Raw genomic sequence first — 136,648 nt, 5'->3', positions numbered from 1 at the left:
GGTGCCTGCTCTGGTCAGTTGAGCTTAAATCTTGTTATCTTGTTTTTCTTCAATATAGGCAATTACAACAAATAGCTCAAGTTAAGTTTTGCTTATGTTTGCAAAGCAGACAAGGTTTAGGTCATTTATGAGGCCTAACTGGTTTTGTCTGCCCAGGGATCCTTTAGGTCTGGTCTCCATTTTAATTTAACATTTCTACATATGATAGTCCCCAAAATATGAACATTTTCCCAATAACACTTGTAAGCCATAACTTATTTTCCTCCATTAAATATTGTTACATTTACTGCAGATAGTTTTAAACCCCTTAAAAACTACACGTTTGCTCAAACGGCCTGTTCTTCAGTTAAAGTTCAAACCCGTTTGACCAGAGAAAAGGAAACATTATTAACTAAGAATATGATTGCATTAGTCTGTTTTCATGCCGCTGATAAAGACATACCTGAGACTGGCTAATTATAAAGAAAAAGAGGTTTAATGGACTCATGATTCCACATGGCTGGGGAGGCCTCACAATCATGGCAGAAAGACACATCTTACGTGGCAGCAGACAAGAGAGCATGAGAGCCAAGCGAAAGTGGAAACCCCTTATAAAACCATGCAATCTCGTGAGACTTACTCACTACCGTGAGAACAGTATGGGGGAACCGCCCCCATGATTCAATTACCTCCCACTGGGTCCCTCCCACAACAGGTGGGAATTGTGGAAGCTACAGTTCAAGATGAGATTTGGGTGCGGACACAGCCAAACTATATTAACCTTGTTTTTTTTTTTTCACTTGTGAATGTAAAACATTTTAAAATGTTGACACTACAATATATTAAATAGCTATTATAAATGCACATATAGCATATTCTATAGCTGCCAGGTTTACTTTTTTTTTTTTTTTTTTAAGGAAACTAAGTTACACTGTGGTTAAGACTTGTACCTTCACCCTTGAAAAAGCCCACATTCTATCACAGCAATGTATGGTCAGACTTAACAGCCCCAATTGTTAACTACTTGGATCAAGTCATAACCAGTTTTATTGCAAAAGGGCCCTGCACACATTTGTTAATTGTAGTACCTCAATAGCTACCCAACAAGTCATTACCATACAGAAACGTGCATCATGAGAAGCGAGAAATATCACCCATCCCTTCTGCATGTTAGCCGCTCGTAACTCCTGAGCAACAGTGATCACATCCCTGAGGTCTGTGGACAGTCACTTTCCGCATTCCTCCTAAGTGAAAGATGGAATGACTTAAGTACAAATGCAACATATTATAAACAACTTCTTACAAAAGTCACAAACCAAAGTATTTTACAGAATTTACTACAAAACGCCATAAAATCTCTCTCTCCCGGTATCCGGCGAGCCAACTGGATGTCTTTGGGCACGATGGTGACTCTCAGCTTGGATGAGATAATATTCTCAGCGTGGATGGATAGTATCTTCAAACAGACCCACCGGGTAGCTTCCTAGCCTCCTGCCGCGCACGGATGGCTGCTCTGGGAAACCTCAGGTCGGTTTTGAAATCGGGCGCGATCTCCCGCCCCAGCCTCTGCAAAGGCAGCTTCCGGATGAGCAGCTGCCTTCACTTCTGATAACCACGAATCTCTCGCAGCGTCACGGCCCCGAGCCTGTTGGGATGAGGCTTCTTCACCGCCCCCGGAGAGGGGCGCTTTCCTGGCGGCTTTCGTGGCCAGCTGTTTGCGGGGGGCTTTCCCCCGGGGATTTACAAGCGGTCGGCTTGGTTCGGGCCATTTTCTTTTCCCCAGTGCCGAAGTTTGAGGCTACAGTCGCGGAGCGAAAAACCGACGCTCCTCCGCCGAACAGCCAAACCTCTCTGCCCTGCAAAGACCTTGACTAATAAAAATTCAACTTTTTTATTAATTAAAAAAAAAACAAAAAAAATCCAGTCTAAAAATGGTTCCATTCTGCAGAGAGGCATCTTTTCCAAATCGCAGTGAAAAAGACGAGTGATTCTCAATTTTACTTTCTATTACTTGCTGTGAAATTCCCTCACAAAATTGCTCTCCAGCACAGCAGAACAGCATTTGTAGAATGGTATTAAGGTAATGACAGTGTGACACTAACTGTCTGATACGTATTAACAAAAGCAGGTCACTGCTGGTCACCATAGCAAGACATTCAGCTGATAAACGGTTACCCGCTGAATGTTTGCTTAGGACACTGATTCCTTCACCCACATAAAAATAAACAGCAGCCAGGAGACTACCCTAGTCAATGTCCAGAGGGTCCCCTTTCCTCCCATTTTCTGCAGGCGAGTCCTTTATGTTTAGAAACCTTGACTGGGCGCGGTGGCTCACGCCTGTAATCCCAGCACTTTGGGAGGCCGAGATGGGCGGATCACGAGGTCATGAGATCGAGACCATCCTAGCTAACACGGTGAAACCCTGTCTCTACTAAAAATACAAAAAAAATTAGCCGGGCGTGGTGGCGGACGCCTGTAGTCCCAGCTACTCGGGAGGCTGAGGCAGGAGAATGGCATGAACCTGGGAGGCAGAGGTTGCAGTGAGCCGAGATCGCGCCACTGCACTCCAGCCTGGGCGACAGAGCGAGACTCCGTCTCAAAACAAAATAAAGAAAAAAAAAAAGAAACCTTGCCTGCGCGGCATGCTCATGCCACCATGAGCAGGAGGTCACCTGCTGCTCAGGAGCCTCCCATTCCCCAGGCTGACTGGGGCCGCGGAGGCTAGGGAATAGGCACACAGTTGCTCCCATTAGCAAGGTGAGGCTCCCACTCCGTTTATCCTGGACAGCGCTGCGCTAGACTGTGACCTGCTGAAGTGCAGCAACCAAGCCTGGGCCATTCGCTACCATCCACTCTGAGACCTGGTAGAGGGCCTGGGATGTAGTAAGGGCTCAAAACACATTTGCTGAACAACAACAACAAAATGACTCATGTGTTGCTTCTCACTCAAAGCAGAAAACCAAGGTAGAAAGACAACAGGGAAACGCACCCAGGGGTGTGGATCCCGAAGAGATGCCTGAAATGAATGTGGTGTACAGTGGGAAGGCTGGAAAAGAATTTGCCAGATACCATTCCTGGCTAAAGCTCATTCAGGTCCACATCCCCAAACACAACTAATCTGTGCATTTTCAGATCTATGACAGCCTCGTAACCCTGTCTCCTTGAAAGCAAATTAGTGGGTGCCCAAGATAGCCAGGGAGGGTGTCCCCTCTGGAGCCACTTCTGGGTAGAAGCAACTTTCAAAGCCAAAGCCCCCCAGGCCAGTTTGGGGCCCCCACGTCTGCCTTTCCACTCACTCATTTGATCTTCTCAAAGTGCTGGCTCAGAGCTGACCAGCATCACCACTGATGAGACGGGGTTATCTCTGGGTTCTGATGAAGCCCATGATTGCCAGATAAATCGTGACTCCAGAACCTGTAGCTTAACCCTGGTTGGGTGTCCTGGGTCCCTCCAGCCTTCCTCTAATGTCTCCTGGTGAGGGCCCTACGTCCGTTCGGGCTGCTGACAAAATACCATAAACTAGGTGGCTTGTACACAACAAAAATGTATTGCCCACAGCTCTTGAGCCCGGAAAGTCCAAAATCAAAATTCGGTGTCTGGTGAGGCCCCAGTTCCTGGTTCATAGGCGACACCGCCCTGTGCTCTCACCTGGAAGAAGGGACTAGCCAGCTTTGTGGGTCTCTTTTGTAAGGACACGAATCCCATTCGTGAGGCCTCCACCCTCATCACCTAATCATCTCCCAAAGGCTTCACCTTCCAACACCATGGCACTGGGGGCTAGGTTTCAACATTTCAATTTGGGGCTCACAAACACTCAGACACTGCAGGCCCACTGGCTTTGCTTTTCCTATCTGAACACATCCCCACCCCATGCCTGCAGTGGCCAGCCCTTAGGAATTCAGCGAGGGGACTGTGCCTACCATCAAACTCCCGTCCCAGGCAAGGGGCTGCTCCCATGGAAATGGCCCTGCAGTGCTGGGGTGTGAAGCCTGTTCCTCAGGGAACCTGGGGGTCTGGCCTCTCTCCAACCCAGCAGGGCCAGTGCCCCCTAGCTCGCTCTGCACCCTGCCACCCTCCTCTGTGGTTTGGGGTTCTCAGGGAGCTCACTGCACCCAGGCACCCTGCCCCAGTCCTTGGCCTAGCATGGTGAGCCCCAGTCTTGCCACAGTGCAACTTCCTTCTGAGCTGCCCTCGGGTGTCTGTGGGCACCAGTGGGTCTACCGCTTCCCAGACTGCGTCCTCTTCCTCCTGTCCATGCTGGGGATGGGATTGCTCTGAGGTGGCCACCCCAGGCTGCTATAGTGGCAAAAGCCCCAGCCCACAGTGCTCTCCTTTGCTTGTCTAAGCCTCTTCTGTACCCTGGGCCAGGGGCTGGAGGGAGGAGCTCAGAACTCAGCATCTCCTTGCTGCACCTTCCTCCTCCCCCACAGGACCCCAGGGCCCCCCATGGGCCGGCGTCTCTGTTGGGCCTCCCTTGCCTAGCTGGGACTTCTTTCCAAGGTCTCTCTGACCTCAACCTGTGGTTAAGCCTTGATGGTGGGCGGGATGCAGGAGAGGAGGCAGAACTGGCTTAGCAGGAGGGGCTTTAAATCAGGCAGTACTTCAGAAATAGTAGCCATGCTGCGATGGCCAGTTGTCTTACTTGTTTTAAACCAAGCACTTTCCAGCAGCCCTAATGGTCCTCCACCTCTATTGCCTGAAAATCCCCTTCAGCAATCCTAAAGCCTCTCCCAACTTGACTTGGCCCTCTCCCTGGTGGAGACATCAGGGCTGCCGAACCTTGCTTCTCTCTTTTCCTACTTTTTACCTGTTTCTGACTCAAACCACCTCCGTGCTAGGCTTCTCCCTCAGAGAGGCCTCTGTGTGCGACTTCAGTCACCCAACACTGACAGAACTTAGAACCCAATAGCCCATTTCTCTCCTTCCGTCCAGACCCTGTCTGCTGTTATCTGTAGGAAGACCACAGCCAACTGCTATCATGACCAAAGCTAAAATCCAATGAGGCAGAGAACAATAGTTGTACCCATCTCCTCCTTAATCTCCAAGGCCAGCGGTGCATGCATTTGTGCATTCAACAATATTTGTCAAGCACTTACTATATGTCAAGCACAGCAGTGGGTGCTGAGGACAGATGGGTAGAAAAAACGGTCCTGGCCCAGGTGGAGTGACAGGTAAGAAACAACTAAGTAGCTAAAATAATGTTAGGTAGAAAAAAATGACAAGAATAAAAGCAAGGAAAAGGAAAGGGACCCTCACTTCTGTCTGATACAGCCATAATCTTCTCCATAGGCCATTGCCGTAACCAAAGCTTGCCCACCTTTCTTGAGATATTGATCGACCAGGTCATTGCAAATACTGTTAACTGATTCCTTTTTATGGCTGAGTAGTATTCCATCATATATATACCACAATTTCTTTATCCACTTATTGACCAATGGGCATTTGAGTTGGTTCCATGATTTTGCAATTGTGAATTGTGCTGCTATAAACATGTGCGTGCAAGTATCTTTTTTGAATAATGACTTCTTTGCCTCTGGGTAGATACTCAGTAGTGGGATTGCTGGATCAAATGGTAGTTCTACTTTTAGTTCTTTAAGGAATCTCCACACTGTTTTCCATGGTGGCTCTACTAGTTTACATTCCCACCAGCAGTGTAGAAGTGTTCCCTGATTGCCGCATGGATGCCAACATCTACAGTTTTTTGATTTTTTTATTATGGCCATTCTTGCAGGAGTAAGGGGTATCGCACTGTGGTTTGTATTTGCATTTCCCTGATCGTTAGTGATGTTGAACATTTTTTCATACTGTGTTGGCCATTTGTTGTCTTCTTTTGAGAATTATCTATTCATATCCTTAATCCACTTTTTGATGGGATTGTTTGTTTTTTTCTTACTGATTTGTTTGAGTTCTTTGTAGATTCTGGATATTAGTCCTTTGTCTGATGTATAGATTGTGAAGACTTTCTCCCACTCTGTGCGTTGTCTGTTTACTCTGCTGACTGTTGCTTTTACCATGCAAAAGCTCTTTAGTTTAATTAAGTCCCATCTATTTATCTTTGTTTTTATTGTTGGAAACTATTATTCTAAGTTAAGTAACTCGGGAATGGAAAACCAAACAACGTATGCTCTCATTGATATGTGGGAGCTAAGCTATGAGGACACAAAGGCATAAGAATGGTACAATGGACTTTGGGGACTTGGGGGGAAGGGTGGGGGGGGTGAGGAATAAAAGACAACATATATGGTATAGTATATACTACTCAGGAGATAGGTGCATCAGGATCTCACAAATCACCACTAAAGAATTTACTCACGTAATCAAATACCACCTGTACCCCCAATAACTTATGGAAAAAAAAGATATTGACCAACCTATTCTAGGCCCCCTCTCCACCACTGAGCCTCTTGGGGACATAAAGAGCTACCTGCCCTCCCCTGTCCCCCTTGCCTTTTTACAGCAGGATTCCTGAAAATGTTGACTTATAGAGACATTTTTGAGTTGTGAACATTCGTTATTTCCTGGTGCTTAAGGAAGAAAATAATTGATGTTGTGAGTTGGGCGGGACTTTAGGGACTATGCTGAACAATCCACTGACCGCTGCGGGCTCCCATTTAGGATCTTGGGCCAGCAACCACCAGCCTCTGTTCATGCAGTCTCACTGAGGGCAGTTACTTCTTTGGAGTGGCATGCCTCTGAGCAGATAATTCCAATAATCAATGTCAAACTAGATATTGAAACAGCCCAAGTGTCCTGGTCAAGCTAGCTGTTGATACTCCTGACTGTTGTGTTATTTTGTGTTTTTTTTGTTTTGTTTTGTTTTGAGATGGAGTCTCGCTCTGTCACCCAGGCTGGAGTGCAATGGTGCGATCTTGGCTCACTGCAAGCTCTGCCTCCTGGGTTCAAACAATTCTTCTGCCTCAGCCTCCCGAGTAGCTGGGATTACAGGTGCACGTCACCATGCCCAGCTAATTTTGTATTTTTAGTAGAGATGGAGTTTCACCATGTTATCCAGGCTGGTCTTGAACTCCTGACCTCAGGTGATCCACCCACCTCGGCCTCCCAAAGTGCTGGGATTACAGGCACAAGCCACAGCTCCTGGTCCAACTGTTGCATTATTATTTGCAGATGTTGGCTATCCCTGCTGTCGTCTATGTATCAATTTTGTCTACCCAACACAGCTGTAAACTTCTCAAGGTGAGGAGTGAGCCATCACTCTTTGCACCTCTTGCTGTGATTGACATGGTATACCTTAAGATATATGTTAATTCCTATGTCTTAATAAATATTGGCTTATGGAGAATTTGCTGGAGCAAGTACAGACACTGTGTTTGACTTCTTTTATTCAACAGAGTTAAAAAACTAGCTGCTTCTCTCAATAAAATAATACTTTCTTTTCTTTCTTAAAATCTAGCTGATCTGGTCTAAAATACACATGTGGGAGGCGGGATTGTAGAAATATCTCAAATTAATTAGTGTCTAGTTCTTTGTAAGGTAATTGACAGTCTGAGCTAGTTGCTTCCCCCACTGCAAAGCAGCAAAATCTGCTCTCAAAGGCTTCACGTGGCTGGGAAAACTCCATTCCCAATTCAGATCCTCTGGGGAGGGCATCAATTATTTCCTATTGTTTTTAGCACTGATTGTTCTGTCTAATTTGAAAAGATCCAAAAAAGGAAATGATACTTGGCATTAGTATCATTCTCCCTCACTTTTGAAAGATATATGAACAAAATGTTGGCACAATCAGTCTAGAAACATATTTCTCCCATAACAATAAGCCAGTTCTTTTTGCTTTGAATCAGAAATAGCTCCATTAGGTCCATGAAGGAAAGAGAAACAAAACTGAGTGCCAAGCATATGATAACATGCTCAGCATCATATCACATTAGGGGATTGCAAATTAAAACAATACCACTACACACCTATCAGAATGGCCAAAATCCAGAAGACTGACATCACCAATGCTAATGAGAATGTGGAGCAACAGGAACTCTCCTTCACTGCTGGTGGGGATGCAAAGTGGTGGAGCCACTTGGGAAGATGGTCTGGCAGATTCCTAAAAAGGTAAACATACTCTTACTATATAATCTAGTAGATTTGCTCCTAGGTGTTTACCTGAAGGAGTTGAAAACATGTCCACACAAAAAACCTGCACATGAATGTTTATAGCAGCTTTACTCAAAATTGCCAAAAATTGGAAGCAACCAAGATGTCCTTCAATAGGTGGGTGGATAAAGAAATTGTATCCAATTCTATTTCTGTGAGGAAAATCTATTCATACAATAGAATATTAGTGTCAGAGATTTTTTTAACAAAGAGCTATCAAGCCATGAAAAGATAAGGAAGAACTCTAATGCATATTGGTAAGTGAAAAAAGCCAGTTTGCAAAGGCTACATACTATATGATCCCAACTGCATGACATTCTGAAAAAGGCACAACTATGGAGTCAATAAAAAGATCAGAGTTTTGGATGAAGGGAGGGATGAACAGGCAGAATACAAACAAATTTTTGGGCAGTGAAACTATTATTATGATACTTTATGGATATAGAATATTATGCATTTTTCAAAACACATAGAATATACAACATGAAGAATGAATGCTAATGTAAACTCTGGATTTTCATTAATAATATATTATTATTTAATTAAAATGATTTATTTTACTTATTTTCATTATTGTCTAAAATGTTATTTAATTATTAAATTTAGATGCTACTTAATTTTTGCTTTATTATTATGTTAATATCATCAACTGTAACTAGTGTACAACACTAATGCAAGATGTTAATGGGGAAATTGTGTTGGAGAGGGAGATATGTGAGAACTCTGTACTTTCTTTTCAATGTTTCTGTAAACATAAAGCTGCTCTAAAAAAATTAAATCTATTAATTAAAAAAAATAACTGAGTGGAAAAAAAGCATTTTGCTCATTGGATGGACTTTTTGTCCTCCATGTGATGGAGTCAGCTGGCTGGGCGTAAACCTGCAGAAGGTGGGAGAAGGCTCTGCCAGCCTCGCCCCTGAGGTTTCCATCCTCCCGTGCTCTGATTTCCTGGGGTTATGCTCTATTGCCTCTGGTGAGAGGTGGTCAGTAACTCCATGAGCTGCTTCTGGTGCCTTTGTGCCAGACAGATTTTGCAAAGGCAGGTGTGTCAACTACAACCAGAGGCCAATTTCCCTGGAGTCAGATTTCAGACCACATGCACCTCTCCTGCTCACAATGTAATCTCCTCCCCAGGCTGAGCCCTGCCAGAGGGGAGAGTTAGGACTGGTGGGAAGGGCTTGCCCCCTTGGCTGCAGGAAGCTCAGGTTGCACCTTGGGGAGAATCCTAAAAAGATGCTCTTCTTCAAGATGCTTCACATCTACCTGTCAGAAAATTGTCACACTGTTCTGATGTTTCAGACAACTCACTTTCATCTGCTAGAAAACTGTCTAGATAAATACAAGCCTGTGATGTCTGTACCTGTGATGACATCCCATAGACATGTTGTCCTCCTCCACCTATTGTCGGAAGGTGGCCCATCTGACCTCCTGGTGGCCAGTTCCCTCCCTCCATTAGGACAGGCAGGCCACTGGGAAGCGTCCTTCTCCACACCCACAGGCCCTGTCCTTGGGAGCCAGGAGACATCTCAGATGACGTACAGAATCCCTTCGCGCAGGCTCATCACGAGCCCTTTGTTCCTTAGAGTAATAGCAAACAAATGTGCTGTTGTTCCTCATTTCCATGTATTTCCATCAGTTAATTGGAAATGGTTCTGCCTGAATAGGAATTTTTTCTATCTTGGGCTTCTTGAATAGAGAAGCTTTGGGGCACAATCCTAAATCTTCAGAGGACAGAGAACCCACATGCCACCCTTCCAGTACTGAATAGCGGCTTGCGTCCTGAGAATTTCCAATACCCATATTTTAGAGACTTTTTGTCTACTAAAAGTAACAGTTTCATTCAGGACAAGAGGTTATTCAAAAATACATAATTAATGGCCTCTACTGGGGACTTACATTGTGTAGAGAATAATGCATTGGGAAATGCTAAACTACCTAGTGAATAGCAAGTATGGGGGCAGGGAGGAGGAACAGGCTTCCCTCTTGATTAAATGAAAAATAAAATAATGATGCTTTCATTTTTATTAGACAGTATGTCATATACAAAATCCCAACTTTTCTCTTACTAATAGAGAAACCCCATTTTGCTCTGCGGAGTGGACTGACTCTCTAGGTCCACTCTAAGCCTGTCCTCCTTCCTATCTCAGCATTTGCTCCACCAGCTCTCATTCAGCACAGAGCCTGGGGCACTGGTGCCATGAAAATGAATACAGGAGAGATCTTAGCCTTAAGGGGCTCATGGTCTGATAAGTGCATAAACAAAAAAATAATTTTTAATAGAACACGGTAGGTGCTATGATACAAATTAGGTACAATACACATGTAAGCAGAGAGGGAAATGCCTGATTCTACATGGGGGTTCCAAAGAAATCAGGTGACACTTGAGATGGTCGTGGTAGAGTAGGTAATTAGACAGATACGAGCAGGGCAGCATAGGGCCCCAAAGAACATCAGGTGACTGTCAGGTTACTGTCAGGTGATTGTTGACAGCCAGGGAGCTGGCAATAGGGAGGGGAAATTTTCCCAACAAACAGGAGACATCTTGAGTTTGTGGGCAACAACTTCCCAATAAAAACTTAAAATAGTGAAGTTTGATCTTCCTCTGGGACATGTCTAAGCATGCACCGTAAGGGGCAAAATGGCAGCATTTGACCTGTATATGACCTTCCTCTGGGGGTGCTAGAACAGTAAGGGAAAATTGTCCTAAGACAGCATGCACATAGCTTCAACCACCAAATGGCACATGTGGTCCCTCATACACTAGCAAGTCACTGTGCACTTGGCAATTAGCCAACAGCCCATCCAAAGGGAAAGACAAGGGGAGAAGATTGGGAGAAACTGGGAAATTATAAATAAGAGCCCTGAGCCAACAATCAGGCAGAGCACTCAAATCTTTTGAGTTGTCCACTTGGTCCCTTCCAAGTGTACTTCACTTTGCTTCAATAAACTGTCATGTCTGCCCTACATCTACCTCTGTCTCTTGGCTGAATTCTTTCTCCCAAGACAAGGATCAAGGACTAGGGAAGCCCATCCAGACTTACTACCAGTTAACAGTAATGACAGAAATGATCCAGAAATAGCTCTAATTATTGCCAAACATTTAATTCTTTCCTGGACACTCAGGAGGATCACATTTACCCTTATACCTCATTAGAGCCATGAAACTAATTCTGACCAAGGTGGGTATGTGGGCAAATGTGATGTGTGACACTTCCAGGCTATCCCATGAAATGTCTCATACATCTAGTCCTTTCTCCTCCTGTGGCAAATGTGAAGCTACATGTTGGGGACTGCAGTATCCCAAGATGCAAGGAGCCTGGATCTCTGAGTCACTCCACTGCCTGGAGGAGGATGACTCAACTGGAACATCCTCACTGGACAACAGGTGGGTGAGAAATAAACTTTTATTTTGTTAAGTCACTAAAATTTGGAGGTCATTTGCAACAACTGGCATGATTTATTTAATACTATGGAAATTGGTATTCTGAAGTGGGTTGCTGCGGTAACAAAAATATGTGGCCATTTTCTTAGCAGTTGAGCAAGAGGTGGGGTGGAAACAGCATGCTGGGTGACTGGACATCTATGTTACATAGTGACAAGATATCTGGCAAATGGTCATGTGCAGAAACTTGGAAGGCTCACTCCATCACTATAGGCTCATGGCAGTTATTGGACAATGGAATGTTAGAAATGTGTGCCAATTGGAATTTATTCTCTTTGGAAAGGCAAGAAATACAAGAAAGAGATGAGCACAGATGTAACTGGCTATTTTGGAAACAGAAAACCAAAGGTAACAAGAGTCCAGAAATTTAGGGCCTTATAGGTTTGTAAGAGGTAACCGCTTTTGGTCCCCAGGCAGTGAAACATGAAAATAAAAAATTATTTGAGCTGACAAAGATCTAGTGAACTTTCTAAGCTAATTAAAGTAACTCAGGGCAAATATGTGAGTAAGGGTATAGACTTCCCATCAAGCCCAGTGAAATGAAAGAAGCTGCCATTCCACTGAGCAGCAAAAACACCATGGAGAAGAAGTGGGAACCAAAGGAGATTAGAGAACAATGTCCAGGAAAGGTCTTTAAATGTGGTTACTGATATATGGAATTGACTGGAAGCAAATAGATCAGAATTCACTAAGATTTTGAGATAACTGCACTGCCAAAAATACCATAACCCTGGACCAAAAAGTTCTTTGACTATTGGAGACTTAAAAAACAATCTTTGAGTACCCAATCTTTCCTGAACAGAAAGTGACTTCCAAAAGATGCACTGCCCCAAACCAAACACATTGGCCAACATCTATTCTTAGATGACTGTGGATAATAATGTGGAAGGAAGAGCCCCCAGAGGGTCAATTCTGAAGCCACAAGAACAGGATCTAATCAGTTTTCCTAGCATTAAGAACAGGGAAACATCACCATGCAACATCTACAGGACTTAAGTACAGCTATGGGCTAGAGATGGATGTGAGACTTCCATTCCTCCATTCCAAAAGGAAGAATTACACACAGTTCTGTTCTTGAACCATCACTGTCTATCGGAAAGCAAGGTGGCAGATAGCACATCACTCAGATCATAGGAGCTCAGACCAACAGGAGCAGGAGCAGTTCAGTTTCTGGTGGAGAGTCCTGAATGGCCCAGGGATCCTGGGTTCCAACTACATACCATGACTGGGTGGGCACCTGTGCTCTCTCCCTTGCTTAGAGGGGGAGCAAGTTTTACCATATGGGAAGAGAAGCAAAACAATTTGGTGACCAGAATGGTGGATAGCTATGCCTTCATTAAGCTGTTCATTTCCCTCCCAGGCTCCAGGAGACCACATTCCCCAATCCTGTTGCGTATGGATGGAGCCATGTGATTGGCTTTGAGCAATGTAATATGGGTATTACAGCTGCTGGCACCTGGCTAGGGCAAACAGGCAGGAAGATTGGTCCTCTTTGCTTTCTCTCTTTCTTCTGGAAAGGGACACTTTTCTCCTCTGGCCTTTGGACATCAGACTCCAGGTTCTCCAGCTTTTGGACTCTGAACCTGGCACCAGCAGCCTGCTGGGAACTCTTAGGGCTCAATGGGGGCTGTACTGTCAGCTTCCCTGGTTCTGAGTCTTTGGACTTGGACTGAACCACTGGCTTCTCTGGTTTTTCAGCTTGTAGTTGGACTATCATGGGACTTTGCCTCCGCGATTGTGTGAGCCAGTTCCCCCTAAAAAAAATCCCTTTTCATATATCCTGCTGGCTCTATCTCTCTGGGGGAACCCTGACTAAAATAGCCACTGAGACGTGGGAGTTATTATAGCTTCTAACATTACTTGCATGAATAGCATAGTATTGAATAATGATTGTGAGTTCACAAGGTAGACAAGAATTCAGGTAAGAAAGGACAACAATGCTCAAACATATTTATTAGAGGGAGTTCAGGATAGTTTCTGGATGGCTGCAGAACTTGGTGATTCCAAAGGCCGTATGCAAAAGAGGAGGAAAGAACAGCAGGACCACATAATAAGGAGTCCGTATGTCCCGATGGCAAGTTGAAGATATTATTCTCCAAGTGATATGGAAGCATGGATGTTAGGCCATATGTTATGACATAATATTGTATTTAAAAATACTTCACAGGACCCAAATGAAGAGGCATTCTAAAATACCTAACCAGTGTTCTTCAACTATGCCAAGGTCATGAAAGACAAGAAAAGAATGAGGAACTATCACAGCCTGGAGAGGACTAGGGAGATAAGACAGCTAAACAAAATGTGGGATCCTGTATCTTACCCTGAGGTAGAAGAATGACATTCGTGGAAAAGCTGTCAAAACTTCAATAAGATCTGTAATTGAGTTAAAAGGGCAGTACCCTTGTCAATTTCCTGATTTGATAATTGCCCTAGGGATTTATGGGAACTCTGTACTATTTTGAAACTTTTCTCTGATCATCTAAAACTATTACAAAATAAAAATAAAACAATAAAACAATAAAATGCAAAGCATGGGATCCAACTGAAAATCTAAATAGCTATCAGGGAATTCCACCAAAAGACCCCTGGCAAGAGATGAGGAGAAGGACCTGGTAAGACGAATAGGGAGATGAAGGTGACCAAGAGGATCCTAGTCATCAAGGGACCACACAGGTTGTTAGGGCAAAGCCTCCAACTCCAGGGCACCCAGATGTCCACGCACACATAGAGGGCAGGAGTCATACTCAAGCAAGTGGCAGGGGTGACTTGACACTCAGGCTCAGAGATTGGGCTGGTGCTTCTCCCATCCTTTATGTGTTCAGTCCAGAATCATCCTTGGAACTGAGACATGACTAAATCCAGAGATGGAGACCAGTGAGATAAGTAGGAAAAAAGAGGCCGTCTCTGTCCACAAAAAGATTGAGATGGTCAACACTCAGAATTCTGAACACCTGGAACCTGGTTCCATGAAGCTGTCATGCGCTGGGGAGCCTGAGGGAGACAGATGCACAAGCTTGAGTACAGGACACTTTATGAGCAGCTGGAGTTTTGGTCCCAAACCTGTGTGCGTAGGGCCCAGCATCGTGTCGCTTTCTTTCCCTCAGCCCATCACTGGTTCATTCATTCAGAAATTATTCACAAGCCCCTTCTGTGTCTGGGTCTATGCTAGGTTCTGAGAATCTCAGAGTGAGCTGAGCAGACATACCTCTGTGTTGATGGAGCTTGGAGTCCAAGGGGGAAGACAGTACTGTTACTGAACTACTAGGTATACAACTAAAGACCCTGCAATGCTGCCACGTATTTATTCTGTCAATCTTTCCCCAAGCACTCTCCAAAGGACCAGTGTCCATTCAGTAGGGCAAATGTGCAGTGGGGAAAAGGAAATTCTCAGAATTTGGAGAATTGCTAGATGATGGCTCTGAATTGATGCTAATTCGTGGGAATAATGATAACACTGAGCTTCACTAGTGAAAGGGAAGGCTTATGTTGTTTAAATGATAAATGGAGTTTTTGCCTAAGCTCCACAGTGGGTCCAGTTGGCCATGGGTCCACTTTGCTGTTATTTTCCAGTGCCTGCCAAGATTAGTTGGAATACATGCCTTCAGAAATGGAAAGGCTACACACGTTGCTTCTCTGATGTTTGGAATAAGAGCTAGTATGCGAGGAAAGAGCAAGTAGAATTCCTGGAAATTTTCCTTTCTTCTAGGACAATAAACCCAAAGTAATACCATATTCCTGAGTAGACTGCAGAGATTGGCATGATCCTCAAAGATATAAGAATGGTGGCACTGGCAGTATTTCTGCAGTAAACTTTGACCAGGTTACTCTCTTTGAGTAACTTGAAAGACTATTACATTCCCATTTAGCTTACCTATTCAGCTTTTTCAGAAGGTATGGGCTGTGGATTACCATAAATTTAATTAGGCAGTGACTCCAAAAGCAGCTGCCCTTCCACCTTTATTGGAAAATATTATCACAGCTCCTGGTATTTGATAGGCAGCTATTGATCTGACAAATGCTTTCAATTTCTTTTCCAATTTGCAAGTACTATATGCAAAGGGATTTACTCTTACCCAGCAGGGCCAACAATACACCTTCATAGTCCTGCCTCAGAGTCATGTTCACCTTTTTTCACTCTGCCATAACCTAGGCTGTGGGGAACGTGATTATTCTGACATCCTGGAAAATGTTATACCAGCCTTCTATATGGCTGGAATTATGCAGGTTGAATTCGATGATCAGGAAGGAACTTTAGATACTATATTAGCTCAGGCTGCAATAACAAAATCGCACGCTGGGTAGCGGACACAACTGAAATGTATTTTCTCACAGTTCTGGAGGCTGGGGGTCCAAGATCAAGGTTCCAGCAGGGTTGGTTTCTGGTGAGGTCTCTCTTCCTGGCCTGCGTATGGCACCTTCTCGCTGCATCCTCACCATAGCCTTTCCTCTGTGTGCTCAGAGAAAGAGTGGGCTCTGGTGTCTTCTCCTCTTCCTGTAAGGACACCAGTCCTATTAGATGAGGGCCCCACCCTCATGGCCTCGTTTAACCCTGAGGGCCTCCTTAATGCTTCCATCTGTAAATACAGTCACACTGAGGGCAGGGCTTCAATATAGGAACTTGGGGACACAGTTCCATCCATAACAGAGTTGGTGTGTGTGGTGGTGTGTGACTATATCTGTGGTGTATGTGTTTGTGTGTCACTGTATGTGTGTGTATATGTGTGGTTTGTGTATGTATATCATGTGTGTACATGTGCTGTGTATCTGTGTACCTGTGCAGTGTGTGCATCTGTATGTGTGGTGTGTATGTGGTATGTGTGTGTATGTATCTGTGTCATGTATGTGTGCTGTATATGTGTGTCTGTGTGTGCTGTGCGTGTGGTGTGTGTGTGTGTGTATGTGGTATGTATGTCTGTGTGGTGTATCTCTGTGGGGTGTGTGTATGGTGTGTATCTGTGTCTGTGTGGTGTGTGTGTATGTGCAGTGTGTATCATGTGTGTATTTGTGTGGTGTGTGTGTGTGTGTGTGTGTAGTCAACAAAAGCTGGCTACTACCACAGTGGGGAAATAAGCTTCTTTAACTTTCAACATGAAAAGTCCAAAATCAAGTAGCAAGTTGCCAGGCGCGGTGGCTCACGCTTGTAATCCCAGCACTTTGGGAGGCCGAGGCGGGGGGATCACGAGGTCAGGAGATCGAGACCACGGTGAAACCCCGTCTCTACTAAAAATACAAAAAAATTAGCCGGGCGTGGTGGCGGGCGCCTGTAGTCCCAGCTACTCGGAGAGGCTGAGGCAGGAGAATGGCGTGAACCCGGGAGGCAGAGCTTGCAGTGAGCCGAGATCGCGCCACTGCACTCCAGCCTGGGCAACAGAGCCAGACTCTGTCTCAAAAAAAAAAAAAAAAAAAAAAAGTAGCAAGTGTGTGGGAGCTACTGAAAGCCTAGAAGCCAAATTCTAGCGCTTGCTCAAATCCCTCACAGGAGCAGGGCAGCCTCAGAGGAACAGGGGCCAAGCAGTGGAGCTAGAGGGGTGCAGCTAGAGGAGTAGGGAAAAAAGGGTCAGGTTAGGGGTGGGGGTACAGGGATGGAGCTAGAGGGATGGGGCTAGATGAGTGGGGCTAGAGGATGGGGCCAGAGTGGCTGGAGCTAGAGGGGTGGGGCTAAAGGGGTGGGGTTGGGGTGGGTCTAGAGGGGTGGGGTTAGAGGGGTGGGGTCTAGAGGGGTGGGGTTAGAGGGGTGGGGTTAGAGGGGTGGGGTTAGAGGGGTGGGGCTAAAGGGGTGGGGCTAAAGGGGTGGGGTTGGGGTGGGTCTAGAGGGGTGGGGTTAGAGGGGTGGGGCTAAAGGGGTGGGGCTAAAGGGGTGGGGTTGGGGTGGGTCTAGACGGGTGGGGTTAGAGGGGTGGGGTCTAGAGGGGTGGGGTTAGAGGGGTGGGGTTAGAGGGGTGGGGCTAAAGGGGTGGGGCTAAAGGGGTGGGGTTGGGGTGGGTCTAGAGGGGTGGGGTTAGAGGGGTGGGGCTAAAGGGGTGGGGCTAAAGGGGTGGGGTTGGGGTGGGTCTAGAGGGGTGGGGTTAGAGGGGTGGGGTTAGAGGGGTGGGGTTAGAGGGGTGGGGCTAGAGGGGTGGGGTTAGAGGGGTGGGGTTAGAGGGGTGGGGTTGGGGTGGGTTTAGAGGGGTGGGGTTAGAGGGGTGGGGTTAGAGGGGTGGGGTTAGAGGGGTGGGTTAGAGGGGTGGGGTTGGGGTGGGTCTAGAGGGGTGGGGTTAGAGGGGTGGGGTTAGAGGGGTGGAGTTGGGGTGGGGTTAGAGGGGTGGGGTTAGAGGGGTGGGGCTAGAGGGGTGGGGTTAGAGGGGTGGGGCTAGAGGGGTGGGGTTAGAGGGGTGGGTTTAGAGGGGTGGGGTTAGAGGGGTGGGGTTAGAGGGGTGGGGTTAGAGGGGTGGGGTTAGAGGGGTGGGTTAGAGGGGTGGGGTTGGGGTGGGGTTAGAGGGGTGGGGTTAGAGGGGTGGGGTTAGAGGGGTGGGGTTGGGGTGGGGTTAGAGGGGGTGGGGTTAGAGGGGTGGGGCTAGAGGGGTGGGGTTAGAGGGGTGGGGTTAGAGGGGTGGGGTTAGAGGGGTGGGTTAGAGTGGGTCTAGAGGGGTGGGGTTAGAGGGGTGGGGTTAGAGGGGTGGGGCTAAAGGGGTGGGGCTAAAGGGGTGGGGTTGGGGTGGGTCTAGAGGGGTGGGGCTAGAGGGGTGGGGTTAGAGGGGTGGGGTTAGAGGGGTGGGGTTAGAGGGATGGGTTAGAGGGGTGGGGTTGGGGTGGGTTTAGAGGGGTGGGGTTGGGGTGGGTTTAGAGGGGTGGGGTTAGAGGGGTGGGGTTGGGGTGGGGTTAGAGGGGTGGGGTTAGAGGGGTGGGGTTAGAGGGGTGGGGTTAGAGGGGTGGGGTTAGAGGGGTGGGGCTAAAGGGGTGGGGCTAAAGGGGTGGGGTTGGGGTGGGTCTAGAGGGGTGGGGCTAAAGGGGTGGGGTTGGGGTGGGTCTAGAGGGGTGGGGTTAGAGGGGTGGGGTTAGAGGGGTGGGTTAGAGGGGTGGGGTTAGAGGGGTGGGTTAGAGGGGTGGGGTTGGGGTGGGTTTAGAGGGGTGGGGTTAGAGGGGTGGGGTTAGAGGGGTGGGTTAGAGGGGTGGGGTTGGGGTGGGGTTAGAGGGGTGGGGTTAGAGGGGTGGGTTAGAGGGGTGGGGTTGGGGTGGGGTTAGAGGGGTGGGGTTAGAGGGGTGAGGCTAGAAGGGTGGGGTTAGAGCAGTGGGACTACAGAGGCTGAGCTAGAGCGGTGGGGCCAGAGGGGCGGGGCTAGAGGGTGGGGCGGGGCTAGAGGGGTGGGGTTAGAGAGGTGGAGATAGAAGGGCAGGACTAGAGGAATTGGGCTAGCGGGTCGGGGCTGGAGGGGTGACGCTAGGGCTCAGACTCCAGGACAGACAGAAGTGACGGGGATCGACAGGCTCTGGGAAGTCTCGTGCCTCTTCTGCCTCCCATGGCTGGCTCTGCTGCGCTGCTGGTGGTTTGTGAAAGTGAAGATTTTACTTTGAAGTGCAAAAGTTGTTCCATTTGTTGGTCATAAAGACATTTTTAGGCAAGTAAGTAAATAATTAATGAAATGTTTTGTTTTAATTTTTTAAGAGAATGATTCTATGCCTTACATTTGTATAAAGCAGTGAAAAACAACGCCCTATCCCCCCCTTAAGAGGACCAATTCAAAAAAAATACAAATGTTTATGCAGTTCACATTTTTATTCATAATGAAAATGCTTTATTAAGTCACATGGGAATAAAATGTAGATTCTTACAAATTAGATGACTTATTCAATGAATACAAGAGCGTCGTCAAAATAAGCCGTGCAATGTTCCTTGTCTAAGGGCAAATGAAAAGTTACTGCAGAAAAGCAGGTTTTCAATTTTTTGGCCTGTTGTGCTGCACAGCGTTTCATACACTATCCAGTGTGTGCTGTGTTCAGAAGTCGACACCCAGCACTGTCTTGAATGTTATGAGTCTATATTTCAACGAATAAAACTTACTAGAAATTAAGACAAATAAATTGTATACTCTAGTCAAAACTTAGTAATTTATTCTGTAATACACATAGTAATATAGCTTTTCTGTAACTGGCACAGAATAGCTTCACATTTCATACTTGATGTTGGCAATAAGTAATTATTTTATTTGAGATAAGTTAGCACACTGTGTTCCTTCCTTTCCTTCTACCTTTTTGGACATAGAGCAGATGTCACTGGAGCTTTTGGCTTGGACTGTGGCTAGCTCCAGGCTGCCCACCTTGGGTTTGTCATTAACCCTGCACAGGGGTAAGCTTGCCTTGAGGCCTCAGTCCAGCACACTCGACAAATGGTTATTTGCACCATATGCTGGGCACGTGTGGCCTAAGCACAGAAAGGCTCTGTGGGCTTGCAGAGAGCGGCCAGGCAGGCAGGCAGGTCCTGTGGCTCCTCATAGGTGGAAGTAGATGTGTGGGATGCGAGGTACCCACTCACAGCGGGTCTCACCTGCTTCTCTTGATTCTGCCTCCATTCACTCTCACAGAGGAGATTTATCCTCAGGTACTAGAACCCCTCTACAATAACAACAGCAGGATATTAATTTTCCCTGCAAAATGACACTATTCTGTAAAACAAGTGGTAATCAGATGTTTCATATGCATAGACAATGTAAAGTTAAATGTGATACATTAATACTGCTGTATCTCAATAGGTTTCTATAAATAATCAAATCATAACATGTAGCCAAGTAACATTAATTACACATTAGTGATTTGATTTCATCTCAGATTCTTGAGACATAAGAAAAACAAAAATGACAGAAATTTCCCAATTGACTTCATTCAATTGATTGGTATAGAAAGTCAACCAGATACCTTTATCAAAAAACTTATACTTTATATGGGTGTTTTCGTCTATTCCTAATGCAGGTGTTTTGATACCTGTATTATATTTTAAATATGTACATGTATCAGTCAGAGTTTTCCAGAGAGATAAAATCGATAGAATGGATAGATGGATAGATAAATATATTTATTTTAAGCATTAGCTCGCTGAGCTGTGGGGGCTGGCAAGTCTGGAATCTATAGGCCAGCAGGCTAGAAACCCAGGCGGGAGATGATGCTGCCATCCTGAGGCAGAATTTCTTCTCTGGGAAACTTCAGTTTTGCTCCTGTGACCTTCAACTGATTGGATGAGGCCCACCACATTATCCGGGGTAATCTCCTTTACTGACATCTACAGAATACCTTCACAGCAACACCTACATTAGTGTTTGACCAAAGAGGCACTGTATCCTAACCAAGTTGATACATACAATTTACCATCACAGTAACCTTTACAAGTTAGTGTCCTACCCTTTTCAGAAGACTTGGAACTGGAAAATATCACGACACACACAAAAAATTACTAATTTCAATGGAGAGTAATTCATAGAAAGGGTTTAAGACCCTCCTGGTTTGAGGCCAGCCTAGCCAACATGGCGAAATGTCATCTCCACTAAAAATACAAAAATTAGCCGGGCGTGGTGGCTCGCGCTTGTAATACCAGCTACTCAGGAGGCTGAGGCAGGAGAATCACTTGAACCGGGGAGGCGGAGGTTGCAGTGAGACGAGATTGCACCACTGCACTCCAGCCTGGGTGACAGACCAAGACTCCATCTCAAAAAGACCCTCCAGGGCAGGTAGAGGCATAGACACTGTGCAGAGGCTGTCACTGGTGGCCCCGGGGAAGCAGACGTGCTTCTTCCCACAGAGCAGACACTGTGGGACACACAGCCTGTGCCTGCTCCACTGGGTTCAGAGCATGACTCCAGGGCCAGGTGAACCCCCAGGGCCAGGTGAACCCCACGGGTTCTTGGGTTTCCACCTGTGCCATGTGTTGGGGTGGAACAGGAGAGAAGCTGACTGTTCAGATGCTCGTGTTCCTGTCCCCAAGCCCCTGTGCCTGTGCTGCCCCTCCTTTCAAGGTGGATTCACTCCATCTTTCTGCATGCCACTCCTGCTGTGGGACCTGGAGATGCGAGGATGAGGAAACTGTGGGTTCTACTCCAACAGAGCCCACAGTCTGAAGGGGGTGGCTGCCAGGAAAACCATGACTGAGGGTGGAGGGGTGATTGTGGAGATACATTAGCCTGGGGGGAGGGCATTGGCAGCTCTGAGGTTGGCTTTCGGGGAGGAAGGAACGAACTTCCCACACTTCAGGAAAGTCAGGGAAGGCTTCTGGGAGGAGGCAACCCTTGGGCAATTTTGAGAATCCTTCAACAACTCCATAAATAAAGATCAAACCACACATGTCTTAAGGCTATTTGTGATAGTTTTGAACTGTTGCAAGTAGTCTCAGGAAAGACGAGTACTGATCCTGAAGACTTTTTCTATAGCATAGATTATAAAAATATGAATTTCTAACCCTGGCTGCTCACCTTCTCCCCATTCTTGTGTTTCTGACAGGGTCATCAGAAATTATCTCCTGGTGTACCACAAAAACCTCTCCAAAACAAACACATTTAATATGTAGTGTGATAAAGCAGCTTAAAGTTGAGCATGTTAGGGGAAAGTCACTAAAACTCAAACAAGTAACAATGGCATTTCCCATTTCCAAAAGGGATGAAATTCCCATCGCAAGTGTGAAGCAGGTCAGATGGCTGCCATGCGTGCCTTTGAAAAATCAACCAAGATGTGTTCAGGAACCAGAAAACTGACTAACCCAACAGGAGTATTTTTGAGTGTACATTTACTGTCTGAGCCCTTATATCTGAAGGAAATCAACTGCCTCACCACCACACTACAGTTATTTATGGAACCACTTGCTGGCTAGGCAGTGGAAGCCCCATTGATGGGCAACGCCTAGATGAGAAAGCCAATGAGCCAGTACCCACGAAAACAAATGTGCGGTTAGAATCCAATTCATGCACGTGTGAACCTCATGGGGCACAGTGCTGGGAGGGACAGGGGGGCCAAAGAAGGCCTCTCCAAGAAGGTGACATCATAGCAAAGGTGAGGCAGCACAGGTGAGAAAGGTGGGAAGGAGCCAATCCGTCCAGGGCTTCCAGACAGGAAATAATCGCCCAGTGCTCCAGTCAGGAGGAGCCTGACCTTCTGGAGGCATTGACAGTGCTCCAAAGTGGAGGGTTGGAGAGGCAGCCACGCCAGATCAGCGGGACCACTGTAAGGCCTCTGGGTCAAGCTTGATGGAAATGAAGGGAGGGCTCGGTACAGTTTTAACCCACAAATTTTTCTTACTTTCCTGGTAGATATTTGCTATTATGTTTGGCAGAGTTGGGCACCTGGAATGTTCTCTTGGTCGAGTAATTTTGACAAGAGTTCCTTTCTGTCCTCAAGGTCAGCCAGATATGCTCCCTCTTCCCATTATCCCCAACAGGTCTGCTGAACAAGTGCACCCAACTGCGTGGGTGCAACTTTTCCCATAGCATCAAATGTCTAGCTTGTGAGGGCTGCACTGTCTTGCAGGTGCTTCTATTTCTTGCTCTCAGCAGTACTGTAGTGGGGCCTGTATCTTGATAGAGGAAGGAAACCTGGGTCTTGGGGCTCAGAGGTTCTTGACACTGGCTCTCCGGTAGGATCACCACGGACACTAGAATGTTTCTGTAAAGGCCAGGGCCCCCACTCAAACCTGCCTTTCTGGGCTGTCCTGGCCCCAACTGCCTTGTTCAGGTTCTCGGGCATTCAAAGAGAAGAGTCAAGGTCAACCAACATTTATGCCGGCAGATGATCAGATTTCTCTTAGGAGAGTGGATATTTTCTTTTCTTTCCTGTAAGTCCCGAATTATAAGCTGAAAATTGTTCCCTGCTGCTCACACACAGCCCCTCTGAAAAGCAGAAAAACTTTCTGAGGTTTGAACGAGGTGTTTTAACACCATGGACAGCGCCCCGGATTCTTTGACCAGGACGCGCTTCCTAATAAAACGGCATTCCAGGTTCTAGAAAGCATTTCGGTAAAACAGGCTCAGAAACACCAGATTCAAGAGAATAACCATTATATGTGAATACATTTAAAAACAGATCACACACTCTAACAACTGAAATGTACAGAAAAGATGAAAGTGCATCCGTTAACGTTTAAATGCCCATTTCTACTGATAGCATTCATCCGCACGCTCAGCACAGCGGAACAGCTAACCTTTAGGACAGCGCCCGGGGCAGAGCCAGCACGGAACCAGCGCTGCACAGCTGTGAGGGCCAGGCTTTAGGCTCACACTGCCTGTATCTGAAACGCTGGGACGGGTATTTAACCCCCTGAACCTCGCTCCTCTTGCCTGTGAAACGTGGATGCTCCAGCGGGAGTTTCCGAAGATTGGAAGCTTGGCATGTAAAGGCCTTAGCAGAAAGCTGCCCTTGGTCTTAGGACCACTTAAATATGCAATCAGGTTTCCCTTCACCACTTTCATTAAAGCTTTTTAAAAAATATGATGCTTCTTCAATGGAGCTATTTCCTCCTTCTCTCCACACCCAAAATACAAACAAAAACACACCCACCCGCACACATTCGCACATGCACTCAGTCACATTCACAAGCATTCACACATACTCATATCTATGCTCAATATCACTCACACTCAGTCACCTGCACACTCACAATCCCCACGCACATATTCATGCATACATGCACACACACATTCACTCCCGCACCCTCACACATGCACAGCAGGCTCAGATGAATAGGAGATGTCCCTCCAGCTCTCCCACATCTCAGGGATTATGCTCAGAGCTCCTGGCACTGACGTTTGGAAAATTTGAGAGACCTCTGCCTCTAGAACACATTATTATATTATTCATTTTCTATTTCTTCTATATTTTTGAGTTTTATGTTTTTTATTAGAAAAATGATGTGTGCTCATTGCAGCTGAAGGGGGGTGAGAGAGAGAGAGAGAGAGAGAGAGAGATTTAAATACTTCTCCTGACTTCAAATCTCTCACGTCTGAGATAGCTGCTGGTTTGTTTATGTAGTTATTCCTAACTGTGGTCAACTGAAAAATAGCCCCAAATATGTCACTGTCCTAATCTCTGGCACCTGTGATTGTGACCTTACATGGCAAAAAGAAATTTTGCAGCTATGATTAAATTAAGGATCTCGAGACTGGGGATTACTTTGGATTTTCCAGGAGGACCCAGCGTCATCTCAAGGGTCCTTTAAGAGGCAGGCAGGCAGGTTGGAGAGGAGAAGGCCACGTGATGCTGGATGCAGAGGACTAAGTGATGCCCTGTGAAGGGGGAGGAACAGGCCACAAGCCAAGGAATACAGGCCATGCTGGAAGCTGAAAAAGACAAGGAAAGGGACCCTCTCCTTGGAACCTTCAGAAGAAAGCAGCCCTACCAAGACCTTCACTTTAGCCCAGTGAAACTCATTCTGGATTTCTGACCTCCAGAACTATAACGTAATAAGTTTATGTGGTTTTAAGTCACTAAGTTTGTGGTAATTTGTTACAGCAGCAATAGGAAATTAATATGCCAAATGTTTTCTATAGTGTGTGTGTGTGTGTGTACTTCACTTTTTTGGCCAAATGAAATTATATAAAGTATGTATTTTTAAAAACTTGATCAGGAGGCTGAGGCAGGAGAATGGCGTAACCCAGGAGGCGGCGCTTGCAATGAGCAAAGATCGTGCCACTGCACTCCAGCCTGGGCAACAGAGCGAGACTCCATCTAAAAAAAAAAAAAAAAGATTGCTATCAATAATTCCTATAACATTATCTTTTTTAAAAGTTTTATGGTAATCCTTTGTATGGGTGAACATATTGTATTTAGTCTATTATCAACATATGCATACTTATTATCTCTGCATTTCCACTCTTAGAAATGATCGATGAATATTCATATCCATGTCGCTTTGGCCACATATGGCTATGTTTCTGTAGGATAGACCCCGAGCGGTAGAAGGATGTCTAGGTTTGATAGACACTGTTGAATGCACTTCACACACAAGATGCTACCCACATCTTAGCAACAATAGATAACATCATCCTTTGCCCACTTTTTTCTACTGGAAATGTTCATTTTTTTCTTGATTTGATATCGATCTTTATATATTAAATATACTACTTATATGTTGGATAAGTTGCAAATATTTTCCCTCTTTGTGTTTGTCTTTTAACTTTTTCCTTTCGGCAAGAAAATGTGCTCAGTTTTTATGTCTTAGAAGTAGGAAAGGCTTTTTTAAACCCAAAAGTCTATTGGAAAAAGATTGTCTAATACATACCCTCCTATAATTACATCTAAACTTTGTAGTTTCACTTTAAAATATCTTAATCTCTAATACATCTGAAATTTGTGCGTGCATTGAGAAATAGAGATACAACTTTTTTTTTGTCTTAAAGGAAAGCCAATTATTTGTATTTTCTTCAGGTATTTGAAATACTACCTCTTTTCATCTACTAGGTTCCACAGCTATCTGGGTCTGTTTTAGTGTTCTCTGTGTGCTTATTAATTTACTATATATGAAGCCAGGTGTGGTGGCTCACGACTTGTGAGCCGCTGAGGCGGGTGGATCACCTAAGGTCAGGAGTTCGAGGCCAGACTGTCCAACATGGTGAAACTCCGTCTCTACTAAAAATACAAATTAGCTGGGCATGGTGGCACGTGCTTCTAATCCCAGTTACTCAGGAGGCTAGGGTGGAGAATGGCTTGAACCCGGGAGGTGGAGGTTGCAGTGAGCTGAGATTGTGCCATTGCACTCCAGCCTGGGGGATAAGAGAAAAACTCCATCTCAATATAATCATGATAATAATAATAATAATTTACTAGATATAAGACTCTGGGAATACAACATTCTTACAGTATTTTTGGATCTCTAGAAGGTAAACTCTTCCGTAATTCCTTTTCATTTTTTATTTTTAAAACTTTTTGAATGTTTTAATACACTTATTCTATTATTTTATGTTTTTAGTTTATTTCACTTTAATTTTTAGTCAATGGAAGTAGCCAAAACAACTCATAACAGACTCTGCCAATGTGTACTGAATACTCAAGTTTTCAGCAGAATGAGTTACATGAAAATGTGTTACTACCGGCTGAGACAAAGCAAAAGCCAGCAAAAGCCAGCACTGAGAAAGACAAAGTTGTAGACAAGGCTGGGAGCGAGCACAAGACTCTTAGAATACAAAGCACAAAATTATTCTCAAAAGAGAAGATTTGGAATGTAAAATAAAATAACAGTGCAGTTAAATAACTGCAATGAGATGCCAGATTCTGTTAAACGTGTGGAGAAGTGGCAAGGAGAAGACACTTACAATGATTGTGGAGTGTGTGTGTGTGTGTGCAGGTATACAACGGGCAATCGGGTAGACTGGGGCACTAGGTGGTAAATTTTAAAAAGCATTTAAATTTTAACTCTGAAACTTAAGGAAGACACTTATATTTAAAAATCACCAATATAACCATTTCTAGAATTAAAAGCCAAGATATGTAACTTCAAGGTAGTAGAGAATATAAAATGCCTCCTCAACCCCAGCAAAAAATTAATTAATTAAAAGACAAAGGATGAGACAATAAGGAAGTGGAAGATAAATCCAAAGAACAAGATAATAGAAGCAAGCAAAAATGTATCAATAAGATTTTTAAAAAATAGATGGTACAAGTATCCATGTAAGAAAGAAAACTTTCAGAAAGTTCTTTAAAACAAAGGCTGGGCGCAGTGGCTCATGCCTGTAATCCCAGCATTTTGGGAGGCTGAGGCAGGAGGATTGCTTGAGTCCAGGAGTTTGAGACGGGTCTGGATAACATGGCAAGACCCATCTGTACAAAAACCAACCAACCAAACAAACAAAAAAACACCACACACACACTCAGGCAAGTGCCATTTATGAGTCATGCCTACAAAAAACTGATACTAACAGGCTGGAAGTTGAAGGAAGATACTGGGAACAGAGGTCTATAATTTTGTTCTTTTAATTCAAGATTCTCTTGGCTAATCTTAGCATTTTGCATTTCTATATACATTTTAGAATCAGCTTGCTAATTTCCACAATAATAATGTGGGAATTTTACTTAGGACTGCATTTAACCTGTAGATCAATTTGAGGGAATTGTGGCGCCTATAATCCCAGGTACTCAGGAGGCTGAGGTAGGAGAATCACCTGAACTCAGGAGGCAGAGGTTGCAGTGAGCCGAGATCATGTCACTGAACTCCAGCCTGGGCAACAGATTGCAATATTGGTTTTTCCAATCCATGGAGATGACATATTCCTCCATTTACATAAATATTCTTTAATTTCTCTAAAGAGTTTTGCAGTTTTCAGTGTAAAAGTCCTATACATCTTTTGATTTATCTATTTGTAGGTATTTTATTTTTATGATATTGTAAACAATATATTTTTTAAAATCCATGTTCTACTTATTTATTGTTAGTATGCAGAAATACAATTGATTGTTTTGTGTACTGACTTTGTATTCTGTACCTTTGCTAAATTTGCTTATTGATCTGAATACTGTGTAGATTTCTTTGGATTATCTATGTACACAATTATGTTATCAGCAAATAATGAGTTTTGTTTATTTCTTTATAATTCTTTTGCCTTTATTCATTTTTCTTGTGCTTATCACACTGGATAGGACCTCCAATATAAGGGTGAATGGAAGTGTGATAATGGATATCTGTGTCTCATTTCTAATTTCATGAGAAAAAGTTTTAATATTTTATCATTAACAGGTTTACTTTAGTTTTTTTGCAAATTTTTCAATTAAATTACAGATGTACCATGCTATTTCTGATTTCCATTAGTTTTTTGTGTTTTCTTTTTAATCACAAATAGGTGTTAAATCTTATTTTAAAAACTTTTCTGTATCTACCTAGATGATCACATATTTTTCTCCTTTTTATGTTAATGTAGAAATTACATAGATTGACTTTCAGATATTAAACCCATCTTATATTGTCATAAACTCACATTAGACCTGATGTAGCATCATTTTTATATATCGCTAGATTTAGCTTATATTTTATTTAGGATTTTTGCATCAATAGTCCTAAAAGAGATTGGCCCATAATTTTCCTTTCTTGTAACATACTGGACAGATTTTGGTTCAAGGTTACACTGGCTTCAAAAGTGACTTGGAAGCTGCCTCTTCTTATTCATTCTCTGAAAGAGTTTGTGTAAGATTGGTGGCTGTAGGATGCATAGTAATTTCCCTTTCTCTATTCCTGATGTTGGTTACATATATTTTCCTTTTTTCTTTTTCTTGATCAATTTTATTGTGTGTGTGTATTCATTTTCAAAGAATGAGCATTTTTTGCTTTGTTGATTATCTGTATTGTATATTTGCCTTCTATTTCATTGATTTCTGCCCTTGTTTTTTATTGCATTCTTTCTTCTATTTTTATTTACTTATTTATTTATTTTATATTTTTTGAGACAGAGTCTTGCACTGTCGCCCGGGCTGGAGTGCAGTGGCTCGATCTCGGCTCACTGCAATCTCTGCCCCCCCAGGTTCAAGCGATTCTCGTGCCTCAGCCTCCTGAGCAGCTGGGATTACAGGCACCCACCACAATGTCCAGGTAATTTTTTTTGTATTTTGGGTAGAGACGGGGTTTCACCATGTTGGCCAGGCTGGTCTCAAACTCCTAACCTTGTGATTCGCCCGCCTTGGAATCCCAAAGTGCTGAGATTACAGGCATGTGTGCCATCAAGCCCAGCCTCTTCTATTTTTAAAAATTTGTTATTCTTTTTCCAGTTTCTCGAGGTTATGATAAAAACTAAGATTGACTTTTGGTCTTTTTTTTTTCATTGTAATATATGAATTTCAGGTTGCGCATTTTTATTTTAATGGCTGTTTTAGTCCATTCTCACACTGCTATAAATAAATATTGGAGACTGAGTAATTTATAAAGAAAAGAAGTTTAATTGACTCACAGTTCTGCATGGCTGGGGAGGCCTCAGGAAACTTACAATCATGGCAGAAAGCACCTCTTCATAGGGCAGCAGGAGAAAGAAATGAGTGCCAGCAGGGGAAATGCCAGAAGCTTATAAAACCATCAGATCTCATGAGACTCCCTCACTATCATGAGAACAGTATGGGGGAAACTGCCCCCATGATTCAATTACCTCCCACTAGGTGCCTCCCATAACACACGAGGATTATGGGAACTACAACTCAAGATGAGATTTGGGTGGGGACACAACCAAACCTTATCAATGGCTTAAAATCTTTGCCACGTTTTCATATGTCATATAGTCTTTATCACTCAGTTCCAAATATTCTCTAATATTCTTTTTGATATCTTCTTTCGCCCATAGGTTATTAGAACTGTATAGCTTAATTTTCAAACAAGTAGGGATTTTCCAGTTTTTTTTTTTTTCCCAAGCTAACTTTCTGAGAAAATTATCTTCATTATTTAAATTTTTTGAAATTTTGGGAGCTTGATTTACTGACCAGCTATAATCAATTCTGGTAAATGTTTCACATGCAATTAAAAAGAATGTATATACTATGGATTTAGAGTGCAGTATTCTATAAATGATAATTAGGCCAACCTTGCTAATTGTGTTATTCAAATTATCTGCTTTGAAATAAATGTGTTAAAATCTACCATTATGGTTGTGAATGTATTTACTTGTTCTTCATATTTTGTTAGTTTTTCTCTACATATATTTTGAAGTTCTGTTATTAGATTGATGCAGATTAAAATTTATGATATCTTCTTAGTGAACTGACCCCATCATCATTTTCAAATGTTTATCTTTAGTAACACTTCCTTGCCTTAAAGTCAACTCTGTCTGATGTTAGTATAAATATACTAGCTTTCTATGCCTATAATCCCAGCACTTTGGGAGGCCAAGGTGGGTGGATCACTTGATTCCAGGAGTTCTACACCAGGATGGACAACATGGCGAAACCCCTTTTCTACCAAAAATACAAAAAATTAGCAGAGTACGGTGGTGCATGCCTGTGGCCCAGCTACTTGAGAGGCTGAGGTTGGAGGATTGCATGAGCCTGGGAGGCAGAGGTTGCAGTGACCTGAGATTGCACCACTGTACTCCAGCCTGGATGACAGAGTGAGAACTTGTCTCAAAAAAAAAAGAATATTTATATGTATATTTATACTAGCTTTGGTTTGGTTTTCCTGGCATATCTTTTCTCATCATTTTACATTCAATCTTTTTGTGTCTGATATTTAAATTATTATCTCTTGGAAGCAGCATATAGCTGGTTTTAATAGCCTCAACTGACAATCTTAAATCTTTTTCTTTGAGCGTTTAGACCATTTATGTTTAACATAATTACTGATATAGTTATGTTTATATCTACCATGTTACTATTTTCTTTCTGTTTGATTCACCTGCTTTGTGTTCCTTTTTCCTCCTTTCATGACTTCTTTTACATTAATCAAATATTTGTATCATTTTATTTTCCCTAAGGTAACATGCCAGCTGCTATATAAACTTGAAATCTGTCATGAAATAGACATTTTGTTATAAAGGTGCAAATAATTCAAATGGATTTTTTTTTCAAATGGGTTTTTTAAGAAATAGAACACCAGAAAGGGCTCTTGAAACTTAAAAATTTATCAAAAATCTGTCTTCAATGTTGGGATGGCCAGATAATTCTTACAAATAATCGTGATGATATCTTTAAGAAACAAATGCCATGATTTAAACTACAGGAGTATTACAGAAGTGAAACTTTTAATAAAACATTACTGTATATTGTCTAGCAGTATAGTCTAGTAATAATATAGCATGCCTAAACAGATTTTATTGCTTGAATGTGAATGTGATTTAACATGAATGAAGCCTCTCTATAATTCTTGAATGAATAAAAAGGTCAGGAGAGAAAGACTATAGGATATTTTGATAAATATAAAAACGGTACTTGAGAGTATTTCTTTCTAAATTTTAAAAAGCTTCTAGAACTAGGGATAGAATATCATTTTCTTAATAATGTAATAACCCAGTGGAACCAGCAACTAAAGAATATTTAACAATTAAAGAATATAATTATTTTCATTAAAATCAAGAACAAGAGAAAATGCCTACTATTACTCATATGGTTCATCATTGATTTGCATTTGCATTGTCTAATGACTTCAGACAATGCAATAAGATAAGAAAAATATGAAGCTGCATACTGCGAAGTAGGAAATGATATTATCTGTCTTTACAGATGATTTGATTGTCTATCTGAAAAATCCAAGGAAATCAATTGATTAACACTACTTTAATTGATAACAAACTCTAATTGGATGGTTGGTTAGCAATCCAAGACACAGAAATCAATATTTTTCCAACATAGCAGCAATAACTTGAAAAGCTAAAAAAACTACATATTTTCATTTAGAAATATGTAAATACTAGCAATAAACTTAAAAAATGTGCAGAGTCACTGCAAAGTAATTAACACTTTACTTCAAGACATACAATTTTTGAATAAGACAGCATTCTTCTGGATTGGAGACTTGTATGCCTTTTTTTGAATTATAGAACCACAAATTTACACAATAAAATATGATTTTAAGCCTCTCTCATGCTCATGCTCATCGGCAACTTCACATACTTTTAGTTGTACATTTACATCTAAACACAAACATATAGCTTTCATAAAAATAGAATCATACTGAATATGCTATTCCCCAGGTTGCTTTCCATTCAAGAACACATTTAGGAGTTCTTTTTATGGTTGTATAGTTATATCTCATTTTTAACTCCTACATAGGATTTCATAGTATGGATATGCATGATTTATTTACATATTTCCTTTCTAATGGATTGTTTATAATCTTTTAATTTATTAAAGCTATTTACATATTATAGATATCAAACCTATGTCTATTTATTTTTTGAATTTTATTTTATGTTTTAATTTTAACTTAAAATTTTTAATTTCAATAGCTTTAAGAGTCCAAGTGGTTTGGGGTTACATGGATGAATTGCATAGTGGCGAAGTCCAAGATTTTATTGTACCCATCACCCAAGTAGCGCACTTTGTAGTTATAGGTAGTTTTCTATCCCTCACGCTCACCCACCCTCCCCCATTCTGAGTCTTCAACGTCCACTATACCACTCTGTATGCCTTTGCATACCCATAGCTCAGCTTCCACCATAAGTGAGAACATGCAATATTTGGTTTTCCATTCCATTCCTGAGTTACTTCACACTGGATAATGGCCTGTAGTTCAATCCAAGTTGTTGAAAAAGACATTATTTCATTTTTTTATGGCTGAGTAGTATTTCATATATATATTTTCTGTATCTACTCACTGTTTGACGGGCACTTAGGTTGATTCCATATCTTTGCAATTATGAATTGTGCTTCGATAAACATACATGTCCAGTTGTCTTTTTGATTTAATGACTTCTTTTCCTTTGGGTAGATACACAATAGAGGGATTGCTGGGTTGAATGGTAGATTTACTTTTAGTTCTTTGAGAAATCTCCAAACTGTTTTCCATAGAGAATGTATTAATTTACATCCCCACTAGCAATGTATGAATGTTCACTTTTCATCACATCCATGCCAACATCTATTGTTTTTTGACTTTTTAATAATGGCCATTCTGGTTGGGGTAAGGTGGTATCTCACTGTAATTTGTATTTCCCTGACTATTAGTGATGTTGAGCATTTTTTCAAACATTTGTTGGCTGCATTTATGTCTTCTTTTGAGAATTGTCTACTCATGGAACTTGTTCACTTCTTAATAAGATTATATTTTTTCTTGCTGATTTGTTTGAGTTCTTGTAGATTCTGGATATTAGTTCTTTGTCCGAGCCATACTTTGCAAATATTTTCTCCCATTGTGTAGGTTGTCTGTTTACTTTGTTGATTTTTTCTTTTCTTGTGGAGAAGCTATTTAGTTTAATTACATCCCATTTATTTATTTTTGTTTTTGTTGTTTCTTAGTCTCAAATTCTTTGCCTAGGCCAATGTCCAGAAGAGCTTTTTTCTAGGTTTTCTTCTAGAATTTTTTTATGGTTTCAGGTCTTAGATTTAAGTCTTCAATCCATTTAGAGTTAATTTTTGTATATGGTGAGAGACAGAGACCCAGCTTCATTCTTCTACATGTGGCTATCCGATTTTCCCAGCATCATTTATTGAATAGGGTGTCTTTCACCGGTTTATGTTTTTGTGTGCTTTGTCAAAGATCAATTGATTGTAAGTATCTGGCTTTATTTATGGTTCTTTATTCTGTTCCATGGGTCTATGTATCTACTTTTATACCAATAACATGCTGTTTTGGTTACTATAACCCTTGTCGTATAATTTGAAGTCAGGTAATACGATGCCTCCAAATTTGTTCTTTTCATTTAGCATTGTTTTGGAGATTCAGGCTCCTTTTTAGTTTCATGTGAATTTTAGGATTTTTTTTTTAATTCTATGAAAAATGATGTTGGTATATTAATAGGAATTGCATTGAATCTGTAGATTGCTTTGGGCAGTATGGCCATTTTCACAATATTGATTTTTCTAATCTATAAGCATGCGATGTACTTCTATTTATTTGTATCATCTATTATTTCTTTTAGCAGTATTTTGTAGTTCTCCTTGTAGACATATTTCACCTTTGTGGTTAAGTATATTCCTAGCTTTTTTGTGGTTATTATAAAAGGAATTGAGTTCTTGATTTCATTCTCAGCTTGGTCATTGTTGTTGTATAGCATTGCTATGGATTTCCCTACACTGATTTTATAACCTGAGAGTTTATTGAGTTTATTTATGAGATCTAGGAGTCTTTAGGGTTTTCTAGGTATATAATTATATCATCAACAAACAGATAGTTTTGACTTCCTCTTTTCCAATTTGAATGTCTTTTTGTTTCTTTCTTTTGCCTGATTGCTCTGGCTAGGACTTCTTGTATTAATTATTATATGTATTTAGCACAAGTTCATAAAATCCATTTATAGAATCTAAAAATGTAATATAATACATTTAAATTTATAGAACTCCATTGGGGTTTTGTTCTTGAACTTACCGAAATTGTCCTGATTTATCTAGAACAATACATTTCCTTGAATATACAAGACTTTTTTGGTAAAATAACATTTAATTTTGGAGGAGAGGTATCCTCTTACTAGATAGTAAACATCAATTTACAGTCTAATAATCAAAACAGTATTATTTTGGTCAAAAATAAATAGACCAATCACTGGAACTCAATAGAAACTTCAGAAACGTACTCAAGCTTCTGTAAGAATTTATGATATCATAATCTCAATAACTGGAGAAATAGCATATTGGAATGAATTATCATTTAGAAAAAAACAAATTTCCCATCTCATGTCTTACACAAAATAAATTCAAAATGCACTAAAGTTTTGTTTTGCTTTTTTTTCCTCTGGAGACAAGGTCTCGCTCTATTGCCCAGGCTGGAGTACAGCAGTGTGATTATAGTTCACTGCAGTCTCGAACTCCTCAAGCAATCTCCCACCTCAGCCTCTGGAACAGCTGTAACTACAAGCGCATGCCACCACATCTGGCTAATTTTTAAATTTTTATTTTGTAAAGACGCAGTCTCGTTATGTTGCCCAGGCTGGTCTTGAACTCCTGGACTCAAGTGATCCTCCTGCCACAGCCTCCCAAAGTGCTGATATTATAGGCATGAGCCACTGCACCTAGCCTGCATTAACGTTTTAAATGTGAAGTGTAAAGGCAGATGGTGAATATATGTATTTGATTGGGTGAGGAAATTCTAAGCATGACTCATGGTCAGAAAAAGTACTCTATGAATATTTTTCCCCTTCACAGTGGTTGGTCATTATTCTCAAAATATTATACTAACCCACTGAACCACTGCTTTATGTTTCATGATCCACTAGTTGGAAACTTTTTTTGTCTTCAAATCTTTCTCTCATAAAAAACTTACATATTTAGAAGATTTATCCAATAACGGGCTTACATTTACCATAAATATCATTTTTTTCTCCCATGAAATTATAGGTCACATTTTAGACATCAAGAGAGTTTCAGTCCTAAGAAGTTACAATTTGAAATTAAACTTATCTAGTTTTTAAAAACTTCTAATCTAGCAGGATATAAATAATGTGCTAGTGTTGGCAATAACTGTTCATAGGTGTTTCAAAAATTTGAATTCTGGAAATGAATTCCCTCGGCAGCATGTTTTGTTTGCTTCAGGCATTTTGCAAATACAATACTTTTAGAACACAGCTTTCTATCACCCCCATGAAATAATTTGAGAACCACCTTTATGATTTGTCATTTGATTGTTTAGCCTTGAAATTGATTCATCTGTCTTACTAGTCAAGCCTTTAACTAATAATATAATTACAGCATTTATGCATGTATTTCTTATGACACTCCAAACTTCACAAACTCCTCCTTAGGAATTAGTGTAAAAGAAAGAGGTGAAATTTCTCCCATCTCCCTCCAATAGCTGTGTGCCTTCTGGAAAACATGTGCTATGATCTGTGTCTCTAAAATATGCTGAGTGCTTTGTCCTGAAAAGAGTCAGCTTCTCTGGAAAAAAAGTTAGCCAAGATCCCTCTCTAACTTTATGATGAGAAGTATCATTCCAGTTGAGAAGCACAAGTCCCATTCAAAAGAAATGGAAGTGAATTTTACAAAGATTATGTCATTGACCTGAAGAGGCAGACAAAGCAAATTGAATATATCTTCTTGTACCATATGTGACAGTTTCTTTGAAAGTTTTAGGGCCACGAATATGACTTTCCTAATTAAGCAACCCATTTCAGCTTTTTTTCCTTTTGAGATAAGGTCTTGCTCTGTCACCCGGGCTGGAGTGCAGTGGTGTAAACGCAGCTCACTGCAACCTTCACCTCCCGGGCTCAGGCAACCCTCCCCAGTAGCTGGAATTACAGGTGCACACTACCATGCCCGGCTAATTTTTAAAAATGTTTTGTAGAGACAGGGTTTTGCTATATTGCCCAGGCTGTCTCAACTTCCTGGCCTCAAGTGATCCTCCCACTTTGGCCTCTGAAAGTGCTGGAATGAGCCACCACACCTAGCCAATCTTTTAATTTTTACTTAGTAGCTGCTTACATTTTCAAGCAAATGTGAAAACCTAAGTCTTTTGTGCTCTACGCTGATGTCTTCTTGAATGTGGTCTGGCTCAGAGCTCAGCATCTTTGGCGTTGACTCAGTTACTCCTTAAATATTTACAGTCCTCAATACTTTTCTTGTCCTCAGCCTCACTCTTTTGCTGTTTGGAGCACTCGGAAGTGAATAATGTCTCTCTCAGTTTAGTTTGAGACTTTTGTGGAGAGTTTCTGCCCTGTGAAGCTGGGGATGCCTGCTGCAATCCCTGTTGCATTGCCGCTCCTGGGAAGCACAAAGGAGTGGAGAGGCAGCGGGGTGAATTTACACCACGCCAGCGTGTGTTCACTGAGGGCTTCCTGCCTGCAGGCCACGGAGCTGGGTCCAGTGAAGGGCTCAGATTCCGGGGGCAAGGCTCCTGCTGGGACAAAGCCTATAGTCCACTGGGGATGCTGAGCAAAAGGGTGAAAATTAAAAAGTGGAAGAGCTAACGTAATTCAAGGCAATAAGAAAAGCCCTATTATTCATTTTCACAATCACCACCGTAATTTTCACAATTGTTACAAATTTCTCTCTCCTAATTTCATTACTTTAAGGTTGATGCGGCCAGGAAAGCTTTACAGAGGTTTTGGTTGGACCTGGGTCTGGAAGGCTGGCACTGCGCTGGGAGAGGCAAAGGTGACGTTAGGGGAGTGTCCAGGATACACTGCACCCTGAGGCACAGGTCAGAGACAAGGCAGCCCGAGGCTTGCGCAGGTGCTATGGGCAAACCAGCTCTAGTAGGTTCCAGGCTTCAGCAAGTGGGTGAGTGGCTAAAAATCAGGCTGGTCTGGAGATGAAGGTCTAGGATTAGGGAGGCTCAGTGGCTTTGTTTTTATTCAGTCAACAACTATGCATTGGACACAGCTGTCTGCCAGGCCCTTTGCTGAGTTTTTCCATACGAGTGGACAGAGTTGGCATCATCGCTGTCCCCAGGTACAGGCAGCTAATGCAGGGACATAAGTGAGTAAACCTGCAATGAACTGACCATGTGTCAAAGGACTAGAGACACAAGAGAGGGCCTCCCCGAGGACAGCTGAGCCAGATTCCTGGGGTGACAGAAAGTTGGGGGGGAGCTTGAGCGGCTCACGGACAGCTTTCCCAGACAGAGAGGGCAGTGCTCAGGCTCTGCAGCGTGGAAGCAGGTTGCAGCCGAGGGTCTGAAGGGGTTCGGGGTGGCTGGGGTAAGAGTGCCAGCAAGGTAGTGAGAACACAAGAACCTAGAGAAGGAGGAGAGAGTGGAATCGTGACAAATGGACCCAATGGAGGTGTCCAGGCAGGGGCTGGACCACTGACGGTAAGGTAGAGGTTGTGGAAAATGCCCCTGAATGAGAAACTGTGCAATGCACATGACAATTTGTGTCAATGGTGAATCTTTTCCGCTGTTTCCAGTCTCTAGAAACTCTTTTATTACAGAACAATTGGCTGTGTTCTACAAAGCTAGCATCCCTCCGAGGTGACTCACGTTCTACCCGCTGCTCACTCTGTCAGTAACACTGATGTTTTTTTACACAGAATATTGAACACCTGCCCTGAAAACCTTGCTTTATGCCTGCTCTCAGGTACAGGAATAACGCTGGGGCCGTGAGGGAGTCTGACCGTCAGTCCTGATTCTGAGCCCGTGATGGGAAGCGCCACGGGGCTGGATTCCTGCCATCCATTGCTGGCCATGCACCCTGCACCCACCACATGGGAAGAACCACAGCTAGTAGAGTCATTGAATAACTGAATATTAAATGCACAAGGAGATGTGCGTTTAAGAACCAAGAGGGAGCTGGCCACAAAGACAGGGCAGAATTTTTGACAGTGTTGAAATTTTTTTTCTTCTTGTTTCTGGACAACTTGAAGTCAGAATATCCAATGCCCTTTAAGCATTCTTATGATAAAAAGCAATCACCTTATTAGTGGCTGTGTTTAAAGCTAGCCAGACTGAGGTGGTAAACAGCACTCCATTTATTAGTGTAGGGGCTGCGAACCTAAGCACCAACAGGGACCTCCACGCGTGGACTGGGCCATGGTGAGAGAGAGGCACGGGGCGTGGTGCATGGGAGACGCGTCTTTGGTCTAAAGGATGAGTGAGATGGTATTAGAACCTCCCATTCCTGCTGCATCAAGATGTCAAAAAAAGAAGAAAAATAGAGCCTCCCATTTATTCTCAAGTGTTCTATCTGTCCTCTTAGTCAGGAGCTCACACATCCCACCCTCACCACGTGGCTTGCAGGGCTCCCTGACATTGTGTTGGCCAATGGTATGGAATTTGGCATGACATTGCTATATCCAGCAGAATCTTGAGGGCAAATGTGTAGTTTTGCCATGTCTCACCTTCCTTTGCCATTGACTGAGATGGGTTGCTACTCCAGCCTGGGTGCCCAAACACGGAAGACGAGATGAGGGGTAGTGCCTGGGAGGAGAGCCACCACCAATGTGTGCCATGTCGTTCCTATGAGCCACTGAGGTCCTGGGGATGTCTGTTACTGCAGCATAAATGAGCAAGAGCTAACTAATAAAGAGATTAACATTTAAACATTAAAAAACATAGAGTGGGCCAAACAAAGCACACCCTGGGCCACCATGCTCTTTGACACATCATGACTACTTCCCACCTTCCAGAGAGGTGCATGGGATCTTCCACAGTGCTAGGCAGGCTGCCCCTTTCCTTTCCTTTTTCCTTTCCTTTCCTTCCCCTCCTCCTCCCTCCCTCTCCCCTTCCCCTCCCCCTCCCCTCCCCCTCCCCTCCCCTTCCCCCTCCCCCTCCCCTTCCCCCTTCTCCCTCCCCCTCCCCTTCCCCCTTCCCCCTCCCCCTCCCCCTCCCCTCCCCCTCCCCCTCCCCTCCCCCTCCCCTCCCCTCCCCTCCCCCTCCCCCTCCCCTCCCCCTCCCCCTCCCCTTCCCCCTCCCCTCTCTTTTTCCAGACAGGGCCCTTACTCTGTTGCACAGGCTGGAGTGCAGTGGCACCATCATAACTCACTGCAGCCTTGACCTCCTGGGCCCAAATGATTCTCCCACTGCAGCCTCCTGAGCCTAGGATCATAGGCATGCACCACCACACCTAATTTTTTTTTCTTTTTTTAATAGAGACAGGGTCTTCCTATGTTGTCCAGGCTGGTCTCCAACCCCTGGGAAACATAGGAAGATCCTGTCTCTATAAAAAAAAAAAAAAAAAAAAGAAAAGAAAAGAAACAGAAAAAAGAGGCCAGGCGCAGTGGCTCACGCCTGTAATCCCAGCACTTTGAGAGGCCGAGGTGGGCAGATCACCTGAGGTCAGGAGTTTGAGACAAGCCTGGCCAGCATGGTGAAACCCCGTCTCTACTAAAAATACAAAAAAATTAGTCAGGAGTGATGGTATGCACCTGTAATCCCAGCTACTCAGGAGGCTGAGGCAGGAGAATCACTTGAACCCAGGAGGTGGGGGTTGCAGTGAGCCGAGATTGTGCCACTGCACTCCAGCCTGGGTGACAGAGTGTGACTCTGTCTCAAAAAAGAAAAGAAAAAAGTGACCCTCCATCTCAGCCTCTGTGCCTGGCCTAAGACAGGTTGCCAAGATCACTACCAGTATGTGCTGTCCTTTCTCAAGGTGTCTTCAAGGAGAAGTACACCATGGACAGCCCCCTGGCAGTAACACACCTCCTGCAATCCTCTTTGTGTAGGAGGATTTGTTCTCCTGGCCCCTCCTTCCAATACCAACATCTTGGACTACAGTTGTAAAGCAGAGTCCAGACCTAGGGTCAAGGTCCTCAAATACTCCCATGGAAGAGACCACGTCCTCCCAGCTGCATGGAGGCATTTCACAGCTAAAACCACTCTTCCAATTCAAGGAAGTAAATGAATGGACAACAGCTGTGAATAATGTCTTCTGTGTTTTTCCCTAAACACTGGTTTTGTGGTCATGTCTTTGCCGGTGCTGAAACACTTTTTCACAACCAATGATTATGTATGTGACTAAAACCTTGGAAATGGATTGCCTCGGTCACTCACTCATTTTCAAGGATGCCACCACCATGTTTAGAATGTGGCTGTCCCATGCTTCTCCCCACCCTTGCCCCTGGCCTTTGTGCTTCTGTGCCCGTTGTGATTTTAGCCATTATCTGTGTAATGGCTAAAATTCAGAAGGAAAGTAAAATTACAAGCAGTATTTTTCTCAACAAACAGCCCACTGGTGACCTAGTGAGGGCACCAGCCATCGCCTGCGCCTGTCCTTCTGGTGGCACAGAATTCACCGGAAAGGTCTCGGCCAGCCAGGCTCTGTGTCCAGCCTCTGTCTGTGTCTCTAAGGGGGGGCCTGCACCTCCCGGGCTGCCTGGCAGGGCCTGTGAGGCCTCACTGTCATGAGAAAAGAATCCACAGGTCTGTAAACTTGCTATTTTTAGGCCTCAGTGGACTTGCGCCAGTTTCCTGAGTGTAGTAATTACCCAGATATTTTATTGAATAGGGCCTTGAAAACTTAAAACACACACCTCAAACCTACTCAGAAATTTAAACAGGTTTAAAATGCCATGCAGCGAATTCTCAAAGACAAATGACAAAGCCACGTCTCCATCCACCTCCCCACACACCCTCAAGCTGCTCTTACCCTGCTTCTCTGCACTTTCCACACCCGTCCCCGCCCGGGTGAGCTCACCCCATGCAGCTCTGCTACATGCCAGCCAGGCAGGGCTTGCTCCCTGATGGTCCTTTCCAGACTGGCTTCTCTTCTAAATGCAAGCCTCTGTACCCAACTGTCTCCTAGGGATGTAGGAAGGACATCTCCAACCTAGCGTTTCCTAAAGAGGGATGCTTCCTGCTCCACCCGGTGCCCCCCACCTCAGTAAATAAGACTTTCATCCATGGCTGAGGCCACCAACCTGAACGGATGCTTTGTTCACTCTTTGCCTCCCTCCCCGTTCAGTCCCTATGGCTGGCTCTACTTCAAAATCCATGCTGCATCCAAATCCACGCTGCTCCCCATTCAACCCCCACCTCCAGAATCTCCTGCCGGACTGCCATAGCCTCCTAACTGAGCCCCTGTCCCAGTGGGTCCCCTGCCCAGTACTGTTGCACACGGCATGTAATCTTCTAGAGTATGTCAATTTGACCTTGATCGCCTGACTCACAAATCTCCAAGTCTTCACCTTCTTACCACGGGGGAAGGAAAGCCTGGCCTGCGATGAAGGCGCACAAGTCTGTGGGTGGTTTCCTTTCCGAGGCCCATGAGGCTGCACTTCCCTCTGGTTGTTAAGTGTGATGTATAGAAGATAATGACTCAAGTGCCTGGATTAGCACTTATGGGGACTAGCAATGCCCCCGGCCTACCCTGAAAGTCCGGGCTTGAACAACAGAACAAAACAGACACTCAGAGGGTTTGGCAGGGAATAGAGAATGATCAGAGAAAAATTAATTAGTTCATTAGAGCTGGGAGCAGGAGAGCCATTCTCTTCCATTAGTGGGGATGTTAGAGCCCAAACCAAGAGCAGAAAGCATGGAGCAGAAGCCGTGGACTGATTCTTCCTTCAGTTAGAGGAAGCAACAGGAGAAGCAGAAGACTGAAAGAAAACTCCAGCTTCTTTAAGAATCACGGAAAAGAAACAGTGGACGGGTAGCACACACAGAATAGGTACGCCGCGCTGCTCCCTCTTGGAAGCACTTCATGGACATGCCTGCTTTTCATCTTCACGTACTCCCAAGCATGAGTTACAACAATTTCCCCCATTCTGAGGCCGCCAGTAAGTTTAATCAGTTTGCCTGAGGCCACACAGCTAGGAAATGGCAGAATGACGGCAAAGTCAGGCAAATTCGTTCCACAGCCCCTGTTCTTAACAAAAACAGAAATCTAAATTTGAGAATGGGCTGTATGCCCTGTTGAAAGACTCTTAAAACAGAGAGAAAATCCAGCAAACCTACCCTGAGATGGATGTCTGGGTTCCTTCCCATTTCCTAGAACTGCTTATCTGCGCGGAGCCATGCTTACTAACCCGTTGCCCTTGATGCCGGTGAGGCTTGGTGCTGGGCTGCCAATGACCTCAGTTACGGGGCATGGCAAACTTGGTGACTTCAGCTGCAGGCAGTGTCTGGGGAAGTGGTGCCTGCAGTCTGGTGTGCTGTAATGTAAACACCCAGGAAGGCTTCTGGTTGTTGCTTTAGGCCCAAGGCAGGGAGCCAGGAGAAATAGAGAAGGGTAGGGGTCTTCATTAGATGAGAAAGGAATATTGAAAAGTGAGGATTTTTCTGTTTCACTTTCATTTTATTTGACCTTTTACATTGTAAATTATATTCATTTAAAAAAATAAAGAAAAAGAAACATTTCTCCAATAAATGGAATGCAGTACACATGTTAAAACAGGCAGTGAATGTGAAGCTACACAGTGATTATAAAATGAACGCACCATCTTACTTGCTCAGGCAGTGTTCCCATGTTCACGATCTAAGGCATCCTGTTCCGACCTCCTTGGTGGAAACCTGGAAGCTCTCTGAACTTTCCTCTCTCCCTCTTCCACGTTGAATCAATTACAGAGCCCCAAAGATTTTACCTCCTAAACATGTTGTGGCAAAGTCAGTGTGCTGTGTTTGCCAGACTCAGTTCCTTTTTGTTCTGGGCTCTCAGCTGGACTATATATTCCAGCCTCCCTCAAGTTGGATGGGGCCACATGTCTGAGTTCTGGCCACCAAAATATGCATGTGAGTGATGTGCCGGCCACCCCCCAGACCTGGACCCTAAACCTCCTGCAGGACGTTCCATCCTATTTCTTCCCCTCACCCCTTTGCTGGCCCTCTGCAGAGAACTAGCTGAAAACTCCAAGGCCCAAGGGAATGGCAGAACTTCTGCATGAAAGAGCCAGGATTCCTGAATGACTGTGTGGAGCAGAGTTCTCCTTCCCCATACCCCAGGCCCCATGCAGGCCCAGTGGACTGGGAAGTGAATAAGAAATAAACTCTTAACATGTCATGCCACTCTGATTTGAGATCGTTTCTTATAGCAACTACAATGACTGACCCTAATTTATTTTCTCCTAAATAATCCTTTCCATACCTAATACTGTGCCCATTACTGATTTTCTATTTCCCTCAACAGGCCATACCCCCAACCTTTACCTCCATCTTCAATCTTGGCCTCTCATAATTCCATCTGTTAAGACAAAGTGAACTTTTCTTAAAATGCATGTTGGACCATACCCCTCTTCGGGGTACATCTTTTAATGGTACCCCCAAAAGTGCTATCCGTGGCACACCCTTCCTGTGCCTGGCCTTGGCCAACAGCCTCACATTGGATTTCTGCTGCCGTGCTTGGCTCCTGGCCACTGAGAGCCCTGGGGAATTTCTGTCCTCAGGGCTGTGTCTCCTGACATTTCTCATCCTGGAATGTCCTTCCTCTGTTAGGCTAATACTCTGCATCTTCTAGGATCAGTTCGGCAACACCTCTGGGTTCCCTTGCCCTGTCTCCCACTAGTACCCTGCACATGTGTGTACATCACACACATCTCTGTTTGTTGAGCTGAGAGCTTCTTTGGGCCCTCACTCAGAGACGGAATTTGTCATCTGTATGTGTTTGACGCCGGGGCCCAGCAACTACCCCTAGTCATGATAATCCAAAGTGTCTCCAGACGTGGCCACATGTCCCCTGGGAGACAAAGTCAGCTCTGGTTGACAATCCTGCTTTAGACTGGTTGGAAAGAAGAGGCATTTCTTGTGGGTTGTATTCTCCTGGTGGGGCTACTCTATTCAAGGTCGAAAACCGGATTTCATCAGATTATTCAAGCCTCTGTAGCAGGCCAAAAAGTGTCTTCCCAAAATTCACGTTCACCCAGAACCTCAGAACAAGACCTTATTTGGAAATAAGGTCTTTGCAGGCTCTCAGAAACAGACTCATATGGACTGAATTCAGAAGAGATTGCAGGTGGCAGACACTGGCTCGACATGAGACCTACTTCCTGCTTCTTTACTAACAGACCCAGTTTTTTTCAACATGGTCATAAGTCCAGCACAAACAATGGTTCATGATTGGTTTAGGTCATTCATGATCATTGTGTGTCTCATCCTGTGTCTTAATTTCTCAGACTCTCTTGCAGTTGGGGTGGCCTTACAACCAGCTCTAATCAAAAAGATTTGAGGACAAATCTAACGTGAGATTTCTTGGAAAAAGTTTGGTTTTCTGATACAAAGGGTCACAGACAGCAGGCACTGTTCTTCTTCCCCCACCTCCTTCCTGTGGACATGAGGGCTGGAGCCAGAGCAGCCTTTAGGTAAAGGCCAGGGGAATGTCAGACAGGTCAGCTCGGACATCCTGGGACACTGGGCCACCATGCCAATGGCCCTTTCTTGCTGGATTTCTTATTGCGGGAGCAAAATAACTTTCTTGTTTTATTTAAGCCTCTGTAGTAGGTTGCAAAGTGGTCTTCCCAAAATTCTGGGTGAATTTTGGGAGGACAGTATGCAATCTCCTAGTGTCCACCCAGAATGTCAGAACAAGACCTTATTTGGAAATAAGGTCTTTGGAGGTATAATCAGTTAAGAATCTTCAGATGAAATCATCCTGGATTTAGAGTGGGCCCCAAATCCAATGACTGATGTCCTTACAAGAAGAGAAGGCATAGAAAGATACACAGGGGAGGATGTCATGTGATAACAGAGGTAGAGGTTAGCATAATTCACCCCCCATTCTCCCCCTTCCAGTGCCCCACGCCCCTTGCAATGTGATGCAGCTCCTTCCATCAAGAGGCGGAGGCTTCTTTCCCACTCCTTGACTTGTCAAGGCCTTGCCACTTGCTTTGTCTCACAGAATGGTAAGGAAGTGATGACATGCCAGTTCTGAGCCTCGTGCATGTCTGCTTGCATTCCTGAAACCCTGTTCAGCCACCTGAGAACAAGCCTGAGTCAGCCTGTTGGATAACAAGAGACTGACGGTCCTTGTCAACTCTGTCAACTCTGGTGCCCCAGCTGCCAGCCAGGCTTCTCTAGCCCAGCCAGCCTTCAGCTGATTGGCCAGCTGAGTGGAGCAAGATCAGCTGTTTGACCCAGAGCAGCAAAACCACCTAGTTGATTTGTAGACTTGTGAGCAATACCAAACACTTATTTTAAGCCACTAAGCTTGGGGTGGTTTCTTACCCAGCAGTAGCTAACACCTACATACTTTCAGTTATTTGGCACCTGTGAGCAATTGAATTTGGGAACCCTGTTTTAGCTAGAGGTTTTCAGAGTTCACTATGTTTTAGAATTACTCAGAAAATCTACTTAAAATAGAGATTCCTGGGCTTGCTCCTAGAGAGTTTCAGTAGACTGGGTGAGCTCTACGTATCTGCATTTTGACCAGCATTGCTAATTCTGGCATAGGTAGTCCATGGAATACACTTTGTAAACCATTTTTTTCATGGGAACAAATCACTAAAATCATTGTGTAATCTCTAATATTATTCCTCCTCCAATATCAGAAGAGAGAGAGGAGAGGGTTTCGGCCCAAAACGGGAATGGGCTGCACTTATCTGTAGAAATTGATAAAGAGAAATATCTCCCTTGCCTAGCATCTCAAACACTGCATTTTACATTCAGTATTGTTTCCTGATTGCATTAAGAAATATACTGCAGCCGGACACGGTAGCTCATGCCTGTAATCCCAGCACTTTGGGAGGCTGAGCTGGGTGGATCACTGGAGGTCAGGGTTTCAAGACTAGCCAACACAGTGAAACCCCATCTCTACTAACAATACAAACATTAGCCAGGTGCGGTGGCACACACCTGTAACCCCAGCTACTCAGGAGGCTGAGGCATGAGAATCACTTAAACTCTGGAGGCGGAAGTTGCAGTGAGCCAGGATTGCATTACTGCACTCTAGCCTGGGCGACAGAGTGAGACTCTTTCTCTCTCTCTCTCTACATATCTATATCTAATCTATATCTGTATCTATAGCTATATATGTATGTGTGTATATATACATATATATACTGCTTTTAATTTACATAAAAATATTTATGATCATATATAAATAACAAAACCTTGGTTTTAATTACAAAATGTTGTTTGGTGGCTGGTGGATCAAATTAAGGAGGATTAGCTAGAGGCAAACTGCAAAGAGTATGAGGCAATCAAGAAAAACTTAAAATATCTAAACAATGACAACCTGTGTAACAGATCCTGGAAGCTGGACAAGGGCAACTGCCTGTGTCCATTCCTGCTGGGCCAATGAATCAGCTGCCAGTCATTCTGCCAATGTTTACCGAGGACTGATGTGTCAGACAATCCTTGAGCTGGTGCACAGCAGGGACAGGCCATTCCTATCCTCTCTTCACGGAGCATGCATTCTAATGGGGTGAGGGACACAGATGATAAATGAGATAAAATATATATGAGGTGGTATACTGTCCCCCAAAAAGATATGTTCAAGTCCCAACGCTGGGTGCCTGCGAATATGACCTTATTTGGAAACTCTTTGCAGATGTAATCAGGTTAGGAGGAAGACGCTAGGGTGGCCCTAATCCAGTGCCACTCGTGTCTTTCTGAGAAGAGATATGGACACAGGGAAAATGCCATGCAATGATGATGACAGAGTGGAGCGATGCATCCACAAGTCAAGGACACAGGGAAACGTCATGCGATGACGTGTCAGAGAGTGGGGTGATGCACCAACAAGCCAGGGAATGCCACGGTTTGCCAGCAACAGCAGAAGCTGAGAGGAGAGTATGGGGCAGACTCCCTTACAGCCTTCAGAGGATACACGGCCTTGCCGACAACTTGATTTTAGACGTTCAGCCTCTAGGACTGTGAGAGCATGCGTTTGTTGTTTTAAGCCACCGTTTGTCGTATTGTTACACAGCTCCAGGAAACTAAGGGAGAAAAAGCAAAAGGGGAAGGGAAGCAGGGGATGCTGAGGGTTATGTTTGCAGTTTAGACTAAAGAGCCACTCGGACGTCCTCACTAAGATGGGGAGGAGGGAACGCACGCCAGGCAGATGGAACAGCAAGTGCAAAGGCCCTGAGGCAGAAGTGTGCCAGCTGTGCTTTTGGCTGGTATTGTGTGGGTTAGGGAAAGCGCTGGGAGGTGAGGGTGGGGGAAGAGGGGAAGGACCAGGGGATAGGGGACTTGCAGGTCATAGCAAGGTTGTTCCATTTTGCTGAGTGAGAAAGAAAGCCACTGGAGGGTTCTGAGCGGAAGAGTGGCATGAACTGAATTTTTTAAAATGTCAACTTTAAATTCTGGGATACACATGCAAGACGTGCAGGTTACATAGGTAAATGTGTGCCATGGTGGTTTGCTGCACTTGTGAACCCATCACCTAGGCATTAAGCCCTGCATGCATTAGCTATTTATCCTGATGCTCTCCCTTCCCCTAACCCCCAATTGGTCCCGGTGTGTGTTGCTCCCCTCCCTGTGTCCACGCGTTCTCATTGTTCAGCTCCCACTTATTACTGAGAACATGCGGTGTTTGGTTTTCTGTTCCTGTGTTAGTTTGCTGAGGATAGTGGCTTCCACCTCCATTCATGTCCCCACAAAGGACATGATCTCATTCCTTTTTACGGCTGCATAGTATTCTAACAGTGGCATGAGCTGATTTTTAATAGTAACATCTTTTTTCTTTTTTAAAAAGGATCACACGAGCAGCTGTGCGGAATGTGGGAAACCAGCTAGAAGGCACTGCTTTAAAATGGACGGGTGGCGGGAAGGAGAGTAAAGAGGGGTGGAGGGAGGAGGAGGGGTAGCAATTGAGTTCTGGATGTTTCGGGTAGTGGAGCCAAGAGGATGTGTTCATTGTGGACAGAGAGAGGAGCCAGGCATGACCAAGGATTTTGGACTGAGCCATTGGAAGCAGAGAGCTCCAGAATAACGGCTGTTTGACTTGTGTGTGATTTTCTGTAGTTTACTGAATGCACGTTCTAATCCTTGGTCGTGATTCCCACATGTACAATATGAAGGTATCTGAAAACGTCTGAAACATTCATTTTTATTACTAAACACCACTACTTGCCCCGAAACCTTTGTATGCAACACACGGACCTTTCCTGTTGGAGAGATGTTTGGAGGGTCAAGTGGTTAGTAATGTCTACTCATCTGTGCTGGAGACGAGAGGGTAGCATTTACAACACGCCGGTAGGAAGGCCAGGTCCCCTTCTACTTAAAAGGCTTGAAGCCCAGGCGCCACTGGGCTAAGGCAGCTTCAGGGCCCTGGCCCGGGAGTGCATTTGCGGGGACTCCCCCTGAAGACAGGGCGGCAGCCGCGGGGCCTCACGTCGCCCAGGCTCGCGGGACACCGCGATGATCAAACAACGACACTGGCGTTTGCTTTGGACCTCACAGGATGTGTGGTTGGCGCTGTATTCCAAACAGTGCCACTGTCAACCCGGCTTCCATCGCGCTCGGGACACCGGGATGGCAAACAGCAGGCTGTGGATGGCGGGCGGTTTCCCACTGACTCCTGCCCGCTCGGTGCAGCTGGAAAAAATCGAAGCCGGGGGCCGGACGCGCCGCCCACGAGCCGTTCCTCGGCTAGCACTGCCCATTTTGCCCAGGGAATTAACTTGGAAGTTTTCACTTCACTTTTCGCACAGAAAATCATTTTAAAAAGCAAACCAAACGCCTGTAAGCAGACCCGCTAGGGAGCCGGACTCCGCCGCGCGTCCTTCCCGGCTCCGGAGCGGCGGAGCCAGCCACCCGGCACTGCACGCTGGCCGCTCACCCCGCTAGGTGCAGGGAAGACATGGGCCGGCGCGCGGACCCCAGAGAGCGCAGCGTGACCTGCTGCACGGACCCTCGGATGAGAGATCTTGGGCGGGATCTGCGACCGGGGCCGGCCCTTACGTCAGGAGGGAGGGCCGGCCGGCGGGGGAAGCTCCTGCGGTGGCGTCCGCTGCCCCCGCCCGGCTGCTCGGAAACTTCCACCGGTGGCGGTGACGGCCACGCTCCCCTGCGCACGCGCAGCGCGGCTCAGGCGCCAGCCCGGGGACACCGGCCCTAGCGCGCATGTCTGCACGCCCCGGTCTGCGCGCCGCGGCGGGCCGAGGGCGGCGTGCAGGCCTTCCAGCGGCTGCTTATTCCACCCAACCCCGGCCTAGTCTGGAAGGGCTCGACGCCGCCGTCTCTCCCTCCAGCCCCTCCCAGTCGCGTAGCTTCTGACGCCGTCCTCACCCCGCCCGCGGCCGACGGGGCCCCAACGCGCAGGCGTGGTAACCACGGCGGCGGTGTCTAGTGAGGATTTGAAATCGGTCGCGCGTGCGCACTGGCGACACGGCCCGGCGACCGAGGCCGCGCTTCCTCCTGCCGCCCCCGTCCCCGCCCCCTCCCCCGCCCCTCATTGGAGCGGAGGCGGCGGCGGCCCCCTCCTTCCCCCGCGCTGTCGCCGCCGAGAGTGTCTTTTCACCGCCGCCGCCGCAGGAGAGCGGAGCCAGCGGCGCGAGCGTGACTGAGGGCCGGGCGCACGGGCGGCGGCGCCTCCCGCCGGTCCCTCAGCCGCGCGGCGCCTGGGCCCGCCCCCTCGGCCCCGCCGCCCGCCCCTCTCCGATGGCCTCTCCCCGCGGCCCAAGTGGAACGCCGCCGCCGCGGCCCCCGCGCCCGCCCCGCGCCGCGTGAAGCGGGAGCCCCGAGACCGCAGCCGCCCGCTGGGACGCGCCAAGCGCCGGAGCCGCCCGCCGCGGCCTGCCCGGGCCCATCGCTGCCGCCGCCGCCGCCCCACGCCGGAGCCCGACGGGAGCGCGGCTCGAGCAGGAGGCCGGGGCTCGGCCCGCCAGCCGCCGCCGCCGCCGCCACCGGCCCAGGCCCGTCCGTCCGTCCGTGCGCGCGCGGCCGGGCCTCGGGGCGCGGCGGGGGCGGGGCCGCGTCGGGGCGGGCGGGCGCGCGGGCCCCGCGGGGGCGGCGCGTGGATGGATCCGCGCGTGGCCTGGATCCAGCCCGAGCAGAAGGGGCCAGCCAATGCCCTGTGGATGCAGATCTGGGAGACCTCGCAGGGCGTGGGCCGCGGCGGCTCGGGCTTCGCGTCCTACTTCTGCCTCAACTCGCCGGCGCTGGACACGGCGGCCGCGGCGGGGGCGGCCGGGCGGGGCGGTGGCGGCCTGGGCCCCGCGCTACCCGCCGCGTCGCCCCCGCCGCCCGGCCCCGCCGCGCCCGCCGCGCTGCCCCCCGCGCTGCTGACGGCGCTGGGGCCCGCGGCCGAGGGCGCGCGGCGCTTGCACAAGTCGCCGTCGCTGTCGTCCTCGTCGTCGTCCTCGTCCAACGCGGAGTCGGGCACCGAGAGCCCCGGCTGCTCGTCGTCGTCCTCCAGCAGCGCCTCGCTGGGCCGGCCGGGCGGCGGCCGCGGCGGCGCCTTCTTCAACTTCGCCGACGGCGCGCCCAGCGCCCCCGGCACAGCCAACGGGCACCCCGGGCCGCGCGGCCCCGCGCCCGCCGGCTCCCCGTCGCAGCACCAGTTCCACCCGGGTCGCCGGAAACGCGAGAACAAGGCCAGCACCTACGGCCTCAACTACCTGCTGTCCGGCAGCCGCGCGGCCGCCCTCAGCGGAGGGGGCGGCCCCGGGGCCCAGGCGCCGCGGCCCGGCACCCCGTGGAAGAGCCGCGCGTACAGCCCGGGCATCCAGGGGTGAGTGCGCGGGGCGGCCGCGGGGGCGGGGGCGGGGACCATGGTCCTGGCCGGCGCCCGCGGTGCAGACACCCGTCCCAGGTGCCCGGGCTTTTGGAGGATGGATATTGAAGGCGAAGGCCAAGGCCCGACTCTGCACTGAAAGTTTGTTTTTTAAATATCAAACTCATTTATAATGGAGTGACTTGCCCAGATCCTACAAATAACAGTGCAAGAAAGGGGCTGCTGAGTAGGACCTGCAGGTATTTGTCTTTTTCACTCTTGAGATTGGAAGGGGAAATCGACTCTCTCCCCCTCCACCCCGCCTCCGGGCAAGTGAGGAACCTCTTGTCAAAGTGGGGCGTAGATAAGTGTGGCGTTTCATGTAAGTTGCAGAATAATTTAGCATTGCCAGGAACTCAAATCACGTCGAAGGTAATTAACCTTCTTAATTTCATTTTTTAAAAAAATTTAACTGTCAACTTAGAGGTGATTCATTTTTTGGGGGGTGTTGTGTGCTTTAATTTCGTGCTGCAATTAACATAAGCATCGCCTATGGTTTATAAACATTGGCTTAATTCAAAGAAAAAAACAGATTTGTCATGTATGTCTATTCTTTGGAAGATGCCATTTTTATTTGAAATATTTCTACATCCGCCTAGAGGGAATTAGAGACGCCACTTAAATTTAGTGCACTTACAGACCGCAAGGAATGAAACGAAAGGTGGTGTGTGTGTCCGGGCTGGAATTGTCCCAGGTGAGGCTGTTCAGGTGTGATGCTGTTGACGCAGCCCTTTTGCCGTTTTGGGCTTTTCTGAGCGTCTGGAAGTAATTTATGTGTAGGTTGTATGTCAGTATTTTAAGACTTAAATGATAAGTTTTCCATGCACAATTTTTTCCCCCAAATTTAAAAAACAATTATGGATTTGCCGGGGTGTGAGGGTTGTTGCATGCAGTAGAGTCCTACAAATAACCACAATTGCTAGGTGTTGGGAGTTCTTACAGTAAACTTTTTCTTGTAACTCTGTTTCTCATTTGAAGTATGTTGGGAAATACGAGTTGATACTTCCTTAAAGCGTGTGATACACTGTAATAGCTGCATGTTCTGTAACTTATTTCACCTGGCTTGGGCTACAAGTGATACCTTCTAAATTCCACGAAGTGTAAACAAGCAGTGCAGACGCTGGCGGTAGCGCAGACTCCTCTCCTCTCCCTCCAGTTCTTACCTGTAGAACTTTCTGAGAGCAGGTGGTTGGGAGCAGTTTCTTCTTGATGAATAGCAATATATACCTAAGGGCTCGCTTGGGAGGACCTTTAGGTTTCCAGCCTGTTATGTAACTGGAATGGACTCCGTTTCTCTTAGCACTAGAAAAAACAAGAAGACACGTGGTCTCTGCCAGCCTTGGGTTGTACCTCTGCTCTTAGAAAGCGGTAGCGCATCAGGTCCCATGCACCTCACTTGGGCTCCCGGAGCTGTTTCCTCCTGGTAACTCTAGTCAGGCTCAGTAGGTAGTGTTGCTTTTGTTACTGAATGAGCCCACTAGGGTCAGGTGCTGTGCTAGGATCTGGGGATCTGGGGCAGGGACTGCATGGAGACACAATCTCATGATCTTGACCCACCCTGAAACCTGCCTGCAAGTGCCCCCTGCCTAGAGCACAAGAGTACCCTGCTCAGTTGTGCAGGTCCCCGTTCACGCTGTTCGTCACCCACGTCCAGTCACTCACCAGATGCTGTTCGTTTGGCCCTTTTAATCTCTCCACACCTCATCCTCCCTCATGCAGGCTCTTGTTACCTCTGTGGAGATTGCTCAAGCAGCGGGAGATGCCTTTGATGCACTCTGGTCCTGCTTGAGTCCTTTCCCATCACTGCTAATGGGGCAATCTTCTCTGCCAGCAGGTCTGGTCAGATTCCCCTTCACCCTGTGATGTCACCTCCCCCATCTCCAATCCCCCACATTAAAGACTAAAGCCTAAAACTCAGCAACACCTCCAGGGCTCTGCTGCTTAGATGGCCCTGGGTCCTGGCTCCTGGCCCCACCCCTTGCCAACCTGTTAGAATCTAGCTGTAAGGCAGTATGGTGTAGGGCATGAGAGGGCTCTGAAGCCCGCCAGGAGGTCTGGTTTGATACTGCAGTCATGCTCTTTGAACCTTCCTTTTCCCCTTTGCTGGAGACCTCTTCTTGCCTGTCTCTGGGTGGTGTGTACCATGCCTCCAGTATGGCCTTGGGTGCATCTACTTCCTGCCGTCTCTGCCCAAAGGGGCCTGTGAGGACCACCTGCTATGTGCTCAGAAGGGCACGGTGACCTCTGCTTGGGCTGCTACTCCAGCTCCTCTTTCAAAAGTAAACCTAAGAGGTGGTAGAGTTGGGCCTGTGGCTAGAGGAGGTAAGGTCCCCCCAGTGATCATTTCCACATGGCCCGTTGGTCCAATATGAACTAACCTTTTTGTGTCAAGAATAGTTCTGTCTAGAATTTGCTTCTGGCCATCAGCTTACCCAGAGTGTTGAGAAAGGCCACCAAAAAGTCTTTCAGTTGTGGCTTAGCTAAGGAAATAACTGAGTTTCAAAGGCACACCTGGGCTGACCAATAGTAAAGGACCTTGTTGCTGAGAAGCTGCTTGGGGTTGCGATATAGGCCCAGGACGTGCACTTCTGAAAATGCAGTGTGCATTCCTCATGGGAGGATGAGCCTGCTGTGGAGCATTGGCTGAACCCAGTTGGGTCTTTGCCTGGTAGCCCATGTGGCAACCCGCACTATTTGTCCTTTTCTGGGGAGGAGTTTTCTGCCCTTGGACACTTTGCCTGGTGGCTTGGCCATGTGAGACTGCCAGTCTGCCTTCTGCCTCAAGTAGGATGAAGAAAAAGCAGGTGAAAGAGGACAGGGATTGGTGCAAGAACCTTCAGAGGAGAGGAGGTGAAATGCTCCTTTTGCCTCTGGTTCTTATTCCATTGTTTGATTGAAATCCCAAGCCTTTGTTTTGGGAATGGTGTGCTTAGCGTGAGCTGTGCTGTCTACCTGGGCTTCTGACCTAGAGATGTTGGGCAGGTGTGTGGACAGGCCCTGGGCCCTTTGCATCCCAGCCTCTGGCTGCTGTCACTTGCAAGTGCTCTCATCCCCTGACCCAGCAGGGCTTTGGGCTGTTATTACTTTGTCATGGTCGTTCTAGCAGCTTGGAAACCTCTTCAGGTTAAAAGTCTTGCGTAAGTGAGAGTGGGAGCATGGCCCTCAGATATTTGGCCACATCCTTACTGGTGTGTTACAGAGACCCAGGAAGAATGTAGTTGAACGAAGACACGTGCAGGTGTCCCGGGCCCTGAACAGCTTCTATTCAGAGTTTGGCCTTTCGAAGGCTGTGCCATCTCAGGTGTGCCTGCAGTGTGCAGCAGGTGTATGCAGCCTCCTCTCTGCAGGTTTCTTGATATTTAATCTCATCTTTTAATATCTTCTATTAACTCAAAGGCAATTCTGTTCTTAGTTTGAAGTCTGATCGAGACCGACCACTGTCGGCATAGGACGTGGTCAGCCATGCCCCACAAGGCCCCTGGTGAGAGTCGTTTCCAACTTGGTGCATGTTTTTCTCAATTCTTTCCTGCGAAGAAGTCAGAGCGTGGAGGCGCAACCAGGATCCCCCCTCTCCCTCTAGCCTGACCTCACTGACATAAAGTAGAGCAGGTGTGACCTGTCCGGAACATCCTTGTGATGCTCAGCAGGGTCTGCTGCAGAGCACGGGAGGCATCCTAGGGGCCTTTCCCTCCCGTACTTTCCTGTGAGTGTCTAGGATGCATGAGAGAGGTTGTCGTGAGACCTGCCTTGAAGGGTGGCAGTGGCGCATGTGGACCTTGCTTTCTGAGTTTCCCTCTCTGAGTCCCAGAGGTATAAGCTTGTGGAGAGAAGCGTGCACTATCACACTAAGCAGATACTTGCTCCTGCACTGTTGGAGGAGGAAGAGGAGTTAATTTCATCAATGAACTCTTCCAACACTCCTTCCATTTAGTAATAGCATCACTTGTTCCTGTCGTTTGTTCCATGGCCAAGCTCCACAAGGTGAAATTGAAAATCGAGTGCAAGACACTGGCTGTGCTGGAGTTGAGGAAAGTTTTGCTGGAGAACTGCTTGCACCGTATGTCTGGTTACTGATAGACCAGGACTGGCCAGGTCAGGACAGCTGACACTTGAAGAAGGGGCTGCCCAGGAGGGCATGACAGACTCTGGAAAAGGAGGGTGGGAGTATTAAACTGGCTGGGAATGAGAGGCCTCCAATCTTTTCGCCGAAAAAAAAAAAAAAAAAAGGCTTAATGCTCGTGCTGTGGAGGTCAGAATGGAGCAAAGTGGGTTCTGTTTTGCTGCTGTGAACCTGTGATGGAACAACAGTGTCATTTGCTTTTTCTCAGAAATATTTAATGCATGTTTGCGACATAATTTTTTAAAGTAATTTTAAGTAAATAAAGTAAAAAGTTGTAAGATTTGTGTCTCAAGGTAAAGTCTCAAACATTCTTTGGTCACTGTTTAATATGAGATTTTGTCCTCATTTTAAATGGATTCATGTAAGCATCCTGTGGAAGAAGAGTTAATAGTTACCCTTGGAAAATAAGAACTTTTTATGCCTCAGTTAGGTCATATGGTTTAGGATCTGATTTTGTAGTTGTGGAGTAAAAAAGGTTAAGAAAATAAACAACAAACCTTGATATTCAAATTCAGAAACTTGATTTTTGAGGATGCAACCAGAATTTGGACTAAAGGTACAGAGGGGTGGCAGAGTCAGACCACCCAGACTTGCAGAACATTGAAGAAGCCGCAGTGCTGCTGTGGAGAGGCCCTTTCTAGGAGGTGTGGCTGGCTTGTCAGTGCTTCCTCTTCTCTGCAGTGAATTGGATGGCAAGCCTCGCTCTCTTTGAAAGCTGCCACTCTGAACCTGCCTTGAGAAGCACCTCAGGGAGGGCAGGCAGGTGCCCAAGTTACCTGACCTGTTGTGAACATGTGCCTGAGTGAGGTGGCAAGGATGCCTTTTCTCCCAACACTGGGGATGCACACTCATGCAACATCCTATTTTTGAGATTTCTATGTTGTGGTAGTTCTCTGTTGCTGTGTAGCAAATTAGCATAAACTCAGAGGCTTAGAAGAACACTCATTTATGGTCTTGCAGATTCTGTGTGTCAGATCAGAGATGGCGGGGCTGGGTTCTCTGCTCAGGCTTTTGCAAGGCTGAAGTCAAGGTGTTGGCCAGCTGTGTTCTCAGCTGGCACTCAGGGTCCTCTTACCAGCACATTCCTGTTATTGTCAGAATTCAGTTCCTTGCAGGATAGAAGTCCTTGATTGCTTGCTAGCTGCCAGCAGGGGAGTTGGGTAGGGCGCTCTCAGCTTCTTAAGGCCACCTGCATTCCATCTGCAAAGCAAGGTACTTTGAATTTCTCTGATGTTTCCCGCCAGCTGGAGGAAGCCCCCTGCTTCTATGGGCTTGTGTGATTGTGTCAGGCTCCTGCAGGTAACCTGCCTACCTGAAGGTCATGTAGTAATACAACATGATCATGGTGTGATAACCTCATCAGAGCCACAGGTTCCAAGGAGTAGGGTGTAGGACCTTGAGGGGAGGAGGTTCTTTTGTGGGTAGACTTCCCCCGGCATGGAATTGGTTGATGAGGACGTTGTGGTTCTTCTTGTCCAACACTTTTCCCCTGACTGGACTCCAGCCCATCGCAGTGACTCTTGCAGATTGCCAGTTCTGTCCTCTGGCTTGGTGGTTACTACTGAACTCAGGCAGCCACTATAACCAGGAGAACCTTTCTGTGCTGCACTCAGATGGACATTCTTTAAAATACGTCATTTAAAAGTTTGCAGGACTACTCGGGAGGCAGAGGCAGGAGAATCCCTTGAACCAGGAAGTTGGAGGTTGCAGTGAGCCGAGATCGCGCCACAGTACTCTAGCCTGGCGACAGAGTGAGACTCCGTCTCAAAATAAAATAAAATAAAATAAAAAATAAATTAAATAAAAGTTTGCAGGAAAGCTGTGTGAATTTATGAAAATACAGTGATTGAGAAGTCCTGTTCATGAGGTGTCCTGCATTTGGCTAGCTTAGGAAAGGGGTCTTTTCTATGCAGGTGGGGGTTGATGACTTACCCAAGAGTCACCTCTGGAACCCAGTTCTCTTAAGTTCATAGCAGTCCATCTTTGCTTTGCAGAAGATGTGGGGAACACTTGTCCCGCAAGCCCAGGTGCGTAGGAATGTTGGCTTCCCCAGAACCTTGGCTTCAGAGCACGGTGCCTCCTTTAGGAGGCACAAGAAAACTCCCACACGGTTCTTCCCTCTGTCCTTTCCTGAGCCCCGTCTGAGTGTTTGGCTCTTGTGGAGTTGCTGCTGTTACAAAGCTGACCCCACTGCCCTCCTGAGTCTCCTCAGGGAAGGAGGGGCTGTATTGTAGCCCGCATTCTTAGTGCCAAGCACACGGTATCCACCAAGTAAGTATCTCCCAAGAAAGAAGAGCAGAAGGAGGATCTGCCAACTCAGGAGAGCAGGTGGGGGGATGGCAAGTCTATGGAGTATTCATAAACCAAATGCTAAGGGAAACTTTTGTTGTTTGTCTTAGAATTTTAAAAAAATAAAGTCTGTTGCAGTTTATCTGCTTTTCTTCCTGGAGAGTGGCTAAACTAGTGTTCTGTTTTACAATATAGAATGCAAAAGCAGAAAACATTCAAGAAAATTCTATACTGTATTTGAAAAACATCACCGTTTAGTTTTAACTGCTCTTTGTTTCTTATTATAAAAATTAATACCTAACTATGAAAAGTTAGAAAGCCTGGGGAAGTATGGAGATGAGTTGTCCACCATTGGGCCACTAGAGAGTGCCCTATGAGCCTGTCCCTGGTGTCCTGGACTCTGGTGATGTGCACTGCATTTGCTGGCAGTGAGCCAGGGGGCGGGCCACATCTAGGCCTGGGCCTGGTAGATCTCTGCAGAACTTTATCCATCTCTCTGCTGACAGGGTGGGCTAGATGGGAGCAGCTCTGAGGGTCCCTGTTGGCAGAGAATGTCTTTGATTATCAACAACATGCCTTTTTGTTGTGGGCTTGTGATCCTTTTCTTTCCTAAATCAGCTGCTGTGCATAACCAGTTAGGCTCTCCTGTGGCTTCAGATTGGAATTAGTTTCCCAAGTGCTAGGATGTGGGTGTTAGGTGATTTCTATCTTTCCATTTGAAAGAGATTTCAGATTATTGTAACATTTCTGGAATCCTGTCGATCTAAAGCAATGGCTAGGATGTAGTAGTTTAAGGGAAATGAAAAGTCGAATTATTTTGATGTTTCTGCTTCAAACCTGCTGGATGGAGTCCATTTGTCAGCATTGGGAGCCACGTGCTTGGCTCTTGAGAGCCTAGCTCCATCAGCCCATGTCACACACTCACAGGTCTGGCTTTGGCTGGTTTCGCCACGGTTTCTAACTTGAGCCTCAGTTTCCCCACCTGTGAAGCAGAGCCTGTGGCACCCACCCCAGAGAGCACATGAAAGACTTGGAAGCACTCGAGAGATTAAAAAGGCCACTGCTGCCCTTTTCTCCTCTCTTTAAGGAAATTGAAACCAAAAATTAAGTCCTTCTTGTTGCCAGCTGGACAGGAAAAGCCTTTTTCTTGGTTTTTGAAAATACAACTTTCACTTTCAGACCAAAGTGAAAACTGCTAAAGACTGAATGTTCTGAGTCTTGGGAGTGGGGGCTGGAGGGGTGTTATGAATTGAAAGATACCTTTCTATTTTTAAAACATTTTAACAATGCCTTAATAATGAATAATGTCTGGTCTAGTTTTGTGTTTGTTAGTTTTTTTTTTTTTTTTTTTTTAACTGTTCTGAAGGTACATCAGCACTGTTCTACAGCTTTAAATAAGAATCTCATCTCCCCAGAGGCAAGGGCACTCTTGATGTATTTGCTCAGGGCTGTATGTGCTGCTCTGTGTAACTCGTTTAAAGTTGGTTAAGGTTTTTTTCGTGCACCTAGTAGAAGGAGAGGATGAAGTGTTTTCTGAACTCTTTGCAGCTTCTAACATAGTGTTCTGTGTATAGTGAAGGAAAACAAAATTAAGGGCCAGGGAACATTAAGTAGGCAACTAGAACAGCACTGTCCAGTAGAACTTCCTGTGGAGATGCGATAATTCTATTTTTGCCCTAATACAGTAGCCACTGGCCGTATGTGACTTTTGAGCACTTGAAATGTGACAAATGCAAGTGAGGAGCTGAATTTTAATTTTATTTACTTTTAATTAAAATTTAAATGGCCATATATTTAGACAGCTCTAAACTGCAGTAACTTTAGACTATTTGAAACAGTGTTTGATTCAGTAACTGTTGTCGAAATAAATTGAAACTCATACAACAGTAAAAGCTGTGTTACTCAGCAAGTTACCACTGTGAAAGCTCTAGAAATTGTTTGAGTTTCCAATGCAAATCCTTTTCAAAAAGCCGCTGTTTTAATAGCACATGAAGCATAAAATAGGTTCATAGCAGAGCGCAACACAGAGCAACACGGAGCAACTGTCGTGACCTGGAGTGTCTCCAGTCCAGCATGCAGGTGATAGGTCTCAGCGTTTTTGCACGCAGGTTAATGATGGTGCAGACGGTCACTTCCTTCTCTCAACAGTCTTCCTGGTCACCAGCACCACTGTGGCTCATGTGTGTGCGGCTCTTTTGGCTTAGCTCTCTGCACGAGTTTGCTCCTTGAGCTCCCAGAGCCGACCCATGAAATGAGTGATATTACTCCTGTTTTGTAGACAGAAAACTGAAGCCTTGACAGGCTGACGTGACCTGGCAAAGGGTGCTGCAGTTGGAAATGTGAATTCACGGCTGACATCTGGGCACTTTACTCCTAACAGTGTTCAGTGAACTAGATGTCGCTAACATGCAGGGGATGGAACCTAGCAACTCATTCTACAAACATGGTTCAAATATGTTGGTACAGGTCCTTTTGCTTTGTTTTCCTAAAGAGATTAGATTCAGATGTGGTGGGGTGCTTTGACAGCCACCACAGGACAAAGTCGACAGCTGTGGGGTTGGGGAGTGTTGAGGATTTCAGAGGGAAGCCAGTCGTGCGCAGTAGTATGCTCAGGTTCGTGCTTTCTCGAGGTGTGCCAGAACTGGCCTGGAGGGAGGCTGCAGTGCGGGAGCAGGATTTCTGTCACCTGGAGTATTCTTAGAAGTCCCAGCTACTCGGAGGCTGAGGCAGGAGAATGGCGTGAACCCGGGAGGCGGAGCTTGCAGTGAGCCGAGATTGCGCCACTGCACTCCAGCCCGGGCGACAGAGCGAGACTCTGTCTCAAAAAAAAAAAAAAAAAAAAAAAAAAAGAAGTTGCATTCTATGAAGAGTGGAGCATCTGATGAGCTGTTTACTCACTGTTTTATCTGACGGCAGTTGAAAGACAAAGCAGGACTGGCAGCGCAGCCGCCTCAGTCAGCACTGCTGCGTTGGGGGCTTGACCTGCAGTCTCGCAATCCTGGACGATAACTCATTTTGAAGAGAGAAAAATTAAGCGTTAAGTGATTCAAGCGTCTCGCCCAAGGCGCTACTAGGAAATAAAGGCACTGATGCCCAGATGCACGTCTGCATGGTGTGCAAGCCTGGGCTTCTTCCCACCTCCCCCACAGAGAGGGCACTGGTATGTTGGAGTGAAGAGCCACGCAAGACCTCTGTGAATGGGCAGAAATGGGCCTGTGGCGCAACACAGTAAAGTGTATTTTGGTTATAGGCATCGTCTCTAGACTTATGTAAAACATTATAAAAAAAATGGAAGGACAACGATGAAATGATGGCCAAAAATAAGAAAAGGATACCTTGCCCGTCCTGTGAAATGCAAAGAAATTCTAAAGTGTCATTATGAGTTACCTCATGGAAGAAAGCAAAAGGTGAATCTATCTAGAGTTTGTGGTTCTGGCTCACAAGAGACTATGTTCATGCTGAAGGACAAGTGTGATGGGTGGAAGGATAGAGCGCAAGACCACACTCTAAAGGATATGAATCTGTGGGAACTATTCAGGGAGATGAAAGCGTGGAATGAACTGAAGCTTGCAAACTCGTTGAGTAAGAAGGGCGTTTTAGGATTGGTTTTAGAATAAAATAACAAGGCCTGTGGTTGGGGAAGATGAGTTGCTGTTCACAGAGCCTCCTTTAACAGGTGGGGACCTCAGCTTTTCCTTTGCTGCCATCAAGTGAGTGGTATACAGTCCTAGCCACAGTAGTAATCACCACTGGCCTGACTGAGCCCTCACCCTTTATACAGTGTCTCCTGCCACCCTCCTGGGAGAGGCTGTTCTCGGCACAGCTGGCCTGGGGTCACACAGCTGGTAGGTGTAAAGCTGGCGTTGGAGTCCAGGTAGTCTCACTCCATAGCCTGTCTCTTTGGCCACTGCACATGTAGAGCAAAGCAAGAATTGTCCAAAGAGGTAAGCTAATAAAGAGGAAAACAGGCTGGGTGCAGTGGCTCTCGCCTGTAATCCCAGCACTTTGGGAGGCCGAGGGGGGCGCATCACAAGTTCAGGAGATCGAGACCATCCTGGCTAACACATTGAAACCCCGTCTCTACTAAAAATACAAAAAATTATCCGGGCATGATGGCATGCATCTGTAGTCCCAGCTACTTGGGAGGCTGAGGCAGGAGAATCTCTTGAACCCAGGAGGCAGAGGTTGCAGTGAGCCGAGATCACACTACTTTTGAGACTCTGTCTCAAAAAAAAGAAAACAATTATGCTGAGTTCCAGTCTCTGGGTCCAGAGAAGTGATGTCTGGCTTCTCAGGAGAGATGCTGATGCTGTCTGAGGGCCTGCCCAGTCTCCAAATGATTCAGAGACTCCAGAGATGGACAGCTAGTGCCCTGATTTTCCCGAGGATTCTGAGGGTGATTTCTGTCAACCAAACAGGAGGACCTGGTGCTGTCATCACCAGTTGGAGAGAGCCTGCTTTGTGAGGCTGGGGACCACCTGCTGTGTGTGCCATCTTACACTGCCATTTGCTGATTGCTTTAAAGCTAGAGGTTGTTTCTAAGAGTGCTTCGTGCTAACTAACTAAAACATACTGGCATTGTTTTTATAAAACTATTCCGTGGTTTTTTAAAGCAGAAAGCTCCAAAGTCACTCAGTCCCACCACCCAGAAGCACAATCAGGTGACTGCCACTGTAGGACCTTTCTCTAGGCTCGTGTAGATGGACACATGGATTGGTCAGTAGAAATACTTACACTAAAAGTCTTATCTTTACATAAATTTGCCAAATTATTAATTTTACTTGAAAGGGAAAGATGTCCAGCTTCAGTTGGAAATACTAGTTTCTAAGGATACTGCTGAGACGAAGCATAAAACATGATGAAAACCTTTAGTGGCTGAGTGCAGCAACGTCAGAGTAAAAGCTTTGATGAAGTCTTGGTTTGCTTGGGCTGTGTAGATTGGAGGCTCAGCCTTTGTTTCTCCCTCCTGTGGTGCCCAGTGGTAGTGTTTCTGTGTCCATGAATTTTCAGCATCTGTAGTTTGTTCGTAGTTATGACCACTGTTGCACCGAGCCCTTACTGAGGGCCAGGCCCTGTGCTAAGCACTTGCCAGTGTGGATTCATTAAGTCCTCATGACAGCACCATGTGGGGGGAGCTGCATCCCTGTGTTGTACTTGGGATGCGATCTGACCCCAGGCACTTCAGGCTCCTGAAGGGTCTGCAGTCTCGCCTCTGCCTGGGAAACCACGATTTGCAGCATATTCCACAGACCTCATGCTCATCACCAGGAGGCTTCCCGGGACTGCTGCCCGAGATTTCTAAGTTCCTAACATGGTTCATGCTTCTGGTGAGTTTCTTTGAGGCGACGCCCCCCGCGTTGCCTCTGGTCAGCTCAGTCCTGTGGTCCCTCAGGGCATCCTGCAGTGTCCTCTGGCTGTGACTTGTGCCGCGCCACCTTGACCTGGCATCCACTGTCCTCTACCGCGTTTGCAGATAGGAGCCACTGTTGGTGCCTTTTTGTCATGTGTGTTGAATGGTCAGGGTCCCAAATAGCTGATTGGGAGCACTCTCCTTGAATCTGCCATGTGCCTGGGTCGCGGGTGACTGGGCCCCTCTTTGCTTCAGAACCCACTTGTGTTGCCTGTCCTCTCTGGCTTGGAGGGTTGTGTGGAATCAGAGGTGAGACCCAGTCCCCAGGGATGGGCGGTTACCTTTGATTGCCCAGCTGTCCTCAGCACCCTCCCTCCCGCGCCCAACTGCTGCCTCAGTTGCTTACTTGAGGATCTGGATATAGACTGAGGTTGGCCTTAGCGTGGCAGCGGGTTTCTCTTGAGTCTTGGATACTTTGTTACTGGTCCCATCTTCCTGTGGGTGGGAGTGTCTGTCTTGCTTGGCCCAGCCTCCCAGAGACCTTAGCTCTCTTAGTACATGGGCTCTGCCTGCCTTGGTCCCCAGCTCGCCACCCTATTGCTTCTTCGCTCTTGTTCCACTCCTTGTTGCCGTCCACCCTGTGCTTTCTTGATGTGTCCTTACTCGGTGTTTCTGTGGAGCAGGGCGTCCTGGGCTTCCTTTCTGATCCCTGGCTCCTGTGCTCTTCCGTGCTGGGCTCCCTCTTCCCTTCCCTTTTCCGCTGTGTTGCCCTCACACAGCTGGCATGCCATGGATGTCTCTCACCCAAGCCCTTCTTAGTGTTGCTCACCGAAACCCCTCCCACCTTGCCCCCGGGACCTTCTCCCCTTCCAGGCTGCATGCAGGCTGAGGGCCTGGCATCTCAGCGGGAGGCGGTGGGGCCTTTGCTGGCACCTGGGCTTGCATCCTGACTTTCTGAGGGCTTAGTCCTTTTGGTGCATCTTGAATCTCCTCCAGGCTTTGGACTCTCTGCTCAGCAGCTGGCCCATGGGGACAGGTACACTCAGGCCTGGTCTTAGACTCCGCTGCTTGGGCTGTGCCGGTGTCTTTGGTGCCCTCTTAGTCCATCGCACCTGGGGGCCCCGTCCTGCTGTCCATTGTGCCAGAGTGCTGTCCCCTTGTCTTTCCATAACTGGCTGCTCATTACCTTTCCCATCTCAGCCTCAGTACCAGCCACTTGGTATCAGGGAGGCTCTCCCTGACCAACCTAAAGTTCACAGCCGTGGTTACCAGTTTAAATTTCTGCATAGCAACTTTTTGGTTTATTTTGTCTACTTATCTCCCCCATCATGCCCCCTGTCCCTCCCATATAAACTTGATGAGAGTAGGTACCGCATCTCATCATCCTGCCCACAGCTCTACTGTCTGTATCAGCCGGGGTGCGCTACGCAGAGGATCACGGGTAAATAACTGCAGACCACGAATCCCATCTGCTTGCTGTGCTTTAATATTGGCTTACATCTTTGGATCGGGTGAGTTCTTTTCTCTCTCTCCCTCTCTCTCACTCACTCATACTTACTTTGTGTAATTGGTGATTTCCAGCCTTTTGTATAGTCCTTTCTTGAATAGTTGTTTTCTGTCATCTTGGCGGGGCCTCAAGGGGTTGACTGTGCGGAGGGCAGGGGCTGCAGAGCTGCAGCTGCTGCCTGGGGTCTCACGGCGCCTGTGAGGTGTAGGCAGGTGCTTTGCCTATGAGCCGTCTGTAGAATGGGGTGACGGTGGTTTCATCAGACTCAGTGAAGCGTGTCATACAGTGAGTGCCTGGTCACAGCAGGCAGATGGTGAATGCCACCTAATGAGTATTCATCACCAATGAATAGTAACAGTTTTTTCTACTATGGCTATGTAATGTAGCCTCAGAATCCCACTTAGCACAGCCCCCTGGCAGCAGTGCCTTTGAGAGCTGGCATGATGGAGAGAGCCTGGTTGGCCTTACTAGTGCGGCTGGGGCACTTGATACAACACCGTCCTCACAAAGCTCATCTGGAGGTTTTCGGGATTGTAGGATAGCTTTTTCAGGGGCCTTGCCTTTGGCAGGGCAGGGACATGTACTGCTGCAGTCTGGGGTATGGGATAACTTTCTAAACCAGACCCAGAACTTTATGGCCGAAGGGGCCTTTTAGCCATGCGGGGTTAGGAGCTGACACAGGGTCAGCAGCATGAGGGCCTGTAGTGCTGGGCGGCAGAGCCCGGAGGGAGCCCCTGCTGGTGTGACTTTAGTGTAAAGGCTAGGGGATACCAGTTTCTTACAGAAGACTTAAGACGGGCACAGTGATGTCTGCTCTTTGACCCTTGCAGTATGAATTAGTAAAACTGAAATTATTACACTTCCTTTATTAGGATTATAAAAGCAATAATGACTTATTGAAGAAAATTTGGAAAATACAGAAACTACCTATAATTTTTCCATTGTTAACATTTGAGCATATTTCTTGTCACTTTTAATGGTGCTTTAAATATGTAGCAAATGTATCATTTTGCATTTTAAAAAAACGCTAGGTAAGCATTTCCTCCTGTCCTTAAAAAGCTCTTTTAAACAACTTTAAAATATTGTATAGATAGATGTACACAATTTTCTGAACAGTTGGAGTTCTATTTACATCTTTTCACTCTTTAGGAAAGGACTGGCCTGTTTCTATGTTGGGTTCCTTCCTGAGTGTGGCTTCCAGCTCAGTGGCACAGACTTCAAGATAAAGACTTGAGTCCTGGTTGTGTATGGTCTTGGGCCAGTTACCATTTGTCTAATGAATACTTAGTTTTGTCATCTATAAAATGAAAATAGTAATATTTGCCTCAAAGACTATTATTTGGGAGGATCTAGTGTGAATGTTAGTAATGTGGGTATTGTGTAGTGTCCAGGATATTAATGTTTTTAGCCTCTTGGCTCTTATTCTGTATTGTTGCCCCAAAAGATGATGCTCGCTTATCTTTCATCCAGTGTAAGGATATTTGGAAAGACAACAGAAAGTATAGCTGTTTTCATTTCAAAAGTGATCAGCTGCTTGAGCTAGCAAGCAAGGCTTGCCCTAGCTTCCAGGCACAGTCACGCAGTTTCACAGCAGGCCCGGTTCCTTCGGAGCACCCAGAGCTGCCCTGCGGTAGTCAGCAGTTGTGCTGTGGCTGCACTGCCAGGCTGGGTGGCAGGTGGATCGGAACCAGCAGATGTGGCTCAGGAAGTGCCTTCTTGGCCTCTCCTTAATCCCTTTCAGAGTCTGTGGGTCCTTAATTGCACTGTGGGTTGCTTCAGACTCCAGTATTAGGAGACTGAACCCCTTGGTGGTTTTTTTTGTGTGTGTGCTGAGCTGGGTTGAGGACGTGTTAAGCAGGTGGGGTGCCTCCCCTGGGTTTGCTCCAGGTGGTACCTGTGGTGTGGGGTGGTTCTGAGTAGTTCTGGCCCCACTGCTGGAGTATCTGCCCACTCAGTTAGTGAGATGGCAGGGCTTCATCCTGGTCTGGTGCCTCATTTTCTTCTTTAGCAGTGGGCTTAGAACCAATGCAGATTCCCAAGTTAAGTATTTTTTCTGTGGCTTAATTATTACAAGCTTCTGGTACCTAAGCCCTTTCTTACTTTCTGTTCTGAGGGGAAGAGAAGATTATGGTGTTTCTCTCCCCCGCCTTGAGTGGCCCCAGGACCTTTGCATGGCATTTGCAGCATTTGCAATGTGCTTGGGTTTGCTTTACCAGGGTGAAAGTGTTGCATCCCCCAGCACCCACAAAGGCACCTCTGCTCACCCTCCAGTGAGGTTCTGACTGGCCCTGGGACATCATCTGCTCCAGGATCCTGTGTGGCTCATCCCAGGAGAGATGTGGGAGGGAAGGGGAAAAAAGGCTTACATTTGCTGAGTGGAATTTGTGTAGATCTGAGTTCCGCATTGATTCCTAAGCTGCAGAGCCCTTCTGCCCTGGCTGTTTTGTGAATGTTAGTCGGTCTTAACCTTTTTAACCAAGTTAGCATTGGCTGTCTCACGAGGCTCACAGCTCCTGCTCCTCCTCCTCCAGGGGAGTGCGCTCTCCTCCTCTGTCGGTAGCTGTCAGGGGCCCCTTCCCTCTGCAGCAGACTCTTCTGGGTCCTTGCCTGGCCTTCCCCTTACAAGTGAGCCTGCAGCTTCATTCACAGCCCCTGTGTAGAAAGATAGGCACATCGATAGGTCCCTCCCTGCCAAGAGTGGGAAGAACTGAGGCAGGCACTAAAAGCAGCTGACTCGCAGCCCTAGAAACACGAAGGGTTTCATTTATAGTTTCAGTCCTTTTCCTTCTTTCGAGCCTTGATTTAAAAAAAAAAAAAAAAAAAAGTCTTGAAGGCCTGCTTCTGGGTTTTCTAATTTGTGCAGGTATTAGTTGCCTTGCAATGTAATCAAAAATAAATAAAAATGATTTATAATTAGCTCATTAACTGTATCAGTAAATGGATGCTTTAAAGAGGATCATTGATCCCTCAAAATAGAAGCAATGCAGTCATTCCCTCATTGTGCTGTACTTGTGATTTGCTTAGCAACCCACTCTTCCTGGAGTTAAATATTAATCCAGACCCTATCAGTGCGACATAGTAGTGTTTGAATCAGTTGTTGTTTTGGTGTAATCGTATCAAAGCATGTTATAATATCTACAAAATTGCAGTGGTTAACTCCAAATATTTTCACTAAGGTATTTTTTTTTTTTTGGGCAAAAATGCATAGTGAACATAGTGGAGCTGAAGTGAGGGAACTTCGATTTCTGAGAAACCACTAGTTTTAAGGGTTTTGAAGGAAGAGTTGGAGGAGAGGGAGAGAATAAATCAACAGTTAATGAGTTTCCAGTATTTTCTGTCGCATTTTACGTTGTAATGGAAAAGACCGAGAACTGAACTCATATGCAGTTTGTAAAATCACTTTTTCCCTGGCATTCAGGATTGATGAGATTAATGGGGTGTTAAAAGTAAACTGAGGCACATAATTAACATGGACAGAACTGTAGACCTGAGTGTTGAGAGTTGTGAAATTTCAGTAAGTTGGGAAGACTGGAAGCACCTGTTCTTCAGAGTGCAGCTCCTCATATTCAGTAGGTTTAAGGTGCTGAAACTTTTTTTTTTTTTTTTTTGAGGTGGGGTCTTGCACTGTTTCCCAGACTGGAGTGCAGCGGTGCAATCACCACTCACTGTAGCTTCGAATCCTGGGCCCTCAGCCTGCCCTCCCACATCAGCCTCCTGACTAGCTGGACGGCAGGCCTGGGCCAACATTCCTGGCTTGAAACTTCTTGTAACCAGATTGGAGGAGGAGGGCATGTTCATTTTCGTGACGTTTCCTTTCCCTTAAACATCGAATGAAATCTGACCTTTGACCATCACTTTGCTTAGAAGAAGCTACTGGATTTAAAGTCTAGGAGAATGTCCTAGAGAAGCAAGCCCATAGTATGTTCCTGTATGTTCCCCACCCAGAGACCTGCATTATGAAGTGTTTGGTGTGCTGCTTCCGGCCCCACTGTTCTTTCTAAAGTGTTTTATTTTACATACGCTGTCCTGGCTTCAGGGCTGTGACCTTTGCCTTTTTTGCCCTTTAGTTCTTTGCCCTTTACCTACTGCAGTGCAGTGCCTGTCCTTGGGTTGACTACAAAGAAGTCACCTTTGAACAACTTAGAAATTGTGCCTTTTGGGGAAGGCAGGGCAGAGCCTTGGGGCTGAGATGGGGGAGGAGCCAGCTCTGTCCTGGGAGGGATACAAAGCGCCTGCCTGGGTGAGGCAGTGGACGGGTGGGGTTGCTTCACCTCTTTGGCCCCAGCTTCAAAACCAGCCAGTCCTCCCTGGCTTTGGCTTTGATTCAAATTTGGACAAACTTGAAAACCAGTTAATCCCATTAGCTCAGCTTCTAAAGCTGAAAATCATCCCCTAAATGGGTCACCTGTTTTCATCAATAGCTTTATTAGCTATGGAATAATATAGTTTTGTTCTCTAACTGTAGGATCCTTCTTTTGCTCTTAAAGTAGCTCAGTAAGTTGGGTCTCATAAATACATACAGCAAGCATATACCAGATACTAAAATACAAAAACACTGCTGATCTTGCTTTTTAGTACTAAAAGCAGAAATTGGGAATTTACTAAATTGAGAAGTCAGTCATTACCTTTCGATGGGTTTGGACCCTTGCAAGGTAGTGATTGTAAACGAGAGTGATCTTTTGTTGTTTTTCAATGAACTTTATTCTTTAATTTTTAGTAAAGCACACTAGGAAATAATGTTTCAGAATTCTGTTTTCGAGTAGTTTCCTGATTAAAATGAAAATTCATTTAAAAAAAAACAACTCTGCTGTCACCATTTCCTTTTTTCTTAAGATAACTAGGAAATGAATCATTCAGGGTTTGCTCCATGGCAATGGATCGGGAAGCTGCCCCTGCTCTGTGTGGGGCGGGAGCCTTGCTAATGTCTCAGGATTTCATTTCGCAGAGACAAGCATCAGAGGCTTGCTTCATTTATAGATCCTGCTTCTTTTCTACACCACAGCCAACTCAAACTGGTGACAAAATCTAAGACGAAGCTAGAAGTCACCGTGGAGCAGGTGGAAGCTCTGCCGCCGGTTCTGGGGGCAGTGTTCCTGGCGTTGTGTCCTTTGGCCCCACCTCAGTTTGTCCGTTTAGCTCCTCAGCTGAGAATGAGATGTGTATCATAGAGGAGTTTCCTGGGCCGCTCACAGCCCCCAGCTGGAGAGTGCCAGCCTAATGTGTCCGGAGTAGGGGGTGAGGCCAGAGGGCTGTGTGCCAACTCCTCCCTAAGAAGCCTCCTGGGAAAGCCCTGCCAGGCACTTCCCAGGTCTCACTGGCCGCCTGAGGCTGCAGGGGAGGATGGTCAGGCCGCCTCTTGGCTGGCACTGCTTCCTGGCCTGCCGCCAGCCTTTCTCATGGGGAGGGGAATGACGGTATGCCTGGGGGGCAGCAGGGCCCCGGGGCTGCCTAGGGCTGTCACTGTGTCCTGCTGGTTCCGAGATGCCACCTTTGTGATCCACTGTAGAGGGATTTATTCTATTATGGTCGACGCATAGAAATTTCTTCGATTTGGAGACTGAACACTGGTGAGCAGAACTGAAATTGAGCTTTAAAAGATATTGATGACTGGTCTGTGGATAGGAGACTTTAGTGTGGTTTTTATGCAGACGTCCTGCCAGCTGTAAATTCCCTGGAGGTTTGGTATGTGAGAACATAAGACTAAACTTATTTCTATTTTGTTGAGGAGAAATGATTGAAACTTTTCATCGATGTACTTCTGTGGCAGACCTTTGGAGAATTGAACCAGTGGGTGTATTCAGTATTTGAAGTCATAGATGAGTAAAGGAGGTATGTTGTAGTTGGCGATGGTGGCGTGGCCTGTGGTCAGCAGGGCTTATCTGTGAACGTATGTGCACAGCTTCCTAAGGCAGTGAAAAGTCCTGGCAGTGTTAGTATTGAATGAGATAATCCAAAAAATGTAAAAATGTTTACATTTTTAAAGGGATAGTTGGCCATTTAAATGGTTTCTGCTAACAAATCAAATTATTCAGTGCAGAGGTAAAATATTTTCAGAATGTTAACTTTAGATGTCATCTTATAGAGAGTGTACATCAGCAATGACAACGCCAGCAAAATATCTTAGCAAAACTTGATTGATTGATTCCATGCACAGGCAAGCGCTGTTCTGGGCACTGGAGATGGAGCAGTGCGCCGTTGCATCCAGCCACAGATGGCTTCCAGAGTCATGTGGTTGCAGGGAGGCCGAGGGGCCGGGGAGGCCGCTGGGTGGGCATGGCTGGGCGGTGCCCTCATGTGGGTTTTGTTGGGCTGCTCTTAGCACTTTTTCTCAGTTTGGTCAGTGTTCCACCTCGCTGCCCGGCCCCCACCCCTCGCCCTCTGAGGGCCTCACAAAGAGCCAAGCAGAAGGCAGGCTGGGGGCTTTCCAGGCCAGCCCAGAGGTCGTAATGATGATGGTTGGCACTGTCCCGCGGCCGCCACCAGTCTCACACTCTGCCTCGTGGGCAGTCCTGGAGTCGTGCGGCACCTTGCTGGTCCCTGCTCTCCTTGAAGAAGGGCTAGTGGGGCGCTTCGCCAGAGCCTTCTTGTCTGACCCCCTCATCCAAGAGGCATGGATGGCCGGGCCCCTGGCAGTGTTCCTTCTGTTCTGAGAAGGCAAAACAAAATTATTCTTGGCTCTTATTATCTAATATTTGTTACAGCAGTTGCTCACTTCTAGGTCCATTTTATTACAGATTTCAGACAGGTGTAGTTATTAGTGCATCTTATTGTTTGGACACAATGCCAAGGTCAGGAGGCCTGTGTTCCCCTGAGCACCACTTCTGCTAGGAGCATGGGCAGGCCACGCCTCGCCATTAATCTGCTGATTTAGGAGAGGAATACCAGGCCACCCCCTCTTCTCCCTGTGCAAGGGAACAGATATGTGACAAAAACGGATGCCATGTTACGCTGATTTTGTGTGTCTAAGGCAGACTGTAGCAGGTGTTATCTTCGTGCTCTTCCTTTCCTGGAGTGTTGAGCATGTCTTGACAGTAGGGGATGCCCCTGAGGGTGGTGAATGTGGCTGCACAGGTCCTGAAAGCTGTTTGATGTTGCCGTTACTTCAGGTAGAACTTAAAGTTGACAGGACATTCTACTCTGCAGGTGGAAACGTGGAGTGGCATTTTTACAAATTGGAATGCCCTGTTTACAATATGCTTTAATGAGTTCAGTATGGGGGATGTGGATAGAATTTTAGCATCCTAGCTTTGGCATTCTTCTGTGACTTTGGGCCAATTATTTAATAATTCCAAGCGTGCATCTTTGTTAGAATCTCTCTAAATTTCTCTACTCCTGTTATTATCCTCAGAACGGGACTGTGAGGTGCAGGAGGCCACGTGGTGTAGTGGTTTAGGTGGACAGACTTCCCAGTGCTGTTCTCATGGATAGCCCAGGACTGTCCCTAGCTCTCTGCAGTGACAGTGATAGTGACTGGTGAAGGTGAAGGGATCCACCCAGACGCTTTTCCTGATGGAGAGAGGCTGGCCTGTGGCTCTTCCCTGGGGTGGATGTTAACCTGCTAACGTGGCATATCTAGTCCTGCTTACATTACTAAGTGGTAGGAAGTTGTAGGTAATACCTCAGACTTTAAAGTGGCCTACTGAGCTGGTAGAAAAGATGGTTAAATGCCTAATATGTAGTTGGTGCTCAGCAATTGTCGAAAAGATAGAAGCTTTACTTCAAAGCTCTTGTAGTTTGATCAGTTTGAAAAAAAATATTGTAATGTTGGGATCTATTAACAGCTGGACTGGTGGCTGTCTGAATTGGGACCATGCTTGGGGTGAGGTTTTTTTCTTACTTTTTTTTTTTGGTGAGATGGAGTCTCGCTGTGTCGCCCAGGCTGGAGTGCAGTGGTGCAATCTCGGCCCAGTGCAGCCTCTGCCTCCCAGGTTCAAGCGATTCTCCTGCCTCAGTTTTCCGAGTAGCTGGGACTACAAGCACGTGCCACCACGCCCGGCTAATTTTTTTCTATTTTTGGTAGAGAATAGAGGTTTCACCATTTTAGCCAGGATGGTCTTGATCTCCTGAACTCGTGATCCGCCCACCTCAGCCTCCCAAAGTACTGGGATTACAGGCATGAGCCACTGCATCCGGCCACATATTTTTTTAAATTAAATGTGATAGATAAAATCAGGCTCCAGGCATGGCCTGATTTGCAGGTGCTTCATGAGCAAGAGTGCCCAGCATTTATTTGCTGCTACTGGAGTCTCGTGTGTGCTTGTAGCCTAGCCTTAAACCCTCTCTGAACGGTTTGGAATGCTTACTCAAAATGACTTTTTTTGGCGGGATAGGAAGTGGCGATACTTTAGGTGAGAGACAGTTGAAATTAACCTTATACAAGAGCCAAACTGTAGGCTGACACGGGGCCACTTACCTTTGGACTCACCCCTGGCAGGTCCTGTAAGAGGTGCTACTTGCTTCCACATTGCCAGCTCTGTTCGTTGGCCCTGTTTTGTCTTCTGCTGTTTGCCTTATTAATGAAACTTAGAATGGAAACAGGCAAGTTTGATTTGTTATAATTCCTAGGATTGGATAATTTGCCTTCCCCTCTCTCCATCTTTAATTAATCCCTTAAAGGAAAAGAGGACGACAGCACTTTTCCTGCAGTCATCGGTTTAGGCCTCAGCCTTAACTCATGACATAGGCTGGTGCCACTGGCCACAGGGCTGACCTCAGCTCTTGGAGCCCATGGGGTGACAGGAGATCAGCACCTTTGAGGTGGCAGCATGAGGCATCTTCCAGGCCTTGCTCCGGGTGGTGAGCTTTGTTAAGAGAGAGAGGCCCTACTTCTGTCCCACAGGCATTTGGGTGTTGACCTCCTTATTGGCCTCTTAAGGAGAGAATACTTGAGTATTGAATTAGATCAGCTTTTCTGCCTCCAGGGACCCTGTTTCTCTCTGCTGAGACTGTGGCGGATGAAACCAGGATTTAGTGGATGTTCACCAGGTAGCTTGGGCAGACCTGGGCCGCCGGGCCCCTGAGGACTCACATACTTTTTTTCCTGTTCACATGTTCCTTCCCCACACCTTGGCCCGTTCTCAGTCCCTCCCATGCTCCTTAGCGTGAGGCACTCAGGGAGGTGCCGCTGGGGCCTTGGGGCATGCGCTGGAGCTGGTTCCCACCCTCAGAACTGTGCCTGACTGTGCCACATTCATTGGAAAGCTGCTTTCACACTTCCTGGATGGAATTCTCTCATTTTTTCAATATAAAGTCACTGAGATGATGTTTTTGGATAAGTCTTTAAAGGCCAGTTGTACATTTATTGATACTTGGTATTGACAAAATTCACTTGTTTAGTGTTGCTAAGTCATACTGTGTAAGTAAGTTTGTTGAGCACAGAGTTTTCATTTTATACTTTCAGAGGAGAAATGAAACTGAATTTCATGGCCAGAAATATGTTTGAGTGTCATCCTGATGTAAGAACAGAACAGAAAGTGTGGTGACGTTTCATTGTAACTCTAGTATGTTTTCTCTTTTGTCCATTAGACTACATGAGGAAATAATTGACTTTTATAACTTCATGTCCCCTTGTCCTGAAGAAGCAGCTATGAGAAGAGAGGTGGTGAAACGGATCGAAACTGTGGTGAAAGACCTTTGGCCGACGGCTGATGTGAGTATGTTCTTTGGAGTTCTGTGTCGCATGTCACGTGCGAGTAAATTTAAATACCCTGTGATGATGATGTGTCGGCTGGATCCACACAGACCTTTTCTCGTTGGCCCGAGGCAGCAGTTCTCCAAGTGTGCTTTGAGAAGGCCAGCGTCGCCTGGAATGCATGGCCCCCGGCCCACCTGCACCTGCTGCCTTAGACGCCTGTGGTGGCCGTGCGTCTGTGTGATGCTGGCGCACACTCAAGCGCGAGGACCATCGGCGAGGGATTTGTTGGGTTTTTTTTTTTTTTTTTTTGGAGGGGGGAGAATGGTGTGATTGTTTCTCTTAAGTTCACCTTAAAATTTAGAAATTTCACCCTGTCACCCACCCCTGCTTCCCCACCACCACACGTGGTAGCATATAATGTGTTCATTTTTGTAAAACTTGGAAGTGTTCCCTCATCACACACCACTCTTGCAGTGAAGGAATAAGTGTTTTTTGACATGTGGAGTGGGGCCTTCTGGAATGCTTGGTGCCGGCGGTGTGAAGCCTGCCCCTGGCCGGCTCTATTCAGCAGCCTTCCCTGCTGCTGGCTGGGCTCAGTGGACCAGCAGGGCTGGCCGTGCCCCAGCTGTGAGGGGCATGTGTGCTCTTGGTGGGCAGTGGGCAAGGACGACCCAGTTTTCTGCTCCTCTTTTAAAGTGATACATATTTTTGGCTTTAAACTTCAGAGCCCTAGGACAAAGCCCTGCCCCCAGTGCCTTAGCTGTGGGTTTAAGAAGAGGTTGAAGGGTTTGAAGCTAGCTCTGAAAAGTCCTGAGCTTTGAAGGGTTGTAGGGTGAGGACAAAACTTGTTTCACCTCTTAATTTTGAGTTTTTAAACATTCGTTTTTGGGGCATGTCTTTAACTTAAAGGGAATTTTCTGGTTGATTGTTACACGGTCCCCTCCATCAGTTTCCAAGGTAGTTTTATTTTTTACCCAAGGATATAGTGAGGGCTTTCTTTTAGTAAGAAATAATGGTAGTGTGACTGCTTGGTTTGTGGTATACATTTTAAGGCAACCACTCTTTCTTTCAGGTACAGATATTTGGCAGCTTTAGTACAGGTCTCTATCTTCCAACTAGGTGAGTACCAGACTGCATGGCATGGGCTAGTGGGGGGCTGGGATGGTGTCTCTGCAATATTAAGGGCTACAAATAGATTCTTTGTAATTGAGTCTAAGGCGAGAAATGCCAGCTAAAGGAAAAGACTGTGGTTACAGAGGGAAACTGGCAGAAAGATTTAATTTAGTGTTATGATGAATTCAATGCTTTGCATTTTGCCTCTCACACTTAATTTGTTGGGGTGCAAAAATGCTTCATGCTGGAAACATGAGGAAGACAGGTGGGAGGACTGTGGGAAGTAAATGCAATAGAAAACATTCTGCTGATATTTTAGGACATGTGTTTGAAAAATTGATCTTATGTTTTGATGAAGATTCAAGCAAAATTCTCTTTAAATAGTATTTTCTAAGTATTTTTACCTGATAAGAAAATGTCAAACAAGTTTGCATTCTAAAATACAAACTAGTATTTTCTCATTAAGGATTCTTGATACCCAACTAAATTTCCTGTGCACTGTCTCATTCAAAGTTTACCTTCTGTTAACCCACTGCTAGTTAGCATTTGGAGGCTGAAGAGGCTATAATCTCAGGATTTGGGGGTTGACGTTAGCAGGGCCAGTGGGTAATTGAACAAGTACAGGTATCCAGGAATCCCTGGGTTGGCAGGAGTGATCCAGTGTAGCCAGTGCTGGAGTAGGTGCTGGGAGAGCGGGGCCTCAGCCTGGTTTGGGGGCAGGCGTTTTCATGTGAATCCCCTCATATACCTAGTGCTGCTGGGAGAATCATTTAACCTTCTTGCTTTCCATCTTATGCTACAAATACGGAAGTCTTCCCTTCAGTTCAGCGAGGACTTGGTGTAGTTCATGAACTGCATTTCACCTCCTTAGGGGCCATAGGCTAGTGGGATTGTGTCTTGGCCTTTGGGGGAGACGCAGGCACGTGATGCTTATCCTCCCCACACGAGTGTGTAGGCGGTGGTGAGGGCAGCAGTGGCTGACGTGCGTTTTCTTCTGTCAGCGACATAGACCTGGTGGTCTTCGGGAAATGGGAGCGTCCTCCTTTACAGCTGCTGGAGCAGGCCCTGCGGAAGCACAACGTGGCTGAGCCGTGTTCCATCAAAGTCCTGGACAAGGCCACGGTGAGTGCCTGGCTTTGGCCCCTCTGACCTGGCAGAAGCCTTTTCACATCCCAGGTGGTCACAGGATATGCCTATGTCACGAGCTCGTGGTATTTTACACAGTTATTGGCTACAGTTTTGAAGATTAATCTGCTTCTGGTACAGACATGTGTTTTATGTTTTTGTTTTATAGTCATGATCACCAACTGAGAACATGTTTAGTGACAGTCTGAACTTTTGGGATTTGTGAGCCCATTAAACTGTTCTTGGAATGAAAATATGTGATTGTGTCTACTTGTGTTAGGATGAATAGGAGAGTCATATCTGAAACCAGACACTGACGTTCAGGTGCTGCCCATTATGGAGAGTGTGGCTCAGTGATTAAACCATGGTTTTTATGATTACCATTTGCTATGTTATATTAAAGAGGAACAACTTAGCTGTTCCTTTCGTTGTTCCAAAAAATATACATCTATGAAAAGCCTCTTATCTTTAGGGGAAGTTTGAAGATGAGACTGTTTCTAGTGTGTACTTGTTAAGGTTTATGTCAGTTCAAGATTATAAGCCCCCCAGGGACTATGAGGTACTTGCCTGTTGTATGACAGTTCTTAGCTCACCTGTGCGACCGGCTAGCATTTCATTTTTAAATTTGTGTGTCAACTTTTGTGGTGTGTGATTCACATCCTTATAGTGTTTAGCAGTGTGTAAGTTAAGGCGGGAGCTTCCTCCTGCCTGTGTGGTGATAGGGGAGGGGGCATTCACGTTTCTCATTGTCAGGTGCTTTTGATTGAGGCTGGGGGCAGGTTTTGAAACCTGATATGTGCACTGAAAAGTGCATATGTACCAGGTGCACCTCTTGGTGAGAGTTAACGAAGTGCACATGCTCATGTCACTGTCATGTGGACCAGAGCGAGCAGGCAGCACCGGAGGATCCCTCCAGGCCCAGGTTCCAGAAGGGGCTGTTAGCTCTTCTCATTAGCATGAGACAAGCCCTGGCTGGCCACTTTCTCAAATGCTTACGGGCCTTACTGCACTTAGCTCTCCCAGCCACTCTCATCAGCAGATGCTGTTGCTGTTCACATTTTACAGGTGAGGAAACTGAGGTGCGGAGAGGTGAGGTCATTAGCCAAAGGTGGGTTGGCAGCGTAGCCCAGGCCGCTGTTATCCGCTGCTCCTCTGTGTGTGCCAAGGGGCAGCGGGGAGGTGGGTGGGAATCCTGACCAGGCGACCACCTTTGGAGTAGAGGAACTGAGGCGCGGCTGTCCTGAGGACACACAGTAGGTTGAGCAGTTACAGTAACAGCTTAGTCCCAGTGACCTCATTACTGTCGCATATTGGCTACTAAGTATCTTTTCCTCTGTTACCTGAGGGCCAGTGTAGACTGTAGGGAGAGCCTGGAGCCTGCCACTGCTCCTTTCCGGGGAGCACAGTGCAGCCGGCCGGTCATGGGCACGAGAGCCCCAGGGCGAGGGCTGAGTTTAAGGTGAAATCTTGTCTATTTGGAACAACAACCCAAAACTGTGTTACAGTGTTAACTCCTCGCCTGCAGGATTTGGGGTTCCTGCCGTGAGTGAGTGTGTGCAAGAGAAGGGCAGGAGAGTGCCAAGAGTGATGGTGGGGAGGAGTCCATGAGATGGAAAGGAAGCTGCTTCCTGAACTCTGGGTGTCAGGGAGGCATAGCCGTTGAGTGTTGGCTTCTTCCAAAGCAGTTTCTGATGAGTTCTTTGGGAAAGTATTTTGTTTTTCTGCCTTCTTAAGAACGTACTGGCCTCAGGGCTTACCCTGCTTGGTGGTCGCAGTGGTGTCCAGGTGACTCTGGCGCCACTGGCCTGTCCTCACACGATGAGTCCTTGGTTGTTTGCCCTCAAGTGTAGACATTAAAGCCCAGAATAGGTGTGTACTGAATGCACTGTCCCTACGTTGCCTATCACTGGCATTTAAACTTTTCATTAGACCCTGATTGTTTTGGTTAAAGGAATTCCTTTTTTAATCCTTCAAGGCTGAAGGAAACAAAACATTGCCTTTTCTTCTGGAAGAACGCAGTTTTACTGGTAGGGTGGAGGGTGGGGCATGAGTGTGGTCTGGACAGTTGCTCAGGCAGCTTTTGAGTGCCATTCCGTGACAGTTCTTGTTGGCGAGAATATTTCTAAAATAGCCTTTTATTTGCTGAATTTTTTAGGGGAAAAATTTTTTTAGTAAAGTTGTCTTAAAAAGTGAAAACCCAAAGTAGAGAAACAATATCAGTATAACATACAATTTAAAAAAATGGCTTCGAAGTTACATTAAATGATTTCAAAAATTCTGCCAAATAGAAGTCGGGGGCCAAGCACCTCTCTCCATCCCAACACATAGGGTGGGCATGGCAGAGACTAACTCCTGTTCCCTGTTGGCTCCCTCCCCTCACTTCTCTTTGATGCTTGGTCACCTCGGGTGCTGATCCAGGGCTACAGGGGCTGGGCAGAACGTGAGTCCTGCTGTGAGGGGCTGGGGCCTGGGAGTCGTCCTGAGTTCAGGGACTACTGATGCTGACAGTGTTCTCTGACCCCCTTTTCATTACTAAGAAAAAACACCAAACCTCTGTACAGCTTTGTCAGCATTTTGGTGCCTGACTGTGGAGAGTCCTGCATATTAAAGCAGTTTTTAAAATGAAATCTTTACAGGTACCAATAATAAAGCTCACAGATCAGGAGACTGAAGTGAAAGTTGACATCAGCTTTAACATGGAGACGGGCGTCCGGGCAGCGGAGTTCATCAAGAATTACATGAAGGTACTGTGCTTGGTGACCCAGCACGGCGAGAGTGCAGGACTGGAGTGCTTATGCTTGGTGGCATCCTACAGATGTTTACAGCTGTCAGCTGCACACAGAAATCTTTCGTAATACAGACTGCACTTAAATTATTTCTCCTACAATATTATTTCTAGAGATACTTTGAAATTACATAGCTGTTTTTAAAATTTGCTTGAGTAACCATTTTATAAAGTTGACAGTCATTTTAGAGAGCTTTGTTAAAATGTTCTTTCTAGTTATTACAAACAGACTTTGCTTCTAGCTCAGAGTGCCTCATTGGCAGGTTTTACCCAGGTGAAAGTTGATAAATCATGAGGTGCCTTAAATATACTCACTTTGGGTGGTTTCAGTGCCTGAGGATGGGCAGAGAGACTTGGTTGAGCTGACATATTTGGGACTCTGACCATGTGCCTGGTCTTAAACAGATGGTCATGACCTCCTGTTACAGTAGAGGCCGTGCAGTCCTTAGCAGGGGCAGATCCTGTTACAGTAGAGGCCGTGCAGTCCTTAGCAGGGGCAGACCCACCCCTGCAATCTGGTCCCGTCTTGTTCCATTTTCAAGGGCCTTGCCTTTCAGGTTCCCCCTTCCCCCTTGCCATCTGGTCTGAAGGAGTACGTCTGCCCCCAGCACAACGTGAACAGCAGCAGCCAGGCTTTCCCTCCCTCCCGCCATCTCCTGCCGCTCTGCCTTCCTTGCCACCCTCACTCTGCTCTCCTGCTTCGGAGCCCCCAGTGTCCTCATGGCCTGTGTAGCAAGCACATAAATACTCCAGCGAATGCGCTGGTCTCTCCCTGGGTTCCTTTGTGCCTGTGGACTCCTCATGGTGGGGGTGCACCTCTGCTGAGTCGTAACCGAGGGAGAGCTCCACAGTCTCGATTTTCACAAGCCCCTCAGGAAATTAATTCTTAGCGTCCCCCAACCAAGGTTTGAGACTTACTGGCTGAGAGCCTTCAGATGGGCAAGAGGATCGAGGAAACTTTCCTTTCTGTCTTGTGTGATTTGCTATGTGAAATCTCTTTGAAAGTATGGTAACTACTTAGTAAATCTTTTTCTTTTGGAATTTACAGAAATATTCATTGCTGCCTTACTTGATTTTAGTATTGAAACAGTTCCTTCTGCAGAGGGACCTGAATGAAGTTTTTACAGGTGGAATTAGCTCATACAGCCTAATTTTAATGGCCATTAGCTTTCTACAGGTACGTATGCTTTCTTGAGATCGTTTTGTTGAGACGTGTGGGTAGACTCCTCCAACCAGTTGTCTAGTGGGTTCCAGCAGCCTTTGCTCTCCTTTTACTATATTGTTTCAGTTTGGTAGAGGCTGATTTCTGATTCTTACAATCAAACCCTCTTGATCAATGCATCTTTCTGGATGCTCCTTTGTAGCTCATTTTGTACTGGATGTAACTGTTAGTGCAGGGGTGCCTGTGAGTCCAGTGCACATCAGTCCAAGCTCAGGGAATTCATGGTAAACAATAAACGTTTCTTGGTGCTTGGTGCTTGTCTGTGATTTATATCGAAAAAAATTTGTCTCAGAATAAAGTTGAGTACCACATATGAGAAAAGGATTTACAAGAGAGCTTTCTCAGACTGATGAAACATCATTATTTTGTCTTAAATTATATGTGGTCCTTATTTTGTTGAGTAACATGGAAAATCTATCAATAGAAAACCTACGTGTTTTAAAAAGTATTGTTAAATGCTGTGATGTATTGATAAACTGTAATTATACTTTTTAAACATACAAAATCATCTCTAATTGAAACAATAATTATTCCGTTTATATTTTCTTGAGTGAAGAATTCTGTTCTTTACAAAATCTTGCCTATATAATTCAGCTGCACAACTGTATTTCTCCATGTTTACCATTAATTTTGTCTTTGTGATTGTGCTGCGATTACTAAATCTGCCCATGATTTGGTAATGTTCTCACTGTCATGAATGCTGTGATAGTAGAATCACTGGGTAACCACCTGTGATGATCGCAGCTTCCTTGGTCTGTCTCTGCAAAGATGCTTTAAAAGTAGTGAAAATGGAATTCCTTGTCTGTTTTCTTACAGTTATAGTCACACTGTCCTGTCTTCACTTTCCCCTCTGAGATGTGGCCCTTATATATAGCCTTTCTTCCATAGTTTTTGGACATTATTTTGAATTAAACATGGGCCTCTGTTCTTTACTAATATACTCCTGACTTGCACTATTTTCATGGCCTTGTAGTAACAACAGCTACTTAATACTTTGATCATGCATGTGCCATGTGCCAGGCCTGGGTCCAGGGCCTCCTGCCACCCCCTCAGAGGGTCCTTTCGGTGATCCTGTAACCCCACAGGAGGCCACCATAGCATGGGTGGGATTCCTGTGTTCACTGCCACATCCCTGTGCCTTGTCCAGTGCCCAGAGCTTGTCCTGCCTCAGCGGTGTGACTGGCAGCATCTGAGTTTCTTGACTAAGGGAGGGGAGGAGGCCCACCCTGGCACCGGCCAGCCTCTTGGATATGTGATTTTGGCTAAAAGACAAGGCATAAGGAAGGGAATAAAGGTGAGGCCAGAATCGGAATCCTCCTCTTGTGTGGTGGAAATATGCAGAGAACTCCGGGATTCTTCTGAACCCTAAAAACATTTGTATGCTTTCGAGCTGCAACTCCTCCTGGCACTCTGTTATAAATAGTTTCATGCACCGTGCTTCTCTGAGAGCTTTCTCTCATGTGCCCTTGTCCGTCCCTTTCGAGTTGGCACTGTCCGATAGAATTCTGTGATGGTGATGGCCACCTCTGCGTGGTCCAGCAAGGGGCTGGGTGCCACACGTGGCTACTGAGTATTGCAGTGTGGCTGGTGAGAGCAACAAGCTGGATTTTTAATTAATTTGTTTTAATTCATTTAAATAGACATGTGGGCAATGCAGGTCTGGACAGCTGAGAATTATGACCCTCAGGAGGTGTGGTGGACAGTGGTTTACTTCCGAACAAGCCCAGTGCCTGCTTTTGAAGACAATATGGCACTGCACTGAGAGTGGTACTCATCTGTGTGACAAGCAGGATGGAAGCTTGCTATAAATATTATGATAACAATACTAATGACCTATACACAGCTAAAATCAACCCTTTCACTTTCTGGTTTTATGTGATACTGCCATACTATTCAGTCTAACACTGACCCCTGTTGGTTGTGCTTCAGCATAACGAAATTAGGATGATGAGAATCTGAAATTACATCTACCATCCAGGTGACTCCAGGTGACTAAGTTATGCAGAATGTAGTCAACTTATTTGCCAGTAGTTGGTTAATCAGATATCTGTGTTTGCAGGAAGTTTGCTCTATGGATTACCAATTTCAAAAATTAAACTACACTAAAATTCAGATTAGTACATTGTATTTCTTTTGAATACTCCTCATTGCAGAGGCTGCTGTTCAGGCTTCCTCGTGGTGCTAGTGAGTGAGCGAGTGCCACTCACTGGTATTGCCTTGAAGAGGCTGCTGGACAGCAGACTTCGTTGCATGCTGTTTTTTCTTTAGAACATGCCATGAATCCATACAAATTGTGGGTGCATTGCTTTTACAGTTGCATCCAAGAATTGATGCCCGGAGAGCTGATGAAAACCTTGGAATGCTTCTTGTAGAATTTTTTGAACTCTATGGGAGAAATTTTAATTACTTGAAAACCGGTATTAGAATCAAAGAAGGAGGTGCCTATATCGCCAAAGAGGAGATCATGAAAGCCATGACCAGCGGGTACAGACCGTCGATGCTGTGCATTGAGGACCCCCTGCTGCCAGGTGAGGGCGCCCTGATCTCCACTGCTGGGAGCTAGGCCAGCCTCGGGGGCGTGCTGGTGACGGGGGCTGTGTTGGGGCTCTGAGAGTCCCGGGCAGTTCATTTGCTCTTGATGCAGGTTTCTCTTATACTAACCAGTTAATAATCACACTTTGAGAAATCCTTATTTAATGCTTCTAATTAACTTTTTGTCTTTCCAACTGTTTACATTCTATAATAAAGCAGAATTAAGGAAAATATTTTTTTTCTGATTATTGAAGTATGTCCACCCTAAACCATTTGTTTCCCAGAAGTATGTAATATAGAAAAACCATGGATGCCATTAATCCCCTTTTATTTGGATATGTATTTCTCCACTGTTTCCCTATATGGATATTAATGTTTATTATTGTTATCTTGTTGAACACATCCCACAACGCAAACACGTTTGTCACTTGGCTTTTGACTTAACGCTTACCCTCGACCCTTTCCTATGTGTGTAGGTTGTGTTTTGTCGTGAGGATTGCTGCATTGAAGAGTCTAAGGCTGGGCTAGAGATTTCCTGGTTTTTATTCCCATTGGCATATTCAAGGGTATTTATGTCCTCATTCCTTTGGTGACAGCCTTTTAAAATCTTTGGCAATCTGATAAATCCATGTGTTACGCTTTTAAATTTACATTCCTTTAATGATTAGTGGGGTTAAACACATTGTTATTTATGAATTCCACAAATATTGATTGAGCGTCTGTTAGGTGAGATACCGTTCTTACTGTTGGTGATAAAATCATTGACGGACAGGTGACAGAACAGGTGGTGGAGAGCCCAGCTCCAGGCGCGTGGCCCTGGGCCTTCTCTGTGTGGCTCTGTGTGCTGTCTGCCCGGTCGCTAGCTGCCCTCCCCCGCTGTGTGCACGGCCTGTGTGTGTCGGGGAAGCCTTTCTCGTCTCACATGTCATACTTTTTCCAATTTGTTTTTTGCATTTGTGTTTTTTTATTCAGCTCCTATACATTTAAAAAAACCCCTCAGATTTAATGGTTATTTTTGTTTTATGGCTTCTGGGATGTGAGCTTTATTTCCTAAAGATTATCTCAAGGAAAACACGTTGGCTGATGTGTTTTGTTGTTGTTTGTAGATGGCGTGATTTATGCAGGCTCTTGTGGTTTTCTTGGTAGCATGGTGTGGCAGTGTATCATCCATCTTTTTGTCTGTTGGATCAGTCACACTGGAGACATTGCCATTGTCTTCAAGTGTCTGCTGAAATGTACTCAAAAGACAAAGACCCACATAATCATTGAGTTATAACAGAAATCTAGAAAAGATAAAATTCCAGTACTTAGAATATATGTCCTTTAAAAGGAATCCACACTTAACCTGATTGTGAAGAATGAGTTGTGTGTAAATTAAAATTCGAAACCGTGCTTTTCTTACGAAAATTAAGCTTCTCCTGACTGGCTTCCTTGGTGACTTCTGTGACAGATTCCTTTGATTTGCTGTCCCAGTTTTCCACACATGAGAATTCACATTCCATTCTAAAGGATTTACTTCCTGTAGGTTCCATTAGTGTTGACTGACTTGTGATGCACTTGGGGTGAGCTGCCCTTCTACCTGCCCTGTTGGGGCACTGTGAGGCCTCCTGATTGTCAGATCAGCGATCACAGTGGGTTGGTGCTGCTGGTCTGCACAGTGGTAGTCTTTGTCTCCCTCATGTTTCTGCCACCTGGAGAGGTGGCTTTTTGTGGGCTGTCACTCCGTCTGTGAATGGCAGCTGCCTCCATGTGGTGGGCCATGAGCACGCGGGCGCTGATGATGCAGACCAGTCCCCTCGGCATTCACAGACCGTGCCCTGTGCGTGGTGAATGACAGGGCCTTTGCCAGTGCCGAGTGCCATGCGTGCCCATTGTGTTCGCCTATCTGGGCTTTGCTGGTAGGGTCTGGAAGAGTTTCAGTGGTGAGGGCCTGCTTCAGAGTCACTCGTGTGAGAAGATCCGAAACATGTGGACGATGGTGTGCATGTGGGGAGAGTCTGACGTGGCCTTTTTGCTGCAGGGAATGACGTTGGCCGGAGCTCCTATGGCGCCATGCAGGTGAAGCAGGTCTTCGACTATGCCTACATAGTGCTCAGCCATGCCGTGTCGCCGCTGGCCAGGTCCTATCCAAACAGAGATGCCGAAAGGTAATGGGTTGTGTGTCTGCGACTGGGCTCAGCGTGCCTGTGGGATGGTACTTACCCCTTTCTTGTGTCACTTACCTCCATGAAATTTATGAAGGGATGTTCTGTCGTATTTCAGTAGAATCTAGATATGTTGGTGAAGGAAGGCCTTCTAGGAATATGGGATGGCTGTGTGGGATTCATCCATGGTTGAGGGTTGAAAATTTCTTTCTTGGAGATTTGACATTTTCTTCAGGGTCTTTTGTTTTGGGGAGGTGATTTCTGGCTTTTAAAATGCAATCCCTACCATTTTCTCTTACGTACACTCGTCCCTTGTTCTACATTTTGGGGCATTTTTACAGTCCCAAAATGTAGTCAGAAGTATTTACTTCTCACCCAGATCATGCTGTGGTGGTGGAAGTGGTGGGATTTGAAGGGGTGGGAGATGAGATAGGAATGGGAAAGGAATGGGAAGGAAGAGTAACGTGGTCGTCAAGAGTGGAATTCGAAACAGTTTGATAGATCCGTTCCATGGTGGATGATGGAATAAACAGGTTTCGAGGCCTGGCTCGGCAGCCGCTGCAGGTGCTGGTGGTGCTGGAGCTCTGTGTTCCTGAGCCGCTGTCTGCTCAGTGTTTTCAGGAGGAGCTCTGGGCCCCGTGTAGGGCACTTGTCTTGGTACCATCTCCATTCTCGCCCGTGCAGTGGGAAGTGAAATGTCAGCACTGTATGATCATCGTGGGTAGGAAGGCCCCACTCCCCTACTTGGAGCTGCATTTCACAGTGGTCTTCTGTAGGTAGATGTACTGCAATCCCAGGGTATGCTTGAGCTGAATCATTAGAAGTCATAGAAATTTATCAACGTATTTTAGCTCCTTTCCTATTGTCCTTCAACTAGCGAGATGATCTGTTAGGGGTATAAGGTAGCTGCTCGAGAGGGGTTCTCAGCTCCCTGATACCTGTTGTACTCTGTTGATCTCCAACAATGTCCCTTTGCAGTACTTTAGGAAGAATCATCAAAGTAACTCAGGAGGTGATTGACTACCGGAGGTGGATCAAAGAGAAGTGGGGCAGCAAAGCCCACCTGTCACCAGGCATGGGTGAGAGATTAATTCATTTGTGTTCATCCTAATCACTGGCTGGCGTGTTCATGCAGAAGTGTCTATTCCTTTGTGGTAAATTGGTCAAATTAAGAAAATAGCTAGTTTTTCTGATGAGCATTAATTAAGAAGACAATAAGATCTAGAGCAGCACGGTCCAGTAGAAACAATATAATATATGCCACACATAGAATTTCAAAGTTTCTAAGGCTGTGTCAAATGTGAAAAGAAACAGGTGAAGTAATTCTGATAGACTTTATTCAACTCAAGTCAAAATATTAACATTTCAACATGTAATCAACATAAAAATAATTGAGATATTTTATAGCTGTTTTTTGTACTGTCTGAAATCCAGTGTGTATTTATTTGTACTTACAGTACATCCTAATTAAGATGCTAAATAAAGTAAAAAATACTTGATCTGTATTTAGATTTTAGAAAGTTCACAATTAAAGATGATTTGCATACCCAAGTTATTACAAACATGTTTAATGTTTTCTAATAACTAATCGAACGTAATCTTTAAAATTAAATCAAGCAAAACGTAATGTTGGGTTTGTCAGTCACATTAGCAGCGTTCCCGCCTCAGCAGAACCCATGACTCATGCTGCTGGGGCGGCTCTACACCGCGGTTCTCAGGAGTTATTAACCAAGGCTTTTTCCCTCCACAGACAACAGGATCAAGATCAAAGAGCGAATAGCCACGTGCAATGGGGAGCAGGCGCAGAACCGAGAGCCTGAGTCTCCCTATGGCCAGCGCTTGACTTTGTCGCTGTCCAGCCCCCAGCTCCTGTCTTCAGGCTCCTCGGCCTCTTCTGTGTCTTCACTTTCTGGGAGTGATGTTGTGAGTGCCCTCCCCTCCTCCATGTGTCTGTTGGACAGTTTGTGTCTCTGGTAAATGTCCATAGCCGCGAGCTTAAAGTCTCCCCCTTGGTTTTGCTCAGGTTTTGTCTCCTTGTATGTGTGTGGAGGTGGGTGGGGGGCAGCCCCGTGATGTTGGCACCAGGCTTCCTTGCCCCTGCTGTGAACCGTCAGAACCTGTGTGGCTCATGTGGCTGTCGAAGGCAGTAATCCTCTTCACAGTTGAACTACGGTGGACTTTCTTGAGTAGTTTTTAAAAATTTATTTGAAGGTTTAAAAAAAAAATTAAATCCAAGTATCTCTTCTGTATTTCCTTTAACATTCTTTTTCAGTTTTGATGAAATTACTTGAAGGAAGCCTGGGTAGGTTTGGGCTGCCTGTTCAGAAGTTACACTTAATTTGAATAACTTTTCATAGCCAGCCTGGATGCAGGCGTTTCTTTTCATAGCTTTAAGGAAGTAGTAGTGCGCCTTTGTGGTACAGCTGTCCTTGTTGTTTTTTTGTACCGGGTTCAAGGATTCAGACACACCGCCCTGCACAACGCCCAGTGTTTACCAGTTCAGTCTGCAAGCGCCAGCTCCTCTCATGGCCGGCTTACCCACCGCCTTGCCAATGCCCAGTGGCAAACCTCAGCCCACCACTTCCAGAACACTGATCATGACAACCAACAATCAGGTACGTGGCCCTCTGGCACCCTTCCCGCTGGTGGCCCCTGGGAACAGCATCCAAGCTGTGATATGCACTAGAGATTGATGGTCCTTTGAATTAGAAGAGTAACTTTTTGAGTCTTTGGCCATTGCTGTGTCGTTCTAGGAAATCCTCTCTTTTTTGTGGTGTTAAGGTCCCCCATGTATAGTTTCAGCAGCGAGGAGACTGTGGTTCTTGAGTGCTGCCGTGGCTTTTCACGGGGGCCAGGTCCACTGCCCTCCTGCAAGTTTCCTCACTGCCCCAGCATGAGACTGCTGTCCAGGGTCATCTTGAGAGAGTGACTCAGTCGCGACCCACTTAGCCGGGCACCAAGCAGCGCCAGACACTTGTCCCTACTTCCTCTCAGAATCTCATTGTTGAGACTTTTTAAAAGTTTTAATGTGAACTTATTAGACTTTTTTCATGTTTTAAATTAGGCATAATTTCTAAGGCTTTTTCTGTTAGAATATACTGTTTTTAAAATTTAGATAAAATTAGCAATCTAAAGGATAATTTTATAAATACTAAATTTTGTATCTACTTCCGATTATACATCACTGGAATGTGTGTGGGTATAAACCCAACATGTTAATTGACTGAAAACCATTTTCTGAAATGTGGGGTATAATTTGAGCATAAAACTATGTAGGTACATGCAAAAGTGTTTTGACTCATTTCTTTTGACTCATTTCTTGGAGTTTTGCACTCTGCTCTGGGGAAGACATTCTCACAGGATCCACCCTGATTCTGGCGGAGCTTCTGGGATGCTGGCTCTGTAATGACCCACAGAGTTGATGAGCAGAGCCATGGCCCAGCCAGACACCATAACATGTCTAATTACTGCATAAATGTAAAATTCTGAGGCAATTATTTACACTCTTAAAATCAATTATACCACAGATAAACTTGGTTGCCTTTTTATGGTCATCACAGTGGCCCTGACGTCCTGGCCATTTGTCACAAAGGTGTTTGTTTTAACCACCCACAAGCCTTGGGGCCCTTGAGAGCCCAGTGCGGCTGCTGAGCTATAGAGCCACACTCTGCGGCTGCTTGTGTGGTTCGAGTGTGAAGTCTAGGGACGCTGAGGGTTTATAGGTATTTATCTAAGAAGACTCTTGGCCACAGTCAATCTCTAGAGGTTGTTGGGGTAAATGCATGGGATGCCAAGATGCAACCAGGTCAGTGTTGCAAGTCTGAGAAAAGGGGTTCTCGTTAGCGCACTTCTGCTGCTGACAGTAATGGGTGATGCTGACCTAGAAGCAGCCTGGGACCTGGACAGCAGGCAAGGAAGGAACTGCCAGCTGTCCCACGGCCCCTCAGGCCACCAGTTGGGCCAGCCTTGGGCTGTGACCCCTGAGTTCAGCGTGTGAGTAGGTCAGTTGTTATTCTGATGACTCTAATGTCTTGATCGTTTGATCTTCAATGAGTTTTAAACTTTATGACTTGGATTACTGGGCATACTTTATGTGCCAATTGCTGTTTCAGAATATGAGGTATTTCCAATTCAAAGCACAGTATTGTTAGGTTATAGTAACACAGACTGCTCTATGGAGCCCACATGCAACTGTGCCATTTATGAGCTGCCCTTTGGTGGTGCTGAGCTTAGAACCCGGATGGTTTTCCTCTGATTGATTTGGTACCCATGGCTGTCTCTCGTTTTGTTCCTAGACCAGGTTTACTATACCTCCACCGACCCTAGGGGTTGCTCCTGTTCCTTGCAGACAAGCTGGTGTAGAAGGAACTGCGTCTTTGAAAGCCGTCCACCACATGTCTTCCCCGGCCATTCCCTCAGCGTCCCCCAACCCGCTCTCAAGCCCTCATCTGTATCATAAGGTATAGCTCTGTCCTTGTGTGTTCACCTGTTCAAGCTGCCATGTGAGAGGTGGCACTAAATGTTTTCTCCTCCAAAGAGAATTCCAGAGAGATCATTTGAAAATGAAATTTGCTTTGTTGTCATTCAGCCTCATGTTTGCTTGTCTTTCCAAACAAAACTTTAAAAAGTTATTTTAAGATGTAATATATAGTTTAACTGGTTGCCACAAACATCTGTTAATTCCTCTGTTGAACTGATAGCATAAAACTGAAGTTTGAAATAAGGCTCAAAATGAAGACTTTTCCCATTTATATAATTGATTTATATGCTAAATACCTTGGTTTTCAAGAAGCAAATGATAAAACCAAGAGCAGATCTTGCCATGATGTCCCATGTATGCTGCTGTCAGTCCCACATTGCCTGATCCCCGCCTGGGGTGGGAGCAAGCATTAGGGTGGGCAGAGCTGTGTGCTGGGCCTCAGCAGGGCCCTGGCATGCCTGCCCCTGTGGCTCCTCTCAAGTCCCGCTGTATGCACGGAGAAAACAGGTCACATTAAGTCCCTATATTCTTGAAGTACCTAAATGATTGGGAGAGCCATGGTGAAGATCTTCCAGGTCAGCCCCCATCACGTGTGATGTTCCCTTGGGCTCTGCGGATGCTCAGTGCTTTCATCGGTGTCCACACCTCTTTACCCCGCTCCTCCTTTGCTTGTCTAATCTATTTGCCAGTAAGTTTTTTATTCTTGAGGCTCGCCTCTTGGCCCTGTGTTGTATGATGATTGTTTTTAGGAGTTAAGTAATAGAGCATTTCCTCTTGGATTTATCCATCCCCGATAGACACATTCAGGGTGAAAGAACAGCTTCGCACAACAGCCCCTTCTTTGCATTTTGGCTTTGCTTTCCCAGCCTCCTCCTGCTGTTTGTCTTGCTCTGAGACTTTCCTGAAGCCGGCGTGTGTTTCCTCTCAGTCTGCTTGGCCGGGACTTTGCAGTGCAGGGAATGTGCTTTGGGTGCAGCCCAAGCACAGGCTGCTGCATGCCGGGATCGACAGGCTGCTGAGGGCGAGAGCGCCAGGCTCTGGCATGTGTGTGACTCGATCGGTTCTTTCTAGAAGGCCACAGTTGGGGGAAGAACATGACAGGGACCTTCTTATTTCTTTTTTTTGGGGGGGACAGAATCTCACTCCATCACCCAGGCTGGAGTGCAGTGGTGTGATCTCAGCTCACTGTAACCTCTGCCTCCCGGGTTCAAGCAATTCTTGTGCCTCAGCCTCTCGAGTAGCTGGAATTACATGTGTGTGCCATCACACCCAGCCGATTTTTTTATTTTTAGTAGAGATGGGGTTTCACCATGTTGGTCAGGCTGGTCTCGAGCTGCTGACCTCAAGTGACCTGCCTGCCTCGGCCTCCCAAAGTGCTGGAATTACAGGCGCAAGCCACTGGCACCCGGCTAGGGACCTTATTTCTATGGATAAGTGGAACAAGTTAGAAGTGAGGTTCTGCTGAATTTGTTTGGTTTGATCCTGGTACATGGTTCTTGCCTTCAGTCAGTCACGGAATGGGAAGAATGCTTTTCTCTCAGATGGAGGAGTTGGGAAGTCCATCCCTCCTCCCTACGTAACATCACGTTGGTGCTTAGTGTGGTCACTGCCTGAGGATGTGGGCATTGTGCCTGCTGTCTGGCTCCAACACTGCTGTCTCTCTCTTTCTCCAGCAGCACAATGGCATGAAACTGTCCATGAAGGGCTCTCACGGCCACACCCAAGGCGGCGGCTACAGCTCTGTGGGTAGCGGAGGTGTGCGGCCCCCTGTGGGCAACAGGGGACACCACCAGTATAACCGCACCGGCTGGAGGAGGAAAAAACACACACACACGCGGGACAGTCTGCCCGTCAGCCTCAGCAGATAATGGCTCCTGGCTGCGTCAGCGTCCCCCACCCCTCCGCAGACTGCCCTGCGGCCTCGGCCACCGGCAGGGGAACCGAGACCAGCACCCCGCACGTCAGCCGGGCTCGCGGCATGCCCGCCGCTGATCACTCTGCATGTTTCTTTGTGTGGTGGTCGCGTCCATCTTCAAGAACAGCTCGTTGTGCTCATCTGTGAAGCCTTATTAAACGTGGACGTTGTTTTCTGCCTTCCCAGGATTCTTCCTTCAGTGCTGAGGCAGGTCGCGCTCAGGAACTGCAGGGACGTGAACATGCACTTGCGGTTTGAGGTAGCCGTGTCTGTTCCTTCACAGTTTGCCGTCTGTTCCTTCGCGGTTTGCTATTTTCGTTTCCTGTTTGTCAAAGCAGCAGAGGAGATCAAACCCCGTTCGTGTGTCTTTCCTCCACGGATAGGCTTGGGAGGTCATTGTTTTACTGCCCTCACATTTTGTTTGAAATTTCAGAACTGTTTTTCTATGTAAATATTGAAAACCTATGATTTGTGCAATAACTCAGATATTTTTTATTTAATTTCCTATTTTCACATAAGTTATATTTAAGGGAGGAGGGAATTTTTTTTTAAACAAGCTTAGGTCCTTTCCCGAGCTGCATTTTCTAAGTTGGGTCATCGTGTCGGCTGGTTGTCTGACGAGCATCGTTACAAACACCATGATGAGGGGTTTGGGGTTTTATTTTGATGTCTTTTCTTTTGCTCGGAAGTGAGTGAAGGAGCCAGGTTGCCCTGACGGTTTTCCAAAGGGCTCGGCTCCAGAGCCACCTGACAGACTGCCCGTGGCCCTGCTGTCGGGCCCCAGGCCGTTGTCTTGCTCTGACCACAGAGTTTTAATGTTTTGGTTTTCAGTTCTTTTAAACTGGACAACAAATCCAGCATTTCAAGTGCCAGAAGTATAACTTTCTAAGGAGAGAAGGGTTGTCACATTATAAAATCTTTAGGAAAATGTGAACTGGAAAATGCTTCGGTCAGTTTTAGTGACATAGCCTGTGATGATGGGTCTGGTGACTATTATCGCGGACCGTGGTACCCAGTTTTAGGAATGTGGAGAAAGGAATTCTGTTGATTCCGTTGAGGAATCTGTAGCGTATGCATTCGTTCTGTTAAGAGCAAATCCAGGAGAAGTGCGTCAGCTGCCCAGTGCGCCGTGGGGAGTGTTTGAACGGATCGTGTCGCAGGACAGCACAGCCCAGCGCTGGGGCCAGGACCGCTGGCGCCCGCCGTCGGAAGCATACAGGTATACTATGCAAGTGTGTTCCGCCACAACCACCACTGTCTTTGTTACCTTTTTTTGAACAAGAATATATCCATCCTGCCTAACCCTGAGTTTTTGGAGCACCACAGTTGTCCTGGGAGTTGGTTGCATCTTGTAGGCCATCTGACTTCCTGTTTTTAAAACGGGGGTCTGGTCTTGCTAAACACTACAGGTAGGTTGGCCTTTGAAGTCCACTAGTGGAGAATGTCGAGACAAGATACTTATTACCATGACATCTGATGGATGTGCGGCAGTGGGGAGTTCTAGATTGATCTCTGAATGTGATCGACGCCCAGCAAGGACAAGCTTTAAGATGTCTGCGGTCTGCCCTTTTGAAGCAGGACTGGCTCACTCTGTCATTGGGAGCTGTCAGCTGCGACTGCGGGTTCTCTAGGAGGCATTCCAGAATAGAGTAGCACACTGTGTCTGCAGTTCTCGATGACCGAAAGTTATCAAAAATATTTAAAATATTTAAATTGTGAACCTATTGATAAAGAATATTTATAAAAACTGATCTATAGGCCTGTACTAATCTCTACGCATTAGCAATATTGACTGTAAACCCACATTAAGGAAACCACTACGGGGCTGGCAGTGTGTGTCCTGTGGGGTGTGCATTTTAAAGCTCGATTCATAGACACAGGTACCATGTTCCATTTCTGTCATGGTGAAGCAAATGAATTGGCCTGGCTACCACTGTGGTCGCGTGCTACAGGTTTGACAAAAAAATATCATGTTTCGATTTTTTTGTGTGTGGACAACAATATGGAAGCTAAAATTGACATATTTTTATGTAAAGTTTTTCTATTCTTTGATTTTTAATAAACTTTGGAAACCAGTTTTGTGTTTGTGTCCGAGTGTATGCTTTCAAGGGCAAGAGTGGCTTCTACATTTTCTATATTGAATTTCTAAATTAGGGCAGTGCTTTAGCCAGTTATTCTAAATAAGATTCAAAAGAAGGCAGATGATTCCAGTCCTGTAAAGCAAGTTGTGGCAGGGAGATTATGTTGTCACTGGTCCATTAAAGTAGGAGAAGGTAAAAATACAAAAATTAGCCAGGTGTGGTGGCTCACACCTGTAATCCCAGCTACTCGGGAGGGTGAGGTGTGAGAATTGCTTGAACCCGGGAGGCAGAGGTTGCAGTGAGCTGAGACCGTGCTACTGCACTCCAGCTTGGGCGACAGAGTGAGACCCTGTCTCAAAAACAAAAAACAAAGAGGTTCTAGACTTTGCATAAGGCCTATATAACAGTAATAGAAACCTGCCCTCTGTCCTCACATTCTGATGCTAACAGGAATTCAGTAAAACTGTTTAAATGATTCTTATATGCAGTTGCTGGCAAGCTGCTATGTGATACTATGTATACTTAGACTGCCCAGGGGCAACATTTTAGTTTCTTCATTTCTTTTAGGTCAGCATTGCATCACTTGCAAACAAGACATTACAAACCAAGCAATCATAATGTAGCTTAAAATGTAACTGACATTTGGGATTTTTTTATTTATTTATTTTGAGACAGAGTCTTGCTCTGTCGCCCAGGCTGGAGTATAGTGGCACAATCTCATCTCACCACAGGCTCCGCCTCCCAAGTTCAAGCGATTCTCCTGCCTCAGCCTGCCGAGTAGCTGGGATTAGAAGCACCCACCACCATGCCCGGCTGATTTTTGTATTTTTAGTAGAGATGGGGGGTTTCACCATGTCGGCCAGGCTGGTCTCGAACTCCTGACTTCAGGTCATCTGCCCACCTCGGCCTCCCAAAGTGCTGGGATTACAGGCGTGAGCCACCGTGCCCTGCCGACGTTTGGAATTTATAAGGAAAGCTACAAGAATTCTTCTAGGCCAGTAAGTGACAGAACTGCATGTCCCAGCCTGTGCAGCCCCTTGAGTGCATGTTCTAGGGCCATCAGCTCTAGAGTCCTTCCAGTTGTCAAGGTGGGTGTTGTGGGTGAAACACACATTCCTTCCACCTGGGGAATAGAGCAGCCCTATCCTCATGGCACCTGGTTCCTAAGAGTGTGCAGAAGCCGCTGACAGCACCATATGGTGGTGCTGTGGGGAAGACGACAGGCAGCCGGGTGGGACTCCAAAGCCTCTTCAGGGGGCAGAGCCCTGTGCAGCTTCTGCATGAGCTGTGGTGGGCAGGGTGGGGCTGGCAGGAGTTGAGCAGGGCCTCCGAGGGAACTGGGGGGCTTATAGCTAGGGGCATCTGGAGGAGGAGCCCAGGACAGTGCTGAGGTGGAGGGCACTGGAGGCGGGAGACGTGGCTGAGTTAGCCTCTGTGTTGGAGGCGGGACTGGTGGGTGTCGGGGGGAGGCACTCTTGACCTGTCCTGGATTTCCCCGTGAGTTGTGATGCTGCCTACTCAGCCACTGGTACTGAGGAGAGCTGCCTTTAGGAGGCTTCCAGGAGCAGCCTCTGGAGCAGCCACGTTACCAGGGAGCCTGAGGCCCCACAGAGGCACCTGAGGTGTCAAATGGGTCCTGCTGTCCTAGGAAGCTGGAAGTACTGGAAGGTAAGGGCTTTCTGAGGGCAGACTGAACCTGTCCAGGCCACTGCATGAACATCAGCAAGCCCACCACGTCGTCTCGGGACCCCATGCACTGGATCTCGTGGTAACAGGTAACCCCCTCGTGACCAGCTTCCGTATGTTCCTTTTGATTTGCCCAGGGTCTTGACTGCCACCTCTCTACCCTGTGAGATACGCAGAGGGCCCTGTAAATGCTTTGCCCGGCGTGCCTCGGCCTGGCCATGAGCTGTACGCAGGGGCGGTGGCGACGTTTGTAATCCAGATGTGGTTTCATTGTGACTGGGTCACCTGTGATGCCCTAAGTCCTGAGAACTTGTCATGTGTGTGTCATCCTCCTGCTGTCGATAACTTGTGAGGTTCTTGCCAATCCTTAGGTGACTTTGACTACCTTTGGTCAAAGGTAACTGCCTAGAATGGACAGTGGCTCCCGTTAAACAGACACACATCCCAGATACCACACTGGAGGCTATGCCTGTTAAGAATGGCCCGAAAATATGTTGCCTGCATTGTGTCTCCAGGGCCCGTGTGGGAGGGTTAGCCTGGGAGGGGCGGGGTCCCGCTAGCCCTAGATTGCAAGGGTAAACTGCCTGGTGTCATTCATGGTGAGTCTCACCCCATGACTTGATCCTAGAGAAGGACCAGCTAAGGACTTGGAGGTCTTGGAGTGAGTTCCAGGCAAGGGCAAGAAACCAAGGCTTTTCATGGGGTTCTTAGGTAAAGGAAGGGGGTATGGACCAGTCGCACTGGGAGGTTGAGTCCTGTCTCCTGGGAAGCCACGTGGCTGTGGGGCGAGCTTGCCCAGGGTTCCTTCCTGCCAGTGTGGATATGGCGCCCTCTGCCCAGGCCTCTGAGACGGAACGGTTGGAGCTTGGCCAATGCTCAGGTCATCATAGGTGCGGTGGGGTCACTCACGCTTGGTTGAGAGAGATGTGACTCGAGGCAGATTCCTGTCATTCCTGCTTGTATTTCATCAAGTCCTGAGTGAGGTTTATGGTAATGGGTGCAGGTGGCTATGGCCAAATCCAGGTCTCAACAGACAGGAAGCTTCCACACATGCTGCCATGTCACTGTTGGAATTTTCACATTGGGCAGAATCTTAAGGACCAGCTAGAGCAGCTCAGCCCTGAAAATGAGAAACTAAAGTCCTGTGACGTGAAAGGCTTCTAAAGGTCACGTGGCACATCCACCAGTCCCCCGAGCGCACGCTGGGCCTTGCTTCCACACTGCTGCTCTTTGCAAAGGCCTGTGGCCCCTTCTTGTTGTCCGACAACATCTAGAGAGATTGCTGTGAGTTTAGGTGGAATGATTGAGCCCCACCAGGTTCTGAAGATGTGTCTTGTGCCTGTGGCTCACGTCGGGGGGGCCTTTTAGGGACACAGTGGCATCGCCAGCAGGGCCCTGTGTGTTGAAATGGTTATGGTGGAACTACGCGGGCTCATGAAACCTGAGAGGCTTCCTGTTGGACTTTCTGTGGCCAGCGTTTATAGGGTCCTGCCAGCAGAGAGCCTGGGCCTAGGGTCCAAAGGCTGGAGTTAGGAGCTGAGGTGCGCAGAGCCCTGGAAGGGTTTGGCAGGGCAGGGGAGAAGGGAGTAACAGGCTCATTCTGTGCTTCAGACTTTTTCTTGCTGGTTCAAGTGTCCACTAAAAGCAGCTAAGATGATCAGTACAGCTCCTCTGTTTTGGGAAATCAAACCCCAAATCTTTAATTTGATTTAAAAAGCTTTCCAGGATCTTGCCTTTGCCTCCCTTTCCAATCTTGCCACTCGGCAGTTATTTCTGTTAGAAAATAGATATTTCCCTCTCAGTGTCCCCGAAATGTGAAAGAAAAGTCATCGTCATCAATAGTCTTGGGTATAAGACAGAGGTAGCCCTCACCGGAAGGGGACCAGTGAGCAGGCTGTTCACAGAGCAAAAGGGAGGGTGGATCTCCACGGACAGTCACCGGCTTCAAGTCTCGCTTCTGCTGCTTCCTGGCTGTGTGTCCTTGGGCACGTCACTTGACTCCTGTGCTCCAGTTTCCTCATCTCCCCAAGGGGCCATTGTACAGACTAAACGAATAAATGCACGTAAAGCACCTGGAGCCACACCAGGCCCGATGTGAGCACTTGGGCCGCATGGACTCATGTTATTAGACCTGGTAGGCCCGGCGCAGGGAACCGAGCCTGTCAGTTGAAAGGGGAGTGGCGGGAGGAACTCATTTTTAATGACAGGCAAAAAGGGAAAATATTGTAATACATGGATTCCTATTTTCCTTTCCCCTTTTTCTTGCCTTTGAATTTATAATGTTGCTTATTTGGTATTTAAGATTTCTTGCTCTGGAGCTTTGAACATTTTGAAAGAAAAAGTACTGTCGTTTAAGAAATGCCATCATTTGACATTCTGGTTACTATTTTAGGGCAGCATCGTAGGTAGATACTGCTAGTTACTTACCCAATATCTATTTTCCTTTATTTCTTCCAGGATTGCCAGATTTAGAAAATGAAAACGCAAAACTCCAAGTTACATTTGAATTTAAGTAGACGATGAATACTTTTTTGGTATATGTTCCAAATATTGCATGGACAATTTAACTGGGTGTCCTGTATTTTATCTGGCTCAACTTTGTTTACACAGCAGTGTGCACAGCTGAAAAGATAACTTTTATAGCATCCTTGCAGCTAGGGGTGGTCACAACAGAGCGCTTTCCTTTGGAATGAAACTTTTCTAGGAGAAGGTACTTTGCTTCCCTCCTTGGATTCTGGCTGGAATTCAAACGCAATGCCTGGCGACAGAGCAGCCATGTTGTAACCACGAAGCGGCTAGCTGTGTAATAAGGCTGACAGAGCAGGAAGCTGGAAAGGACCAGAGTCCTGAGGCTTTGGTCCTTCTTTGTATGTTCATATATAACATTTGCATGAAGAAGACACCCACATCTGTTTATGCCACTGATATTCAGGGCTCTCAGCTGAATACAATTTTAACTGATATATACAGGAAACACATATTTCAAACAAAATCTCATGTGAAACTCCATATGGGTTGAAGTTTCGTTAAAGCAGTCTGGTAGGGAGGAAAAAGGGGACATAGCTTCATTGCTTGAATGTCTGTTCCACTCCCTCTCCCTTCTCCTGGATTTTGGGGGATGCCTTGTGGAGCCCCTCACTTTCCATGGATCACATCTTTAAGCCAGGAAACCACCAACTCTTTCCCACTCTTACTTTCATTTTTATTTTCTCAACTCCTGGACAGGGGTTGAGGAGGGTGTCCTGCGGATTGCACAAATGCCTGCTGGAATGATCAGAGCCCTGGATCCCATACCTGGAGTAGGGAGCTTCCCCCAGGGCCCTGCAATTCCCACCCTGGTTGCTGTGCACCGCAGGAAACAGGAAGGGAGCCTGCTCCACTCAGGTCATTTGTCTGCCTCCTAATCCAGCTAAGGCACAGGCTGGAGATCTCAGTTAGGGGAGTCCCTTCCCTGCCCCCTTGGGAACGCTGGCCCCACCTGGGTGCTGGTTTTACCACTTTGTTACCAAAGTTTGTCACAGACAGGCATCGGGTGAGCTTACAGCTCAGCCTGCAGATGTAGCCCCAGGGCAGCGTGACTGGACTGAGCTGTGCACAGATGCCTGCTGCGTGCTGTGGCTCCCCTGCAGGTGGAAGTCTTGGCCCCTGGACCTGGCATTTGAGGCCTTCTGAGACATTCTGCCCTCGGAATGCTTGCCTCTCAATTGATCTGTCCGAGTGGCTTGTTATTATTTTTTAATATTCAATTGGTCATGTATCAGTAGTTATGTAAAATGTGGCAAAAATAAATGACTGAAGAAAAATGAAATGGAAAAAGAAAAAATCTGAAAATATACAAAATAAAAGCCCACACTGTTTTGCTGTTGGATTCAACAGAACTGAAACTATCCTTGCAGGAGCCCCTCGGTGCCCACCCGTAGGCCACGCTCACCAACTACACTGGAGCTGTGCTTCCGCACCCAAAAACTCCCTCCCTGAGCTGCACCCAGGCCTGCTCCACACTCTACTCACCAGCCACACCCATTTCTCCCACTGCCCGCCCAGGGTACTATTGATCCTTTAGTCCTCTTCCGCCAGTGCACCCCATGGCCCGGGAGAACCCCTAGTACACAATGGCTCTTTCTTGTGGGCAATGCGTGGAGGCACACATCAGGGCCCTGCTTTTAAGAAGGAAGTACTGAGACCTGGGTGCCGCCTCTTCTAGGAGCCATGGATGCTGGGGCTCACCTCCAGAGACTCTGAATTGAATGGTTAGGAGGGAGCTTGCACACCGGAGAGCTCTGAGCACGAGGCGAGTCTCCCGTGTGGCCAGATTGGGAGCCATCGCTGTTCATGTGGCCGGGGCTGCCTCACCAGAAGAACTCATCTTACTTTGCCACTGTGCGAATGTAACTGTTCGTGTTTATCATGTCATGACCTCCCGTGCTACAGTCGCTCTTGTCTGTTCTATTTAATTTTTTAAAATGCTGCTGGCCTCAGTCACTAAATTTTTTTTTTTTTTTTTTTTTTTTACCACCACTCATGGGCAGGACCTGTCACGTGAGACATGCACCAAGGCACAGAGAGGGACAGCCACGATCCTGCCCAGAACGGGTCTTCAGAACTGCGCAGAGCATGGTTTCTTCTGGTGGGGGCCCCAGAACTCCTTTTCAAAGGCAGTGGCAGGACGGGATCCACAGTGCTTGGCCCTTTGATGAGGCATCCTCTGGCCAGAGGTGACACTACGTGGACAAGGTCTCAATACTGCTTAACACTGTTTTGGGTGCAGAACAAAGGGCGGTTGGAACATTTCTCGTCTAGTCTCCCCCCTCTACGTGTCCTGAGTTTCTAGCTTGTTCAAAGTGGTCAAAGACCCAAGGCTAGTCTGGCACAGAAGGGGTCGTGCCTACATATAGGGAGGCGCTGACCCTTCTGTCTCCCCTCGTATGTCCCCAGGGACAGGACAGCCCCCTGCCTATTGTCCCCAGTGTCTTCTGTGAATGGGACCAGCTGTCCTTTGGGTAACTCCCTCCTCCTCCACCTCTGTCCACCCGCTCCGGTAGCCACCCCTTCCACGTGCAGTGTGGCTCTGCATCTCCGAGAGCCTCGATGACTCCTCTGTTCTCTAGTGTTGGGTTCCATATCTGTCAGTTAATTACCTATGCATTATAAGAGCATATTTCTCTTGGGTCATTATTTAACTTTTCAAATTTGTCTTCTTCACTCAATAAATTGTGAGCGTGGGTGTCTGTTCCTCATGTGCTCAACACTGCCAGGCATGTAGGAATTGCTTGATACAGTTTCACTAGCTTGTGGATAGGCAGTCGTGCTTCCCTGTGCTTCTGTGATTCCATGCCAAAGAAAGTCAGTAGCAAGCAAATAGCAGAGCTTTAGTGAGTAAGGACAATATTTTACCTTGAAAAAGGCAGCAGGAAAAAGAGTTAAGACTCAAGTTTCCTTTTTTAAGGAAAATTGAAATCTAGGTACCTACAGATGCTCTTTGACTTATATGATATGGTTAGGTCTCAATAAACCCATTGTAAGTCAAAAATGCTTTTAATACACCTAACCTACCGAATGTCTGTTACATGTGCGTAGAGCACTTATATTAGCGTCCAGTTGGGCAAAATCATCTAACACAAGCTGATTTTATTAATGTTAAAATTGATGTAATATATGTACATATTTTAGTACATGTGATAGTTTAATATGTTCATATAATTTGTATAGGTCAAATTAGAGTAATTGGGAGATCCATCACCTTAAATATTTCTTTTCTTTATGCTAAAAACATTGGAATTATTCTGTCTATTTTTGAAATATACAATAGATTGTTATAAACTTTAGTGTCCCTACTGATCTAGAACAACCATGTGATCCAGAAATCTCACTATTGGGCGTATATCCAAAGGAAAAAATTATTGAAGAGACATCTGCACTCCATGTTTTTTGCAGCACTATTGACAAGAGCCAAGATGTGGAATCAACCTAAGTGCCCATCAGTGGATGAATGGATAAAGAAAATGTGGTGTAAATACACAGTGGAACACTCTTCAGCCATTTGCAACACAGATAGAACTGGAGGCCGTTACGTTAAGTGAAACAAGGCAAGCAGAAAGGTAAATATTGCATGTTCTCGGATGTGGGAGCTGAAGTGGATCTTCTGAAGATAGAGAATGGACTGGTGTTACCAGGGGCTGGGAAGGATTGGGAGTGGGAGGTTGAAGAGAGGTTGATTAATGGGTACACAATCTCACATAATGTATTGTATGCTTTACTGAAATAAAAACAGAATGGTTGTATGTGTACTTTAAGTATGGTTTCTCCCAAACACATCCGGCTTCCACACCATCAAAAAGCTGAAAAATCATTAAGTCAAGCACTGTCTGTAATAGAATTTAATACAATGCTAAGGTCGTTCATTTAATTGTAACATAAGTCACTCAAGTGTTGCCATCCTGGATGATTTTCTGGGATTGTTTTTGTTTTTTTTAAGACAGAGTCTTCTTGCTCTGTCTGGAGTGCAGTGGTGTGATCACAGCTCATGGCAGCCTCATACTCGTAGGCTCAAGCAATCTTATCATCTCAGCCTCCAGAGTAGCTGGGACTACTGGCATGTTCCACTATGCCCAGTTAACTATTATTATTGTTTTTTGTAGAGACAGGGTTTTGCCATGTTGCCCAGGGTAGTCTCAAACTCTTGGGCTCAAGCGATCCTCCCTCCTCAGCCTCCCAAAGTGCCGTAAGCCACCATACCCGACCCCTCTTTGATTTTTTTAAAAGTGCCTGTTAGCTCATCAGCACAGGAGGAAGGCAACTTGGAGCCACAATGAGACAGATGATTGCCAGTGTTCTGTTTCATTTCAGTTTTTTGTTTTTGTTTTTGTTTTTTTTTTTTTTTTTTTGAGGCGGAGTCTCGCTCTGTCGCCCAGGCTGGAGTGCAGTGGCACAATCTCGGCTCACTGCAAGCTCCGCCTCCCGGGTTCACGCCATTCTCCTGCCTCAGCCTCTCCGAGTAGCTGGGACTACAGGCACCCGCCACCACGCCCGGCTAATTTTTTGTATTTTTAGTAGAGACGGGGTTTCACCGTGGTCTCGATCTCCTGACCTCCTGATCCGCCCGCCTCGGCCTTCCAAAGTGCTAGGATTACAAGCATGAGCCACCGCGCATTTCAGTTCTTAAGTTCCTGGATGGGGCGCTTACTGATGAGTCTGTCTCGCCTCTCGGGTGAGCCAGGCCTCCATTCACTCTGCACAGCAGGGAACGCTGCATGGTGGCCCAGGGTCTGGGATGGGCATGCTGTGCCCCTCACCCCCTCCACGTGGAGTCTGGCTGAGGGCTCCCTCCCACCTGCCAGGCCTGGCGCTTCGGTGCAGGCCCTTGTGGAAGTTCTGGCTGTGCTGCGCAGTCTCACCCTTGAGAAGAAGGGGGCGCTGTTGCCTCAGTCTTGCAGAGTTTCTTTGTGGTCAAACCACCCTGCCAGCCTCCCCGCTGCAGCTGGCAGCACGTCACTCCATGCAGGAGCAGAACCCCGCCTAAGGTAGGCTATGAATTAATATTTTTTAAAGCCCCAGGTATTCAGGTTTAAAAAAGGCCCAGGGACATGAGGCTGCAATTTTTCGCTCTATTGAAAAAAAAAAACCTGTAGAATTTTAACAGTGACAATGAGGTTGAAGCTACAGATTCTGCACCTTGTGGGTCTTAGGGTCCCTTCTGCTCCCAGGGGAGTCCATCAGTTCTCACAGAGGGTCTGCTAGAATTGCTGAAATCAGACTCACACCCACCCAGCGAACCTGCACCAAGTTCTGGGGCCGCATTCTGGTGTGGGCAGGGGATTGGTGGCCACTTTGTCATTAAGGTCCCTGATGTGCTGGGAGGGGGACATGAGCTTGAGTGGAGGAGCTGGGCACCCTGAGGATGCTGGTCTGTTCTTCCCCGGAATCTGCCTATGGCTCAGCCTCAGAACCTCAGGAATGGAAACAGGAACAGAGAGCTGCCTATGCGGGGAGGTCCTGGGTCCAGTTTCCGTCTCACTCCCCGATGAGCTTGTGAACTGAGGCAGTGGCATTCTGTGTCTGGCCCTTTTGTCTGGTTGGAGAATGAGACCTACTACCTGGAGCGGTGGGGCCTGGATGCAGGCCTTGGCGCAGGGCACTTTGCAAACTGCCTGGTGCTTTGCAGATGCCTCTCACTGCAACCTTCCCCTCCAAGCCTGCAGCCTTTAGGACTTCCTGCTCCTCTGCTGCTCCCTCCCTGGCACTCTCTATCTGGCTGCCTGGGCACTGACTCACTGGAGGGCCCCTGGCTTACCGCCAGCAGACATTTCCCCGTCACCGCCAAGGGCTGAGGAGGTGGCTGAGGCTGTGGCCCCAGAGCCTGGAGTCCAGGGCAGCTGCAGAGGAGCAGCGGGGTGCCATGCAGACCTCAGGTAAATGTCCCAGACACCTGCCTTGGAAGCCCCGGGGGCAAAACAGCCACTGAACTCTACAGGAGCCCCACCCCGAGGCCACTTCTCCCTCAGGGAACCAGTGCGCTGTGTGGGGTGGAGTGAGTGAGGTCGGGAAGCCAGGGCCATGTCCGGTGACAAGGAGGATCCCTCCTGGACATGGGCGAGGCTGGGAGTGGGCAGCCAACTAGCCAGACATGGGTCCTGGGAGCTGGCTTATTTTGGTTGTTAGGTTTATGGCCATATTAAGAGAACAGCAATTTTGGTGAATGCCCTACAAGTAGACACTCAAAACCTACATTGGTGGAGAATAAATATTTCTTATTTTATCAGTGCAAAAGAACACAAAACTGTCGTTTCTCTCTCTCCACTCTTGTTTTTTTTTTTTTTTTTTTTGAGATGAAGTCTTGCCCTGTCGCCCAGGCTGGATTGCAATTTGCAATGGCACGATTTCGGCTCACTGCATCCTCTGCCTCCCGGGTTCAATAGATTCTCCTGCCTCAGCCTCCCAAGTAGCTGGGATTACAGACATGCGCCACCACTTCTGGCTAATTTTTTGTATCTTTAGACAAGGTTTTACCATGTCAGCCAGACTGATCTCGAACTCCTGACCTCATGATCTGCCCACCTTGGCCTCCCAAAGTGCTGGGATTACAGGCGTGATCCACCACGCTGGACCTTCTCTCTCCACTCTTTAAAATAATCTTTGTCTCCTTTTTGCTGTGATTTCATGTCCTGCAGGTTGGAGGTACCAGCAGGTCTGGACAGGTGGGACTTGCCTCGTGTCTTCCAGGCTGGGCTGGCTCCATGGCTACCCTTCCCACGAGGCCTCTGCATTGGTGCTGGGGGACGAGGCAGCAACTCGGTCCTCAAGTTGCTCTGATTTATCCTTACACAGTAGCCCTCTTCTCTAGCAGGCATGTCAGGGTGGTCAGGAGACAGGAGGCGGGGGCTGGGGGGGGTTAGGCCTCAGCCCTCATAGGGGGCGTCCTCTGCAGGGAGGTGAGCAGCTTAGCATCCGCCAGCACCAATCATTCAGTGGGCTTGGGCTGTAACGGGGCTCTAGTTGCCTGCTTCCTGGCTCTGGAATGACTTGGGTATGGGGAATGTTGGCTGGACGTGCATGAGTCAGATATGGAGGTGGGTGAGTGATAGGGCTGAGATGTTTTGTCCCCTCCAAATATGTTGAAATGTGGCTGCCAATGCTGGAGGTGGGCCTGCTGGGAGGTGTTTGGCTCATGAGGGCTGATGCCTCCTCAGTGGTTGCTGCTGTCCTTGTGGTAATGAGTTCTCACTACGAGTTCACACAAGTTCTGGTTGTTTAAAGAGCCTGGCACCTCCTCCCTCTCTCGGGCTCCTTCTCTCGCCAGGTGAGGCGCCTGCTTCCCCTTTGCCTCCTGCCATGAGTGGAAGCTTCCCAAGGCCTCACCAGACGCAGATGTTGGTGCCATTCTTCCTGTACAGCCTGCAGAACTGTGAGCCAAAGAAACCTCTTTTCTTTATAAATTACCCAGTCTCAGGTATTTCCTTGCAGCAACATGAAGGACTAATACAGTGGGGCCCACCAAGCTGCCTCGTAGCCAGAGGGAATCTCTTTGGCCAACAGTTGGCTTTGAGGATGCCAAACAGACATGCAGAATCTAAGAAAACACAGAACGGGCAGACAGAGAGCAGGCTTTTCCTGTATGTTGGGTATTGGAAAAGAGGAGATTCCCATTCCTGAGGCTGTGTCAGGGTATGGGGGTGTGGCCTGCCCTGGCCTGAGGTGTGCTGCCTTTAAGACTTCCCACCCGTTGGTCAAAGCGTCCACCCTGAATGGACCAGGTTGCTGGCGGACACTGATCCCTGTAGCCGAGGCCTCCAAGCATTTGGTGTTCAGCTCACTGGGGACTCTGTGGACACCAGAGGGCAGAATGGGGTCTGACTGTCTGCCCCAAAGCCCTGTGGGGAGTGAGCTGGAATTACCCCAGAGTCTGTGGAGGGAAGGCTCCTGGAGCCTGGCGCTTTCTCCTTTACAGTGGCTTTCAGTTTGTGGATTTTTCTGAAGTTACTGGCCTTGGGGCTTGTGTCAAGGGTCCCGAAGACCACCCCTAGTGTTGGTGATTTTCTCAGGAGGACTCACAGCCCTCATCATGCGGTGCTATCCTCACAGCATGGTTCATTACTATGAAAGGACACAGAGCAAGCCAGCAGCGGACAGGCATGTGGGGCGGAGTCCAGGGATCTGGGCGCAAGTTCCGAAGAGCCTGTCCCAGTGTAGCTACACAGGACAAGATTATTTTCTCCAGTGTCAGGTTATGACAACACTTGTGAAGTGTCAGCTACAGGGATACTCTTAGGGACTCAGCGCCCAGGGTTTTTACTAGGGGCGGGACTCCAGGCACCTTCTGCCTAGCATGTACCCAAATTCCAGGCTCCCTGAGGGAAAGCAGGTGTTCAGTGGAAAACACGCTCGTTAAAAGTGGCTGAGACACAGGGAGCCACCCTTACCATCTGGGGACGCTGGGGACCCTGCAGCCCACTGTGCAGGGTTGGGGGTGCCATGCTGCATCCCAGGGGTGAGGAGGGTTGCTTGGCTGGGGGGCTCTGTCAGTAGAATGCAGAGGGGAGGGTCCCTCCTGATGTTCCCAGGAGTGAAGGCAGCTCTTCATAATGAGTCTAATGTTGGGCCCTGCACTAACACAAGCAGGTGCCTGGCAGGCGTTTGTTGAGAGAGGGGAGGAATGAAGCAGTGTGTGGTGGGGTTTCCAGAACTCTCCCTGGGGATGGCTACTCCACGGAGGGTAGTGAATCCCACAGCCCCACAAGGCCCTCAGCTGGGGTGAGTTTCAGGCCACACCGGCTCACTGGCCCTATGACCTGATGTGAGGGCCACCAAGGCAGGGCTTTTAGATGCTTCCCCTGTGCTGTGTTCCCGAAGGCCAGAACACACAGAGGCTCACTAAATACTTGCTTGTTGGGAAAGGCCAGTCCCTAAACAAACCACTGTGACGGGGGCGTAGCAGGTGCCAGTTGACTTAGCTTGTCCCCGCTGTCCTTGGAGCCCGAGTCAAAGGGAGCTTCCCCTCATGCACCAGAGACCCTTCCCTTCTGTGGGAAGGGGAAAGGTTCCCTGGGAGACTCTGTCCTGTTCTGGCACAGGAAGGGGGAAAGGACGTGGCTAGCAAGCTTGGCGGGGGCCACTGCACGTGGCTTGGGCTGCTGCCCTTGGGCTGAATGTCCTCTGTGGCCAGGGGCCGGCTGATTTCTGCCTTGTGTTTTTGTCTCTTTGCTCTTCTGGGAGGAGGAAGCTGGATCTGGGAGTGGGGCAAGGGAGGATTGGCAGCTGCAGGAGGGATGCCTGAAACCCAGCCTTTCTTGGTCCGTGGCCTGAGGTGGGGCCACACAGGGTAGTGATCACCTGCCCTTGCTGGAGCACATGCAGCTTCTGTGTCATGAGCTTGGAGACTTGGGCCACACTCTGTGTTGTCATCTGTTCTGCTTCCCTGTCCCCAGGGCTACTTAGCCCCTCCAGGGACTGCCCCTTCCTGCAGGGGTGACAGGAATCCCTCCCTGAGGCAGAACTCCACCCCTGAGGCCCATGTGGCCCTCCCCTGGCATGTGTGCCTTGCCAAGGGGGCCACTATGGAAGGCATCTCATGGGCTCCTAGGGGCTGCCTCTGAGCTGTGCAGGCTGTTCTCCACATGAGGGCCCTGGCAGAGGGACCACTGGGCTGGAATCCATGCTCTGTACCCTGGGCTGGGGCTGTTCTGTCCAGAGGAAGGGGCTTCTTCTCCCACTTCTCACAAAGGGACTCTGGACGAGCAGGGGCAGGGGTGCCTGGCACAGCCCAGGTGGGGCAGGCTCTTCTCCCTGTAGTGCCCAGATTATGACGAGTGGCCCAGTTCCTGGGCTGCTGTTACGTGTGCGGGGCTCTGAGCTGCTTCTGCAGGTTCTGGTGCAACCACAGTATTAGGGTGCAAGGAACATGGGGTGAGGGCCTTGGAGCTGCCGGGGCTCTTGGAGCTTTGTCCTTAGCACTTGCCAGCTTTGGAGAACTTGCCTGCAGTTCCCAGTGTGGCTGAGAGTGCAGACATGAAGGACACACAAAGAAAGGGCAAGGTCGAGCTTGGCCTTTGCATCTGGATGGTGGCAAGGCTGTTGGCCACACCCTGGGGATAGTTTATGTGACAGCCGTTGCCTCCACTGGTTGGGGCAGGACTGCTAGGTGGTAGCACTGTGGAGAGCTCACGTTGGCTTCACAGCAAGGCCCGCAGTTGCCCCTCATATCTGTTCTTCTACTTGTCCATCTGGAAACTCTACCCAAGCTCCAAGACTCAGCCCAAAGTCACTTCCTCTGTGAAACCACCCTGCCCGTAGCCTGACTCTCCAGGGAGAATTAATTACTTTTAGAAGAAATGCACACTCATTCCACCTTCCTGGGACAGCATCTTGCTCTAGTGACTCAGTCTGGGAAAGACAAAAACCGTGATTTGATGGAGGGATTGTTGGTGCTCTTGGCTGTGTGTGTGTGTGTGTGTGTGTGTGTGTGTGCATGTGGAGGTTGTGTGTGTACATGTGTATGTATGCATGTGTATACCAGCACACACACAGGAAAGTGCATGGGAAGGCTTAGCAATCCAGAACCTGTTAAGCATCACCCGGGGCTTGCGACGGGGCCTGTTGATTTATCGTCTTATCATGATGTTTTTACCTGAAACCATTTTCAGCTTGATTTCTGTGTGACAGGGTACCGAGTGAGACCCAGCTGACCTGGAAAATGACAGGGACACCTTTTATCCTTCCAACTTAACCTTTCCCTCTTTGACACGAATGAAGAAATTAGGGCTCTTGACTGCTACTGATTTAAGGGGATTACAGAGGCACTGCCAGCGAGCATGGGCACAAGAGTTTAGAGCCTCTCGGCAGCTGAAAGGATGCTCCACACTTGGGGCCTGGGACCTCCGAGAAGACCTTCTTCAGCCAAAAGCACACCTTATTCTTGTCCCAGTTGAAGGCTTCCCAACGGTCTTCATGTGGCACTTGCTGTGTGCCAGGCCCCACTCTGGACACTTGGTTTATTTAATTCTAACCACAGCCCTAGGCGATGGGCACTGGTATGACTGTGGGAAAGGGACAAGGTGGGAGATGTGAATGAACTTCCCAAGCCCTCCCGCGCGCAGCCTGGCTCCCCGCCTCCTCCGCCTCCTCCAACACTTCCGTTGCTTTTCCAGCACAGCCAGTACTGGGCTCTTCGGTTCAAGCATGGGGCGGGGTGAAGGGTGCTGGGAGGTCACATTCTTGCTTCCCAGCACTGAAGACTGGAAGAATGAATGGCACAGATGAACAAGGCCGTCCCGCATCCGCAGCTCACTAGAGGCTTCACAGCTGCATAGGGACACAGGACATCTGTACAATAAACACCAATGGTATTAGCGCCCTAGGGCTGCAGGAACAAAGCACCACAGACTGGGGGTGCTGGAACAGCAGAAACTCAGGCTCTCCCATTTCTGGATGCCGGAAGTCCAAAATCAAGGTGTTGGCAGGGCAGTGTTCTCTCTGAGGTTTCCAGGGCAGGAGACTTCCTTGCTTCTCTGGCTTCTGGTGGTGGCTGGCAACACTCAGCGTTCCTTGGCTTGTGGATGCAGCACTTAAATTGCAGCCCTTATCTTCACGTGGCCTTCCTCGTGGCACTCTATGTCCCAATGTCCCTCTCTAGGGACACCAGTCATCGTATTAGGCCAGCTCTAATCCAGTGTGCCTCATCTTGATTTAACTAACTACATCTGCAAAGATACCATTTCCAGATAACATCACGTTCCGAGGTTCCTGGTGGACATGAATTTTTGGAAGACGCTGTCCGACCTGGGACAACAGCCAGCCCCTCACTGGCTCCCTCAGTCCATCCACCCTTCAGAGGTGGTAAATGGTGGCTTGCTAACAGCTTCTGTGGCAGCCGCCTCCTGGTGATGGCAAAGGAAGGGCCCTCTCAGTCGTAGGGGCCGATGGCGAGGAGGACCTGGGACGTGGTGTGCTGAGCATTGTCCCTTCTCAGCGGCTCACTCCTTTGTGTGTCTGTGATTCGAAGACTGTGACATCAGTCAGCCTCATGGAGAACTGGAACAACGGGCTCTCTGTGTCTTTGGAGAACGCGTCAAGCCCAGGGCCCCTTCCCCTGCTCCCGTTGTTCCCAGTGTTCTTGTCTCTTGAGAGAGGATGTCTCCTGAGAGGGTGTCATGTCCAGCATTGCAATTGGCCTCCCTGGAAACCAGGGTGGAGCTTAGACGGGGGTGGGGGGAGCGTGTGACTGGGCTCCTTCCCACTGTCTCCCAGGCGCATGCGGAGTCAGTGTAGGGAGGTGATGGGTAAGGGCTTGAGTTTTGGGGCTGCACAGCTTGTGGGGACCCCACCTCATTTCCTAGCTAGGCAGACCTGGCCCAGTGTCTAACCTTTCCCATCTGTAAATTAGGGATGCAAACAGCATCCATCTCCCGGGTGTGGTGAACGCAGAGCCAGTACCCAGCCAGCCCAGCTCTTTTTTGTTAGGACTGCTCCGCTGCGGCCACACTCTTCTGCCTGCCCGCTCCAGTCCCCGCAGGTAGGCTGAGCCTGTGGGATTCCAGCCTGGCTTCCCGCAGCGAGCAGGTGCTTCAGACGCTCATTCCTGCCGCAGTCGGCTGTGGCTGTGGTGGCGTCCCTTTCTCGTTTCTGCTCGAATTATGCCAACTGTCCTGCTGCGCCACCTTTGTCTGTCCTCGCATCCGCTGATAGGATTTCGGGTCGCTTCCACTTTGTGGCTTTTTTGAAGAATGCCGCTAGGAACATTCACACGCAGGTTTTTGGTGTGGATGTATGTTTGTATTTCTCCTGGGCACAGCCAGGATGGAGCTGCTGGGTGGCATGGAATTCCACCTGTGACTTACTGAAGAGCTGCCAGGCAGTTTTCCAGAGGGGCTTCATCGCTCTGCCTCCCCCCGCCACTCGTCATCCCCGCCACTGGTCACGGTTCCACCCTTCAACTGCAGCCATCCCAGGGGGTGTGAAGTGGATCTCACTGCGGTTTTTATTTTCATTTCCTTGATACAGAATCCACAGAGACATAAACAGACGGGTGGTTGTGAGGGGTGGGGTGGGGTGTGAGGCAGGGAGAAGAGGGAGAAGGTTCTGGAATTAGATAGTGGTGATGGTCACACAAGGTGGTGAATTGATCATACTAAAAACCACTGACTTGTACATTTTAAAGTGGTGAATTTTATCCCAATGAAAAGAAACACCTTGTTCCGCCTTTGAGACCCAGCTCTCACACCCACTCCTCCAAGAGCCTGGAGCATCTCTGCACCTCATTCATATCACTGGTGTGACTTTTGTATCTTGTGCTGCGATGTGGACAGTGGACCCTTCTCCTTCATACGTTTAACACGCGTGGTGTGGTGTTGGCTGCTCAGGACACACCCTGCCATCCCCCGCACTCGGGGAGTTTCCTGCGTGACCCTGGGGTCAGCAGCGTGGTTGGAATCTGGTGATGGAGCTGGCCCCTGCCCACAGCCCCCGCCACATCAGTGGCTTTTCCCACAGCTCCCCACAAAAGGATCCACCACCTAGCAGAGATGAGAATCAGGTTTTCTTGTAAGAAAGAGTTGCTGAAGGAAAGCCAGTCATTTGCAGTGATGTTGTGAAAGAAAGTGATGACATGCTAAAAAAAGGACACTGAGGAAACATTATTAACAGTAGAGTTTATCTGGGCCAGATTTGGGGACTGCAACCCTGGGATGCTACCTTAGGAGTGTTCTGAGTTGCAGCCGTTACAAGCAGATTTTTTAAGGACAAAATGAGGAGAACGGGCAAGGTGGTCCCAGCCCATTCACCAGAGGGGCCCTTGTTGACAGAGGTGAGCTGACGGATGATCAGTCGAAGGCTCCCGTGCTTCTGGGAATAGTCATTGTGAGCATGTGGTCAGCCCAGTTGCTAGAATTATTCCCATGGGCAGGCAGAGTCCAGGAACTTCAGGGGCTGACTGTGGCCTCATGCTCAGTACCTTTAGCCATTTTAATTTACCGAACCTCATTGTCCCATTCTGTTTTCAGGTTCTTGGCCATAAAATACTGCTTTTGGAAAAATAAAGCTGAGACTTGGAGTTCACGGTGGGGGCTCCCCCATCTGTGAACAGAAGCAGAAGTTTGGAACTGCCTTCTTTACTGCTCGAGAGGGAAAACTTGAGTGAAAACCAGGATGCTGGCGAATGTGGAGTAGCTAAGCTGCCCGGAAATACGACTTGATGATCTGCGATCCGGGGAAGCCGCGCCAGGGCTCTGCGAAGCTGCCGGCGAGGGAGGCGCCGGTGCGGGGGCTGCGGCTCATCTCCGGGGGGGACCTGCCTTTCTCCATGGGACCCGGGTCTTAGGTGCTCACGAGGCTGGGGCGCCGCAGGCCACCCGCAGGGGAAACTGAGGCCCTCCATTTTGTGGGGCTGGAAACCTGTCCTTCCAAAAGCAGGTGTAGGCGGGAGCACCTGCGCAGTCCCTCTGTTCAGATCCTCACCTGCTTTTAAATCAGGTCATTGCTTTGCTTGTTATTGCACTGAGTTCCGTATATATTTTAGATATTACCCCCAAGAACATTTACTTTAAACACTAGCTAAAGCTCTCGTAAGAACTGATGTCTTATAAGGTCACATACTGGCTTAAGAAAGAAGTTGATAAAGGGATAGCACCGGACAAAGAGCGGCAGCACCAACAACCCGTGCGAGGGCTCCGTTCAGAAGGATCTAGATGGTCGCCTGGACGTGCAGCTGTGTAGTGTCTTAGGTGGTTAGTCAATCCACATGATGGTTTTAAGTCAAATTCCCAGCTTTGGGACCAATCCTATCCCCCATGGCAATCCAAGAAACCCAATCCAGGACTCTTTCCACTGGGAGTTGCCAGAACTGTGTCTTCATCCAAGACAATTAGTTTCCCATACTCACACTTACAGGGAACCCTGGCCCCTTTAAGGTGGGGCTCCCTCAACTTGGGACCCCTCACTCCTCAGTTCAGCTCCCCTGCCATTGCTGGCCTCCTTGACAGAGTTCAGAGGATGCGGTTCCATCCTTCTCCCTCTGTCCCAGCTTCTTGTATGTGAAAACAAACCAGGGAGGCTGGAGGCCCTGAGTACAGTTTTTTGAATTCTGGGCAGCAGCGTCGGTGGCCTCGATGGTGCACTGTGTTCAGGCGGTTAACGGTCATGCTGATCTGTGGTGATAGTGCTTGTTGGCACCACAGTGAGAGTTGATGCTCTCGTGTGTTTCAGAGATGGTGGGAGGTGCCTGCAGGCAGGTGAGGAAACATCCTCCCTGGAGAAAAAGGCAGCAGGAGAGTGTCAGGAAGCTGGCAGAGCTGTCTGCTTCCACTAATCTTTACTATTGAGAGGCCCTGGCTCATTGTACAAATTGGGCACACAGCAACAGTGCTGGGATCAAAGGCAGTTTTATTCTATCATCCCATAGCATCGCCAGGTACCCTTCGTTTTACTCCTGAGGCTGTGACTTGGACAAAGCGCTTTCTGCTGCTTTGGATTAAAAATACTTTTCCTCCACAGGAAACAGAGCAGATGAAACGCACAGTGTGAAGGACAAGGATTCTGCTGAGAGAATTGCTCCAAGGGTTGCTCCAAGGATTCTGCTGAGAGAATTGCTCCAAGGGTTGATCATGGGAAATAATGCATCATACCATTCTTTAGGTATTTTTTTAAATTAGGAGGTAAAAAATCTGTGCTGTTTGCCAAAATGATTCGTACATGGACGAGCTGGGAAAATTGCTCTGAAACATGACACACACTCCTGATTTGGCCCAACTGGGGAGTGAAGGATGAAATCCATCCTGAGCCCTTCATCCCTCTTCTTTCTCTCATGCAGATGCAGCTGAGGTGCACCTTCTCCTCGCCTGTGCCCATCCACCTGAGATGAACCATAACCGTAAACGTCAGAAGGCACTGGCCCTTCAGAACATGACAGGGTTAAAAGATGCTGGAGGGAAAGAGTCCGTCGTTGACTTTTATTCACTTCCTTTCTCCAGTCTGCCCTTTGGAGGAAGGTAAGCAACTTAACACTATTTTAGACCACATGTAACTAGCAGGAAAATGCCTTTGAGCTGATGGTGGTGGCCCCAACACAGTGAACCTGTCGTAAATCCCTGCTTTAAACCCTTAAGGGTGTCACTTACAAGAGATACTATTTGAAGTCTTCCCATGCATGTGTAGGGTGGGGGGAGTACCAACAGCTCATCGAATGGGCTCCATTAGAAAGAGCTGGATGGTTGCCTTTATTTGCAACTAGTTTCTTTTCTTTCTTTTTTTTTTTTTTTCTTGAGATGGAGTCTTGCTCTGTCACCAGGCTGGAGTGCAGTGGCGCGATCTCGGCTCACTGCAACCTCTGCCTCCCAGGTTCAAGCGATTCTCCTGCCTCAGCTTCCTGAGTAGCTGGGACTACAGGCACCTGCCACCACACCCAGCTAATTTATTTTTTATTGTTTAGTAGAGACAGGGTTTCACCATGTTGGCCAGGATGGTCACAATCTCCTGACCTCATGATCCGCCTGCCTCGGCCTCCCAAAGTGCTGGGATTACAGGCATGAGCCAACACGCCCGGCCATAACTAGTTTCTTAGATGACAACTCAGTCCACAGGATTGAGTTAAGTCAGATTCCCAACTTTGGGGCTGATCCTGTCCTCATGGCAACCTAAGAAAGTCCATCAAGGATGTTGTCCATTGGAAGTTATCAAGACTTTGTCCTCATCCAAGACAATTAGCTTCCCATACTTACATAGAGGGACCCCCTCCCTATCCCCGAAGTGGCTTCACACTCCTTAACTCAGCTGCCTGCCTGGAATGGAAGGAGAGTTGCTGGCCTCACTGACAGAGTTCAGAGGATGGGGCTGGTTGACAGTTCTAAAAGCCTGCCCCATTCCTCTGATTGGCTACTTAGATATGAGAACCAGAGCAGTAGCCCAGGCTGATAACCAGGAACCTGGGGGCCTGGAGTTACCTGTTGCTCCTGGTGTCTGCTAGAGCTCCCTAGACATCTTTTTAGATGGAGGTCTGCCGCTTAGCGTGCCATCACACTGCTGTTGGCTGCAGTCTCAAGCTGGGACAGAATGATCAGACTGAATGTTTGTATCTTCCCCAAACTTGTATGTTGAAACCTAATCCCCAATATAAGTGTGTTTGGAAGTGGAGCCTTTGGGAGTCATTAGCTCATGAGGGCAGAGCCCTCATGAATAGGATTCGTGTTTTTGTTGTTGTTGTTGTTTTTGAGACGGAGTCTCGCTCTGTCACCAGGCTGGAGTGCAGTGGCGTGATCTTGGCTCACTGCGACTTCCGCCTCCCAGGTTCAAGTGAATCTCCTGCCTCAGCCTTCTGAGTAGCTGGGACTACAGGCACGTGCCACCATGCCCAACTGATTTTTGTATTTTTAGTAGAGACGGGTTTCACCATGTTGGCCAGGATGGTCTTGATCTCTTGACCTCGTGATCTGCCCACCTCGGCCTCCCAGAGTGCTGGGATTACAGGCTTGAGCCACCTCACCTGGCCTTGAATGGGATTAGTGTTTTCAAGAGGCCCGAGAGAGACTCCTGGCCACTTTTGCTGTATGAGGACACAGTGGGAAGGTGCCATCCCTGAACCAGGAAATGGGCACTTACCAGACACTGAATCTGCCTGCAGCTTGACCTTGAACTTCCCAGCCTCCAGAACTCTGAGGAATAAATTTGTTATGTGATAAGCCATTCAGTCTGTGGTATTTTGTTATACCAGCCCCAACAGACTAAGACACAGAACATAGCCTGTGCCTCTTCCAGTTTCTTCAGGATCCTTCTGGGCCCAGAGAATGGAGCTAAGAGGGAGATTCTACCATTAGGGCTGGTCTTCACCTGTCTCTTAAGACTGATGGGCTCCCCATTTGAATGACATTGGTCAACCTGACATTAACCCATTGGGTATGGCTGGGGCAGCTCCTCTTATCTGTGAGGTGGGAACCAGGTTGGTAATGTTGCATCCTGTTAGCCAGGTTCCTAGTTCAGTTTAGCTGGTGTGTAGGTCAAGGACTCTTAAGGATTGAATTGCATCCCTTCAAAAGATATTGAAGTCCTAACCCCCAGAATCTGTGACTGTGACCTTATTTGGAAATGGGTCTTTGAAGATATAATCAAGTTAAGATGAGGTCATATTGGACTAAAGTGGTCTGTAATTAAATAACTGACCTCTTTAATGAAAAGGGAAATTTGTACTGAGAAACACAGAGGGAAATGCTATATGAAGATGGAGGCAGAGATTGGAGCAATTTGGAGCAATGTGTATGTCTGCAAGCCAAGGAACACCAAGTATTGCCAGCCATCATCAGCGCTGGAGGAGGGGCCTGGAACAGATTCCCACTGGAGCCCCCAAAAGGATCCAACCCTGCTGACACTTTGACTTTGGACTTGTGGCCTTCAGAACTGTAAGAGAATAAATTTCTGTTGTTTTGAGCCACTCAGAGTGTGGTATTTTGTTACAGAAGCCCTTGGATCCTAATAAAGACATTAATAGCTAGATCGGAGGCACCCCCTCCAAGGCCTGAGAGAAGGTTGTTTTACGGAACTCTGGTTTAGTAGCTGGGACCACAGATGCGCGCCATCATGCCTGGCTATTTTTTTAAATTTTTTGCACAGATGGCATCTTGCCGTGTTGCCCAGGATTCTGGCTGGGGACTGTGGTTGCAGGTGCTGGGGCTAATGCAAATGGGCAAGAGCATAATAGCACAGTCACATCTACTCTCTAAATCAACAATCTTTTCCAGACTATGGTTTCAGAATCTGTGCCTGAGGAAGCTGAAGGGGGCCTCAGAACTGGTCTCACAGTCCTCCTCTCAGCTCTGAGGTACCTGTGGCTTGTGGCAGAGCCGCTATGGACGTAGCTGACCTAGTGGTCAGTGCCTACATCTGCAGAAAGGTCACTCTACATTCAAGTGAATCAACAGAGTGTCTAGAAATCTCAGTTCATGGTGTGTGGGGGCAGGATGCCCATTCTGACCCTTTAAGGGGGCACTGACATTTCAGAGGGTGGTAGGAGTGGTGATGAGTCCTCCTTATGGTGAAAGCTCACCCCTTTGGGCTGCTAGAGGGCAGTCATTGGCATAATTTCTCTATTTTAAGCATTCTGATTTTTGATTACAACTTACCCATGGAAGGCTGGGTTTGTAGTTACTGAACCTTTCCAAGGCTGGGTAGCGCGCCTTCTCTCGGGAACACTACGGAGTTCTACAGTGTGCCAGCATCTGTTTCTGTAGCTCCTTCTTTCATCACTGATGGATGTTTAGATTATTTCCAGTTTCCTACCATCACAAACAATGCTTCAGTAACCAGCCTTAGCTGTGGCCTCTTGTGTATGTGTGAGGATTTCTTCAGAATCAGGTCTCCACCTTGGACACTGTCCACATATTGGGCCAGATAATTATTTAGTGTTGGGGGTGCTGTCCTGTGCACTGTACAATGCTTAGCAGCACTTAGCAGCATCCCTGGCCTCCACCCACTAGGTGTCAGTAGTGTGCACTACTTACCACGACCAAAAATGTCCCCATATGGTGTCAAATATCCACTGGGGGAAAAATTGGCCTTCCTGCCTCTTCAGAACCACTGGGATAGATAAAAAAAAGTGAGGTGGTTTTTTTGTTGTTGTTTTTTTGTTTTGTTTTAAGACAGGGTCTTGCTCTGTCATCTAGACTGGATTGCAGTGGCATGATCACAGCTCACTGCAGCCTCAACCTCCTGGGCTCAAGTGATCCGCCCACTTCAGCCTCCCCGGTAGCTGTGACCACAGGTGTACGCCACCATACCCGGCTATTCTTTTTTTATTTTTTATAGAATGGCATCTTGCTATGTTGCCCAGGCTGGTCTCAAATTCCTGGCCTCAAACAATCCTCCTGTCTCAGCCTCCCAAAGTGCTGCAATTACAGGCATGAGCCACTGTGCCTGGCCAAGAGTGAGATTTATGAGTCAAAAGGTGCTATGATTTGAATATTCATCCTCTCCCAAACTCCTGTTGAAATTTAGTTTCCACAATGGCAGTATTGAGAAATGGGGCCTTTAAGAGGTGATTGGAATAATTCATTCATGGATTAATGGATTAATGAACCAATAGATTATCATGGAGTTATAAGAAGAGGAGAACTTGAGCTTGTACTCCCAGCCCCTCGCCATGTGGTCTCCTGGGCCAGCTCAGGACTCTGCAGAGAGTTCTCCATTAGCAAGAAGGCTCCTCACCAGATGTGGCCCCTTGACTTTGAACTCTTCAGCCTTCATAACTGCAAGAAATAAATTTATTTTCTTATAAATAGCCCAGTTTCAGGTATTCTGTTATAAGTAACAGAAAAGGGACTAAGACAAAGGGAATGCATGTTGAGTGTAATACACATGCCAAACAGTCATTCAGGGGCTGGGCACATTTCACACTCCTGGAGACAATGTCAAATAGACATTCCCACACCATCACCGTACTTACCAGCCATGCTGATGGTTGAGACAGGGCGAATCATTTAGTTTTGGGTTTGATTTTCTTAATTATTACCTAAACATCTTCTCATGTTTATTAGTCATCGGAATTTCATTTATTATGAGTTACCTATTCATTGTCTTTGTCTATTTGTCTATTCTTCTTCTTATTGATGTTCAGAGAAAATACCCAAAATATTTGGCAAACATGAGGGCACTGGATCTTCAAATGCCCAAACACCTGCCCCCATCGGATGGACACCAGCTGTTTACACCAACACAGGAGTCCTGGGTGCGGTGAAAGAACATCTGCCATGTGGATTTGTTGCTGTTCTTAATTTACTATGGAAATTAGCCTCTTGTCTGTGATAGAAATCACACATATTATCTCTGATTAGTCCCATATCTTAAAGCTTTGTTTGTTACTTAAATTTCAAAGTAGACAAATTGAGATGTCTTCTCCTCCTTTATGCTTTATTTTATTTTATTTTATTTTATTTTATTTTCAGATGGAGTTTCGCTCTTGTTGCCCAGGCTGGAGTGCCATGGCGAGATCTAGGCTCACTGCAACTGCTGCCTCCCAAGTTCAACCAATTCTCCTGCCTCAGCCTCCCAAGTAGCTGGGATTACAGGCATGCACCACCACGCCCGGCTAATTTTTCTGATTTTTTAATAGAAACAGGGTTTCACCATGTTGGTCAGGCTGGTCTCGAACTCCTGACCTCAAGCGATTCACCCACTTTGGCCTCCAAGCTACTGGGATTACAGGTGTGAGCCACCGTACCCAGCCTATACCATATTTAGAATGTCTTTTCTATCTTAACATTCTCTTTTATGTTTTTTCCCTTATTAGCATTTATTTATTTATTTTTTGTACTTAGGACTTTAATTGAGATGAAACATATTTTCTGGTGAATGCTGTACTGGTAGGGATTTAACTTGCCAATGCCAAACTTCCAATGCCAAAAACATAGTAGCGGGTCAATTTAACAATTGTTATTTATTCTTCAATGAACAAATAAATGAGTTTCTAGGCTTTATCTCCTCCACGGATGGTGTCTCCCCTTCCTGAATTGGCATGTCCCTGTACCTTTTAGGAAGTCTGGTAGGGTACACAACCATCCCTCTTCATTCTTTTCCTTTACAGGTTCTGACTATTGTTACATAGTTCCTCTTCCATACTAGTCTGAGACTCAGCTTGTCTAGTTCCATTGAAATTTTGCACTGCTGAATCTTTTCATTTGTGAATACAATAAATCCCACAACATAGTCAGGTCTTTTAAATGAGTTTGTCAGTAAGGTTTTATAGTTTTCTCTGTAATCTTGAACATTTCTTGTTAAGTTTCTTTCTCGGTTTATTATAGTTTTGTTTAATTACGTATGAGATTTTTCTATGCATTTCTAATTGGTTCTTTCAGATGCATAGGAAAGTTAATGGTTTTAAAGACATTGATCTTGGCTGGGCGCTGTGGCTCACACCTGTAATCCCAGCGCTTTGGGAGGTCGAGGCGGGTGGAATGCCTGAGGTCAGGAGTTCGAGACCAGCCTGACCAACATGGTGAAACCCTGTCTCTACTAAAAATACAAAATTAGCTGGTCATGGTGGCAGATGCCTGTAATCCCAGCTACTTGGGAGGCAGGAGAACCGCTTGAACCCAGGAGGCAGAGGTTGCAGTGAGCCGAGATCACACCATTGTACTACAGCCTGGGCGACAGAGTGAGACTCTGTCTCAAAAAAAAAAAAAAAAGAAATATGTATATATATTGTCTAGCATGCTGTTCATAGCCAGTGTTTAAAATATGACAACTTGTTTAAGTGCTATTTTCTAAAGACAGTTGTGTAGATTTTGAAGAGGCAGTCCCAGTGGTTCATTTTATATGTTAACCTGACTGGGGCAATGAATGCCCAGATAACTGGTAAGACAGTATTCTGAATGTGTCTGCAAGGGTATTTCTGGAAGAGATTAGCATTGAAATCTGTAGCCAAATGAAGATTCCCTTCCCCCACGTGGGCAGGCATTGTGCAATTCACAGAGGGCCCAAGTAGAACAAAAAGGCTGAGAAAGGGGGAATTCATTCTCTGCTGCAGCTGGAACATCCATCTTCTCCTGCCGTCTCGTATCAGACCTGGCTCCCTCCCTTTCCCCTACCTCACTTCTCAGGCCTCTGGGCTCAGAGACTGAATCACATCACCAGCTTTCCTGGTTCCCTGGCTTGTAGATGGCAGACAGTCTGACTTCTGGGCCTCCATAATCATGTGAACCAATTCCCATAAAAAATCTCTCTCTCTCTCTCTCTCAGACTCTCTTCCTCCTATGTATGTAATATATCTTATTGATTTTGTTTCTCTGGAGAACCCTGATTAATACACGGTCTGAACTCAGAACATCACGCGTGTCCATACGGTGAAGAGTGTTGCACAAAGCTGCAGAGTGAATGGCAGAAGCAGCCAGAAATTGCTTGTCCCTGGGAAAGAGCTGGAATGAAATGCTCCCCGAGGCTGGCCAACTATGCCGTGGCTACCTGGGCCTCAGGGGAGGAGGGAGCAGTGGGGGAACCAGGAGCCTGTGAGCAGGGAGGTCCAGGTTTCCTCCAAAAGAGGAATGTGGAGGCAGAATGGAGATCACGTTGGGGCTGTTGCTTCCAACTGTTCTGGAATCTGGAAGCACTCAAGTTGGTGGCTATGTCTGGCTAAGGTTCCAGATGAGCTAAGAAGCAGAAGACAGACCAATGTTGCCAGTCCCTTTAGAGAAGGAGGGAGCCAGGCTGAGAGAGGGCAAATCTACTGACCCAGGACAGCTGGAAGCTAGGGAGGGACGAGCTCCCGTGCATCGCAATTGACGCAATGGACGTGACGTGCAATCATCGGAGTCAGGGTTTAAGGCTGGGCTGCTCAACCTCTGCTGAGTGTTAAGAATCCCCTGGAATGTTTTCTAAAAATGTAGTTTCACTCTTTTGATCCTAAAGGTTATGATGCTGAGAGTCTGGGGGCAAAGCTCAGACCTCTTTATTTTTAACAAGCATCCCAGGTAACTCAAAATTAGCAAACACTGGTTTAATGTGCATTATCTTTGACCATTTGCAAGTGGGTTCTTAAGTTAACATATTAAATTGAAAGATGAGACAGGTGCGACACATTATTCAGGGAAACCCCTTCTGTTTCAAAGAATGACTGATTGGCCCATCTGACCTGTGGTGGTGAAGGCAGGAAGATGAAATAAAGCACCCAGTGTGTGCAGTGTTTAGCATGAATGAAGTTAGAAGGAATGAAATCTATGTACAATTTGTCTACATAGCAGCTGCATGAAAGTGAGTTGGCTTGTGATAGGGCAGCTTAGAAAACCAGATTGGTGGGGGCAAGCAGGTGAAGGGAGGCCAGGGGTCCCCTATGACCTACACTTCCTTTTCTCTTTGCAACCCCTAACTCGCTGCTCCTCCAACCCTCGACCAAGGGAGAGAGGATGGGCTCCCTGGGATGGAGGAGCATGGTGTGTGTGTGTATGTGTGTGTGTGTTGGGTGGATGTGTGTATGTGAGGTATGTTGTGTGTGTGGTGTGTATTGTGTATGTAGTGTGTTTATGTATGCTGTGTGCTCTATATTGTATGTATGAGCATATATGCATGTGTGTAGTGTGGTGTGTATTATGTATATGTGTGTGTTATGTATGGTTTGTATTGTGTATGTAGTTTATGTGTAGTGCGTGCTGTGTATTGTGTGTATCAGCATATGTGCATGTGTGTAGTATGCTGTATGTGTATGTGTGTGGTGTGTATTGTATATGCAGGGTGTGAATGTGTGTGGGGCGTATTGTGTGTGTATGTATGTAATGTGTGTGTGTTGTGTGTGTATGTGTAGTGTCTGTGGTGTGTATTGTGTGTATGTGTGTAATGTGTGTGTAGTGTGCTGTGTATGTATGCTGTGTGAGTGTGTATAGTGTGTAAGGTGCATGTGAGTGTGCTTGTGGCGTGTATCGTTAATGTGTGTCTCTAACGTGAGGTTTGAAGGGCCTCACAATTATGCCCACAAAGGCCACTTGGTCTTGCCTGGAGATGCCTCATGGGAGTTTTCACTGTGGCTTCCTGCCACTTGCTGTGGTCTTAAAAAAAGTAAAGAGAGTTACAAATCATTCCTTGTTTGCAGCATAAATTGCAGATGATAATTCAAATTCCTGCATCAGGTAGAAAGTAGCAGATTTAAAACACTGCAAAGAAGAGGCTGAGTAGTGAGATGGATGCTTTGGAACAATCGAGAAAGTAAGAGCCAGCTGTAAGGTCACCTGCAGCCACGGAGCGATGAAGTGTCGAGGTCAAAGATCCCCCCAGGTCACGCAGTCTTGCCACCCTCCCTCCCTCTATGGCCCTGAGCACTCCCGATGGCGTAGCTAGGGTGGATGAAGGGGACACCTCTGACCATATCTCTTTGCCCTCTGACTCAAGTCCTTCCTGCTATAATGAAATCCCCCATGCTCCCTGAGCTTGGCATCTACTTAATCAAAGAGTGTGAGGACTTAGTTCTCAGAAGGGCCGCTACAGAGTGGGTATGCCGCTGGTCAAGAGGGTAACAGGAGACAGAAGACCCGGGAGGAGACTTTGGCCTAAATGGATCAGCAACACCACAGAGCATCCACTCCCCCAGAGCATCACCCGGAAGGACCATCCGTTCGGAGACATCCTGGGAGAACAAGAGGTCTGTTGTCTGACTCTAAAATTTATTTTATTAGTGTATCTGGGATTGGGCTGAGTTTAAACAGAAAACCTTTAAATAAGCACTGTATGCCTGCTAGACATATTAATGCAATAAAAGAACCCTGTGTCTTGCTAAACTAAATTCTCAAAAGTTAATGTCAAAAAATGATTCATGGCCAGGTGTGGTGGCTTACGCCTGTAACCCCAGCACTTTGGGAGGCCGAGGTGGGCGGATCACTTGATCCCAGGCGTTTGAAACCAGCCTGGGCGACATGACAAAACCCTGTCTCTACTAAAACTACAAAAATTAGCTGGACATGGTGGCGCATGCCTGTGGTCCCAGCTACTTGGAAGGCTGAGGTGGGAGGATCACCTGAGCTTGGGAGGTCAAGGCTGCAGTGAGCTGTGATTGTGCCACTGCACTCCAGCTTGGGCAACAGAGGAAGACTCTATCTCAAAAAAACAAAACAAAACAAAAAAACCAAAACACACACACACACACACACACACACACAGAGAGAGAAAGCGATTCACTTATTTTTTCAATATAAACCACTTTTTAAACTTTTTACTTTGAAAAAAATTATAAATTCACAGGAAGTTGTGGAAAAGCACCCTGTGCCATTTACCCAGTTTCCCTGATGATTACATTTTACATAACTACACTGCAATGTCAAAACCAGGAAACTAACGTTGATACAGTGTGTGTATGGTTTTATGCCATTTTTTTCTCTTAAAACTCTTTTTTCTTTTTAATTATAATGGATATACAAAGAAATGACATGCCATTTCATCACATGTAAATTTCTGGAGATTTTAACTTACAGCAGGGGTCCACAGACTGTGGCCTGAACACCAAATCCAGCTGACCGCTGGCTTTTGCGAATGAAGTCTCGGAACATAGCCGCGCTCATTCATTTGCATATTGTTCGTGGCTGCTTTTCACTCCGGTGGTGGAGCTGAGTAGTTGTGATGATGGCAAAGCCTCAAATATTTCCCTTTTGGCCCTTTATAGGAAAAGCTTGCTGATCTATGATTTAGAGAATCATTGGATTTTTTTTAATCTAAAAAAATCCTTGGGGTCCCTATATTCTAGCCTTTTTATTTGATAGAGGAGGAAGCTAAGCTCAGGGCAGACAGAAGACATGTCCCAGGTCACACGCCAGTCAGCACCAGGTAAATCTATGGCCAGGGTCTCCTGGCCTCCCTGCCATTCTGGCCTCAGCAGGGCACTCAACTAGCCACTGGACCATTAAACTGGATTTTATATTTTGAGCATGTTTGGGAGTTGGGCAGTTGGGTAAAGTAGTTTTATGTCCTCAACACAAATATTTCTTCTAAATTTCTTTTGCAGCTTGAATTCCACTGGGTAATCTACTTGCTTATTTTCTTTTGTTTTTTTTTTTTTGAGACGGAGTCTCGCTCTGTCGCCCAGGCTGGAGTGCAGTGGCGGGATCTTGGCTCACTGCAAGCTCCGCCTCCCGGGTTCATGCCATTTTCCTGCCTCAGCCTCCCGAGTAGCTGGGACTACAAGCGCCCGCCACGACGCCCGGCTAATTTTTTGTATTTTTAGTAGAGACGGGGTTTCACCGTGTTAGCCAGGATGGTCTTGATCTCCTGACCTCGTGATCCACCCGCCTCAGCCTCCCAAAGTGCTGGGATTACAGGCGTGAGCCACCGCGCCCGGCTATTTGCTTATTTTCTTATTTGAGTAAAAGAAAATGTATGTCACAGCATTAAAAATGGTGAAATGAGGCCACAGACCAGGGCTGCAACCTCGGTGTCCTCGAGCAGCTGATGTAAATGAGCGAAGCAGGAGAGGAAACTGCCTGGGGGGCTGCAGGGCAGGGTGGGGACTGTGGCAAAGGGCATGCCCAAGGTGAAGGGCAGCGGCCACCCAGCTTCAGTTCATTGTTCCTACATATGAATGCAAGGCAAGAGTGGCAAGATTGGATTTTCAAGTGACCTTTTCTAATATTTAAATGTTAGCAACTACTTAAAAAATCCACAGACCCTGAGCAGTTCAGCCTTGGCCCCAGGTTTCCCATTTACCACAGTTTACTCTTGGTTGGCCTCAGGGATCATATGAATTTGAGCCATCAGAGTCAAGGAGTTGACTGTGAGAGGACAGGGGTGGTGAAGATGCCCATTGCCACTCCAGTTCAGTCTCTGGTGGACGAACGGTCATCTTCATAGGTGCGCCATGGCCCAGTGTTTCTACCTGTGCTCACCTACTGCTGGGTGAGCTCTCAAGGAAGCCGATGGCTCAGGCTGTAGTGACCTCTCCCAGGGAAACGGTTGCTTCCCTAAGACCTTCTTACTAAATACACTTCCTAAATACAAGAGCTGTCATACCCTCAGGTATGTAGGCGTGACCAACACACTTAGTGTTCTCAATGGGGGAACACTTGGTAGTACCAAAGACATTTTTGGTTGTCACAACTGGGGGCCTGCTGTTGGCCTCCAGGGTGGAACCCGGGAATGCTGCTGAACACCCTACAATGTACAGCACAGTCCCCACCCCCAACAAGAGACAATTTTTCTCTGGCCCCCAAACTCAGTGGTGCCCAAGTTGAGAGACCTTGATCTACAGCAATGAACCCGATATTTGTAGTTAAAGATGTGCTCCAAAAAAGCACGGGCCGGTGTTCAGTGACATTGAACGCGGTTGGTGGGCTCTAGATATTCAGCCGAATTCAGGATTTCCTAACCTCCTGCTGCTGGTGATGTGCTCAGTCAGAGCCCATCAGGAAAGGTTGGTAGAGCAGAGAAACCTGGCCCAGAGTGATTCCGCACTGAAACGGGCGCACAGGAGGCCGCACGGAGGAGGGAGTGGCGCCCCTAGAGGGGGCCTCAGGAACTAGCTCCTGAACCCCTTTAGAATTTAAATTCTCTGAATGAAAATGCCTATTATTTGTTATTATTATTATTTTTTTTGAGACGGAGTCTCGCTCTGTCGCCCAGGCTGGAGTGCAGTGGTGGGATCTTGGCTCACTGCAAGCTCCGTCTCCCGGGTTCACGCCATTCTCCTGCCTCAGCCTCTCCGAGTAGCTGGGACTACAGGCGCCCGCCACCATGCCCGGCTAATTTTTTTGTATTTTTAGTAGAGACGGGGTTTCACCGTGGTCTCGATCTCCTGACCTCGTGATCCGCCCGCCTCGGCCGCCCAAAGTGCTGGGATTACAAGCGTGAGCCACCGCGTCCGGCTTATTATTTTTGAAAGGATTTGCTTAAACTTCTTATCTGAAAACAATTCCATTGCAGGGATTAATTTGTTGAAAGTGAAAGCAAAAAATCTAACACAAAGAGTAAACTGCCTTTTATCTACGTATGAGCAGAATGCTGGAGGGGGGATTTGACTCTCCTGGCCTCATGTATTACTGTGTGCCCAGTTCTGCCTGTCTGCAAGATTTCATCACACCGTGTGCAGGAAACCAAAGTGGGAGGAGAAGAAACGTTTCAGTTCAGCCCATTTTTCCATTCTCACTAAGTTTGTAGTGTAAGAAATAATAGTAAATTTTTCTTTGACTTATATACTGCCAGTGAGACAAGGAAGTCATTTGAGGAAAATGTAATGGAAAAAGGAATTTCATCCATTTCCCCAAGAAAATCACTGTGTGTGTGTGTGTGCATGCATGCAAGTGCCTGCACTGATTACAAAAAAGGTGTGAAAGAAAAAATCTTTCCACTGGAGCTTCAAACAAGCCAAATATTAACTGTTCACTTACTGGCTACTAACAACAGTTTTTGGGATTTTCAAGGATGGATGTCTGTATGGAGGAGTAACTTTAATCAGTACAGCTGACCACGATATCAGCCATTAATTTCCAACATTAGCTTAAATTCTGTTTCTGATTAAAAATATAATGTACATGTTCATTATAGCACACTTGGAACATACAGAACAATTATAAAGAAGAGTATCAAAACTACCTGGAATCCTGACATTGACAGATAAACGACTGTTAAGCATTGGTATATTTTAGGGCATGGCTTAGTAAACTATGGCCTGTTGGCCAAATCTGACCTGTTGCCTGTTTTTATAAAGTGTTAATGGAACTCAGCTATGTTCATTACTTTTTGTATGCTGTTTTCAAGATACAATGTCAGAGAGACCATGTGGTTGCAAAGCTTAACATAGGTACTATCTGGCCTTTTATAGAAAAACGTTTGCCAGTCTCTGCTTAGGGAAGTGTTTATTGTGTGTGCGTGTGTGTGTGTGTGTGGCACATATGGTAGACCCATTAAGTTGACAGGTTTGGTAATCACAGTGAGGAATTTGTAGGAAGAACAAGTTTCAAGTTTTCTGGGGACGTAATGAATGGTTTTGGCTATGCTGAGTGTGGGAGAGCTGGGTAGGTGTTCCCAGGGGAAGCAGGAACATGGTCTGAGCTGGGGCAGAGGTCCAGGGCTACAGCCTTGCTTGGTAATGGTGGAAGCTGTGGACACACAGGGGGACAAATGTTCAGGGAGAAAGAAAAAGATCAAAGTTGGCTATGGGGAATATGGTGTGGTGAGCTGTTCTTATGCAGGAGAGGGAGGATGAGAGAGGGAGAAGGTAAGGAGCCTGGCATCCCTTGTGGAGGATGGTGCCCAGCAGTGACAAAGGCTTCAGAGAGGAGGACTGAGCTAGTAGGTGTGAAAGGGCCCCTGGACTTGAAAATGAGCAGGTAGTTATGACTCCTGCGCTCACTCACAACAGAAACACAGAAACACTCACCAGAGTGGGGTGGGGAGGGAGTACAGGGGAGCCAGTGTGTTTTGGAAGGTAATGGGTATTTCATGGGATTAAAAGATGGGCTAACAATCTTGTACTCATGTGCATAAAAATCCACTTGAAAAGAGCACTTCTATTGCACCAAATTCCCTTTTATAATTATAAAAGTATTTGATTTGGTAGCATTGGTTACTGGAAAGTTTTCATTTCCATCATTTAAACATAGACCTAAATATAATCTTATCAGTGAATTATAGGTTTTTTTTTTGAGTAAAGATGCTGCTTCATCTATGTAAGAAATTTTAATATGGTATATTATTTATCAACTTATATATAGGCTATGTTGCCTCAATGTGTAGGTAAATCAAATCTATATTTTTAATTGCTGAAGGAATCACAAACCCTCGGGAAATAGATTAGAATATGAATCAGTCTACAAAGACAATAATTGCAACCCAATTTTGCATAAATTTGTATTTTCACATGTAGGTTGGCCTAGAGATGCATGTGTTAAGCATCTTAAATTTCAGGTAGTAAATGCTCACTTTCCAAAAGGCATAGAAATAGCTTAGTTTGAAGTTTAATGAATAATCTCCCAGTTTCCAGTAAATTAGAACCGATGCCAGTGTTTTGGATGTCTTGTAATTTAGGGCCACCTTAGCAGATAGTTATGTGATTTTTAACAGTTCAGCCATTTTTCTTAGCTCAAGTTTGACAGGAATAGTATTTTTTTTAATCACTCCCAACCAAGGACAGTGACCTCAGGGGTATGTCTTGTTGAGAGGAAGGATATGGGGGAGGGGAGTCAAAGGCCTCTGCTGAAGGAAACGGCATTGTGGGGGGATGAGAGAGAGGGCAACAGTGTGATTGGGGAAAGAAGATGGCGGGAGGTTTTGAAGAAGACCTCTGAAGAGGTAAATGCCTTTACTTTCTCAGCAAGAGCCTATTTCTAACATTCACCATGCAGCCAATAGGCCCTGGCTTTTCTAATGGATGCACACACAGTGGAGTTTGCTGGGTCAGGATGGGGAAAACCACCCAGCCTTGGTCCTCTGAGGACCAAGGAAACAGGTCTTCTGGAGATGGTCTGGAGTCTCCCTCACCTCTGGCCTCATCTCTCCTTCACTCCACCCTCTGGTCTAGTTCCAGGCCACGTGAGTTTCTCTCCAGTGTCCTAGGTTCTTGAATTAGCAGATGCCTTTCTGCTGTGTCTCCACTACTTCCATGTTTCAGGTTGAAATTTCTATTCTTGAAGTGACTTGACAATCAAGTCAATGATCTCCCTGAAATCAGACCACAGGAAAAGAAGCAAATGACAATCAGCTGGTCGGAGGAGGGTTTCTCTTGACAAGCTCTTTTGTGGGGAGGAAAAGATGATTTCAGACTATCCCCCCAAAAGATTCCCTTATGTCTCCTTGGCTAGAACTGCTTGTCTGTTTCTGCCTCGTCTGTGGATGATCCTTCCTTCTCTGCCGTTAAGAGACCCCTGTCTGGTGGATGTACCACAATGGGGTTCAGTTGCTAAAGAAGGAAGTGGAAATGAGTTATGGTTTGAATATGTCCCCTCTGAAATTCATATGTTAGAACTTAATTGCCAATGCAACAGTATTAAGAGGTGGGACCTTTAGGAGGTGATTAAGTCAAGAGGCAGATCCCCGATGGATGGGACGAGGGCACCTATACAAGGATTGATAAAGTGGATTTTCTCTCTTCCACCATGTGAGGATGCTGCCATGGGGAGATGCGATGGATGGTGCAGCCCTCACCAGACACTGAGCCTGCTAGTGCCTTGACCTTGGACCTGCCAGCCTCCAGAACTGTGAGCAATACATTTCTATTTCTGTTTATAAATTATAGCTATCATGTATTTGGTTATAGCAACACAGACAGCCCAAGCATGTTTTTGGGGTAGGCAATGAAGAGTGTGTGCCTCAGTAATTTAATTGTGCATTTTGTGTAATGCAAGGATCTCATCTTCAGCAACGAGGCATTACAGTGAAGAGGATTTTCCTCGTAGCATCTTCCCTGAGGGTTTGCTTCTATGTGTGCCTTCCACCCTCACTTTTCAGGGCTTCCTGGCTTACATATGAAGAAGCGTGTCACACTCATGAAGATGCCCTCTTTGATTGGTGGACAGCTTGGCACCTGGTGTCTTACCAACTCACTGTCCTGGTAGGGAAGATTGTTTATAACGTGAGAAATGTAGGTGTCTTCATGGTTAGGAGCTGCACAATGACCTGGAAATCCAACACCCACTTTCACTGTTGTGGATGTCAGCTCTTCACTGTGACAGAAAGAAGTGGAGACACCCCCTTGCTTGGTGTGTTTGCCATACTCCTTGTATCTAAGTTACCAAGACACACAACTGATAGCAGATTCATTATGTAATTCCTCCTTGAGAGAACATTCTTCTTAATGCCTTATACCTATTTCACGAATAGAAGCACTGAGGCATCGTGAAATTTAGTAACTTGCCAAAGTCACAGAGTAAGAGACAAACCAGGATTTGAGGCAGGCAGGGAAGTTTGTCCTGCCCAGATTCCTGTTTATTTGTGTCCACTTAACTGGCATTAAAGAATGACGCTCACCTGTGTGTCAAAAATGTGCTAGGATTGTAGATGGCTTCAGATGTGCCAATCCCACCTTCTCGAACTCCCGAACTCAGGTGATCTGCCCGCCTCGACCTCCCAAATTGTTGGGATTACAGGCATGAGCCACCGTGCCTGACTGCCAATCCCACCTTGTCTTCAGAGCTCTTCTGAGATTTCTCTGATGCCCTAGTTGGGAATAATCCTGCTTTTCTCCCTGCACTCTCATGATGTATTATCTGTACCCCTCTCATGCGTGGAATTGTGTCCTTCTAAATGGTACATTGATGTCTTAGCCCTGAAGCCTGTGAATGTGACTTTGGAAATAGGGTCTTTGCAGATGCCATCAAGTTAAGATGAGGGTGGGCCCTAATCCAGTGATTGGCATCCTTATGAAACGGCAAGTGAGGGGCGAGTGACTCAGACACACAGAGAGGAGAGCTCCATGTAAAGATGGAGGCAGAGATTGATGTGTCTCCAGTAAAGGGACGCCAAGCACTGCTGACAGCCACCAGAGGCTGGAGAGAGGTCTGAGACAGAGCCTCCCCCAGAACGTCTGAAAGGAACCTGCCCTGCTGCCACCTTGAGTTCCAACTCCGGCATCCAGGATGGTGATAGAATAAGTATCTGTTCTTTAAGCCACCCAGTTACTGGCAATTTGTGACGCAGCCCTAGGGAACTAACCAAGTCTCCAAAGTAGGCATTTTTCATTTTAGACTTTGTTAGTTATTTGTGTATTTCTGTGATTGCATTTCAACACTGGCATTCTTCACCCGTGAGTACCATCATCAGGCGGGCCTACCTTGTTGCTGGCCCATCATCAGTCCACTCACTCTTATTCTCAGCAATGGCTATTTCCAGCCTTCTCCCTGGACCTCTGCAACCACAACCCCATCTCCCTGCTGATAACTCTGCTGCAAAGAGAGGAGGAGCAATCAGAATAAAATCCCCGCAGGTCCAGGGCCAAATGCACCAGCCACTGGGTGTGGTGCCTCATCCCTCCCCTCCCTTAGGGGAAGTGCTGGTCTCACCTGCAGCTGCTTCTGGCGTCCCCACAGCCTCATTCATCCCCTCCTCTGGATCCTTCCCAGGAGCACACACACGTGCTGTCATGTCTTTTATTGCAAAACCAACAACCCTCCATGGCCCCTGCACCCCTGTCTAGATTCTGCCCATGTTTCCTGCCACTCTCGCAGCAGCAAAGTGTTCATGCCTCACTGCCCCACTTCTCTCCTTCTCTCTGCAGCCCTGGCCACACTTTCCCATTACCTCCTCCAGGTGGGTGTGGCAGCAGAAGGAAAGGCTGCTTGAAGTTGGTTCAAAAGAAAAGAGGAGGGGAGGAATGAATTTCTGGTGTTGAGAGCTAGTAACTCTTTTCAAAGGAGATAGGATGGTTGCTGGAGGGGAGAAGGAGTATCAACAGAAGTCTATTTGGAATTTCTTTTTTTTGTGTGGGAAGATGCATGTAAAATAAAAGTTGCCATTTTAATTATTTTTTAGGTGTACAAATTTATTAGCAAGAAGTACCTTCGCAATATTGTGTACCCATCATTAGTATTTCCAAAACTTTTTAATCATCCCAAATAGAAATTCTGAACTCATTAAATAATCCCCTTCAGCTGCCTCTCCCCAGTCGCTGGAAACCTCTAATCTACTTTCAATCTCTGAATTCACCTGTTCTAGATATCTCAGGGACATGGAACTGCAGGAAACGTGCATGGATCAGGTGCACCCAGCTCCATCTGCTTGCTCTTCTATGAGGTAAGGGTTGTCCACCTACATAAAACAGAGAGAGGCTCTCCGAAAGCAAAGATGATTATCTGGGAAGAGAGCATTGCAGTGGGAATATGCACATTTTAGTAAACTATGCCTGTATTCAGGGAGATAAAGGAAAGCAAAGGTTTTTTGAGGGAAAAAAAATGAGGAGGATTACTTAATTCTTTTGAGATAATTATCCTTGGCCACAAAGATCAATAGCAAGGGTGATACCAGTCTGAGATTGGACAGGCAGCTGCTGGACAGATGTCCTTGCAGAAGTGTTTTTTTTTATTTTTTATTTTTATTTTTTGCATAAGGTTGCAATGGTCTTTGAGCAAGGTTCTGATTTTTTTGGAGTTTTTGTTTGTTTGTTTGTTTGTTTGTTATCAGGCATATGGTTTTAGAACCCGCTCTTCATGGCTTCCCTGGCTCTATTTGTGAGAGTTTTCTTAACATTAGTGACTGTTTGTATTCTGAGAACTGTCACAGGGCAGATGCTTTCCCAGTGGATGGGCTTGCAGATTTGGGGGTCAGTTATTTCCAAGAAGGGGTTGAGCTGCCCCTTTGCTCCCTTGCCTGAGCCGTCCTCTCTCACTCTGCTCTCCCAGTACCGTGGCTGGGATCTTCCATCTTTATCCACCTGACTCCAGCAGCTTTTTCTCAGTTCCAAACTGGCCGGGGGGGTAAAAGTGAGTGTGATAGGCTCTCACAAACTCCAGCAATTTAGTGCTTCACACATGGCGGGTCCTCACTGAAAGATGGCTGATAAAAGGAAAGGGTGAATGATCAAAATAGAGCAATATTTTATTTAGTTTTCCATCTCTTATGATTTTAATGAAAGACTATCTAGGAAGCAGCAAAGTAGTTAATAACACACATGGTCTCTGGAATCCAAAACACCTGTATCCAAACCCAGATGCTCTCTCTAACCTGTGAGATTTCTCAATGGGGCTGAGCCTTTAGTCTCTAGATGGTAAAATATTAGCAAATGGCTTGCACGTGTGATGCGCAAGGACTAAACAAGGCGTGCCTCTAAAGTGCTGAGTGTTCTGTAACTGGTAGGCACTTACTTTGTGTCATCTGCCTGCCTCCAAGGAATCTCATTTCCTAACTTGACAGCTGCCTGCCAGATCCTGCTTGGACACATCCCACTAGGAAGGTCCACGCCCGTGAGAGCGGCAGATGCATTGTTGTGGAGCTCTTCCTACAGGAAGAGGAAACCGAAGATGGGGCATAATGACTTCCTGGGAGTGGCGGGAAAGGCCCAGACGCTACCTGACATTATTTGTGGCTGCAGTTGAAGATCTGGGTGTGCACCTCCAGCCTGTGCATCGGGACTCATGGCGCAGCCGAGTCAAAGCCGTGCCTCTGCTGCCAGAACAGAGATCTTGACTAAATTTATCCTGAATTTCTTGCTGTGCCAGATCCATTCTGACTTTGAACTTTAAGAAAACAGCTCCTTGGGTTATGCAACTGGCACCACTGAATGTGAGTTGGGAGGAAGTGACAGGAAATCTTGTAAAGAGAACGGAAGAGCATTTCTCCCCATCTCCGAGCCAGGTGGTGTTGGCAACTACAGGCAAGGTGGGGGGAGCGGGTGGTGTGGTCCCTCACCCTCACTGAGCGTCTCTTTGGGCTTCTCCTCCTCCCACATCCCCTCCGTGCTGAACAAAACCCACCACTCCTGAGCCCATTGCTTCAGGCTTTGCAAGGGGTCTGGCAGAGGAATCTGAAACAAATTTAAGCAAGATATGGGTGCTGTAATGATTTGATGCAGTCAGTAGACTCACCTGGGGAGCTGGTAGAAGTATGGATGTGGAGCCTCATTTCCAGAGATTATAAATTATTTAGGCTGGGGGTGAGCCTGGATATCAATATGTGTTAAAGCTCTCCAGGTGGTTTTGTTGTACAGCCAGGGCTGAGCTCCATTGATTGAAGGCATCGTCTTCCAGACGATATTTGCAACAACAGAAGCTTGGGGGAGCCTCATTTCCAGATCTGTAAACTGAGGGGTGCACTCCAGGCTGGGTGACAGAGACTCTATTTCAAAAAAAAGAAAATCATCAGATCTCGTGAGAACTTACTCATTATCACAAGAATAGCATGGGGGAATTGCCCCATAATTCAATTACCTCCACCAGGTCGCTCCCATGACATGTGAGGATTATAGGAAGTATAAGATGAGATTTCCAAGATCTTCGAGTCCCAAAAATGGTCATGATTCTGGTACTCCAATGCCTTGAGCCAAGTGTCTTCCCACTGCCTGTGGGTTTCCTAACGGTGTTTGAGGCCACAAGAGCTTCCCCAAAATGGCATTATAATTTTGGCTGTGTTACATTAGCATCCTCCTGCAGGGAGATTTATAAATTCCTATTGAGCTCATTTACTGATTGTTTTCCATGGGCCTGTTTATCAAATGTACAGCCCCATGAATTTTCACATGCTAAATGCATCCATGTAACTAACTACCAGCTAGAGCAAGACACGGAATATTGCCAGACCTCAGAATACCTCTTTGGACTTCTTTTCAGTCACTATCCCCTGCCCCCCAGAATAATGTTTACCCTGACCCCTCTGATGTGGTTTGGTTGTGTCCCCACCCAAATCTCATCTTATACTTCCTATAATCCTCACGTCATGGGAGCGACCTGGTGGAGGTAATTGAATTATGGGGCGATTCCCCCATGCTATCCTTGTGATAATGAGTAAGTTCTCACGAGATCTGATGATTTTCTTTTTCTTGAAATAGAGTCTCTGTCACCCAGGCTGGAGTGCAGTGGCATGATCTCGGCTCACTGCAACCTCTGCCTCCCAGGTTCAAGTGATTCTCACGCCTCAGCCTCCCAAGTAGCTGGAACTACAGGCGTGCGCCCTGACGCCCGGCTAATTTTTGTACTTTTAGTAGAGGTGGGGCTTCACCACATTGGCCAGGCTGGTCTCGAACTCTTGACCTCAAGTGATCCGCCCGCCTCGACCTCCCAAAGTGCTGGGATTATAGGCATGAGCCACTGCACCCGGCTGATCTGATAGTTTTGTAAGAAGCTTTTCCTGCTTTTGCTTAGCACTTCTCTTTGCTGTCTCCCCGTGAAGAAGGATGTGTTTGTTTCTCCTTCCACCATGATTGTGAATTTCCTGAGGCCTCCTCAGCCCTGTAGAACTGTGAGTCAATTAAACCTCTTTCCTTTATAAATTACCCGGTCTTGGGTATGTCCTTATAGCAGCCTGAGAGTGGACTAATACACCCTCTCGCTATAGGTTGGCTTTGCTTGGTTTTGAACTTGACATACATGGCATCACACAGCATCTGCTCTTTTCTGTGTGGCTTCCTTCACTTAGCTATGCCACTGAAACTAATTCATGTTGTTGCAGCCATCAGGAGTTCATTCTTTTTCATTGCTGTGTGCTATGGACTGAATATTTGTGTTCCTCTCAAATTCATGTCTTGAAGCCTAAATCCTCATGTGATAGTATCAGGAGGTCATAAGAATGGAGCCTTAATGAATGAGATTAGTGCACTTACAAGGGAATGAAGAGACCAGAACTCACTCTCTCCCTCTGCCATGTGAGGATACAAGAAGATGGCCACCCCCAAACCAGATGGGAAGCCCTCCTCAGACATAAATCTGCTGGCACCTTGATCTTGGACTTCCCAGCCTCCAGAACTGAGAAATAAATATTTGTTATATAATCTGGCCAGTCTATGATATTCTGCTATAGCAGCCTGAACTGATGTAGATATTGTGTCATACTCCATTGCACAGGAGATGTATCCTTTCTCTCGCTGATACACATTTGGATTGTTTCCAGTTTGGGGGTATTTTAAAGCTGCTAGGAAATTCTTGTGCTCATTTCTAACTTTTAGCAAGTAATATTAACTTGAATTAGTTTCATCAGACCTTTAAAATGCAGGTTTGAACATTTAGGAATATTATACAGGGAATGGACCCACAAGATATCTGCTTGTTTTTGATGCAGTGTGAAGAATGCATGATCATTGCATTCACACTGAGTTGAGCTGGATGCTTGTAAAGATATGCTTGGCCACTATTGAATTACCTAAAAATTAATTCATACCAGGCAGGAGCAACTGTGGCATTGCCAAGTCTCATTCCCAGTCCTCATGTCCTAGAAGATGAATGGGATGGAGCCAGAAGTGCTGTGTAAAATGGGATGGAGGCAGAAGATAGATTCCACTGCTAAAAACTGCATGGATTATGGATGTGTATTCCATAATACACAGAGGTGACTCCACAGACGCTCAATTGTGCTTGTTGCTCGGGCCAAATCCTGCCTTTTGAAAAAATAGCATGTGTGTTTACAGATAAATTTTGAAAGCCCATAGTTAAAGCTAATGACTATATTATTTTCTAGGTTTCTCTGGGCTTGTGGCTGTTTTGGGAAAAGTGGATAGGCCTTGACTCCACAAGCTAAGATGAGTTACTTGTTTAACACAGGAAATGTGTGGAACATTGTTAGAAGCAAGAACAGAGCTAAATTTTCTTCTGCTCCCCATACTTCTCATTGCTTCCATCACCACCCACTGGGGCAATGCTGTACACCGTGGGGTTGGCTTCTGATGGTCTCGATCTACGATCCTTCCTCTTCGCTTAGATTTTAATTATGAGATTGCCTGTATCTTGATCTGAGTAATAGCTCTCCAGTTCAAGGAGAGGGTATTGGAGTGGATTCCCTCAGCGTTGAGTTTATTGGGAGCCATCCAAGGAGCAGCCACCAATAATCTCACTGTGCCTCCCAAGAGCATGGTTCTGTTGAGCACCTGCCAGGAAGGGCATGGGGATGGGTAGGGCTGGGCATGGTCTAGCACACTCTTTATTCTTCTTTCTAACCTTTTCGCAGTTGAGAGCATCTTGAGGTTATCTGGCCCAACCCCGATAGCTCTGCATTTCACCTCTAC

The 136,648-nt window shown here is 46.8% G+C and overlaps 2 protein-coding genes and 1 long non-coding RNA gene across 6 annotated transcripts; 2 read left to right on the top strand and 1 right to left on the bottom strand.

Annotated features, from left to right (window-relative positions):
- Positions 1-22,757: 22,757 nt before the first annotated feature.
- On the bottom strand, positions 22,758-44,310 carry LOC129465041 (uncharacterized). The gene is made up of 3 exons (XR_008651847.2): positions 41,487-44,310; positions 38,855-39,006; positions 22,758-23,364 (listed from the first exon to the last, which is right to left on the bottom strand). It is a non-coding gene; the product is annotated as an uncharacterized lncRNA (long non-coding RNA).
- Positions 44,311-49,780: 5,470 nt separating this feature from the next.
- Positions 49,781-93,390, top strand: TENT4A (terminal nucleotidyltransferase 4A). Of its 4 annotated transcripts, none has more exons than XR_010116260.1 (14): positions 50,291-51,057; positions 73,891-74,014; positions 75,072-75,118; positions 76,114-76,234; positions 78,874-78,981; positions 80,071-80,199; positions 82,559-82,772; positions 84,797-84,923; positions 85,899-85,999; positions 86,671-86,843; positions 87,377-87,535; positions 89,216-89,380; positions 91,077-92,534; positions 92,725-93,390. XR_010116260.1 is itself a non-coding variant. In XM_055245625.2 (13 exons), the coding sequence occupies exons 1-13, from the start codon at positions 50,345-50,347 to the stop codon at positions 91,266-91,268; spliced, it is 2,373 nt and encodes a 790-aa protein (XP_055101600.1). In that variant the 5' UTR covers positions 49,781-50,344; the 3' UTR covers positions 91,269-93,390. The 4 variants fall into 4 exon arrangements, 2 of the variants coding, with proteins under 2 accessions (XP_055101600.1, XP_055101599.1); XR_010116259.1 differs by having other exon boundaries at positions 50,292-51,057; positions 91,074-92,534; XM_055245625.2 differs by having other exon boundaries at positions 49,781-51,057; positions 91,077-93,390.
- Positions 93,391-109,326: 15,936 nt separating this feature from the next.
- On the top strand, positions 109,327-118,629 carry LOC134732739 (uncharacterized). Its single transcript, XM_063619475.1, has 8 exons — positions 109,327-109,410; positions 110,078-110,086; positions 110,162-110,338; positions 111,739-111,889; positions 113,062-113,202; positions 113,378-113,555; positions 115,735-115,955; positions 118,494-118,629. The coding sequence occupies exons 1-7, from the start codon at positions 109,327-109,329 to the stop codon at positions 115,928-115,930; spliced, it is 936 nt and encodes a 311-aa protein (XP_063475545.1). The 3' UTR covers positions 115,931-115,955; positions 118,494-118,629.
- Positions 118,630-136,648: the final 18,019 nt, after the last annotated feature.

The sequence above is a fragment of the Symphalangus syndactylus genome, chromosome 16, assembly GCF_028878055.3.
Source record: "Symphalangus syndactylus isolate Jambi chromosome 16, NHGRI_mSymSyn1-v2.1_pri, whole genome shotgun sequence".
NCBI lineage: Eukaryota > Metazoa > Chordata > Mammalia > Primates > Hylobatidae > Symphalangus > Symphalangus syndactylus.
This window is presented reverse-complemented; position numbering and strand designations above follow the sequence as displayed.

What these genes read in the sequence shown, in the direction of transcription:
- LOC134732739 (XM_063619475.1), top strand. Translation starts at nt 109,327, where the DNA reads ATGAATTTTTGGAAGACGCTGTCCGACCTGGGACAACAGCCAGCCCCT. An exon ending in CCATGGGACCCGGGTCTTAG is followed by an intron (nt 111,890 to 113,061) that starts GTGCTCACGAGG and finishes TTTCCTCCACAG; the next exon opens with GAAACAGAGCAGATGAAACG. An exon ending in TGCATCATACCATTCTTTAG is followed by an intron (nt 113,203 to 113,377) that starts GTATTTTTTTAA and finishes TCTCTCATGCAG; the next exon opens with ATGCAGCTGAGGTGCACCTT.
- TENT4A (XM_055245624.2), top strand. Translation starts at nt 50,345, where the DNA reads ATGGATCCGCGCGTGGCCTGGATCCAGCCCGAGCAGAAGGGGCCAGCC. An exon ending in TGGCCATTAGCTTTCTACAG is followed by an intron (nt 80,200 to 82,558) that starts GTACGTATGCTT and finishes TTGCTTTTACAG; the next exon opens with TTGCATCCAAGAATTGATGC. An exon ending in CACTTTCTGGGAGTGATGTT is followed by an intron (nt 86,844 to 87,376) that starts GTGAGTGCCCTC and finishes ACCGGGTTCAAG; the next exon opens with GATTCAGACACACCGCCCTG.